Below are 144,179 nucleotides of genomic sequence, written 5' to 3' on the forward strand. Positions count from 1 at the left end.
GCCACATGTGCAGGAAGGACTTTCCTACACTTCCATACCTTTCCCACTGTACCGCAGCTAAGAATAGGACTGCTGGAGACCTGGATAACAGATTGCATCTCAGAAAGATACAGTAATACCCCTTTCACACTGCACAAATTACTTGGGATGATCCCGGGTTGTTGCCAGGACGACCTGGGTCAATCTGCGGTGTGAAAACTGAGGGGTAGTCCTCCGACCAGCGACCATTCAGGGGCTGAAAACGGGAGCGCGCACCCGGCGATTTATCGCTGGTGCACACTCCAATCACTGGCAATATGGTCGCTCAGCGACCATATTCCCAGCAATTTCAGCCCCTATCGCCCCCGTGTGTACACAGCATTAGAGATGAGGTGGATGGACTATGTTGTATGTGTGATAAATATCCCTTATATGAAGTTATAGGTCACAGGTTTTCAAAGTTGGTCCTCAGGACTCCACACAGTGCATGTTTTTCAGGTCTCCCCACAGAATCAAGTGAAATAATTAGCTTCACCTGTGGATCTTTTAAAATGTGTCAGTCAGTAGTGAGTACACCTGTCAGGTGACCTGGAAAACGTGAACTGTGCGGGGCCCTGAGAACTGAGGGGCAGATTTATTAAGCTCGGCGAACTGATAAAGGGTCTGGTTTTTATCACCGGCCAATCAGCTCCTACCTGTCATTTTTCAAACCAAGCCTGTAACTTCACAGTAAGGAGCTGATTGGCCGGTGATAAAAACCAGACACTTTATCACATCATTGAGCTTAATAAATCTACCCCTCAGTTTGGGAACGACTGTTACATACCTCCCAACATGCAGGGCCAGCGACAGGGGGGGGTCAGTCGTCCTGGGCCCAGATGATCTCCGAGGCCTCAAAGCCAGCCATTCAGCCCCCCCAGCTCTGCTGCCTGGCCGGTCACAGCATCCCCGCAGCTTCTGCTGCCCGGTCGCTCCGCCCCCCAGCTCTGCTGCCCGCACGGCTACTCATCTCTCCAGCACTGCAGTGCTGCTCGGCCGCTAGTCATAAAACTCATAGAAGCAGCTGGGGCAGAATGGGGGGGGGGGTGGATGAAGATATAAGTGAGGGAAAGGAAAAGGACCTTCCTCATAACAGGCCATGGTTTTTTTTGTACGTAGACCCGGTAATGCTGGATCGGTTTTCACTATGGGCCACAGGTCCTTGGTTACCCGCTGCACTATGGGGCTGGCTGTAGTAAACTGTTGCTTCCAAGGGAGAACGTCTTGCTGATTGCAGACTTAGGGTTGCAATAGCTCCTGTTTGGGTATGTAGAGTACCTCCTTCTGTAATTGTTTAAGTAGACCGAGGTCATATCCCCAAATCTGAAACTTTTCAACCACCTTGTTGGTGCTATCGATGGCAGCCTGTGGGGTGCTGGAGATCCGAGCGACACGCATGAGCTGTTATTTGGGTAAACCCTTTTTAAGTAGTTTAGGGTGATGACTTGACCCTAGTAAAAGGGTGTGGCAGTCAGTGGGTTTAGAGTAGACTTCCATGGAAATCTTGCCATCTTTCAAAATCACTTCAACGTCCAAAAATTGTATCCTCTCCTGCTGGATGTTGTAGGTATATTTAATAGGACTCGAACTGGCATTTATGGCATCCATGTGGTCACGCAACAGCGTGAAGGGGCCCGTCCAGAGACAGAACAAGTCGTCAATGAATCCCCCTGTTTGCCGTGATTTGCGGGTCGGTGGTGAGGGGGTGGAGCCTAAGTGACACACTTGTCATGTAATCTTGTCATATTGGCCCTGCCCCCTCACAATCGACCTGCAAATTGAGCGATTTTTAAGCCATGGGTCAGAGGCTTAAAGAAGGCTGCAGACCAGACCTGACATCAATGACAGCTGCTCTCCTCCCTCCTCCTATCAGAGTAAGTGTGTGCACTACATGTATGTGTGTATGTCTGTGTTCTAAGTGTGTGTGTGCATGTATGCATGTTCGTATATATATATATATATATATATATATATATATATGTATGTATTTTATGTGTGTGCTTTTGTGTGTATGTATATTCTGCGTGTATATGTATGTGTAATCAGAGGCGTAACTAGAACTTTGTGGGCCCCATAGCAAAATTTATAATGGGGCCCCCCTGGCAATGCCCATTACACATTATGCGACACACTGAAATGCCCCTTTCAGAATATGCTACACACCATATTACCCTTACACATTATGCGAAACACTTCAATACCCTTACACAATATGCGACACACCATAATACTCTTACACATTATGCAACACACCGCAATGGCCATTACACAATATGCAACACACCGTAATACCCTTACACATTGTGCGACACACCGCAAGGCCCCACACATTATGCAGCCCACCGTAATGCCCATTACCAGCTATGCCAATAGTCACAGCCTGATAAAGACATTAAAAAAAGAAACACATAAACACAGATTTTGGTTTTTGGTTTGTGCTGCGCACTGCCCTTAACTGTACTCCTAAGTGAGTGGCATCTGTTATCTTACAAGAAGTATGAAAAATAGTGAAAATTAATAGAATATAAAACTAGATCTGAAATTAAATGTATAAATATAGATAATAGTATTTGGATCTGTAATATCTGGTATATCTGTAGGGTATTAAGATAAAGATGAATGTTTGGCTAAAATCAATGGTACATTTATTGTTCACATCTAAAAACAATATTTCTAAAAATCATGTTCAATGCAGCATGAACCCCTTTCCCTCGTCGTCGTTGTCCTCCCTCACCGCCAAATCGGCCCGTGTGTACACAGTTTACAAAAAGAGAGATTACATATAGGATTTTTTGTTTCAACAGCAAAATAAAATAAAAAAAGAGAATATTGAACATACAGTACACTCACCTGGAAATCTTCTTTTACTCTGCTTTTCTCTCGCATCTTTATTCTTTACCTGTAACTGGGTTTTTCTCCTTTTCCTCCACTTTTTTCTGTCTACATCCTTTCAATTTCAGGGTACAGCCAGGGCAGGGTGGACTTTCCATGGCCCTGTCCTACCATGTAGGCTGCCAGGGGTGGGCATGCCTAACACATTTTCAGCATGCCCTGATAGAAAACCTGTGGCAGAGCATGCTGGAATTTGTAGTCCTACAGCTAGAGGGACACTTACTACTTTTATTTAGGTAGTTACAAAAAAATATGTGAGGGGGGTGTTTCTGAATGACACCACGGCCCCTAGTAGCAGCGTGGTGTGTCATTTTTAAGTCATTCTGCAGTGGTGCGGCTCCACCCCCCCTCCTCTCAAGACTTGATGCGCATGCTGTGTGCTCAGCTAACTCGTGCTGAGCTTCCGCACACACAGCCGCACACAAGTTAAAGATCCCAGTGAGTGTGGTGCGGCCGCCTATGCGCGGCAGCACGCTCCTATCACAGTTTGGTTTGTAGAGAATCTTGGACCTACAGGGCTCCCGTAGCCCTGTAGTACAGGAGAAGTCTGACACATCACGTGACCGCGTCTGCCGCCGACAGCCAAAGCGCAGCCCAGCCCGCCACTGCTGCTTCCCCTTGCCTGGCTCCTACTTCACGGCGCAGCATGGCGCGCCGCTACCCCCGCCTGGCTCCTTCCCCACGGCGCAACCCCCACCGGCGGCTCTATAATAAACTAATGAAGCTACCGAGGGTGCAGGGGACTGCTTGGTGTCCACGGGGCCCCCCCAGCCGCCGGGCCCCATAGCAGCTGCACCCACGGTAGTTCCGCCACTGTGTGTAATCCATAGGGGGGGGATCAAAGGGGATATCTCTATCTCAGTCCCCTGTCACTGCACCCCGGGAATATGTATATATATATTATTTTTTTTAGTGACGCATCAGTATCCTGGTAACATTGGGTATTTGGATATTTTTTTAGTAGAGAGCCCAGGGAGTTTTTCCACACTGGAATTGGTACAATATAAAGAGATGTTATGACCCCTTAGTAGAGTGATTATGAAAATATATTAGGACTGGTTTAAAGAGTTCAAAGTGTTTGCTTCTAAATTCCCCTGGTCTCAATCCAATTCCACATCAGCAGGATCTGCTGGAAAACAAGTCTGAGCTATGGAGGCCCCACCTTGCAATGTACAGGATTTAAAGGATAAGCTGATAACTCCTTGGTGTCAGATACCAGGGGACACCTACAGAGGCTTCTTTGTGGAGTCCTTGGCTGGATGGGTCAGAGCTGCACCAGGAGAGCCTACACAAAATTAAGGTGCCCACTCACTAGAAAACAAGAAAGATCAAAAGATGTGCGCCTAAATTAGCCTTCAAATCTTTTGCCTGTCCTGGACAAAAGATTTCAGGCAAGCGCACATCCAGGGGCTGGCTGGCAACTTTTAGCCTAGGGGGCAAGTCCAGAGCACTGGCCCATACCCCCCCCCCCATGGTACAGGCCACGCCCCCTTATGATATGTGTGTGGCCTATCATAAGGGGGCATGGCCTGTACCATGATTGTATTGTGTACCTGCAGATTGCCATTGTGATGCTAATTACACATTATGACGCACACCTTGATGCCCATTGCACCCCATACTTTGATGGCAATTACCCAATGCTCCCCACACCGTAATGCCCATTATGCCCCATACCATGATGCCCATTACACCGCACAATGTGATGTCCACAGTTACAGATTTTCCCCCACAGTGCCAGATATTCCGCCACAGTGCCAAATACACATATGCCCCCACAGTGCCAGATATGCCCCCACAGTGCCAGAGCCACATATGCCCCCACAGTGCCAGAGCCACATATGCCCCCACAGTGCCAGATATTCCCCCACAGTGCCAGAGACACATATGCCCCCACAGTGCCAGAGACACATATGCCCCCACAGTGCGAGATACACATATGCCCCCACAGTGCCAGATATTCCCCCACAGTGCCAAGTACACATATGCCCCCACAGTGCAAGATATGCCCCCACAGTGCCAGATATTCCCCCACAGTGCCAAATACACATATGCCCCCACAGTGTCAGAAATGCCCCCACAGTGCCAGAAACACATATGCCCCACAGTGCCAAAATTTCCCACCAGCAACTCACCATTGTTGCTGTCTCTCCATCTGATGCTGCTTCTGGGGGGAGGGGGGGCGGGGGAGAGCGCACCCCTGCGTAAAAGACAGGACACCACAGGCTGCTCCCCCTGTATAATAATAATATTGCCATGATGCCACAGGCTGCTCCCCCTGTATAATAATAATGCCATGATGCCACAGGCTGCTCCCCCTGTATAATAATTTGTGTCATGGCATTACTATTATTATATTATACAGAGGGAGCAGCCTGTGGTGTCATTGCATTATTATTATACAGAGAGCAGCCTGTGGTGTCATGGCATTACTTTTATATTATACAGGGGGAGCAGCCTGTGGTGTCATGGCATTATTATTATACAGAGGGAGCAGCCTGTGGTGTCATGGCATAATGCCATGACACCACAGGCTGCTCCCCCTGTACAATAACAATTATGACACCACAGGTTGCTCCCCCTGTATAATATAAAACTAATGCCATGACACTACAGGCTGCTCCCGCTGTATAATAATAATACAATGACACCACAGGCTGCTCCCGCTGTATAATAATAATGCAATGACACCACAGGCTGCTCTCGCTGTATAATAATAATGCCATGACACCACAGGCTGCTCCCGCTGTATAATATAACAATAGTAATGCCATGACACAAATTATTTTACAGGGGGAGCAGCCTGTGGCGTCATGGCATTACTTTTATATTATACAGGGGGAGCAGCCTGTGGTGTCATGGCATTATTATTATACAGAGGGAGCAGCCTGTGGTGTCATGGCATAATGCCATGACACCACAGGCTGCTCCCCCTGTACAATAATAATGACACCACAGGCTGCTCCCCCTGTATAATATAAAAGTAATGCCATGACACCACAGGCTGCTTCCTCTGTATAATATAATAATAGTAATGCCATGACACACATTATTATACAGGGGGAGCACCCTGTGGTGTCATTGCATTATTATTAATATACATGAAACTACAGATATATAGTTTTAGGTGTTTAATACTCACTGTGTTTTCTCCCCAGGCTCCTCTCCAACTGCGGCTTCAGGAATTTCAATTATACTCTGTGCGGCCTCCTGCTGCGTCCCCCACGACTTGTCCTGCGGCCTGCCTGCCGCTGCCTCCAGTCTCTGAGTCTGCAGACGCGTGGGTGGGAGGCGTCATCCTCATGACGTCCCCACCCAGCGCCTGGCACTGCCGACGGGGATAAGGGAGGGGGGAATAGGCTGCCGGCCCTCCTCCACGTAGTCGTGGAGGCCGGCGGCCATGTTCCTGTGGCCTCAGACATAATTTAAAAGACCACAGGAACATGGCCGCCGGCAGTGGAAAAAAAAACGGGAAGGCGGCCTCGGACACGGCCGCGGCCCGCAGCAGCCCTGCCAGTGCGGCCTGGGGGGCAGATGGCACCCTGCCCCCCGGCCCAGCCCGCCCCTGCGCACATCTTTAACAAAGATTTTTCTTGAGATCCCGTGTGCGTTCCTATGGATCTTTTGTTAAATCTTCTGATCTTTCATGCAGTACATAAGATCAGAAGATTTAGCAAAAGATCCACGGGAGCGCGCATCGGATCGAAATCGGCCGATTATCTGTAAACATCGGACGATAAATCGGCCAAAAAATCGTTGTAGTGTGTGGGCACCTTTAGGCAGGACGTTTAATGGAATGGCTTATGTGGATATATTATGCTTGCAATTCCTGCAGATCACCACAGTATGTCACTGTTTTGCCATACTGGGTTGTTCATTAAATGTCCAGTAACAGCAGACTGGTTTCTAAATTGGGTTGTCACTTTTCTATTTACAGATCTCTGAAACCCCTTTACTGGTTAGACCTTATGTATGGACTTTATATCTTTGTGTATGTAATTGGTAACTACAAAAGTGATAAAGAAATAAAGTCTTTAAAAGTAGTACAACAACAGAAATTAAGATACATTTGTCTGTCGGATGTAATCATAGGCGTGCGCAGCACATTTTATTAGAAGGTGCACATATATGGATAATGCAAAAAAAAAAAGACAAAAAAACCTCCCGGAGAGCTACTAAAATTTGACCAATGCCCCTAATACTATGCCGCCCACCATAATGTCCCTGAGCAATATGCTGTAACACACTGTAATGCCTGACACATTATGCCCCACCATGCAATGCCCCTCACACCTAATGCATACCTCCCAACTTTGGTAGTGGATAAAAATATATGCATAAATAGGGACAGTGCGCACCATAGGCGTGTGCCAAAAATTTACACCGTAATGTCTACACACACATTACATATTATACCACAATGCCCATTACACGTTATGCCAGGGCTTGACAACTTTATTTTAAAAATAGGGACAGCAGGCACAGTGAAAAAAAAAATACACCATAATGCCTATTACACATCACACACTCATTACATAGTATACCACATGCCGTAATGCCCATTACATGTTATGCCACACACTGTAATGCCCAATACACGTTATACCAAACACCGTAATGCCCATTATGCTTTATGCCACACACTGTAATGCCCATTACACATAATACCACAGGCCATAATGCCTATTACATTTTATGGTGCTTACCTACATGCTCGTTGCTAGGGGTTTCATGCTCATTGCTATGGGTTTCTTGCTCGATGCCAGGGGTTGCAAGCACTTACTCAGTCTGTGGTAGTCTTGCTGTGCGGTGTTCTGTGCGGATCGCGGTGGCTCCTCTGTGATTCCACAAGTGATGGCAGGCAGGGCGAGGTGGGTGACGATGGCCTGGGCTAGCCTACCAGGCCTGCTGGTGCTGGGCCCCTGGCTTGGAGAAGTGACGTTGGAATGAGTCGAACACCAAATAATAAATTAAAGTCTATTATTACCTGCAACATGGTGACTATGACAGCAGGTACATGACAAGGAGATGTATAGAGGGGGGGGGGAGAGAGAGAGAGAGGGGGGGGGGGCAAAAAAAAGGGGGGAGAGAGAGGGACGGTTGTGAAAAGGGGGGGAGTGATAGGGGATATTGAATGAGAGGGAGAAGAGAGGAGAGAGGGGGGGACAGTATATATATATATATATATATATATATATATATACACACACACATACTGTATATATACAGTGTATATATATATATATATATATATATATATATATACACAGTGTATATACAGTATATAAATATATATATTAATATATACAGCACATATATATATATTATATATATATATATATATATATATATATATATATACTCCCTTTATAACAAACACACCCCTTATATGCATATGCTCATTTGCTACACACACATACCTCATAGCACCCCAAATACTTTAAACTGCTCTGGCCCGGGGAGTGGAAGCACTTAAAGGTGAGTGACGGTCCCAGCTCCTGGCGACTTGTACATCCGACATCCGGGTGGCAGCTCAGGATGGTCCCGGCTCGCGCAGTGTATATGGCCTCCCGCGAGGGGTAGCAGGAAGGAGGACGATACAGCCATGTCCACACGTGTGGTTGGTTTCCTGCGCTCAAAATTCCGGTGTGAGCGGTACGCAGAGGCTGGGGCGCGGGGTTGGTGGTGCGGTGTAGGGGAGGGTGCCTGCGACTAGTCCTTAGTGCTGTGTGCCTGCAACGCCGCTGGAGCAGGAGAGCACATCACACAGACTGTCCTGCCGCAGTGGTGTGTGTGTCAGTCAGTCAGTCACATGGGCGACGGGCGGGCGGGGGGTTTCATCAATTGGAAATATACTGGTTGCATCGCGGGCTGGTGGAAGCTGCATCTGCCGGTCACTGGAGGTGCTGCAATCGCGCAGGGGGTGCTGGTCATTAGGAGGTGCCTGTGCACCCCCGGCACCCCCCGTGCGCACGCCTATGGATGTAATATGTGACAAACAAAATAAGTCACCCGAATCGAATTCTCTCTACACATGTTACATCTGCCCCACCTGCAGTGCACATGGTTTTGTCCATTTGAGAAGGAATTTTATTAGTTGAGGTGGATTTACACTTTGTTAGTGAGCCAGTGACAAATCCCCAGTTTATCACTAAAGGCCCATACACACTTGAAGATTTTCATTTTAAAAGACTTTGCCAAAATCTTTGATAGATATATCTTTCACCAAAGTAGTGCGTACACACTGAGCTATTTTCCCCAAAGAGCAAGAGATTTTCAGAAGGCGAAAGACTTTGCTGAAAATCTTTCATTATAAATGGGCTGGGTTTGAATTCCAAGGGTTCTGACGCGGCAGTCCTCATCGCATCACCTGCCAGCCTCCCCCCGTGGAGCCATGCAGCGCCGGCCGCATCACCCGCCAGCCCCTTCCCTTCCTCAAAACAATACCTTGTGGAGCAACGCGGCGCCCGCATCACACCCCCGTCCTCAGTAAAGAAAGTGGGGCGCTACCTGGCCATATAATATATATATATATATATATTATAATATACTAGTGGATATATATTCTATATTATAATACATATATATATATATATTATAATATATATACTATATATTATAATATATATATATTATATATTATAATATATATATTATATATTATAATATATATATATAATAATAATAATAATATTTGCTGCATTTAAATTAATACATTGGTGGCAGTGGGTAGAAATATCTAAACATTGGTGGTCAGTGCGTTTAGCTGGGCAGACAGCACTTCTGTGCTGTCTGCTCCGTGTTGTGCAGGGAGGGGGGCGGGGCCAGCCGGGTGTTTAACCTGGCCGGGGAGCAGCAGCAGCCGGGCGGCCAGAGGGAGAGCGCAGGGTGCCGTGAGTATGACAGGCGGGGGGGGGGGCAGCGGGGCGGTCCGCCGGGCTGAAAGTGGTTAATCTTTCAGCCCGGCAGGCGTACACACATGGCGATGATGGATGAAAAACCATCCATCATCGCCTCATCTGCTGGTAAAACCAGCAGATGAACCACTTTATTAGCGATGATGCGGGAGCGCGCATCATCGCTAGTGGGCAATATCTAGGCCATACACACTAGGCGATTTTGAGCCGAAAATCGCTCAAAACGGCTGTTTTGAGCGATTTTCGGCTGAAAATCGTCAAGTGTGTATGGGCCTTTAGCTCGATGATGTAATTTGTGCAGAGAGAATTAGATTTAGGTAGAGTTAATTATTTTTTTTTAATTCTTTTTATTTGAATTTTAACTTTTTCAATTGTAGCAAACAATGAATAAAGTTGTACAGTATCAAGTTATAGTTACATATCAAATTCAGAAAAAAAACATGAAAAGACATGTTACATTGATTGTCAATGTATGTCAGATTGTTGTAATTACAATAAAATATCTTAATACATTGCGAACAGATAAAAGGTGTGGTCTGTCAATTCGTAACATCCACAGACATACTTGCATGCGTCAGGTATATTATTTATATCAACATTTGGTGTGATGGTACAATATTGTTTGCGCAGAGCTCATAACATTTTCAAAGATAACACCCACCCAGCAAATGGTTTATTTGTGTTACTACCGTCAGGCAGGTGTTTTAGTTATTTACTGAGTAGGATGAGTAGGCTGAAGAATAACTTTTTTACGAGGGCTATTGTAGAATTAAATACGAAGTTGGTTAGGGGAGTGGGGTTAATGGGTTTTAAGTATTCATTGTAAATTGTTTATGGATTTCTGGTTTTTTATTGTATGTACGTATTCGGATGAATGCTAAATTGAATTTTGTCACCCTAAATTAGGGTGATGACAATAAAGTGGTATCTATCTATTATATGAATACAAACTGGCTTCCACAATTTCTGTTATCGACGAGACGTAATATGACGTAATCTAATCAGCCTTGCACTGTACAAGTAGTCTTAACATTTATAATCAAAATAAAACATAACTATTAATTAAATGGGGATAGAAAGGGGAAGCACAAGAGGAGACGAACAGGGGGAAGAACAGGTCAAGAATTCTGTTGAAATCATGCATCGTAAATATTTAAAAAATAAGAGGGAGATATACTACGGATTCGCACTACCATCTCCTTTAAGTCTTTTCTGATTTGGGTGAAGTTTTACTTCAAAGTGAGATCTATATTGCAGTGTAAAAATAAAGCAGTCAGTATTTTCCCTGCACGTAAACAAAATAAGTCATCCAAATCGAATTCTCTCTGCACATGTTACATCTGCCCCACCTGCAGTGCACATGTGGACGGATGCGTATTTCAGACAGGAACAGACGGACTGAACAGACCGCGAGTGGATGTTTCATATGAACACCCCCTCCATCTATGGAAACCTCCTCCATCCTCCGATGGTCGCCGACCATCAAATGATGGACCGAGTGGTCAGACAGCACCGAGTGCTCCAGACCACTCGGACATTTCACCATGTGAAAGCAGGAATATGGGCGGGCAGCTGACATCCGGCAATGTCAGCTGTCCGCCCCCGACACGTGCGTTACGTGCGACCATATGTACGCCCATCGTTTTCATGGGAATGCCCATGAAACGCGGGGCGTACACATTTGGTAATGAGCCCAAACAGACCTTCACGCCCCTCTCCACCCCCTGCTTGGATAGTTCTGTATGATTTTCTGCATGGACCTCACGCCGTGTTCGTACGTTTGAGGCGTTCACACATTCAAAAGGCAAATATATATAATGGGGATTATTCTGGTTCACTTGCAAAGGCAATTCACTCTCAGATGGACAAAGCTATATGCACTGCTGGTGGGGCTGATGTAACATGTGCAGAGAGAGTTAGATTTGGGTGAGTTATTTTGTTTCTGTGCAGGGTAAATGCTGACTGCTTATTTTTACACTGCAATATAGATATCAGTTTGAAGTACACACTCCATCCAAATGTAACTGCACATGTTACATTACATGCCTGTATCTCTATATTTAAAACATTCATGTTTTTCCTTTTCTTCATACTTCAATAAAAAATACTCTATTTAAAAGTATATTATTATCTGCCAGCTAGACCTTGTTCCGTAGCTTTTTAATGAGACATTTCTGTCACTAATATTATTGGCCTGATTCAGACCTGCTAGCAAGGCTGCAATTTTAGCAAATGGGCAAAACCGTGCTACACTGCAGGTGGGGCAGATGTAACATCTGGGGGGGGGGCGTGCGTGCAACAGGCCCTTGCTCCGAGCACCTTGCCAGCTAGCTACGCTGCCCGCACACACGGGTTGACTAAGCATCTGTGCGTAGCGATCTAGTTAACACAGATTGCTCAACATAGACACACCAGCGTTGTGTGCTGAGCGATCTGTTATGGTCAGCATTCTCAGAGAACACTGGTAATGACTAGATTTACAGAATACTGCATGCAGTATAATTCTAGTCACGCATTGTAGTCGCCGGGGACCATACACACGGAGCGATCCATGCTTCATTTCTAAGTGATCTAGACAGATCGCTTAGAAATGGAGCTGTAATTGCCCCATGTGTATGCCCCATTAGATTTGGGGGAGTTATTTTGTTTCTGTGCAGAGTAAATACTGGCTGCTTTATTCTTGTAGGGCAGAGGTCAAGGAGCTTTTTTACCTTTTACCCCAAAATATATATAGATATGCTGACATTACCCCCTTGATTTGAAAATAAGTTAATCATATAATTGTAATACACACTAAACCCCCAGAAATTGATGCTATATCCTGCTAGTACAGTACACAGCCTGCATTAATTGATGATGATGATGATGATGATTACCATGCATGTCTGTGTGTGGAGCTGAGGAGGAGGGTCCAAATGATATTTGCGCCTGGGCTAACCACTCACAAGTTCTGCCACTGTGATCTAGTATGGGAGTTTTGTGTTAAGCAAAAAATAAGTAAAAAATAACAGAAATCTCCCCATGTGTATAAGACTGCATTTTACATTTTAGTTTGAGCACACCTCACACAAATCTAAAGGGACCTACACACGCAGAGATTTGTGCAGAAGATGGTGTGGGAGATTCAACATGAGATATCTAGATCGCTCAGAAAGTACCAGTGATGTGCATCAGCGATTAAGCATGAGAGATTTAAGTTAAGCAAGTAAATTAAGCATGGGAGATTTATAACCCTTTCACATTGCAGCTTTAACACGGTACATTGCCGGGTTTTTTTACCGTTTTAAAACAGGAGCACCTGCAGTGTGAAAGCTCTATTGTCAATTTACCGGTTACAGAATACCGGTATTTTGAAACGTGCTTAAAGCAGGATCCGACACGTTTCTAAACCGTTTTCCCTGCAGTCTGAACAGCTCAGAAACGGTATTTGCTACAAATGATAACCACACAAGGGTGATAGGTTATCTCCCTGCATGATCCCCGCCCACAAGCAGGAAATAAACATTTCAAATTACATTGTATGGCTTTCTATGGGTGAAACGGGTGGAATCTGAAGGTACAAAAAACGGTATTGAAACTGCAATATACCGTTTACAACATGCAATATGAAAGGGGTTTAACTGGCTTTTGACCCAGTTTAAGACACGTTTACAAAAACGGGTTGAAAGCAGGTTTAAACCAGTATTAATTTAAACAAGATCACTGTTCGCTATTGCCTACTACACAAAACATGGGTGATCTGCAGTCTCTTGCTAAGCGATCTGACTAGATTTATCCAGCATACTGGATATACATCTCCTGGCTGATAGCGACTCGTGGGGCCACACATCGCTATCGTTTTGGACCCTACACACACACAATGATGTGTGTTTCATTTCTAATCTATCTAGTCAAATTAAGTCAGATTGCTTAGAAAATAGCCTTTATCGCTAAATGTGTAGGCCCCATAACCCTCTCTGCACGTGTTGCATTTGCCCCACCTGCAATGCAACATGGTTTTGTACATCTGCAAAAAGGTCTGAATAATTAGTCCTACACACGAGGCGACATTCAGGCATTTTCTGAGCGATTTTACTAAATCACTCAGAAAATACCTGAAACCTGCATATAAATCACTGTCTGTGTAGACCACACATCGCTTTAAATGGAGAATACTGACAACGAGCATTCTTAGCGAAGTAGCTTTGCTCAGAACGCTTGTCGGCCCGTGTGTATCGCTCTTAAGGCCCTATGTGCAGTGATTTATATACTTTAAAAGGGCATTATCCTACTAACTTCCTCTGCACAGAAGCTCAGGATATGCTAATGAAAATGATAAGAATGGCAGCAAATGTTTCCAACTCACTTATGCCGACTTCAAAGCTGCAGATTTAAATCTCATGAGTCTCAACACACATTCAGGCACTAGTAACTTCAAGTGCTCTGCAGCCCTAGAGTAATTGTCCTATAATGGGACTCCCTAGTTCAGCAGCCTCTGTGTACTCTGAGATCACATTGCAATGTTATCTAGGCAGTGCCAGACTGTTCATTGGGGATGATGGCCTTAAAGCCTGGTTAAGCAGCTGTGCTTAGCCATGTGGCACACAGAGAGATTTTTTTGATTATTTTTACAGATAATCGACAATAATCGGCAGATATATCAGACGATCGGTCGGAAATTGGACAATCGGACAAAAAATTGTTTTAGTGTGTGGGGGCCTTTAGGGGCTATCTGAACAGCTCCACCTCCCAATTGTCTGCCCAGCCGTCTGGCATAAGAAACATGGGGGCGTTCTATGAACTGATTATGCCCCCTTGTGTATTATGCCCAGTTGTGTATGTGTATGTGACATATCTGGCCACTACAATGCCAGGGCTGTTTTAGAGCCCCAATCTGAGCCTGTAATCAATCCGTACCTCTGCACTGCCACACAGCCCATGCAGCAGATTGGGTGTGGTTTATACAGGAAAGGATGGATCCAGTGCAATTTTGCAATGGAAGTCGGTAACAACTTGGTTGGCTAGTGAACTAAAAAAAAAACACAGTCATTATCTGAGCTTCCTGGATGTGTCTTGTGTCTTTTAGTAGTAAGAGAGGGAGTACTGAGTCCATAGCTAGTTTTCCTTGTGGATAATACTGTGTGGCTGACATTTCCAGTATTTTTTTAAGTGTATTGAAATGATCAACCTATGTCTTCCCTGGAAATATATCATTATGTCACCAAGCAATGACTTTCACCATCATATCTTCCTCGCCCTGGCATGTGTATGTGCCCCTCTTGCTCTACCCTTGGTACTCCACTGCTGGAAATGCCTAACATTGACACATTTCAGGGGGACCCCATGCTCTTTATCCTCCCAAATTTTCCAAAACCAGCCTAGGTAGGAGTGCTTCTGCTTTATTTTGTTACATTTTAGATACGGTGTCTGGTGGGAACGTTTCATATACCCTTATACATCCATGAGGAAAGTAGCCATGATCTATTATTGTGCATTTGGCCACATCGTATATTTTCATATCAATTAGCAAAAGCTTAAGGCAGTGATGGCTAACCTTGACACTCCAGCTGTTGTTGAACTACACATCCCAGCATGCCCTGAATCAGTTTTAGCATGGGCAAATATTAAAACTGATGCAGGGCATGCTGGGATGTATAGTTCAAAAACAGCTGGAGTGTCAAGGTTAGTAGCCATCACTGGCTTAAGGCATACCTACCAACTTTTAAGACTCCTGAAAAAGGTGCGTCTTGCAACGGCAATCCATGCCCATTTTTCCTCACTGTGGGGTGCATGGCCAGCGATTTATGAGCTGTTGGCATGCCTCCAGTCCCCCTGTCTGCATTAAAATATGCACAGCATCTATTTACCACTGCTAAGCAGAGCAGCGAGTAACAGGGCTCCCAACTGCCCCCTACACACACACACACACATATACACACACACACATACACTGCGGGACACTGCTGATTGTGGTCGGGACAGTCCAAAAAAGAACAGGACTTTCCTGTAAAAATCAGGACAGTTGGGAGGTTTGCTTAAGGGCATGCAATATGTCCAGTTGTGGCCAAGTTACACCTGCTCAACAGCAAGTGGAGATTCCATCAAGATACAACTCTGATTCACCTGCAGTTGCATAAACTTGTTTATGCCCAGCTCAGGCTCATACAAACAATACCAATGCGTGCAAAATGGACCAGCATACAAATCTGAATCTAGTCACCAGTCTGAGACCCCAGCTATTCCAGCAGGATTTCTCTGCTAAACTACCGTATACTGGGCCAAGTCATAAAATGCAGTGAATCAAGCAGGCAACCTGTAATTATAGGAGTCAGCCATTCAGGTCCATTGATTCTTTTGGGTTAACTTACTAAGGGGAAATTTTACTAAGATGCGAGTTCTATTTTGCATGGGATGTTGCTATGGGCAACCAATCAGAATCTTCTTATTTATTTAGAACCTTCTAGAAGAAAATAGGTAGTATCTAATATATAGGTAGAACTCCCATATGAGTAAAGAAAAAAAAAAGTTGGGAGATCTATTGCAGATGGGATGTTGCCAATTGCAACCATTCAAAATCTACTTATTTATTTATTTAGCACCTTCTAGAAGATAATAAAATATCCCATCTTATAGAATTCCCTACTTTGTAAATTTACCCCTTCTAGTTCAAGTTTCAAGTATTCATTATGGCAAGAATAAAGGGAAACAAAGCAAACGTATTTGAAATGTCACAGCATTCCCTCTGGGCTCATGAAATGGTGACTCACAATGGGGGTATTCAATGTGTGCCCATATTTCCGACAGTCGGAAATATCAGCACACACCTATTCAATCTTGGCTGTCTTTTTCCCATGTCGATTTGACTTTTAAAAAGTCGAATCTCCATTTTTGAAATGGCCGCTAGATTGTGGAATCTGCCTATCAAAATACACATTGTTCGAAGAGTTTTTCATCGATCCACATGTTTTCCGACTATTGGAACTTTTCCAACAGAGATTGAATAGTTTTGGTCGAATTGGCCAAAAAAGAGATTGGATACCTCACTAGACATTTTCAAACACAGCCTGTGGCGTGGCAGTAGCTGATTGGCTAGTGCTTTATCTCTCTCCACTTTATCACTTATGAAGACTTATTAGTGCATCTCCCTCTACAGAACAATCCAATGTCCTCATTAGATTTAATCAAGGAGTACATCCCCAGCGGCAGCAGTAATGCCATTATCACATTGTTACAGATAAATCTTAAGGACTGAGGCAGGAAGAGTTAGTTTAGGAAATATGTCATATCCACAATTTCCTGTGAGTCTGCCTGTGAGCAAAGATATTCACATTTTGTTTCGTATTCGCAGACCTGCGCCGGGGAACTGATTACCTCATTCGCACTTGCCACTGCACTTGCATTACAGGGATCTATTGCTAACACTGTGAACAGTGTTACTCAGTGGACTGCCTTTCGTGGGTTTTGGTTTTTTTTGTGGATTGTGGGCAAGATTTGTTTTTCTGATGTCGAGATGTATTTATCTTTAGTTTTGCTCACATTAGGATGTAAGTATTGTACAGCACTATTATAAACAGATGAAACTTTATTGTTTCTAGAAATAACAAGTGTCGTTTTACTTTATCAGTTTGGTCCATCATCGGTCAGCCTTTCGGTGAGTACACAAATTATTTTTCTTGTTTCAACACTGGATTAGCATTTTGTGAGCATCTTTTATATACAGGTGGTGAGGAGCAAAATGTTAGTGATGCTCTCTTTTACAGTAGTTTGGCCTAGAATATTAATATTTTATTGATTGTTCTGATATACTGAGCTAATAGCTGTGTGTTATCATTCCTTTCTGGTTTCAATTTTCGATTGTAGGTTTTTGCAAGTAAAGCTCCTCGCCATGAATCTCATAAGCATTGTTGTTATAGTTCTTAATATTTTACACTGTTATTGTCCCATTTTTTTGTTAGCCATTTCATTTAGAGCACTGTTTGTTGTTTGTGTCAATCCTTAGGGACACCTAACAGTGCATGTTTTACAGACCTAAATATCACAAGCGATATGATTACTGTAGTTCCACATTTGGAACTTTTAAAATGTGTCAGCCAGTAATGAACACACTTGCGAACCAAATGGAGATCTTGAAAACATGCACTGTTAGGGTTCCCTGAGTACGTTGCTCAAGAAACACTAGTTTATAGGGTGCTGTTATAATGTTATAATTCTTACTTTGCTTTTACTTAGCTCTGTAATATTCTTTATCCTGTGATTTTCTTATGGTACTGTATGTCCAGATTGGATGGACATGAAAATGTAAGCAGATGGTTCTCTCATGATTTTGGAAGTATAAAAATGCCATTTTGGTACAGTTTACACAGTGTATGTCACACATAGCTCAATATAAACATTTGATTAGTAAAGACTACAGAAGATATGTATATGTGTAGATAGTAGTAATTGGGGTCCTCTCACCCTCTGCATCGTTGAATGTTCATGACAATGTTCTTTAAAAAAAAACACCAAAAAAAAATGCTTCATTGAAGCATGAATAAATCGAATCTCAAACTTATATGCCAATAGTAATATGTGGAATCACATAAAGATAGGTAATATAAGTAAGGAAGCATCATCCACATAATAATGAAAACACCAAATATTTACTCTGACCTGTTACCCACAGCCAGTCGGAGCTGGAATAGTATCAATAAAAAATGGGGGAAATTAAAAGTATATGCATGTTTTATACCATAATGTATTTCAGAAGCATTTCCACATTTGTTCCCTAAATTGTGAGGAAAAAGTAGCAACGTAACTTTGTCATGTTTCAAAAAATTATGTAAACCTTTCTGTTTTTATTAAAGTTTCTAGCTAAACCATCCTAAAAATATAAAAGTTTTTCATGAAAATGTAGAATTGTTGGTTGTATCCTTTTAAGATGCCTTTTTTGGCTACCCCTTCCTGTGCCACATGGGTGCCTAGGTAAAATACCAAATAAGGCCCATTCGGGTATGTACGATACCAGGTGGCGAGTAGCATAATTCAGTGACAATGTTTTGAAGTTGGAAGTGACCGGCTTCGAAGAGGGTCTGGATGTGGAAAGTGAAAGAGGGTATTCAACGGATGTCTCCCAGGCAGCAGACATAATAGTTGTGGGTAAGTTTTGACACTCTAGAGAGAGGGATGAACATGGTTTTAATTATGTTGAGATTTAGGTAACATTGCGACATACATTAAGAGACAGGAGATTGACAGCTGGACATGACAGAAGGGAAATATCAGATTGAAGTGATACTGTAGATTGTGTTTCATCAGCATAGAGGGGGCATTGGAGACCAATGATGATTATTAGTTCACCCAGGAAGGATCTGTAGAAGAGGGCCAAGGACACAATGGATAGAAGGAGAGGTGGAAATGTGCAGCTATAGGTACCAATAGGACATAAGGTCATTAAAGTGAAGGTTGTTAAGATTGTTTAGAAAATGACAAAAAGGAAAAAACTATTTCTCTTTGCAAAGAGAAAATGGTACTTATGTAGTATCTGGGCACCCGATTTAGAAATCGGGTCGGATCGGGCGATTTTTCCATAGGAATCAATGTTAAAATGGAATGAGTCCATTTTAACATGGAATTCAATGGGAAAAGGGGTCCTTTTCATACCCCTACTATCCAAGTGGGCATGGAGTTGGATATAAACCTGTGGCGAGCGTAGCGAGCCACTGAGCCCGAAGCGTGGCGAGCGTAGCGAGCCCCGCGAGGGGACACAGAATACCATCCCCTCGCGGGGCTCGCTTCGCTCGCCACGCTTCGGGCTCGCCACAGGTTTATATCCAACTCCATGCCCACTTGGATAGTAGGGGTATGAAAAGGACCCCTTTTTCCCATTGAATTCCATGTTAAAATGGACTCAGTTCATTTTAACATTGAATCCTATGGAAAAATCGGGTCATCGCATCGCATCGCATCGCATGCGATATGGTCGTATGCGATGCGATGCGATATCGCATCGCATCTGATTGTATGCCTTAACTTAAGGCATACAATCAAAAAATCGGGCACCCAGATACTACATAAGTACCGAGAAAATATGTATTTATTTATATGTGTACCATCTGTACTTACTTTAGATTGCATATAAGCATTGGTGTTTCCTAAGCTGTTTTATAGCCACAAACCTCCTGCAATGCGGACCCTGGCTTTCATAACACATACCCAAGTAGATTATTTACCACTCCTTAAATTACCTAGCAAGCTGGAGGTGATGGTTCTTTGTGCAGAAAGATAGCCTACCAAGGGATTTCAACAGGGGTTACAGTAAGGGGGAACGGGGTGGAACTGAGTTCCACCACCTCTAATGGTGAGGTGGGACATTTTAATCTCCACATTGGCCTAGCACTGTAGTTCTCACAGAAAAGCATTCTAGTTTGCAGGGGGGTGCCAAAAACACTACCACTGGCCCTGTGTCTGCCTAATGGGGGGAGGGGTGTAATTAGGTGGCATAGAGAAATGAGTTCCCCCACCTCTGCATGCCCTGGATTTAGAGATGAGAAATATGATGAGTTTTTTTTTATATAATAGTTAACAAATAACATGATGTTGAATTTAATTATAATAGAGGTAGGATACAATAAAATGACGGTACTTATGTAGTATCTGGGCTGCCGATTTTTTGATTGTATGCCTTAAGTTAAGGCATACAATCAGATGCGATGCGATGCGATATCGCATCGCATCGCATACGATGCGATGCGATGCGATGACCCGATTTTTCCATAGGATTCAATGTTAAAATGGACTGAGTCCATTTTAACATGGAATTCAATGGGAAAAAGGGGTCCTTTTCATACCCCTACTATCCAAGTGGGCATGGAGTTGGATATAAACCTGTGGCGAGCGTAGCGAGCCACCGAGCCCGAAGCGTGGCGAGCGAAGCGAGCCCCGCGAGGGGACGGTATTCTGCGTCCCCTCGCGGGGCTCGCTACGCTCGCCGCGCTTCGGGCTCGGTGGCTCGCTACGCTCGCCACAGGTTTATATCCAACTCCATGCCCACTTGGATAGTAGGGGTATGAAAAGGACCCCTTTTTCCCATTGAATTCCATGTTAAAATGGACTCAGTCCATTTTAACATTGAATCCTATGGAAAAATCGGGTCCATCGCATCGCATCGCATCGCATCGCATGCGATATGGTCGGGTGCGATGCGATGCGATGGACCCGATTTCAAAATCGGCAGCCCAGTTACTACATAAGTACCAAAATGACAAATGTGTATGCAAGCTACAGATGAGTGATTACGGACTGTGCATTGCACCTTTTAGAGAAAATACCATAACCCAACATTTTACAATCTCAGTGCATTGGTGCTTGCAGAGGTCCGCCGAGTTAGTGGTCCGAACCCAATTCAAATTATTTATGGTCTGTGTGATAGGCAAAAGCAGTGCTTGTGGCTTCTAATCATAAAACATGAGGACAATCAGAAGGGAATCCTGTCTCTCACCACATAACTGAACCTAAGGATTTCATAAACACAATTTACTTCATTTTTTTTTTCTGAATTTTTCATGAAACAACTTTCCATTGGTTTGACTGATACTCGAAATGTGCATACACACTGGGCGTTTTTGCCCAGTGTGTATGTACAGCGATGAAGATGAGAGTTTCTGTGCTGAAAATCACTCTGTGCATATACACTGAGCAATTGTTGCCTGTCTAAGCAATTTTCCCGGGAGTGGACGACTTTCCATAGCAGGACACTATAGAAAACCATCCACCCCATCACTCCTCTGCTGATAATACCAGCAAATGAGCGGTGGCCAGCGATGATGTGGGAGCCCACATTAGTTCTCACCACTCATCGCCGGGCCGTACACACTGGCCAGCTTTTAAGCTGAAAGCAGCTCAAATTACAAAACTGAGCTACTTTCAGCCCAAAAGCCCCCAGTGTATAATGTCCTTTACCTTTTCTAAGGACTCATGAGTCAAAAGAATTTGTGAACCACTGAAATAACCAGTCATGTCACATCACAATTGAATAGAAAGTAATACAGTATTTTATACTATGAGTTCATTCCACCCATCAACTGACTAGTTACTCTTATACTTTACTGTGCTTTGGTGAATGAAAAATATATGGAATAACAGGCTGGAATCTAATTGCTATTTTCAACAATAAAAAGTAACTATTTTGCTGTACATAGCATTCATTCTACTGTGGCTGTAGTGATACATCAGGGTAAATTTCCTAAGATGTGAGTTCTATTGAAGATGGGATGTTGCCCATGGAAACCAATCATAATCTACTTATTATTGACCACCTTCTAGAAGATAATTAATAGAATTTGATTGGATGCTACGGCCACCATCTAGAACTCCCATCTAAGTAAATTACCCCATCATGTGTAAAATGTTACCCTTTAAAAATATAATAAGCCCTTTTCATTGATTAGTTCAGTGGTTCCCAAACTGTGTGCCGTGGCACCCTGGGGTGCCTTGGAAGATTTGCAGGGATGCCCTGGGTTGGTGGTCCATGTCCATGAAACATTATTTATGACTAAAGTAATAGGCAAAATGTGAACAAACAGAAGTGAATCGTGCCCATTATCACATAACTGACACTAGGGATGAGATATAAATACAATATACAGGTCGAGTATCCCGTATCCGAATATCCGTTATCCGAATTATTCCGAAATACGGACATTCCAGAAAGTGGAATGTCACTGGGGACATATGTAACAGCATCACTGTGGACATGATATGTAACTGGCACTATATATGTGCAAGACAATGATTGCTTGCCATTCAAATTCAGTGCTGAGATACAGTAGGAGCAAGTTTCATCTTTGCTCCTTTGGTCATGGCTAGCCATGGCTAGCCATGGCTATTCTATTGTTCTCAGCTGCAATACAATACGTATTGCAGCTGAGAACAATAGAATAGCCATGGCTAGCCATGGCTAGCCATGGCCAAAGGAGCAAAGATGAAACTTGCTCCTACTGTAGTACACACATTTTGTTTCACGTTTTGAAACCTTGTTTTTTGAACAATTAAAATATGTTTGTGTGTATTTTATGTGGTAATAAAATATATTTGTGTGTATATTATGTGTTTATACAGCATAAATGCAAGATACTTCAAAATACATCATTGAAATATTAAAATATTCCGAAATACGGAATAATCCGTTATCCAAAATTCTCCTGGTCCCGAGCATTTTGGATACGGGATACTCAACCTGTACTTAACTGAATATTTTTTTCTGATTTTATCAACGAGAAAAGTTTCCCTAGGGGTGCAATGAAAAAATTCTGATACACAGGGGCGCCTTGATTCAAAAAAGTTTGGTAACCACTGGATTAGGTGGAGGTTACTAGAATTAACTTTAGTATAGATAATGGAGTCACCAGTTTGAGTTGGGAGGCCTGGTCAAAATGTTTTCCATATGTTTCTATTATTATTACCAAGTAATATCTTTACCAAGATGAAATTACACTTTTGTACACGTGACATATCATACAATCTGTTTATACCCTTTGCCAAAGTGAACCTTCTGAAGAGGTTGCAAATCCATTGAGGCTCTGGGATGCTTTTTGTACATTCATCCATTGAGACTGGGAGATGTCTGTACATTAACTCAGCCAGATAAGTCATCACAGAACTATTTTGTACTCTTTGAGACCGGATGGGAGGTTTTCTGAAGAGTATTGTGCAGTGTTTCAATGGGAAGTTACTAAAACTTAGTGCAATGAGCCTGCCCTTCAACTTAATTGTTCACTGCTCTTTTATTCTAATACTTTGAAAATTCCATGCAACTAGACAATGGCATTGATTACAGACATACTCTAGGAAGAGGAAGCTGGAAAGCATTCTCTAACTTCAATTTATTCTACCTTAAACTCTGTCTGACACAAACCATAGTATCCTCAGATATTGCAGGTAGCTAGATAGGTCCATAGAAACTCCACAGTAAACCCACTGTAGTGAGTAGGTTATGAAAAAAAAAATTGACAGATTTTACAAATTACAAAATTTTGTGTGTGTATATCTATACTGTGTGTGTGTGTATATCTATCTATCTATCTATCTATCTATCTATCTATCTATCTATCTATCTATCTATCTATCTAAGTAGGCACTCACCAGCACTGAAATTGTGCAAAAGCAAACAAGGTTTATTCTTCAATTTATCAGGATATCATTAGAAATCGATGTTTCGGCCCTCCACAGGGGCCTTTGTCAAGACACAACACATGGATACAGCAGCAGATAAAGTACTTTGTCTGCTGCTGTATCCATGTGTTGTGTCTTGACAAAGGCCCCTGTGGAGGGCCGAAACATTGCTATTATTGGGATGGATAATCCTTTAAAGTGGAGCATCACCCTGTGGTTGCCTCCTGGAGCGCCCCTGATTCTGTACTGAATGTATCGCCTTTTAAATTGTATTAAGCTGGACCTACCTGATATCCAGCCCTTTAACCAACTGGGGTCCCCCCTGATCCTTTAGGGAGACAGTTATTATCATTTTTATCCACTATAGGTATAGCCACCTCTAAAGGCTCCTTTTTTTTTGGAAAATTGTTGTTCAAAGGGAGAAAGGAATCTTTCCCCACCAGTCGGTCCTCCTACATAGACATTGGAAATAGGTCGTTCATTTGTACAAGGACCTATTAACAATCCTGTTATGAATTGTCTCTACCTGTGAAAATTATACAAAATCTTATCGTGAGATCCGTTAACCCCTGATAAAGTCCCGCTAAGGGGCAAAACGCGTTGGTTTACTTTCTTCTGCTGTTTCCATGTACCAGAGATGTATCAATGAAATGTACAAAGATCTGGAATAACTGTTACCACTGTGTGGAAAGAAAATACTTTTTAATAAATATTTAAAGATTGAATGGACTTTTTTCCTATGTGCTAGATTTATATTGACTAAGGCTTGGTTTGATCTAATTGGAGTGATCAACATTAGGGGTGCTAACCCACTATTGCTCTCCATATGTTCCCCCCTATCCCCCATCCAACAGGGGACTCAGTGAGTAGGGCAGCCCCGTACAAGTTGACCAAAAATTCTGTGGCGCGACACAAGATTCACCATATATATACACACACATATATTGTTGGGAATTTGATGCTGCTAATGTCTTTTCCATGAAAATTCCTACATCTTGAATCTTCTATTTATATGTAACCCATTTATATTGAAAATCATAGCTTGAGGCCACACATGCAGCGGGGCCGCAGCCGCTGGGTCGTACGGTTGGACAGGATGGCGGGATGACTGGATTTCAAGACTAACACATACATTTCAATGTGTATATTCACATAGTGCGGCTGTGCTGCACTAAGTTCCCCTTGAAATCTGGTTGGCATTGGCAGGATCCTATTCTGCAGGATCCAGCCAAAACGCTCTGTGCATTCCCACACAGCTTCCTTCCGACAAGCGGGACCTGCTGAATGGGACCCACTTGGCAGCTAATTGTGGCCCCAACCTTAAGGTCTGTGTGATTTTTTTTCTCTGCAATACTCAGTGTAACCATAGGTGGTCAAATCATAGGAAATTATATAATTAAATAATTTAGATACTGTATAATACCAGAACAGGGTGTAACTCCCTGAGGCAATGGAGGCTCCAGCCTCTGGGCTCCAAGCCCCGAAGGGGCACCTGCATTACAGGAGAACCTGTGTGGTTCACAGCAGAATCAAAGTGGGGTGGGGGGGCACCAAATTCCAACTTGCCTCCGGGCGACTGAGATGAACTTACGCCCCTGTTGTATCTTGACATACCTTTGTTGCTTTCAATTAATCTTGCACACTGAAGATTAGATGTTTTATTTCTTATGTATAAATCATACTTGCAGGTATATATACTACAGCCCCTGTACCAGAATATAGAGATCTCAGTTTCTATATATTTGAAAAGTTATGTTTAAGCAGCCAGAATTGTAGCATCTACTCTGGGTCATGTAATTGAATATTCCTGTGCTACAGGTTAATAGAACATACATGGGGATACATTCATATAAGAAGTGTTTGGGATGCCTGCGTTCAGAATACAGATGCCGGAATCCCAAAGGAGGGAAACCTAATGGGTCAGGTAAGTATGCCCCCTAACACTTCATCCCAGCTTAACCCCCTGTGGCATGACCCTAACCATATCTGCTAGTGCAGTGGTTCCCAAACTTTTTCAGTCTGAGGCACCCTTTGGGTCTCCATGACTTTTTCAAGGCACCCTGGTCACCGGGACCCATTATAAAGGGGCTGAGGGCAGGTCCCAGCTTCCTGCATGAGTGAGCCGCTCCAGGTTCCAACACAGCCTCCTGCCCTGGAACATGGAGCACACATGGAACATGAGTGCAAGCCACACGTAAGCCCCCTCCCGACGGCCAGTCACACGTAAGCCCCCTCCTCCTCCTCCTCTCCCACTGCCAGTGGCTGACTCCACTCCCCCCCCCGCCCCCGCCCAGCATGCCGCTCACTCCCTGCTTCTGCCTCTGTGTGAAGTGCACTGGCCGCGGCACCCCTGTCACAGCGCTGCGGCACCCCAGGGAGCTGCGGTGCACAGTTTGGGAACCGATGTGCTAGTGCCTAACTCTAACACCTATAAATATATACAGTCACTCCCTATTAGAATCCCCATTATATTTGATTCATATAAGAGCACTTAGGGCCAGATATACTAAGCATCAAAAAGTGATAAAATGGAGAGTGATAAATAACCATTTTCCAACCTGCTATTTCACAGGCTTTGTTTGAAAAATGTCAGGCAGGAGCTGATTTGTTGGTTGTTTATCACTCTTTACTTTATCACTTTTTGAAGCTTAGTGCATCTGGATTAGAGTGCCAACTATAATTATTAATAATAAACCTGAACAGGACACAATGAGATGAAAATAGGTGTAATATCCTAGAATAAGACACCGGATATTCAAAATGTATTAAACAAATAGAATTTATTATATAGTACACTGCCAGCTTGCCACCTTATTCTTATTACACTTTTCTCTATCTTTCTATTTCATTTTGTCGTTTTATATTTTGCAGTCATCATAACCTACATTAATAAATGTTAAATAAAAAATTCTTAGGTGCACCATGTATAGGACAGCCTTTCTTCTTAGTTTTTCTGTCTGATGTAATTGTCTGGTGGTAGCACAACCCATAATCGATGTCAAAATAAAAAAGTGAACATATTAAAACATAAAGGGGTCTGTTTTACCTAACATAGCATCCTGTGCGATTGGCACCATTTCCTTTCTCCGAATTTTAGATCTGGTAAAAAAAGGGTGGGAGCAACAAATACCCAAACAGCATTAACATTGCTCAGCAGTGACAAAAACATAACTATGATGTTACCATACCTCCCAACTGACCCTGCGTCCCGCCCGTGGCCAAAAGTGTCCCACAGCGTGGGGGGGGGGGGGGACTGGAACAATCAGGAGTCCCTCCTGTCACTATCCCTGTCCTGTCAGCTGCTAGCCATGTCCCCACAGTCGCAAAAATGGGGGCGTGGACTCACAGAAATAGGCCACACCCCATTTTGTTCGGTCACGCCTCTGGGAAACTGCCACACGCTTTCGCCCGCTTCCGTCAAGGAGAAAGTTGGGAGGTATGTGTTGGTGTTGGGAGGTATGCAGTTAACCAATCCTTCAAACCAGGAGATAAAGTACTGATTCTCGTGCCAACCACTGAAAGTAAAATGTATGCCCAGTAGTGAGGCCCTTACGCAGTTATAGAGACAGTGGGACCTATTAATTATAAGGTGTTGCAAGAGGTTAGATGGAAGGAATCCCAAATATATCATGTTCATTTATGAAAACCTTGGAGAGCAGAAACCTGTCAACTATATATATATATATATATATATATATATATATATATATATATATATATATAAGAAAATGGAAAGTACCCAACTGTCCGCGCCCTAGTAGTGAAATAGCTGCAACTCTGAAAGTCCCCTGCTAGCCGGGACTCAAGACAGATAGAGATACAAAAAAGGAACAGAGTGCGCTTAGAGGTGAAGGTACACAACTATTTTCCTCAGTTATAAAATTTATTCAATAAAAGCCAACACTTCGGCTCATATAGCATACACAATACATATAGTCATTTTAACAATTGACACAATGTACAATTTTCCAGTACAATATGCATATATTGTTATTCTGTATGTATTTTTATTGTGACGTATATCTGTCATTCATGTGGTGATTAGTGTATTGGAGGGCAGGTGAATGATCCGATGATGTAACTACCCCCTGATTGACAGGTGGGAGTGGCCGGATGTTCCCTCCCCCATGCACTAGTGGTGTTATATAAGAAGTCATGTTTGCATTCACTGGTTGTATCCTGACGATAGTGCCAATAAAACAGAGCACTGAAACGTTGAAACTGACGACATTGTAGTGTCGATTATTGCTACATTTATTTCCTGAGTGCCGCTCCACAGTCTCCTGTATTCCTGCTTTATCTACAAAGCTGAGAAGGCACCAGGGCAAGTTACCTGGCTATCAGCACAGAGTGCCGGTCCATCTGCTGATTTATATATATATATATATATATATATATATATATAATTCCGAGGGTTGAATAAAGTTCTTCAGTTTGACTTCTATACTATGCCCCGTGTTGATGAGCTAGTTGAAAATTTGGCAAAACAGTCAATATCTGACTACTGTTCACTTAACAAAAGGGTACTGAAAAATTTCTTTGACTGAGGCTGTCAAGGCCAAGACAGCCTTTTCCACCCCAGGAGGGTGTTTTCAAGTATATAGTGCTGTACATTGATTTGCATGGGGCCCCTGCTACTTACCAGGTCCCATGACACTCTACAAGCATTGGGCATAGATTTTGCCAAAAATGCATCTAGTACTTGCAACGTGATGTAGATAGGATGCACCAGAAAACTGTGTTACTGAGTCTGGGGTATATTTACAACATTGCAGGTTTATAGAACTGGAAATGTTTCCCATAGCAACCGATTCTGATTCTATTATTTTCTAGACGTTGTTAGATAAATGAGGAAAATCTCATATCCCCCAACCTCTCCCCCCCCCCCCTCTCTCTCTCTCTCTCTCTCTCTCTCTATTTCAGGTGTCAACACAAGCCCTGTCAAAATTCAATTATTGACCCAATGCATGTTGACCTAAATAGGGTCGACCTAATGACCATATCACGATAGCATGATAGGTGACATGAGCGGCGCAATTAGGTACTGGTACGCAACAGCAGATTCCTATATTCTTTTTTCACTCACTCTATCTTGGACCTCAACATCATTGTACCCCTACCCAAATCCATTCACTGTCCTAGAGACACACAGCTGGGCATAAGGGACAATTGGGGGAACAAGCTGACTCCACTCCCCCCCCCGCCCCCGCCCAGCATGCCGCTCACTCCCTGCTTCTGCCTCTGTGTGAAGTGCACTGGCCGCGGCACCCCTGTCACAGCGCTGCGGCACCCCAGGGAGCTGCGGTGCACAGTTTGGGAACCGATGTGCTAGTGCCTAACTCTAACACCTATAAATATATACAGTCACTCCCTATTAGAATCCCCATTATATTTGATTCATATAAGAGCACTTAGGGCCAGATATACTAAGCATCAAAAAGTGATAAAATGGAGAGTGATAAATAACCATTTTCCAACCTGCTATTTCACAGGCTTTGTTTGAAAAATGTCAGGCAGGAGCTGATTTGTTGGTTGTTTATCACTCTTTACTTTATCACTTTTTGAAGCTTAGTGCATCTGGATTAGAGTGCCAACTATAATTATTAATAATAAACCTGAACAGGACACAATGAGATGAAAATAGGTGTAATATCCTAGAATAAGACACCGGATATTCAAAATGTATTAAACAAATAGAATTTATTATATAGTACACTGCCAGCTTGCCACCTTATTCTTATTACACTTTTCTCTATCTTTCTATTTCATTTTGTCGTTTTATATTTTGCAGTCATCATAACCTACATTAATAAATGTTAAATAAAAAATTCTTAGGTGCACCATGTATAGGACAGCCTTTCTTCTTAGTTTTTCTGTCTGATGTAATTGTCTGGTGGTAGCACAACCCATAATCGATGTCAAAATAAAAAAGTGAACATATTAAAACATAAAGGGGTCTGTTTTACCTAACATAGCATCCTGTGCGATTGGCACCATTTCCTTTCTCCGAATTTTAGATCTGGTAAAAAAAGGGTGGGAGCAACAAATACCCAAACAGCATTAACATTGCTCAGCAGTGACAAAAACATAACTATGATGTTACCATACCTCCCAACTGACCCTGCGTCCCGCCCGTGGCCAAAAGTGTCCCACAGCGTGGGGGGGGGGGGGACTGGAACAATCAGGAGTCCCTCCTGTCACTATCCCTGTCCTGTCAGCTGCTAGCCATGTCCCCACAGTCGCAAAAATGGGGGCGTGGACTCACAGAAATAGGCCACACCCCATTTTGTTCGGTCACGCCTCTGGGAAACTGCCACACGCTTTCGCCCGCTTCCGTCAAGGAGAAAGTTGGGAGGTATGTGTTGGTGTTGGGAGGTATGCAGTTAACCAATCCTTCAAACCAGGAGATAAAGTACTGATTCTCGTGCCAACCACTGAAAGTAAAATGTATGCCCAGTAGTGAGGCCCTTACGCAGTTATAGAGACAGTGGGACCTATTAATTATAAGGTGTTGCAAGAGGTTAGATGGAAGGAATCCCAAATATATCATGTTCATTTATGAAAACCTTGGAGAGCAGAAACCTGTCAACTATATATATATATATATATATATATATATATATATATATATATAAGAAAATGGAAAGTACCCAACTGTCCGCGCCCTAGTAGTGAAATAGCTGCAACTCTGAAAGTCCCCTGCTAGCCGGGACTCAAGACAGATAGAGATACAAAAAAGGAACAGAGTGCGCTTAGAGGTGAAGGTACACAACTATTTTCCTCAGTTATAAAATTTATTCAATAAAAGCCAACACTTCGGCTCATATAGCATACACAATACATATAGTCATTTTAACAATTGACACAATGTACAATTTTCCAGTACAATATGCATATATTGTTATTCTGTATGTATTTTTATTGTGACGTATATCTGTCATTCATGTGGTGATTAGTGTATTGGAGGGCAGGTGAATGATCCGATGATGTAACTACCCCCTGATTGACAGGTGGGAGTGGCCGGATGTTCCCTCCCCCATGCACTAGTGGTGTTATATAAGAAGTCATGTTTGCATTCACTGGTTGTATCCTGACGATAGTGCCAATAAAACAGAGCACTGAAACGTTGAAACTGACGACATTGTAGTGTCGATTATTGCTACATTTATTTCCTGAGTGCCGCTCCACAGTCTCCTGTATTCCTGCTTTATCTACAAAGCTGAGAAGGCACCAGGGCAAGTTACCTGGCTATCAGCACAGAGTGCCGGTCCATCTGCTGATTTATATATATATATATATATATATATATATATATATATATATATATATATATATATATATATATATATATATATATATATATATAATTCCGAGGGTTGAATAAAGTTCTTCAGTTTGACTTCTATACTATGCCCCGTGTTGATGAGCTAGTTGAAAATTTGGCAAAACAGTCAATATCTGACTACTGTTCACTTAACAAAAGGGTACTGAAAAATTTCTTTGACTGAGGCTGTCAAGGCCAAGACAGCCTTTTCCACCCCAGGAGGGTGTTTTCAAGTATATAGTGCTGTACATTGATTTGCATGGGGCCCCTGCTACTTACCAGGTCCCATGACACTCTACAAGCATTGGGCATAGATTTTGCCAAAAATGCATCTAGTACTTGCAACGTGATGTAGATAGGATGCACCAGAAAACTGTGTTACTGAGTCTGGGGTATATTTACAACATTGCAGGTTTATAGAACTGGAAATGTTTCCCATAGCAACCGATTCTGATTCTATTATTTTCTAGACGTTGTTAGATAAATGAGGAAAATCTCATATCCCCCAACCTCTCCCCCCCCCCCCTCTCTCTCTCTCTCTCTCTCTCTCTCTCTATTTCAGGTGTCAACACAAGCCCTGTCAAAATTCAATTATTGACCCAATGCATGTTGACCTAAATAGGGTCGACCTAATGACCATATCACGATAGCATGATAGGTGACATGAGCGGCGCAATTAGGTACTGGTACGCAACAGCAGATTCCTATATTCTTTTTTCACTCACTCTATCTTGGACCTCAACATCATTGTACCCCTACCCAAATCCATTCACTGTCCTAGAGACACACAGCTGGGCATAAGGGACAATTGGGGGAACAAGCGAGTAAGCCTACTGTGCCTGTTCTAATTATACAGTTACTCTGCCTAATCCGTGTAAAAGGAAAACAATTACATGACCATTAAAGGATACCACAATTAATAATTGAGGTATCCCATCTGTGATCACCATTTATATGATAAAGATCTTCGCCAATTTGTAAACTTGTATAGATTTTTTTTTAAACAATATGTTTATTGAAATTTTCCAGAAAATAAAAAGTCAAAAGGGGGGGGGGGGGTACAGAAAAGTAAAAAAGGGGGGGGGGGATACAATACGCGTACAAATTGCATATAGAAACCAGGGGAGTACATGGTTAGAATTCAAACATCTTGCTCTAGACATAGTAATAAGGCTATATCATAATATCATAGCGTCATAACAAGCTGGGGGATATCATAGACATTATACAGTGCTTATTTCGTCAAACTCAATTCTCAATTCTAACATTAGTGGCCTCGGCAGGGCATCAATCACTCAGAGCGTGGGCAGTTTAGAAGATTAATATCTACCGCCGTATTATCTTTTGTTATGCAGCCAGTATACTCTCTAAATGCAGTCCACCCCAACCACTTCATGTGTATAGAGTTAACAGAGGAGGAGTACGGGGCATCAGCAGTCTCAAAGATATAATGTTTCTGAATTTTTTCACATATCATGTCAAGACTAGGGATCCCTGCTGACCTCCATAGTTGGCCGATTGCTGCTTTGGTAGCAATTAAAATGTGCCCAAGAACATAGGATTCACTTTTGGACAGGTAGCCCCCATAAAGGTGGAGTAGAGCTGTTTCTGGGTTAGCCTCAATCGGCACGCCGACTACTTTATTAATCATGCGGAACACTCATTCCCAGAGAGGCCTCAGGATGGGGCACTCCCAGAATATGTGGAAAATAGTACCTGTTTCCCCGCAATTTCTCCAACATGATTTTGAGACATTAGGCCATATTTTATGCTGGCGGTCGGGGGTGTAATATGCCCTGTGCATTAGTTTGAAAAACATCTCAGAGTGGTTGATGCACCTGGATATCCTAAAACATGACATTCCTCCTCTTGCCAAGTTCTTTGGAAGTCCCTCTCCCATAGAGCCTGAGACTTAAGTTTAGACGTGTTTTTCTGGGTAACCAAGTAGTCGTACCACCTGGATATCCCTCCTTTGTGGTTGGGGCCACATAGTAAATTGTGGATATGTGCAGCAATATGTGGGGTCATGTTTGAGGAGGGGAAGAAACTAGACAACCAATTTCTCAGCTGTAAATATTTAAAGAAATCACGGGTGAGATTTAATAGGATGAGAGTTTCAGAAAGTGAGAGATTTGGTGAGAAATCTCCAGTTTTTTTAAAGCGGCAATCATTTACACTGCAAAATCACACTGGTTTTGCACTGTAAATGATTGCCGCTTTAAAAAAAACTGGAGATTTCTCACCAAATCTCTCACTTTCTGAATCTCTCATCCTATTAAATCTCACCCCACATCTAGGTATATTGTAAGTTTCCCGTAGATAGGTGAAAGAGACTAGGTGTTCCTCCCTGTACAAATCTCCCACAGTATTCAGGCCACTGGAAATCCAATTTACCAGCCTCAAATTTGGTATTAGGGACATCACTGAACGTAAGGTCAAAGGAGGGCAGGTAGGATGATGTCAGTGCTGCTAGATATACTCTCGTGCCAGGCCTTCACTGTGGCCTTTACAGCTGTATTTTTTATAATCAGCGAACGGAACGAACTGGGTGGCATCCATAGGAGATCAGCTGGGCTACATGGCAAGATTTCAGCCCTCTCCATATGGACCCAGGATTTTGTGGGCTCCAGTGTGAACCAGTCTCCTGCCTGATTCAGAAGGCATGCTTGATGGTAATGTTCAATATCTCTAGTTAGGCTCTCAAAAGCCTTTAAGAGGGGGCCGTAATTGCAGTCTAATATGGCCAGTTGGATCCCGAGGTATTTCAGAGATCTCGTCTGCCATGCGTACCTATATTCGTCTTTTAGTCTGGCCAAAATGTCGGGAGGCGTAAAAAAGGGGAGGACTTCTGTCTTACTTGTGTTCAACTTGTAATTATAGATATTTTTTATTATTTTGTCTTTGTAGATGGAAGTCACTTATTCTTATGTTGCATCACTTATACATAAAATTCAGTTAGGAGCAATTAATGCCTCACAGGGTTTCTTGAAATCCAAGTTCTGAGAACATTGAATACCCTAGCTGATACACCTGTTAATTTAATTACATTTAATCTAATTCTTATATTCAAAATATTGTAATCATGTGCTCTTATAGTATCTGCCATAACACCATCCCTGCAAACATAGAGGTATTATCTATGATTTTAATGCATATGTAATACAATGTCAAAGTTTTAATATAAAATTCATTATACGTGAGATGTGCCCCAACAAGAAGAGTCATCTTTACCTTCTTTCCTGCTTACATTAATATAAAATAATTAATAAAAGGGAGAATGAAAAAATACCTATGCAATATTTACACATACAATGGGGTCGATCCTATTCCGAGCGAATGATTCAGTGTTTAAAAGCATGAAAATGGCACCCGAATGGCACCTCACACCCTTCGGACCTAATAAAATCGATCCCATTGTCACGGTGTATATAGCAAATTGTAGGCTCAATCCCCAGTAGTTCTATATTGGTATAATAGTACCAGTAACAATCAGTTGAGGTGTTCCACAGACAGTAGAGTCAAGAACAAAAAGGGAAAGAATAAAGTACTCTAATTTTTTAGAGGGCACACTTGTTAGACAGTTAGATTAATATAAAAGTCAATTACCATATATACTCGAGTATAAGCCTACTTTTTCAGAACATTTTTTATGCTGAAAAAGCTCCCCTCGGCTTATACTCGAGTGAGGGTCTCACTTGATTCAATAAGTTTTCCCAGTTTTTTGTTGTAAAATTAGGTGCCTCGGCTTATATTCGGTCGACTTATACTCGAATATATACAGTATTACCTGTCTGAAGGATGAAATTGCAATATGGTTAAAGAAAATAAACAGAAGACGAATTAACCTAGAGAAATGGTAGAAGAATTTAGGCAATACCATGCTCAGAAAAGGAAAATGTGATATTGGAGAATGGAAACTGGGGGCCAAATTTAATAGGGTGAGAGTTTCAGAAAGTGAGAGATTTTGGGAGAGTTTTCCCATATTTTTAAAGCAGCAATCAATAGCATGGCAAAATCAAACTGGTTTTGCAGTGTAATTGAATGCTGCTTTAAAAAAAAAAGAAGGGAAAACTCTCCCAAAATCTCTCACTTTCTGAAACTCTCACCCTATTACATGTGGTCCTGGGAGTGACATTTAATAGGATGCAATTTTTTGTAAGGTTCTGAAATTGCACCTTATCACATTTTTTCATGTAGCAAATATTTAAAAAAATCAATTATTTAATGGGATGCGAATTTGCAGCTGAAAAATGTGAAATGGTGCGATGTGGTGCGATTTTTTAGTCATAAAAATGTGCAAATTTTAGTCATGAAAATGTGCGAATTAATGCACATGTGCAATTTGTGAAAAAAGAAAAAGGCATGGAGTCCCCCCTCCTGAGCATAACCAGCCCCGGTCCTGGTTTTAGAATTCAGGGGTCAAAAACTATAGGGGATCCTGGGGATAGTTTTTATGCAAGTTCCCCCAGCCAAAGCATTCATCCCCGTGGCTGGTCATCCCAGGCAGGGACCCTGGAGGAGAGGGGATCACTCCAATAAAGCCCCCCCCCCCCCCCCCTTCCAGAGTGACCCCTGCCTAGGCTGAAGCCTGGGGCTATCCCCGGTGCCTCTGGGCGGTGGGCATCGGCCTGATAAATTGTTAATATTAGATAAAACTACTGTGTAATGTTGTCGAAGTACAATTACCAGAAGGCCAGTACGCATGTGGTGACTTGGAGAACCACAAGTCTGTGCATACGGAGCATTAAAGGGCCCACTGGGTCTTGTAGTTCCACAACATGACAAATAGTGAAATAAAACAGGAACATGCCAGGATTAGCCCTGCCCACCAGTCAAAGGTCGCTCCTTGTTGGCTGGTGGGCGGGGGCTAACCCCCAGCATGTGGGAGGGGCCGTGAATGTAAACAATCATTCAGGCTTTTCTCACAGGGGTGCTGCCAGACGAAGACATCCATCGATACGGGAGTCATGTGGTGAGTATAATTTCCATCACATGGTACTTGTTTGGATTCTACATGGAGAAGAGGACAGTACTTCATGGGAATCAATAGGTAATTGATGTGTTATTGAGTGTAGTGTGTAATACAGTTATACTGTTCCTGTGTTTTTGTATTTTATTTCACTATTTATCATGTTGTGGAACTACAAGACCCATCGGGCCCTTTGATGCCTGGGACTTGCAGTTCTCCAAGTCCCTGCATTTGGTGCAGGCTTGCTGGGATTTGTAGTTCCACAACCAACATTACACAATAGTTTAATCTCATATTAACCATTTATAAGCCCGTTGCCCACTGCCCCAGGGGCATGTCAGCCTAGGAAGGGGTCACTTTGGAGGGGGGGGGGACCTCTTTATTTGGAGGGTCCACACTCCTCCAGGATCTGACCAGCCATGGTGATGAATGCTTTGGAAACTTGCATAATAAGTTTCACCTGGCTGTGGCATTACCCTGTTGGCCTGGAGGCGGTTGCCAAAATATGATGGACCCATAATCATTTTGTCCCCCGTATTGTGGGAACCAGGACCGGCCTTTGAGCCTGGTGCTGGTTTTAGAAATACTGGGAATCCTGGGGATCCCATAGGATTTTTGACCCCTGGATTTCTAAAACCAGGACCGGTTCTTTGAGCCCGGGGCTGTTTATGCACAGAAGGGGGGACCTCACGGGACCTTACACATGTTTTGGGACAGAACCATGCACAGATCTCACTGGTCTGTGCACGGTTCTGTCAAATTCCGCATGTTGAACTTGGTCTATTTGTTTTGTGATTTTTGGTGACATTTTACAAAAATCGCATCCTATTAATTTTGCGAGTTGTATACTTTATAATGGGTAAACATATTGATGCGAATTGAGGTGTGAGAAAAAATTGACAGGTCAGAATGTGCGATTTTTGTGGCAAAAAGTGTGATTTTTATCGCAATTCGCATCCTATTAAATGTCACCCTGCATATGTATATTCTGGACATATTTACATTGGCAGGTTCAATTTGATACACCACTGCAGAAGATGTTCTCAAACTCAGTTCTCAAGATCCCAAACAGTTAAAAATTTCCAGGTTACCTAGCATGTGCACAGGTGATAGGCATATTGATATCCTTACAAATAAATAAGTATCAAATATGGTTTGAGGATAACATGTCTAAAAAAGGGGCAGACTAGATGGGCCAAGTGGTTCTTAACTGTTATCAAATTCTATGTTTCTAGGTGCAGTCATTACTCACTGACACATTTAAAAAAAATCCACAGGTGGCGCTAATTAGTTCACCTTTGATTCTGTGAGGAGACCTGGAAAACATGCACTGTATGTGGTCTGGGGTACCGACTTTGAGAACCACTGGTACTGTATAAGCTCTGGCTCTACCCTTCTTTTTGTATTGCATCCTTCTGCTTTATGTAATTCTGCATTTGGTGTTCTGATTGAGTTCAAACAGTGGCAGTTACAGCCCCTGGACTGCAGCTCAGACCACATATAGTGGAGGGTGGGATTTGGTCAGGTTCACTGTTTGTGTTGTCGCTCTGGCTGGCTGCCCCTGGGGATCAGCAGCTCTGTGTATATCATCTGTGAGCGGTTTATACAGGAAGGAGAAACTAAAGTTCCATACACATTGGCATGCATTCAATGCCGGTGCGAGCGGCCGGCGAGGGGGTTAAACAGCGAGGATTGCAGAAAACCAGCGATCTTCGCTGTTTAACCCCCGCGCCGGCCGCTCCCACTATGCAACGTTCTGGGGAAATCCTCGCCGACGGCGAGAATTCCCCAAAACAGCGAGACCCGCGGCTACTGCAGAAAACTTGCAGAAAACTCACAGTTTTTAGCCGCGGGTCTCGCTGCTTCTGGAGCCGCATCCGCCAATTCCCCCTCGCTCAAAAAACGGAGCGAGGGGAAATTGGCGTATGGGGGGGCTGTGTTGAATGCTGTCAGGGTGAGTGGTGACAGCGAGCAGGAAGCCCTGTTTGCTGTCACCACTCGCAAACAGCATTGAATACCCTCCATTGAGTGGCTTTCCCCCTGCCCGGCACTGCCAGCAGGGGGCAGACGACTTTGCATAGCGCAGTGCTATGCAAAGCCATCCTTTCCCGGCGATAATGCTGGAGCGCACAGCAGCGATCACCGCTCATTGCCGGGCCATACACGCTGGGCGGCTTTGAGCTGAAAGCCACTTAAAGTTGCTGTTTTGATGGTTCCCAAACTGTGTGTTTATGGCACCCTGGGGTGCCTCATGACATTTGCAAGGGTGCCCTGGGTGGACCAATTCAAATATTTATGGTCAATAGAACAGGCAAAACCAGTGCTGGTGTCTGCCAATAATAACATATGTGGATAAACAGTAAAAAATCCTTTCCTTCACCACATCACTAACCCTAAGGTTTAACGTATAAACATAATTTTTTTTTATTTTATATTTATTTCTGAATTTCTCAATAATAAAAATTTGGCCTATTGGCGCCATGACATTTTTTTTTTGATGCTCTAGTGTGCCGTGATCTCTAAAACTTGAATGCAAGACTTAAACCCCCCTCGCTTTATGTGGACTTCAGATGCAGCCATTGGTTGTAGAACATCTGTCAGTTTTGAATGGGCCTGATTCAGAGATGTATGCATATCACGCATCTGTAGTTTGTACACATTGGATTTGTGTTAATATGCAAATTCCACAGGTAAATGTTTCTACAAAATATACTGCATGCCATTTAAAAACTTGATTTTACTTTCGCTCTTATTTTGATGTATGATGTACTGTATGATTTTGTTAGTCTGGCAAAAAATTTTTTTAAACTAAACACTTTAGGAGACACTTAGGAGTATATTCAATAAGGCCAGCGAGGGGGTTAAACATCAGGGATCACAGAAAACAAGCGATCCTTACTGTTTAACTCCCACGCCAGCCACTCACCCGATTCAACTTTCTGGGAAAATCCTCGCTTGGATTCCCCCAAACAGTGAGGCTTGCGGCTAATTCAGGGAGCCCGCTGCATTTAGCCGCGAGTCTCGCTGTTTTAGTGCCCACAAACACGTGTGCAGGGGGGTCAGTTGAATTACTCACCCTGCAAGCTGTGACAGTGAGCAGGCATTCTTGCTCTCTGTCACAGTTCGCAGAAAAGCATTGAATACACCCCTTAGTTTTATTATTGGCAACATTGTTACTTTGATGGTAATTTCAGTGTACCCTGTCTTTTTTTATGTTTTTCTGAAGACTTCACAATCAACAAAATAACCCTGACTGCCATCCCATCCAAGAATCTGACCAATGGACAGAAGCTACAGTTGGAATGCTTTGTGGGTTTTGGCTGGACCACATATTTTGAGCTGAATAGAACAATCTCTTTTCATAAAAACGACAAAAATATTTACAGCATCACCACCATGAAGGAGCAGGAGACCTACACTATTGAAAAAGCCAGAGTGTCCCATACTGGTCGCTATCATTGTAAAGTGTCTGCAGGAGAAGAAGAAGGGAGAAAAAAAGAAAAAAAGAGCAATGAATTAAAAGTCAAGGTCACCCGTAAGTAAACATTGGAGAAAAATATTTTCTAGATCCTTGTGATAGTATAGCAAGCCATTTTGTTTTTTGTTCCAATATCACTAAGAACCAAGGTTGCTTACCCTCCCGGAATGGCTAGGAGGCTCCTGAAAATCAGTTCTCTGTCCCGGCCCCCCGGGTGGTCATGTCTCCCACATTCAGCTGGCTGCCCCCTCCTCCACCGGTGAAATACCGGTATTCGCAGCTCCTCTGAGAGGGAGAGGGGCCAAAATGACAAAAATTGCATTACTTTAGCCTCTCCCCCTTTCCTCCTTTATGTTTGAATTTTTTGTTATTTCAAATATAACTTTTAATTATATTCAAATAAAATAAATTGGCAATTATAAGCAAGACAAAAACACTATATTTTTGGTCCGGCACATCCACACATCCAACAGGTTTCTCTGCGGGTGCCCGCGCGGCACAGCGGCATATGTAGAAAAGAAAAAATGCAGCACTCCAGCATCAAAGTAGAAATATTCTTTTTTAGTGAGACAAATGTACAGCAACGTTTCAACACTGGCATGTCCTCATCGAGCCAGATGGGGAGTAATATTAGGCTAGGGTGGGTATGCAATCTCTGCCATTATTTCGGACAGGGGACAACCTTAAAAGCTGTCTGGCACATTTTGTTGATAAAAGAATTGTCGTGATCACAGCCGAGTCTGGACAATCCATGGCCGTTTTCGTGGACACGCCCCTCTTTCGTTGATCACCAGATGGGACATTTAATCCCACCTGGCGATATGCAGTCAAGCAAAATGAAAGTGGGGCAGGGTCACGCTCAACAGTCATGACCCGGAATTAAATACCCCCCTTGGCACGTCAGTATCACAGTATCTGGCTCTATGAAAGACACAGTTGCAGAAAAATGTTATATAATCCGAATCCTGCAACTTTGTTTCTAGTGATTTCCTCTACACTATGCCCTGTTTCTTCTCCTCCCACCGGGACATGTTTCTTTTGAATGCAAATAACCTACTTGGGGTTAGACGGCTTAGTACATACCTTTAATTCCCCATGAGAGAACCTTCAGGGTACTAACTGTGTCACAGTTGTTAAATCATTATAAGTGTTCCCACGTATAGCTGTATAAATAAACAGCAATTATCTCACAAATTACTACCTGATTTGCTAACTGTAAACATCAAACATCATTTCTGCAATTAAAAATCACTAATAAAATCTGTAACACAAGTCACTTTCAGCATCATTTGCGAATAATAGGGGTTCATCACACTGACATTTGGCAGTGACCTGCACGAGACATCTTTTAACATAGGTATTTCATGTCATTAAGATCCTATACGGACTATTTATGATACTCCTACAATTATTATTAGCCGGTCTAATATAATTTTGACCATTACCCTATGTAAGTCCGGAGTGACTAACCCACTGTAAATCAAAATTGCTGTAAGACAACCCGATGTGAGTGCTTTAACCTCATGTGGTTATTTGAGGAACTAATCCTGCAAACACTTAATATACCTACTCGTAAAATGTTGAAGAAATAATAATAAAAAAAATAATGGTACTTGTTTCCTAGCACGGCGCCCGTCGGGTTGATCGCATGCCTTAAGTTAAGGTACTTAAGGCATGCGATCGACGCGATTTTCTATCAATTAGCAGCTTTAATTCAGTGCATTGAGAAAATCGCGTTGATCGCGTCCATCGCATGCCATTATAATGGCACGCGATGCGACTGACGCGATCAACGCGATTTTCCCATAGAGATCAATGTTAAATGAGTTTTTATAGTTAAAATCGTTTTGATCGCGTCGATCGCATGCCATTATAATGGCATGCGATGCGATCGACGCGATAAACGCGATTTTACATAGGGAACAATGTAAAAAGGGCCAATGTGTCCGTTTTTTTATTTTATATGGCCCCTCATGGGTATTAACTATGGTTAATGGTCCCCCATTGTTAACGCCACCCCACTATTGACGCCAACCCGAAGCGTGGTGAGCGCAGCAAGCCCGCGAGGGGCGGCGGTACGCGTCCTCTGACCTTTTCATACCCCCACTATCCATGTCGGCGTGGAGTTGATTTTATAAAGTGTGGCGAGCGTAGCGAGCCACCGAGCCCGAATTGTGGCGAGCGGACGCATATGCCTGTGAAGTTATGCGTGTCCCCTTGCGGGGTTCGCTGCACATGCCATGCTTCGGGCTCGGTGGCTCGCTGCGCTCGCCACACTTTATAAAATCGACTCCACGCCGACGTGGATAGTAGGGGTATAAAAAGATCGGAGGACGCGTACCGCCGCCCCACGCTGGCTTGCTGCGCTCGCCACGCTTCAGGTTGGCGTCAATAGTGGGGTGGCATTAACAAGGGGGGGCCATTTCACCCATGAGGGGGGTTTGCAATGAAAATGGGGCTTTTGGGGGCTTTTTACATTGGAATCAATGTTAAATTTGGTCTCAGGGACCATTTTACATTGATTCCAATGCAAAAATCGCGTCGATCGCATCGCATGCGATTTGGTTGGCATGCGATACGATCGACGCGATTTTTGCGGCCGCGATCAATACAATCAAAATCGCGGGCGCCGTGCTAGGAAACAAGTACCAAAATAATAAATAAAAATATATATATATATATATATATATATATTTTTTATTTTTTTTTTAAATTCCATTTTTATTTGAGTTTTCAAATATAAAAGGGGGGGGGGGGGTACAGAATAAGAAAAAGGGAGCGGGTGGGAGAGAGGAAACACTTATACATTTAGTCTTGCAACAAAACAAATCACATAGAGGTCACATCATACACTTATGGATGTTCAAAGATTATTGTTATAATTCCAACATCTATCGATTCTATGTAAAGGTACAGCTGTCAGGGAGTAAGTCCTCCAGACATACCGTAGTGTTGAGGCAGTCTGAAAAAAGAACGACATCATAGTTTTGAAGCAGTTTAAAAAAAGAATCCACTGAATTCAGTGGATGTTTGGGGCATTTGCTAATCTGTGGGTGATCCAGTGCGCCCATTTTGCTGTTGGAAGTTTTAAAGAATTTATTTTAAAGAAAAGGTACAGTGCCAGTAAATCATACACCTGAAAGCTCATTCATATAAGAGATTATCTCACTAACCAGTGCACTCTCAGTGAGCCAATTTACTTTAATACTAATACTCATTTCTGTCTTTTTTCACTTCACTTTAATGTTTTTATATTTTCAAGTTCCTAATGGATTCAATAAAGGTTACATTTTAATAATAACAAAAATTAAGTGCACCACGCATATGACAGCTTTTTGCTATTCCATTTTCAATTTTTTGTCCAGAGGTAGCACACCCCCAACATTCATTTCTAATCGGATTAAGCTATTCTACGATATATAAAAAATCGAAGAGAGTCCTGTGGGATTGCTACCTTCTGTTTCTCCTAAAAGCAGTATACTGTATAAATATGTCTTTGTTCTCTCATTTGTGAAAATATTGGCAAGACTGTCATACTTCACTGGGTTGCCCACTCTCGCCTGATCTTGGAAGTGAAATAGTGAGAGGCCCGGTCAGTACCTAGGATGGAGATCCCTCGGAAATACCAGGTATAATACTAAGCCTAATTTCCGTGCACAAACAGCAAAAGCAAACGGATACTTTTCTATCTATCCTTTTTCATTATAGACAGAGGGCCTGATTCTGGTTCTCTTGCAATAGCAAACTCCTTCTTTACTGGACAAAACAATATGCACTACAGGTGGGGCAGATGTAACTTGTGCAGAGAGAGTTAGGTTTGAGTGTTATTTTGTTTCTGTGCAGAGTAAATACTGGTTGCTTTATTCTTACACTACAATATAGATTTCAGTTTGAAGTACAAACCCCACCCAAATCTAACTTTCTCTGCACATGTTACATCTGCCCCCCCCCCCCCTGTAGTGCACATGGTTTTGTCCATTAAAGAAGAAGTTTGCTTTTGTGAGTGAACCAGAATCAGGCACTCTGACATAATCCGCCACTGGGGACATTTATTCTTATTTATCTGCACTATTAGAGGTATTTGCCTCTCTTATTTGGACTCAAGGAGATGTTGGTTAATTTTTCCCATACATATATATTTCTTTTTTTGTCTTGCTTATAATTGCAGATTTATATAATTGAATCTAATTAAAGGTATATTTTAAATAACCCCCCCCCCCCCCACACCCCTGCCCCCACACATGCGTATTGGAAGTGTGCATAGCCTCTGCAATCCAAAATAGGTTGCAAGGTCCGCAAGTTTTTTTTGTGGGGGTTGACACACATCCTATAAAATGACGCACAAAAACACACAAATTCCTCATTTGCCCCTGCAATAACTGCCCCTGCAATAACCAAGTCCTGTATAGTACTTGGGAGTGTTTCTTATGGAACTGTGGTTCTGTCTGATAAAAAAAAAATATCAATTTAAATGTAGTAGCTTTAAATGTGTGTAAACAGGTTAGTTCCCACAAATCCCAGGATTTTACATTTAGCCAAATTGTAAGGGTGCATACCACGGTGTGTTATGACCAACAGTCGGGATCCCAATGATCAGTATCCCAACATTGGAATCCTGGCTGCTGGTGGAGGGGGGGGGGGGGGGCAAAGAGCAAACAGAAGATATACATAACTTTTAAACAGGCGCTGATGTGTTCTACTCCTATAGTACTTTTCCGCCGTAGGTATGCTCAGGGTACCATACAGAGGGAAAACATTCATATAGTGAAGTACAGTTTGGTACAACAAGATTTTAATGAACACAATACACTTTCTGGTGGGTCACAATCAGATCCTCCAGATATGTGCAGACAAAGCTAAAATTCCAATGTAAAAATAATGTATTTAAAAATCCGTGTGGGAAGTCTCTTTAAATGACTCAAAAAGTGGGGCAATTACCGGATACGGTGGAATTGATTCGCCAGTTCATATAGCGCATGTGAGAATGTCCCGGCGCAAAATTACAGGAGTCAACTCCTTTGTGTCTCGGCGCCTCGCTCCTGAGTCAATCAGATGGTTCTTCCAGACTGACGCGTTTCGACTCCTGCTGGAGTCTTTTTCAAAGTCTCAAATGGCCCATTGTGGGCTTGGTGGCCCACTTCGCTCTCCACAAGTTCTATTCTCCCTCTATGGGGGTCATGAACCCCATCAAGTGAGAAAAGCCCCTGTTGGTCAGGATCCCAATTGTCAAGCAGTTAAATAGTCTGGATTTCGGTATCGGTATACTAACCGTCAGCATCCCAACTGTAGGCGAGTCATTTGGCACCCGCACACCACACAGGTGCTTTTAGTAAGGAGAAGGCCCATGTGCAGACTCTGTCTGGGCCCCCTACTCTCTAGCTGAAAGCACTATAGAATCTAGGAACTAGGGTCACTACGGGACCCTAGTGCTGTCCCAGAATCTGCTGTGCATGTGCATTTCACTGTGGAAAATGGTGGTAAATTGTGACATTTTCCTTGTGATTTCTGCAGCATTGCTGCTACCAATGCGGAACTCTAGTTGGGTAAAATATAGAAAAAAATTAACTGCGGTGTGGGCACCCCTGGACCTCTCACACTGCACCCTTTATAAATATGGCAGTGATACCACACATGGGCCACTATATGCAACACAAATCAAGACTATCAATACCTGTCTAGTGCATCAAAAATGTGTTTTAAGTTTTCAACTTGTATTTAAAAAATAAAATACATGTTTCCACTTTAAGATGTCTAAAAGGATCCTTAAATAGTTTTTGGGCACTAAATCCAGACCATGAGTATTTTATAAATCATTAAAAAATGTTTTGCTTCTCCCACTTAGAGCTATCTGCACCATCAATTACTGTATCCAAGAATGAAGCAAATGAAGGAGATGAAGTAACAGTCACATGCGAGGCTTTAGAAGAGGAACCCCCCTTAGTTTTTTCTTTCTACAAGAAGATTCAGGATGAGAAAAAAGAGGAGTCGAAGAGTGATACCGCCATAGTGACAAAGTCTGCCAAAGCCACATTTGAAATAAAGGCAGGAGAGAGTATTGTGAATTTCGAATGTAGTGTGAAACTGTATGAGATAGATGAGGAATCACCACGTAGTAAACACCAGACTGTGACAGTATTGGGTAGGTATGAGTCACTGCTCTCTGCCCTTATGCATCTTTATAGTATAGCAGTGTATAGTTGGATCAAAAGCCAATAATAACTGGATAAGGGGGGTTATTCTGGGTGACACGCAGCGCTGCTTCATTCACAGCGCTGCGTATCATTTTTTGCCCACCCACCGTTCACATATGCCGCTGCCCCCCATTCACAGTGCGAATTCCCCTACACGGCTGCAAAATGGATGTTTAGAATAAATATCCATTCGCAGCCTAAGGGGAAACACTGACATCATTCGATGGTCGGCGACCATCGAATGATGTGGAAGGTGCACACATATTTAGGTGACTCAGATTTGCATGCACACTCGACAGGAACTGGGAGGGCAGCTGGCATCTGGTGTCAGCTACCCGCCCCTCGCACCCGTGTCATAGGGTTGTTGCCATGGAAATACATAGTGTTTTACTCTGTCGGGAGATGGCTGCGGAAGATTATTGTCAGTTCTGGCTGGTTGGAACAAACACCTGGTACTATCTCAATGACAGTTTTTGGCAACTTTCAGCATTTCAAAGCAAATGGTCAACTGTCATTTGCTCTCATCCATTACCAGGTGTTTGTTCCAACAGCCAGATCTGACAATAAATCTGTAGATGTATGGCCATCTTAGGCATCAATCACATACAATTAAAATATAACAATAATAAAAACACAAATAAAAATCTTTAAATTCAATTGATGTGGTGGTAAGTTAAATGTGCTGCAAAGTTAACTAATGATGCAAAATTGTATGCTTTTCAATACTGCCGAAACGCAGTGTTTAGGTATTTGTGTAATACTTGTTTATCCAGCAGCTGTTAGGAAAATGTGTTACAGATTTTTACAGCGATACAGTCCCTGAAATGCTGTATGTGTAACCTACTGGTGTATGGAGAACACGGGCTGTGTATGTCTTTAGCTTGAGAGCTTGATATCAGTTCAGATACGGGGACTCAGTCCCGGTACATTCAGCTGATGGCCAGGAACTGCTCAATGGCTGCCCCTGCTCGTAGGCTCCATCCTGGACCAGACGTGATTCGCTGACTCCAAGATAAATGGGAAGGGATACAGACAAGGCCAATCACAAGAGAGCAGCCTGAGCTCAGGTCATGTTCACCACAGCTGAGGCATATACAGATGGGGCCGGGCTCTTCTTTGCTGGCGAATAGCCAGAACGTCACCACTGGCGATCCGCCAGCAGCGTGGCTCGCCATCTGACTGAGACGCGCGTGCGTCTCACGCACACGCGCGTCTCAGTTTCCGTCGGCGGGGCGACGGGAACCCTGTCCGTCTCCGCTTCAGGGACATGGACAGGGTTAGGGGGAGTGCGGGGAGGCGGTGGGGACCCCGGGTGACCGCCAACAAGCCGGCAGTGATCCGGGGGAAGCGCCGTCGGAAGGGGACGCGCGCGCATCTTGTGCACGCGCGTCCCCTTTCACTGTACAGATGGCGGGTGGCGGGGGATGGCGGCTGGCATCGCCATCCCCTGCAATGATGAGACCTGCCCCATCTGTAGCTAGAGCAAAGACACACTTGATGGGGGAAATTTACTAAGATCGAATGGGTTTGGATACGCGTATTCGTACCCATTTGATGTCAAACTTGGCTGGTAAATTAGCTTTGTCAAGCTCAACCGAATTCTGGTTTACAAAAGCATACTGTACATCTATAGAACACAGCTGTACATTGCCATGATGTCTATGGTGGTGTCATCTTTCAAACTGCTGAATTCGGCTGGTAATCCTGTCCAAAGTCTCCGAATGCCTCACAGCCATCTCAGCCTGGATGACCCAACGCTTCCTGAAACTAAACATGGCTAAAACTGAACTTCTAATCTTCCATTCCCTGAACATCACCTCTTTTCCCACTATCTTCATCAGCATTGGTGAAACCGAAATCACCTCCATCAACCAAACGCGCTGCCTCTGTGTCATCATTGACTCCTCCCTCTCTTTCACCCCCCCACAATCGTGCTCTCTCACAGTCTTGCCGCTTTCACCTCTGCAACATCTCGCGCAACATTCCTCTCCACTGACGCAACCAAAATTCTCATTCACTCTCTTGACATCTCCCGCCTTGACTACTGCAATATCCTTCTCTCCGTGCTACCTCTCGCCCCTCTCCAATCCATTCTTAATGATGCTGCTAGGCTCATCTTCCTCTCTCGCTGCTCTACATCCGCCTCCCCCTCTGTCTATGTCTTCACTGGCTCCCCATTCCTTTCCGAATTCTCTTTAAACTCACCACCACCTACAGGCTCTCTCCTCCTCCACCGCTCCTTACCTCTCTTCACTTATCTCTATCCCCACTCCCTCCTGTCTTCTTCGCTCCTCCGCTGACTGACGCCTGACCTCTCACCTAAGCACCTCCTCCCACTCCCGTGTCCAAGACTTCTCTCACGCTGCCCCCCTGCACTGGAACAAGCTCCCGCCACCCATCAGTCTTTCTGATTCCCTTACCTCCTTCAAGCGCTTCCTCAAAGCCCACTTTTTCAGACTAGCCTATCCCTCCTCCTCCTAACCTCTTTCACTACTCCTATCCTGCCTACCCTACCCCTCCATCCGTTCCTACTATTCCTATTGTTTTTCGTTCGTCCACCCACCTCCTTTTAGTCTGTTAACTCTTATGAGTAGGGTCCTCCTTCCTCACGTACTCACCCTACCTCATTACCTCACCAGCGCTCCTGCCCTGTTCTTCCCTTACTCTACTTCATCTTCAGTCTCCTCGACAATTTTGACACCTACTTCAGAATTGATACTGATTTTAGTTCTACCAGCTATACCCCTATTTATGCTGTATTTTATCATCACACCCTGTACGTTACCTTGTAATTTGTTTTTATGTTTGCTATGTACGGCGCTGCAGACATTTTGTGGCGCCTTATAAATAAACAAACTACTACTAATTCAGCAAAAAATATGACTTGAAAATGCTCCTCATTTTCCAGGTGTATTTGGCTGAAGCCTGTACGGATCTGTAAAAAAGGTAGAAATTTAAATAAATAATTAAAAAAATGGTGTGGGGTCCCCCCGCCCGGCTATAACCAGCCCTGGGCTCATTGAGACGGTCCTTGTTGCAGAAATACAGTTGAGGAAAAGATGGGGTACCCCTGTATTTCTATAATCAGCACCAGGCTCTTGGGATGGTCCTGGTTCCCAAAATACATTGGACAAAAGGAGTAGGGGTCCCCCTGTATGTCTATAACCAGCACAGGTCTCAAACAGCCAGTGATGTCATGCCACAGCTGGGGGACACTTTATACATAAGGTCCTCAGGCGAAATCATGATCACCCTGGCTGGTTAGCCTGGGCCAGGTCCCCGCCAACCCAGGGCTGTGGTTAGCGGGCTGATGCCATAAAAGTGTAATAATGAGAATAAAGTAGTCGGTTCGCCACCTCAAACTCAATATTTGCAAAAAGAATTAATTATATTCCCCCCAGCCAAGAGTACTTACCAACCTGATGTCTCTATCATTGTTAAGAACTCGATAATCAATCTTACCCCACAACCTTGCTTCCTAGATGTCATCCTTGACTCTGAACTGTCCTTTATTCCACACATTCATCTGTCTTTATATAATTTTATATGCATTTAAAAAAACATATCCAAAATTCAAGATTATTTTACACTGCAAAAACTCTAATCCATGCACTCATTATCTCACGCAGCACCCACCCTATGTCTGTCCTCTAGCCTCCAAACTTCAAGTCACCTCTTCAGGCAAGCCTATCATATTCCGGAACCCCCACATAACCTCCACTAGCATTCATATCTAATTGCATCCCATCAGGACTGTCTTGTGTTTCCCTCTTACTATCCCTATAGATCAGAGCTGGGCAACACCGGCCCTCCAGATGTTAATGAACTACACATCCCAGGATGCTTTGCATTAGTTTTGCTATGTGGCCATGCTGAAACTGATGCAAGGCATGCTGGAATGTGTAGTTCATCAACATCTGGAGGGCCGGTGTTGCCCAGCCCTGCTATAGATTGTAAGCTTGCGAGCAGGGTCCTCCTACCTCCTATATCAATCTGTTTCTACCCAGTTGTTTCATCACTGTTGTTTCCAATTGTAAAGTGCAATGGAATATGCTGCACTATATAAGAAATTGTAAATAAATAAATAAATCTAACTGTCATCACATTATCACATTTATATGTGTCCACATCTAGAAGTGTGCATTATACAAACTCTCCTGTTAGTGTTTTGTTTGTTTGGTTTTTGTTTTTATAATCCACACTGGAATTGCTCTATCCTACAGCTCCATTTACCATTCCCAGAATCGAAGTTTTTCCATCCTTTAACTTTACTGAAGGAAAGAACATGTTGGTGAAATGCTCCATTCAAAGGCGTCCAGAGGAGGTGACCCTCACACTGCAGAATGGAAACCGCATTGTGCAAATCTCCAAAACTGAGAGCTTATCCTATTATCAATTTGCTAGAGTAAATGACACGGGTAACTACATGTGTAAAGCTGAGGGAAGAAGAGTTTCAAAATTCAGCACTGTCATGATAATCATAACAGGTAGAGCAAATATTTATCTTTCCCTATTGAAACAACTGCATTGATCTTTTTTTATGTAAGCTCCGATATGTTAATGACCAGGAAATAAATGTCAGGACACTTCAAGACGGGGACCAACTGTTAAGCTGGGTACACACTGGATGACTTTTTCAATGATTTTGCAGATTCTGATAGATCGGAACAACAAAATGTTCAAATCGTCCATTGTGTACACACTAGGGGCCTGATTCAGACCTGTTTGCTAGGCTGCATATACTAGCAGCCTAGTGAACAGGTAAATGCTACCCACTGTCCCACCGCCGCACCCCCACCGCCTGAAGTCCGCTCGCTAGCATGCGAGTGGATGTGTTCGCATACACATCCACTGGCATGCGGCCGAACGGAAGATAAATAATTGAATGGTTTCTCTTTCATTTGCTAATAAAAGTCAATCCACTCTAGACTGACTTTATTGTGGCCGGAGATTGCCGAATTCAGTGCGGGAGCTGATGTCATGTTATGTCAGCCGCCAGTCCCAAGCAGGCACGTGCGTTTCATGGGTGTGTCGACAAAACCGGTGGGTGCACCCATGAAACCACTGGAAGTCCACCCCCTGCCTGCCCATCCCTTCCTGTAGCAAACGGCCCGGTGAGTGTGGAACTTACCAAAGCCCTTCGCTCCAGGGGTTTGCACATGTGCATTTTCATGTGTGACCATCGGGGACAGGGATGATTTCGACCCGTAACGAGCAGTAGTCATTAACATCCTTCATTGGCCCTGCATGCATGACCCGCGTCATCATTAGCCAGGGCAGCATGGCCCCCACTGTCGCTCTGTGGCTGCTGGCATCAACAAGTGTGTATGCACTTGGTCATGCCAGCTCCCCTGTCAGGCCCTGTTACCTGTGATGTAGCAGGGTGCACACATTGTCTAGTGGGGTGTAGATCATTAGGTCAAAAGTCAATACCGTTGGTGGACAGGCAGAAGGTTGACATTCATTGGGTCGAGAGACTGCATCTGGCTTCACTAAGGCTGAGTAAGGTTATGGATTTTATTGGGGAGGCTGTCCACAGGTAAAATTACCATTGGTTGTAATCCCATGAATAGGTGTTTGGGACCCACTTTGTGGTCAGGACCCACAGTTCGTGAAGCGCTGGTCTAAATGATCAAATGGACCATTCACATACTGTAGGTGCTTGGTCAGCTTTACCTTGACAAAGTGTTGTTATAACTGTGGAATAACTGCAAACATTTCTGAATACTTTAGCGGTCTATGTTGCATACTGCATTGCTGCTTCTACTACCTACCTAATTCAGTAACCTGTGTAGTTACTGCCCTTTCCCCAACACTTAAAATTCAATTAAAGAAATGCCGAAAATGTATATTATAGAATTGACTATATAATATTTGAATAATATATTTTGTCATGATTTTTTTACCTTTAATTTTCTTTCAATGGAAATGAAAATGGTAATTCAAATTATTTACAGAACTGTTTCCAAGACCAAGTCTAAAGCTACATACATCTAGCAAGAACATCAAAGAAGGTGACAACTTTTCTCTGGAATGTTCCGTTTCTGACTTACCACCAGAGGTTTCAAATAAAGAGGCGTCTTATGTCATAAAAAATAATGGAGTAAAAACAAATGTAAAAAAAGGAGAAAAGCTCCAAATAACAGCAAAAGAAAATAGCAGCGGAGACTACTTCTGTGAACTCACAATATCCAACATCACAAAAACTAGTAATTCAGTGCCGATCCAGGTTTATGGTGAGTACTGAGACTTGTGTATCTGACAATTATCTTAAATTAAATACTGTAGATAAGGGACTCTGCTTTATCATCTATCTATATGTCTAGTGTCTATGAGTCTCCGAAACACTGACATCTGCTGGCAGAGAGTAAAACTACATCTCTTTCTCACACATGCACAAACACAGAAGGTAGCAGACTAGCTTTCGGAGCTTTTTCTTTAAGCGGTATTACTAGTTAAAACATAATAACATAGTAGCATAGTTTGTGAGGTTGAAAAAAGACATTATAGTCCATCAAGTTCCTGCGGTGTAAATGACCCAAATGAGGTTACTGTCTATTCATTATAAAGAGTCCCCATTATAAGGAGTCCCCAATGAGCCAAAGTCGCTGTCCAAACAGAGTCCACTATAGTACATTATAATTAATGATTATAGCCCTGGATACTATTTTCTGCTAAAAATTTGTCCAGCCATTTTTTAATTTTTCAGTTGAATCTGCCATCACAACCTTCCCTGGCAGAGTATTCCATATCTTATGTGCACTTACTGTAAAGAAGTCTTTCTTACATTGGCTGAGAATACATTTTTTAAAGTAGTAAAATTAGAACCATGAAATACCATAAACACATTTTTAACGCTTTTTCACATAAGGAATTTTCAATATTTAATTACTGCCAGTGTTCCCAGGGTTTGCATGGGTTTCCTCTGAAGGTGATAGGGAATGTCAATGGGGAATATTCAGACCTGATAGCATGGCTGCAAATTCGGAAACAGTTATTGATAGCCTGCGCATGCGTATGGCTCATAGCGTGCATGCATAAAGCAGTCCTGCTTTTCCTACTTTTTTTTATCGATGGCGTTCGCAAGTTGATTGACAGGAAGCCGGCATTTGTGTGTGGGAAAACGCAGGTGTACCCAAGTGTTTGAGGGGAAGTTGTGTGATGTCAGCTACAGCCCCGATCCAATTGATTCTATCGCAGGTGCCAAGTTAGTCCTGGGCTACGCACAGACTGTACACGCTAGAAAAATCATTCAATGGTGAGCAGCGTATGGATTTTCTGCTGATAGCCGATCCAGCTACTTTTTGCAAGCTGTGCTAAGAAAATTCCAATGCCTTCACGTGGCAGCTTTTCACTCAGACTGGGCAGCGGCTATCTAATTACAAGGTGATCGCAGAGTGCAGTGATCAGTGATAACCCCCATATGTACTGTTCTAAGCCTGGGAGTGGGATATAAAAGGAAATTTTAATTATCGCGTTAACGTTGCAACATCATAATGGTGACAATATTTTTATATCGTGTTAACGCGGGGGAAGCAGCGCAGAGTCTCTCAGCATTACAGAGACCCTCCAAAAATGGCCACAGAGAAGACAGACGCTAGAGGTCCTCTTGCACCTCTATCACTCTGACAGATGCTAGAGGTGCAGCCATTTTTGAAGGGGGGCAGGGACTCTGTAATGCTGACAGAGACTCGGCATCGCAACCACTCTGCATCTCCGTGGCACCACTTTTCTCCGCCTGCTTGTCCCAGCATTTAACTCCCCCTGGGCAACGTGCATTCAAATCCCCCTTGGCTATAAGCATTTAACCCCCCTGACAACAAGCATGTAATCCCCCTTGGCAATGAGCATAAAACACCCTATGGCAATGAGCATGCAATCCTAAATGGCATAGAGCATACAACCCCCTTGCAACAAGCATGTAATCCCCCTTGGCAATGAGCATGGAACCCTTGGTAACGAGCATGTAGGTAAGCGGCACCTATGTGGCATAATGTGTGATGGCATTACAGTGTGTGGCATAATGTGTAACGGGCATAACAGTATGTGGCAGGCATTATAGTGTGTGGCTCTACCTGACTGCACTGTGATTCCGAGGGACTGTGCAGACTCCCTCTCATTCTGGGGACACCAAATCTCCCATATAGTCAGGAAAGTGAATTCATTTTTGAATTTTGTGCCTAACAATGCAATTAAATGCAATTAATGATAGAGAATCATGTGATTAATCAGATTAAAAGTTTTAATTGTTGCCCAGCACTATTAAAAACTTGTTGCATATTAATAAGGGCCGAGCCATACATAGAGGAGCAGGGGGTCCAGTTCAGTGGAACCCACTGCACCACAAGGAGCATGCACACGGGCTCCTATGTGGCCGCCCACACATTAGAAGCAGGTAGGGGTAGGACCAGATGGCAGGACTAACGGATTTCGTGAAGAACACATACATTACAATGTATGTGTTCACACAGTGTGGCTGTGTAACACTAGAAATCCGGTCGGCAGTGGCCGGATCCTGTTCTGCAGGATCCGGCCACACTGCTGTATGTGGCCTTCCACTTCCTCCTTGCGTCCAAGCCCAATGGTCCTGCAGCCTGTCTGTTCCTAACTGTCATTTTTCAACACATGACATTTAGTTGATTGGCTGAAGCACCTTTTATTATTCGCAACAAGAATTAAATAGCTAAAACTCATTGATAAATGTGTCCCAAAGTACCAACCAAGCAGCCCCTGACTGTCATTTTTTAAAACAGTCTGCAACATGACAGTTAGGAGCTGGTATGTTATTTCTGTCTATATTATCTCTCTACAATGCTTAGTGCATATACTTAATACACATATTCCTCCCCATTAGACTGCTGCAATAGGTTTTTTGAAGGACTGATGATTAAACGTCAACTTTACAGTGCTACAAAATATTGTGATGATATAAATAATATTCTCTGTGGAAATATAATTATGTTTTTGGTGAAGTGGTCTCTATCCCAACACATTCCGCTGAAATTTGATTTGTTGTCTGATCTCATTGATTAGGTTCTCTCTATTAGGTTCTACCTGGGATTTATAACCTCCAGATGTAAATAAATAAGGGCTAAACCACCACAGGGAGAGCTGACAGTAGAGCTGATGATGGGGCATGGGGCAAATATTGTCATTTGATTTTTTTTTATGATTACTTTTTGTATGAAACTACTTTAAACAGAACAAACAGTGTTATACTTTATAATGAAAAAACATATACTCCATTCAGTTTTCTGTTCTCTGTGATATTGTTTTTATCTGTATTCTTTCAACTCTTCATTGTTTGCTATTCCCTCAGCTCCAGTAACCAAGCCATATCTCATATTGAAAATCAAAGATAATAGGACGGTGGTACCGGGAGATACCTTAGAACTGGCTTGCAAATCACATAATGGGACTCCTCCTATAATATACTCCCTGTATCGGGGAGATGACTTACTTCAGACAAAGAGGGTGAACAACAACATGGAAGCTAACTTTCTAGTGAATGTAACCAAGCCAAATGACTCAGGACAGTACCAATGTCATGCAGCCAACAGGAATGAAAAGTCAGTGGAGAACAGCAACATTGTAAATATCACTGTAATCAGTAAGTTTTACAAACACTGAAAATTTTGAAAACACTTAACACAGTAAGCAAAGGACAGGCTATAACGTATAGAGAAAGGCTATGTTTGTATGAGGTTTAGAAATGTAGGAAAGGCAAGATTTGTAGTTAAAATCATTAATCTTGAAATGTTTTTAATTAATGAAGAAACTATGGATTTGGCCACTTTGTATTTGGCTCTGACTGGATAAAGGAAATGTTTTTGTCTGCTCCAAGGGCCTTATTTTGGTTCATTCTTTCTGACAAAATCCTTCTTAGATGGGCAAAACCATGTGCACTGCAGGTGGGGCAGGTGCTACTTGTGCAGAGAGAATTAGATTTGGGTGGGGTTTTACTTCAAAGTGAGATCTATATTGCAGTGTAAAAATAAAGCAGTCAGTATTTTCCCTGCACAGAAACAAAATTACTCACCCAAATCTAATTCTCTCTGCACATGTTACATCTGCCCCCCCCCCCCCTGCAGTGCACATGGTTTTGTCCATCTAAGAAGGATTTTGTCAGAAAGAATGAACCAAAATAAGGCCCCAAGTGTCATGCCATATTATATAGGGCTTAATCTATGGTATATGCCCTCTGTGTAGAATGTGAGGCATAAACCCAGCAGCCACACTGACCTGTGGAGTGCCCCTTGGCCCCGTCCTATGCAGAGCCTATGCAGTTCTCTGTACTTCCTAGGAAGCTGAGCAATGATCTGAGCAATGAACTGTACTTTTCCCATCCCACGGCAAAAAATTGAGGAGTGAAGATACAGAAGATGCTCTTGAGCTTTAAGGTAGTGTAAATGCATGTTCCATGGATGTGCTTTTTTGGTGGCTGATGGGGAACACCCTCAATGGGGATTTTCACTTCTTCATCGTAGGAAGTGGTATGTGTGCACCCTTTATACATCGCTATCCAAAAGCTCATTGGGATTCCAATCCGGTGTTGACATCCTTACAGTATCCTCCTTGTGAATCTATGGATTCAGTTAAGTTAAAGTTATTTACCAGGGATACAGTTTCTCTTTAGCTAACCATGGATATCTTTGAGCTGGTGGCTGTCCAGTGTAGGTCTCCGTATGTCAAATCTCTTCACTGGGCTGCTATTTCCATCTGGCCTTAGACCTTCTGGTCTACTATAATCAACTACAAGATAGATTGGTCAGCTTCCAAGCAGACCATTTCTTGGTGAATTATAAATTTCTAAGGCTCTTATTGGTGCAAGTATGCCTATTACTTAAAAAGATGGCACATTATACCAGAATGGCTGAGCAGCATTGTTAGGCATTCAACTAGTCCATGGCCCATACATATTCAACATTTTTGCATCCAAAGATGCGAGTCCAACCCGGGTTGTTGAAAACAGGGATGGAACCAGTTACTAGGTGCCATAGCTAAATTGGGGAGCACGGACCATGCCCCCTTCCAAAAAAATCCACTGCATTTATACCGCTTTCAGACAGCAGCGGCTGAATAGCGCAGCAATTACCCAGCTTTTGAAGAACCGGCCGCTGCTGTCAGACCCCCCTTATACAGGAGAGCAAATCTCCATGTCTAAAATTTAGACCCGGAGATTTGCTCTATTACATGGGGTTTTCTCCTGTGTGAAAAGGTTGATCCAGATCTTAAACTCCGGGTCCCAACCCTGGTCATTTGCAGGGTCGGAGACCCGAAGTTTAAGATCCTGATCGACCCTTTCACACAGAGAAATAACCCATGTGTTTAATGAAATTCCCGGTGGAACTGCTTTACCCGGGAATTTCATTTTCTGTGTGAAAGGGGTATAAGTAATTTTTTTGCGTGTATTTTATATAAATAAAACACCATTTTATACAAAAGATACTAACAAAGCGTATAACTAAAGCCCAGTTTAAATCAATGTAGCAGAGTAGATATGAGAGTTTGTGGATGAAGTAGTTGGTTTGATGATAGAAAGATCTAGAAGTGGAGGAAATATAATAAGGTTAATAAGAAGTGAAGGTGGTAGGTAGTCATTGTAATGTGCATCGACACCGCTTTGCCTCCATGTATGACTATTCTGGTGTGCGGTAAATGCAATGCTCCCCTGTTTATATAAGTGCTGCTTTATAAAAGACAGCACTCAGGTATATGGTCCAATGTATAAACGATCAGCCGTGCTGACCCTTACAACCCCTACAATTATTGATTTCGACAGATGCAGGTGTCATTGTCCCATCACCACAGCAGGGATGGGTACCAGATCTGGGCTGCATATTAGATCTTATGCGAGTAGCAGGATCTCACACATGAGCACTGGTGCAATCCGGGCAGAGGGACACAGCATGTCAGCACTAAGCTGATGTTCAATGTGCTGTAGTGGGGGAGTATATGTCAGCATACTGCACATGTGATAAAGAAAGAAATAGGTACGATGCGTCTAGTACATTACAAGCAGATTTATGTGATAATGTCACAATGTAATAAAAAGTTTTACTAAGGTGTGTAAAGGCCCATAGACACTGGGTGAAAGCTGCTAAGTTTACTCGATTGAGCTGCTTTCAGCTCGAAATCTACCCAGCGTGTACGGGGCAGCAGTGAGCAGTGATGCCTGCTCCCACATCATTGCTGACCCAGCCACTCATCTCCTGGTATTACCAGCAGATGAGCAACGGGGTGGATGGCTTTCCATAGCGTCCTGTTATGGAAAAAGTCATCCTCCTCTGGGAAAATCGCTAAAATGGTCGAAAATCGCTTAGTGTGTATGCACTGAGTGATTTTCAGCCCAGCGATTTTCCCCATCATCGTTATCCATACACGCTGGGCAAAAACACCCACTGTGTATAGACCTTAAGAGAGAGTAAATTAACAGAAGATAATTAAGGAAAATGTGAATACAGACCTCAAACTGAGATATGTAAAATGCTTAGTGGATACTGCCTATTAATAGCTTGCTTGTTTTTAATATTGGATGGTCCACATTTTATTGTTTTTCTAGCCATCTGAGACATTCACTTGCCATGAGTGACTTTCTTGTGCCCATTGTCTTTTGCCTGTAGTTCCTGTTGAGGATGTGAGCCTCAAAATCATCCCACAAGATGGTGAAGTGGAAGAGGGGAGTGAATTATCCTTGGTGTGTGGGGTGAAGAATGGAACTTTTCCAATCGACTTCCGCTTTTATGTCCAGAAAGGAAGCAATAATATTTTGCTCAATATGACAACAAACCAAAACATAAACCATACTTCCTTTATGGTCCAGTCATTCAGCAATAAAGATGATGGAGCTTATTTCTGTGAGGCATCCAATAGAGCCAACAAGGGCATCAAGAGCAAATCTATGGAAGTCAAAGGTCAGATATTAATAACTATAATTATTTGTTGATAACTCCATATGAGTCATTTGTTGTTTTTGTATGAGGTTGTATTGAACTCCATGGCTATAAGTTTTTAGTTTTGAACACATATGTACATGGTAACTCAGTTTATCTTCTATGTAATGCACTGTTCACTTTTCAACATAGTCCCCATCCCTTTTCCTTGCATGTGCGCCAACGCTTGACGAGTCGGGCAAACCCGTCGGAGAAGAAAGCTGGTGGTTGTTGTCGACACCATGACCAAATTACAGCTTTCACCTGGTCATCAGAGTTGTAGTGTTGACCCTCAAGGTGCTCTTTCATCTTTGGGAAGAGGTAAAAGTCGCAGGGCGAAAGGTCGGGGCTGTACAACGGGTGTGACCGAACCTCCTTAAACTGCAGGCACTGCAACCCTTTACCCAAAGATGAAAGAGCACCCTTAGGTGTTAGGTTAACATAAAAATCACTAATAGGGACAGAAAACAGTAAAAAATCAATTGTTTCCGCAAAGTTGACATAACATCAGTATCATAACCTCATCTCCTCTCTATCTTTGTTTCCCATGTGTCTCTTTGCCACTGTAATCTCCCTCCACTGCCCACCCTCTCCTGGCTTCTGTCTTCCACTACTGAAATTGCTCTCACAAAAGTCTGCAATGACCTTCACGCTGCCATATGCAGGAGACACTATTCTCTGCTTATTCGCCTTAACCTATCTGCTGCTTTTGAGTATATGGACCACCCTCTCCTCCTACAAATGTTTATATCCTTTAGTCTATGTGCTACTGTCCTCTACTGGCTGTCCTCCTACTTCTCTCACTGCTCCTTCTCTGTTCCCTCTCATGACTCTACCGCTTTCGCACTTTCCTTAACAGTAGGTGTCTACCAAGGTTCTGTTCTTGGACTTTCATTTTTCTCTCTCTATAGGTCCTCTTTAGGTGAGCTCTGTCGCACGTTTGACAAATCTACCTTTCCTCTCCTGACCTCTCTCTCTATAATAATCATATTTCCAGCTGTCTCTCTGCTATCTCTTCTTAGTTGTCCCACTGCTCTTTTTAAACGTAACATGTTTAAGACTGAGCTGTTCATCATCCCTCCCTCCTGCATAACCTCACCTCCCACAATTTCACTCTATTGATGGTAAAACTAGCTCCTCTAGCCATCAAGAATGCTGTGTTGGAGTTATCCTTGATTCCTCCAACTCCTTCAAACCACACATTCAGTACCTTTCGCATCCTATCGCTTCCATCTCAAAAATATTTCCAGGTTCAGACTCTTTCTCCCTGGATGCTAATAAGACCCTCAGCCACTCACTGATCATCCCTGTGCTTGTACTACTGTTATCACCTATTTGGCCTTCCTGACACATACCTCTCCCCACTGCAAACTATCCTCAATGCCGCTGACTGGCTTATCCTCCTGTCCAAACATACTATGTCCACCTCCCCTCTAATACAAGCCCTTCACTGGCTCCCATTCCCCTTCTGAATCCATTCAAGCTTCTCACACTCACAAAGCCCGCGCCCATTCCTCTCCCACTTGCATATCTGACCTTGTATCCCTTTACATTCCCACCCATCCTCTTCGCTTTACAAATACTGTACATGCTACCTTTCTTGCCAACTGATTACTTCCTCCCATCCCTGCATCCAATATTATGGCTGATTTTAGCTATCAGACTCACCACCTCTCTACAAAACTTTAAATGGGCTCTCAATAACTAATTCTTCATTAAACTCAGCCATTTCTCTTCCTATTCCTCATCACTTCTAACCTATCTCTGTCACCCCTTTCCTTCAGAATGTAAGCGCTCATGAGCTGGGCCATCTCCCCTCATGTGCATTTCTTCTATTACACTTTTTTTTACCTAATATTTCCTACAATGGCACCAAGCTATTGTTTTCTGATAACTTGATTGTTTAAGTATCCTGTTAGGAACATATTGTTGAATTTGTGAATGTTGAGAAAATATACTGCACCGTATAAGTAAAGAAATAATGGGTTTGGGTATAATTACAGTAGTAATGAATATATGGGCAATTTATACAACAAAAAAACTCCAGCATATTGTAAAGCAAAAAAACTCCAGCATATTGTAAATCCTCTGGGATCTTCCCCTCCTCCTTCAAACACGCTCTTGTCTCCTCATTTCTCAAAAAAACAAATCTGGATCCCAATTCTCCATCCAACTACAGGCCCATCTCCCTCCTCCCTTTTGCCTCAAAGCTCCTAGAACGTCTGTCCTATAATCGTCTCCTAAGCCACCTTACTGCTAACTCCATTCTAGACCCCCTCCTATCCGGGGAACGCCCTTTACATTCACTGAAACTGCCCTGACCAGAGTCACTAACGATCTACTATCGGCTAAATCCAAAGGCCTCTTCTCTATCCTCATCCAGCTTGATCTGTCGGCTGCCTTTGACACTGTTGACCACCCTCTCCTGCTCAACACCCTTCCGCTCCATTGGCATCACTGGCACAGTCTTCTCCTGGTATACCTCATACCTCTCCGATCGCTCCTTCTCCATCTCCACTCCGTGCTCCTCCTCTCCTATTACCCCGCAGCCAGTCGGTGTTCCCCAAGGGTCAGTCCTTGGCCCTCTTCTCCCTCTACAACACCTCTCTGGGCACCCTAACCAGCTCCTACGGCTTCCATTACCACCTATATGATGTTGATACCCTAATCTATCTCTCCTCCCCTGACCTATCCCCATCACTCCTGTCAAAGGTCTCTGAATGCCTCAGGGCCATCTCAGCCTATGTGACCCAACACTTCCTGAAACTAAACATGGCTAAAACTGAACTTCTAATCTTCCATCCCCCGAACATCCCCTCTTCTCCCACCATCAGCATTGGTGAAACCGAGATCACCTCCACCGACAAAACACCCTGCCTCTGTGTCATCATTGACTCCTCCCTCTCTTTTACCCCCCACATTCGTGCTCTCTCACAGTCTTGCCGCTTTCACCTCCGCAACATCTCACGCATCAGACCATTCCTCTCCACTGACGCGTCCAAAATTCTCATTCACTCTCTTGTCATCTCCCGCCTTGACTACTGCAACATCCTTCTCTCCAGGCTACCTCTCGCCCACCTCGCCCCTCTCCAATCCATTCTTAATGCCGCTGCTAGGCTCATCTTCCTCTCCCACCTCTCTACCTCCGCGTCCCCCTCTGTCTATCTCTTCACTGGCTCCCCATTCCTTTCAGAGTTCTCTTTAAACTCCTCACCACCACCTACAAGGCTCTCTCCTCCTCCACCGCTCCTTACCTCTCTTCACTGATCTCTAGCCACACTCCCTCCCGTCCTCTTTGCTCCGCCGCCAACCTCTCACCTAATCACTTCCTCCCACTCCCGTGTCCAAGACTTCTCTTGCGTTGCCCCCCTACACTGGAACAACCTCTCATCAGGCTTTCTGATTTCCATACCTCCTTCAAGCGCTCCCTCAAAACCCACTTCTTCCGACTAGCCTATCCCTCCTCCTCCTAACCTCTTTCGCTCCTGCTATCCTGCCTACCCTACGCCTCCATCCGTACCCATCCGTTCCTACTTATCCTATTGTTTTTCGTTCGTCCACCCACCTCCTTTTAGTCTGTTAACTCTCATGAGTAGGGCCCTTCTTCCTCACCCTACTCACCCTACCTCTTTACCTCACCAACGCTCCTGCCCTGTTCTTCCCTTCCTCTACTTCATCTTCAGTCTCCTCGACAATTTTGACACCTACTTCAGAATTGATACTGATTTTAGTTCTGCCAGCTATACCACTATTTATGCTGTATTTTATCATCACACCCTGTACGTTACCTTGTAATTAGTTTTTATGTTTGCTATGTATGGTGCTGCGGACACTTTGTGGCGCCTTATAAATAAACAAACTATTACTACTATAAAGGTAAGTTGAATGTTAATTAAAATACGTAAGAATATTTGCCTTAGAACAGTCCAGAAGGAGAATGGGTACTTGTGTAGTTTCACGGCGCCAACATGGCGCCGTGCTACTTCCGGTTTTTACGCTAAGCAAACTATCTAAAATAAATAACTTAACTCCATGCCAACATGGATAGTTTATACCCCCACTATCCATGTTGGCATGGAGTTGATTTTAGATAGCGTGGCGAGGGTAGCGAGCCACTGAGCCCGCAGCATGGGACTCAGATGCACGGCGCCATGCTGGCGCCGTGAAACTACACAAGTACCAGAGAATGAGACTATTTGTATATGAATGATACTTGCTAGTTGACTTCTTAACATACCATGAAATATGGATAACCTAATTCTCCTTTAAGCTTAAATTATTTGGCAACTAAATGAATGAATCAGGTTAAATTTAACTTTCAGTCTTTTTATGACAACAGTTTATAATTTCAATTCAAGAGTAAGATATTTGTAGCCGGGATCTCATTGTTGTGTCTCTGCTTTCAGCCGTTCTGGCCACCTGGAAGAAAGTGGTCATCGCTGCCTTTACCATTCTGATTATTGTGGGCGCAATAGCAATTGTTCTGTACTTATACATGGACAAGAAGAAAAAAGGTAACACACCTTTCTCCTATTTACGGAGAATCATTAGTTTTTGTGGAGTGTATCTATCAACAATATATCTGAATCTTGTTTCATAATGATATACAGGAATCAAACTTCAGCTTTAGGTATTGTGCCTATCTACTGCTATGTTTGACATGTAACAAAAGTGAGAATAGCTTTTAAATGTGACTGTGACTAGTATCAGAGCATCCTTTGTTATTCAACTGTACAAGTTTAAAAGTGGGAGGCAGTGGCGTAACTAGATATATGTGGGCCCCATACCAAAAGTTTGTAAAGGCCACTATTAATCACCTAAAGCTGAAAAAAATATACAGCACATGATACTTTGACAGGCAAAGTGGGCCCCTCTCAGCTCTGGGCCCCATAGCAGCTGCACCCTCTGCACCTATGGTAGTTATGCCCTTGGTGGGAGGGGATACCAACATCAATTTACTTTAATAATCACAGTAAAGATCATTTAAGAAGTGTGAAGTGTGCTGATCATTTGACTGTATGATAATGTTTCATTGTGATTATCATTGTATTAGTGAGGACAGCACACTGTGGGGCTTAAGTTAATATTTGGTGGAAATAGGTGTTTTCTGGGGGTAATCACAAATACAGTATTAAGGGTCCTCAGATGTGCACTATTGGAAATATCTGCTGCAATCTCCAATATTTTCCATGGTCCCATAGGTTTCTATGAGAGCTGCTCTGCAGTTGGCTTTACCAAGCTCTGGAATGCAAAGCAGTCTGGAGCTTGGCACCGATAGCTAACGCAATATGAAGATGGTGTTAGCCTATAGTTACCAATGTCCTACTCTAATGGGTTTTTTTCCAGGAGGGTTCCTCCAGACACTTGCTCCAGCCAACATGCACAGTAAGCTGGCAGATGCCAAACCAGGAAACAGTGTAATAGTGTATGCTGTAACTCTGCTTCCAGCTCGTCATATTGGAGTCTGTCTGCCAGTATGAGCTTATTTGTAAACTCCAGTGAAAATATGACTGAATCCCTGCATTTTAGAGATTTCCCCCTTTTTCATAGATGGTGTATATATCCCATTTTCTGTCAGTGTCATGCTCTTTATATTCCTGGCACACAGCTGAATATTGACTTGATGGTATCACAGGATAAGACCACTGATTGGCTCTGGATAATGACATACATTTGTGTCGTGAGATTACAGCTGAGGCATTCCACTTCAACAGTTATACCCCTTTCACACCAAAAATCTGTGTCTGAGCCAGTATTTGGGGTCAAACCTGGGACAGACCCCATTCAAATTGTAGTTCTGACCAAAGTTGTACACGGGTCAGCGTTGTTTACACTGTACAGTGTGACTGTTTTGCCAGGGTTTGGAGATGACATACCTTCAAGTGCCAGAAACAGTCTCTCCCTACCAGGGGCAACAACAGTTCTACTGATTGCCACGCCCCTGTAAAAAAAATTAGCTGGGGCGCCGGTGTCTAAGCCGGCGGGTGGTAGGGTGCAGGTGGGATCACACACCCACTCTCTCTGGGCCAGATGTATCAAGCTTCAAAAAGTGATAAGATGGAGAGTGATAAACAGCCAGCCAATCAGCTCTTGTCTATCATGTCACAGGATGGGTTTTAAAATATAACAGGTAGCAGTTGAATGGCTGAAATAGTATCATTCTCCACTCTGTCACTTTTTGAAGCTTGATACATCTGGCCCTCTATGTGCCCAGCTTTCTGCAACAGAGGGGGGGGGGGCTTCCATCAGACCCAGGCCTGGGTAAAGAGTAAACGCCCCCTCTTGTCACCCAGTGGCGGATTAAGGTCTGTGGGGGCCCTGGACAACAAAATTGTGGGAGGCCCCACAGACACCCCACCCCCCCCAGGCGAGGCTGGTACGGTACCTGGTCAGGCGGGTAGAGGGTCTCTGCAGTGGTCTTGGGCTGGGCAGTCAGCGCCGGGCCGGGGTCCCTGCAGTGTAGGAGAAGTCAGCGTCCGGGTACCTGCAACAGATGAGAAATAGTAGCGGTATTGGCTACTAGTTTCCATCCGCCGAATGGACCCCGCCACTGACTTCCCATTTGCGGAAGGGACCCCGACCGGCACTGACTGCCCAGCCCCAGACCACTGCAGAGACCCCCTGCCCACCTGCGCTCCCCAAGCACGGAGCGACAGGAGCCCCATACTGGCAGCAGTGCTGGTGTGGGGGCTCCAAATGTGTGGGGGCCCCGGGGCGACCGCCCCTGTCGCCCCGAGCTTAATCTGCCACTGTTGTCAGCACCTCTCCGTACTGTGAACAGGACCAAGGTAGGGTGACCCGGATTACCCATTCACACTGCCCCTTAAACTGGGGAGCCTTTTACAACAAGCCCCAACACGGCAATAGCCCAGGTCAAAACTGCGCTGTAACAGAGTATCAGTAAAGTAGACTGGGCAATGAAATCAGTTTAACAACTGATGTTTGGAAATAAAAGGCGGGTACATTTTCAGCATTTGTATCTTTATGCAAATAGTGGGAATGTGGCAGATATTGTTTTTATCTAACCTGAATGAATTTGAACAAAGTTAACATTTGATTGGATGCTGCAGGTTATAGCAATTTGTTAAAAAAAGGTCTCTTTATATTCTGGAAAGATAATGTAATTTATTATTTTTTCCATTTTATTCACAGGCAAAGATATATCCATTGATAATAGGTATGTCAGCAACATTTTAGTTTAATATGGGGCACTGGGACAAAAGTTCACATGTTAATGATGTTTCCATTAAATAGGTATTTTTATCTCTCTCTGTTTTCCCAGAACATCAACAAAAGCTGTTAATTCAAGCAATGAAAAAACTGCAGTGGAAATGAAAACTGCTAACCTATATGTCGGTGAGACATTTAAAGGACTATTAATCCTCAAATATAAAATATTCAGACATGTACCATTTAAGACAAAATACATGGTTCCAAAATACATGGTTCGGTATATAGTCTGAAAGTATAGACATCTCCCAGCTGATGCATGTCATTTGACCTCCTGTGACATCACTAGTCCTGCCCCTGTATATGAGTCACCCATTCCAAATATGCCATGTCTGCCAAGCAATCAGTAATGCTCTGTCTGCTCAGTTGTAAAATATATATTTAATAGGATGAGAGATTCAGAAAGTGAGAGATTTGGGAACAAATCTCCAAAAAATTTTAAAGCGGCAATCATTTACACTGCAAATTGAAACTGGTTTTGCAGTGTAAATGATTGCAGCTTTAAAAACTGGAGATTTCTTACCAACTCTCTCACTTTCTGAATCTCTCATCCTATTACATTTCCCCCCATGATATACAGCAGATATAGGAATAATAATAGCCTGTGATATAGGGGGAAATTTACTAATATGAAAAACCTAGTTTTTCGTATTAGTATTTTCCCTACGACTGCATACGACTGTTTCAGTCGTATGCAAAGTCGTGTTCCGGAGGGTCATTTACAAAGCAGTCATATACGACTGCTTTGTAACCCTCCGATGTCGTATTAATTTGTATTAGTGGCCATATATACGGCCGCTAATACGAATTATTTGTAGCAGTCTGCACGGATCAGTCAGATCCGTGCAGGCTGCAGAGTGTAAAAAAAAATAGAAAAATAAATAAATATAAAAAAAACGGCGTGGGGTCCCCCCCACAGCCGAAACCAGCACCAGGCTGACAGAGCCTGGAGCCGGTAATTAAAAATCAGGGAACCCAACAAATAGGGGTTCCCTGATTTTTAACAACCAGCCTCAGGCTCCTGCTCTGGGGCTGGTTCCCAAAATACGGGGGACAAAATGAGTAGGGGTCCCCCGTATTTTAAGAACCAGCCCCAGGCAAAACCAGCCAGCAGGGTAATGCCACAGCCGGGGGGAGACTTTTTATACAAGTCCCCCCGGCCAAAGCATTCATCCCTACCGACCAGTCAGCCTGGCCAGGGGCCCTGGGGGAGTGGGGACCCCCCCCCAATAAAGGTCCCCCCCCTCCAGGACTTACCTGACCAGGCTGAAGCCTGGTGCTGTCCCCGATGCCCCTGGGCGGTGGGCATCGGGCTGATTCAAGTGTAAAAAAAAAGATTAAACTATTGTTTTTTACTGTGGCACTACAAGTGCCAGCAAGCCTCCTAGCAAGCTGGGACTTGGAGAACCACAAGTCCCAGCCTGCTGGGCATTAAAAGGCCCGCTGGCACTTGTAGTTCCACAGTTAAAAAAATAGTACACAAAACACACTGACACAAATTTAAATTTCTCCATGGATGGTCTTGTGTCTTCTGTCTTCTTTTCCAGGGCTTATTTCTTTATCTTCTTTCTTCTTTCTTCTTCTTTACGCTGCCGGGACTTTCAGAGCTTCAGAGATGTTTCCTCCTCGACGTCTGGACTAAGAATGAATTCTAGCCAATCAGGAGCCGCCTAGCGGCCAATCAGGAGCCAGTAAAGTCGGCTCCTGATTGGCTAGAATTCATTCTTAGTCCAGACGTCGAGGAGGAAACATCTCTGAAGCTCTGAAAGTCCCGGCAGCGTAAAGAAGAAGAAAGAAGAAAGAAGATAATGAAATAAGCCCTGGAAAGGAAGACAGAAGACACAAGACCATCCATGGAGGACCTGGTGAGTAGGATTTCCTTCCGCAGGTACACCATGGATTTTCTTCAGACAGGACGCCGACCCCGGAGCCGCCGACACCGGAGCCAGCGACCTACCGACGGGATCAAGATAGGTAAGTATCAGTATGTGTGTGTGTGTGATGTGTGTATTAAACTTTTATTTAAAATTTGTGTCAGTGTGTTTTGTGTACTATTTTTTTAACTGTGGAACTACAAGTGCCAGCGGGCCCTTTAATGCCCAGCAGGCTGGGACTTGTGGTTCTCCAAGTCCCAGCTTGCTGGCACTTGTAGTGCCACAGTAAAAAACAATAGTTTAATCTTTTTTTTTACACTTGAATCAGCCCGATGCCCACCGCCCAGGGGCATCGGGGACAGCACCAGGCTTCAGCCTGGTCAGGTAAGTCCTGGAGGGGGGGGACGCCTTTATTGGGGGGGGTCCCCACTCCCCCAGGGCCCCTGGCCAGGCTGACTGGTCGGTAGGGATGAATGCTTTGGCCGGGGGGACTTGTATAAAAAGTCTCCCCCCGGCTGTGGCATTACCCTGCTGGCTGGTTTTGCCTGGGGCTGGTTCTTAAAATACGGGGGACCCCTACTCATTTTGTCCCCCGTATTTTGGGAACCAGCCCCAGAGCAGGAGCCTGTGGCTGGTTGTTAAAAATCAGGGAACCCCTATTTGTCGGGTTCCCTGATATTTAATTACCGGCTCCAGGCTCTGTGAGCCTGGTGCTGGTTTCGGCTGTGGGGGGGACCCCACGCCGTTTTTTTATTTATTTATTTTATTTATTTTTACACCGCAGCCTGCACGGATCTGACTGATCTGTGCAGGCTAAAACGAGAATACAACGGGAAAATGGTGTTCTATTTTTCTGCTGTATTTTCGTGGACAAAAGCAATTGTTCCATCCCTAGGACTACGAATTGTTGTATTTTGGGGATAGAAAATCCAGAAAAAAAGGTGTATTTCTCCCTACGAATACCCTTTTTTTCTACAAATCCATATTAGTAAATTTCCCCCATATAGTCATCTAAAATGCCATCTTTTTACTATGCACCATTTTAATATACAGAGTATGATATGGGGCCAGAAGCACCAAGCTTCAAAAAGGGATTTAGTGGAAACTGCTGCATAACCAGTCAACCAGCTCCTAGGTTTCATTTTTTCAAACCCAGCTGTGACATGCCAGTTCAGAGCTGAGTGGGTGGGGTTTTTTTTATCACTCTCCACTCGGTATGGGTAATTGGGTTGACCAATATTAGGTTGACATACTTTGCGTCCACCACTGAAGGTCGGCATTGTTTAGATCAGTGGTCGCCAACCCTAGCCCTCGAGAGCTACAAACAGTTCACATTTTCCAGACAACCTATCTGCTGCACAGCTGCACTCATTAATCACTGACACATTTTAAAAGATACACAGATGGAGGTAATTAGCTCACTTGTGATTCTGTGAGGAGACCTGCAAAACATGCACTGTTGGTAGCTCTCGAGGACTAGGGTTGGCTACCCCAGGTTTAGATCCACACCTCAAATAGGTCGACATGGATGGAAGGTTGACACAAGCTAGGTAGACAGTTAAAAAGGTCACATTGGTTTTATTCATTTCTTTTGTCTCGAATGTCGACATGGACACCGTATTGGTGCACCGATGTGCTCGCCATGCTTCGGGTACGGTGCCTCGCAGCACTCGGAACACTATTCTATTCTCGCTTCATGCCCTAGCTTTTGTTGGCACATGTCAGCTCAAAATAAAAGTGAAATACCCATGTCAACCATTTGACTGTTATCCTAGCCATTGTCAACCTAATGTTTGTGTCGACCTTAGGCATGTTGACCTATTTGAGGTGTTGACCTAAGCCATGTCGACCTTCAGTGGTTGACCCAATGTATGTCAAACTTATGTGTGTCAACCCAACGACCGTATACCCTCCGCTCTATCACTTTTTGAAGCTTGATGCATCTGGCCGTCTGAGTTGGGAGCAAAGTACAATAAATAAGAGAGCAAGCAACCGTGCACCTGGCCAAAGCCATGCTGCACTGCAGGTGGGACAGATGTAAAATGTGAAGAGGTTTAGTATTTCAGAGAGACGTGTCCTAGCTCAAATATGGATTGCTGTATAATAAGCTGTCCAGCATTTGTGGGCTACATGTAGGGCCGGTGCTACCATTATTAAGCTTCAGACAGCTGCCAGGGCACTGGGATCTGAAGGGGCAGCACTGAGGCTGCTTTAAGAGACCAGAGGCATCATGGGGTGTGGCGACACCCGGTGCACACTCTTTATAGGTACCACCTTCGGCCACAAAAAAGGGGTGGCGACTAATTGAAGGGGGTACATCTTCATGGGACCCCACTTTCTTTACTCTAGGGGCATGTCCGACATCTCTAGAGCTGCCGGCCACCCCCTAGCAAATGGGTTGTCTTCAGTGGTGGCACTTTGGTATAACCCCTTTTGAGGGTAACACCCAGGTGCGGGCCGCACCCCCTGCATCCAGCTAGGGTAAGATACATCCTGGTGACAGAGACCGTTCTTACAAGCCATAGCTGCTTCCCCTACATTTATAAGCAGCTGTCTGGCTGATATGTCTGATGCAGAGCAACCAGAAGCAGCAGTAATCATTGCCCACTCCTTTCTCCTCCTTATATACAGTCAGTTGAGACTATTTGAGAGGTGGTAAGCTAACATTTTGCACTGGCCCTGGTTACATGCAAAACCAGACAGTAGTTACCCTGCATGCAAAAACAACAACGTATTTATACCCCTTGCATGGCAACATGGTTTCTTCCAGATAAAGTTAATATTTTTTTATTTGCTGCCTACTCATAATCAGCCACACTATGAGCCGGATTTCAGATTTGAATGGAGTGGCTATTTCTTGTGCTTACTTGGAATTGTTATGCAACAAGAGGCATCTCCTGCTGCAGTAGCGATCTGATCTGTGTCCTAGAACGCAGCATCGGATCACTGCAACACCCGTGATTATGCACATGCTGTCTGTCGCAGAGGACTGGAAATTGCCAACCATCGAAAGATGTGGAAGGTGCACACATACATAAGGTTGCTGTGAGCAACCTTACACATGTGTGTACGCTTAGGGGAAGTGGATGGGCAGCTGACATCCGGTGATGCCCTCACATGTCCGTCACGGCCACAGCATGGGAACACCCATGGAACACTGGGCGTTCCCATATGCTAATGCCCCCCTCCCCTCCGTTTGCAAGGCTGGGTGCACACAACCAGTGCATGCACATGCGCAAAAATGTGGCCTTGCGAACGGACCTATGTATGTACATTTAATGCATAAGGTTGATCAGATCTGTATAATTTTATTTTTGTCTACAATAAAATCAAAGTTTAGTTCTGTATATTGGATATAACAATAATATTCCCCCTAGCATATTTGTTGAATGACACAAATAACCGAATTTGCCTAAACAATATCATAAATCAATAAATCTGTAAATCAGCTTTATTTGGAACAAGGTTCCATCTTATTTTACTGCTTCGTTACAGGCAGCATTCAAAACGAAGACGAGCTTCATATTCTGAAAACAGCAGAGGAAAATATAGGTATGAATGGACATTTCTTCTAATGAGTAAGCCAGGAAATGGGATGAGGGTTTGTTCTCCTCTATCTGTGGACTAGGGCTCTCCCACGGCATCTATCATTTTTGTGTTTGGATCTGTTATTAACTATTTCCAGGTTTGTGCTAAATGTTTCTGGGTGTAAAACTGTCATTTCATTCATCGTCTCAGATTATGAGATATGGTGGTTTTCAACCACATATTTAATAAAACAGGTGCTTGATGCTCCTTGTGGGATAATGAACCTTATTAATGTTTGCAAAGTTCCCTTGAGGGTGAGGCGATGAGCTGTGCCTTATTTTTAGAGCTCCTATTAAGCACGGATTTGGCTGTGATTTTGTGCATAGTTAAACTTGCCAAACTTGTTGATCTGTATTGTTGCCATCCGTTCTGTTGCCATCTATTCACAGATGGCATTGGAAATTAAGATGAACCTTTATGTACCAGTACAGTATATACAGTATTTGGATTGTGCTCAGGGCTGGCATGATGCTATAAAGCAGGGTAAGATTTGCAGGAGGGTGCTGAGCTAGAGAGATACCTTCCCTGCTCTTCCGGTATGACAGGCAGGGTGAGTCTATGCTCCCCGCATTATAACCGATTTCATGTTTGCACTATTTTAGTATAGTGAACATATATGAATTAATTAATTAATGAGTATTAGTGTATAAGAGTATTAGTATAAATAAACGTACTACTACTACTAGTAAGTATTATTAAAGAAAAAATATATAAGAAAAATTTATAGTCTCCCTAATTCTAACAGTGTGTGTTATAAAGTACCATACATTTACTATGTAGCACACCTTGGGGTGGGATCAGAGCCGGTCCTAGGCATACACATACTAGGCAATTGCCTAGGACGGCAGCCTATACCTAGGGGCGGCAGCACCTGGGGGCGAATCCAAGGGGGTGCCGGCATAGGCGTGCGCACAGGCACCCCCTAATGACTGGCTCCACCTAATCCAGCCCCCTCCTACACAAGCAGCGGTAGCAGCGGGGAGTTAGCAACACAGTCTCTGTCCGTGGCGGCTGCCTTGACAGACACTAGAGGTTGGCTTGACCTCTAGTGTCTGTGAGATGAGCGCAGCACGCCCAGCGATACGTGGCTGTAGCGGGACCTGCCCTGTCTCCTCAGCGGCACCATGGGGGAAGCTACACCTCCCTCCCCCCGCAGCAGCGCAAATCTGTTCCTCCAAATCCTCCTGTGCAAGGCTCACATGTACCTTCCTTAAGCCAGAGCCTCTCTGGGTGCACAGCCTGGATTCCTCTTGCAGCAGGCCTCCCTTTTGCCCTGTCCCTGGATCCACTGGCCACCTTGACACCTTGCAGCTCCCCCCACAGATTGCTGCGTGCCAAGGGATCGCTGTACCTAGGGCTATTTTTCAGCATGCTCCAGCAGGAACTGAAGCCCTATATTCACTCTTTCTGACAAAATATTTCTTAGATGGACAAAACCATGTGCACTTCAGTTGAGGCAGATGTAAAACCCCACCCAAATCTAATTATCTCTGCACAAGTAACACCTGCCTCACCTGCAGTGCACATGGTTTTGTCCATCTAAGAAATATTTTGTCAGAAAGAGTGAACTAGAATAAGGGCCACAGTTCCTGCTGGAGCCTGCTGAAAAATAGCCCTGGTTGTACCCATCAACTCTTCTGTGTGTGTGACCCCCTTCTTTTGTATGTGTGACCTTCTGTACACTGCTTTCCGTGTGTGTGACCCCCCCCCCCCCTCATCCCTGGTGTTTGACCCCCCTGTGTGACACCTTGTCCCCTGTTAACCCCTTCCTCTGTGTCTGTGATCCTTTCTACCCCAATTTACCTGGTGCCTGATCCCCTCTTACCCTTATGTGTGTGTATGTGTGTGTGACACCTTTTACCCAAATAAAAATGTGTAATGGGCATTATGGTGTGTGGTATCATTTGTAATTACGGCATGTGATATTAAGTGTAATAGGCATTACAGTGTGTAATATTATGTGTAATGGGCATTACGGTGTGTGGCATTATGGCGTGTGATATTATGCGTAATGGGCATTACGTTGTGTGATATTAGTTGTAATAGGCATTACGTTGTGTGGCATTATGTGTAATAGGTGTTACGGTGTGTAATATTATGTGTAATAGGCAGTGGTGCAAGTAGGAAAAACGTCTTAGTGGTACTGTGCCGCGCGCCGTAGGTGCGTGCCGAAAAATGTGCGTGGTCAGGGGTGTGGTCATGACACTAGGGGGAGTGGCTAGAATATTGCACGCCGAAGGCACACGGCCAAAATTTACACAGTAATGCGTCACACACCCAATACATATGACCCATGCCATAATGCCCGTTACACATTATGCCCCACACCATAATGCTCATTGCACCGCACAACTGATGCCCATTACTAATATACCCCCACAGTGCCAAATATGCCCCCACAGTGCCAGATGTCATATGCCCCACAGTGCAACACATATGCCCCCAGTGCCATATATCATATGCCCCCACAGTGCCACACATATGCCCCGTGCCAGATATCATATGTCCCACAGTGCAACACATATGCCCCCAGTGCCAGATATTATATGCCCAACAGTACAACACATATGCCCCCTGTGCCAGATATGATATGCCCCACAGTGCAACACATATGCCCCCAGTGCCAGATATGCCACCACAGTGCTAGGTATGCCCCCACAATGCCAGATATTCCCCCCACAGTGCCAGATATGCCCCCAGTGTCAGATATGCCCACACATATGCCCCCAGTGCCAGCCATATGCCCCCACAGTGCCAGACAGAACCATATATGCCCCCACAGTGACAGATATGCCCCCAGTGTCAGATATGCCCACATATATGCCCCCAGTGCCAGCCATATGCCCCCACAGTGCCAGACAGAACCATATATGCCCCCACAGTGCCAGATATGCCCCCACGGTGCTAGGTATGCCCCCACAGTGACAGATATGCCCCCACAGTGCCACACATATGCCCACAGTGCCAGAATGCCCCCCACAGTGCCAGATATGCCCACCACAGGGCCACACATATGCCCACATAGTGCCAGATATGCCCCCACAATGCCAGATATGCCCCCCACAGTGCCAGATATGCCCCCAGTGCCAGATATGCCCCCACAGTGCTAGGTATGCCCACACAGTGCCAGATATGCCCCCACTGTGCAAGGTATGCCCCCCACAGTGCCAGATATGCCCACCACAGTGCCACACATATGCCCCCAGTGCCAGATATGCCCCCACAGTGCCCCCCACAGTGCCAGCTGCAGAACAGCACAACTCACCGTTGGTTGCTGCAGCCTGGTCTCACTCTCTCCCGCTCAAGCCGCTGCAACCCCCCGCCGCCATCTCCGCGCCGCCACCTCCGCGCCGCTGCTGCTGCTGAGGAAGGGGAGGGAGAGGAAGGAGAGACGTGAGATGCGCTCCCCGCCCCTCCCCGCCATAGGAAATCTGCTGTGGCGGGGGGCAGTGGACCTGTACAGGCCACGCCCCCCGCCACTTACATATGCGCGCATGCGCACAATGTTCCTGGGGGGTAATTTCTTATGGGTACCGGCACCCTATGTTTTAGTGGTACGCCGTACCACCCCGTACCGCCTCTCTTGCAACACTGGTAATAGGCATTACGGTGTGTAATATGTGTAATGGGCATTACGGCATGTAATATTATGTGTGATGGGCATTACTGCGTGTGGCATTATGTGTAATGGGCACGTTATATTTCAAAGGAAAGAAATCCCGACATGGTCAAAATACCAACACTTAAAATCCCGACAAGGTCAAAATACCGACATTTTAAATCCTGACAAGGTCAAAATACCGACAAGGTCAAAATACCGACATAGAATGTAGAAAGGTGAAAAAGTCAACATGACTTTCGATCGACAGGCCACGAGGTCGACAGTCAACATGGACACAGTTGGAAGTCAACCGCAGCCTCTCGCATTGCTCACTTCGCTCACTATGCTTCGGGCACGGTGCCTCTCTGGATGGTAGTGCATGAAATACAGCCTGTCGACACATGTCGGGTCAAAAAACAGTGAAAAAACCCATGTCGACCTCGCGACCTGTTGACCGAAAGTCATGAAGACTTTTTCACCTGTCTATATATGTCGGTATTTTGACCCTGTCAGGATTTTAAATGTTGGTATTTCGACCTTTGTCGGGATTTTGACCGTCGGTCAATGGTTGTCGGTATTTTGACCGTCAGGATTTTAACTGCATCCCATTTCAAAATATAAAATATTGTAAAGAGAGCTGTCAAGAGGACATATTTGTAAGAGGGCACCAAATATTGTACAATGGGTCACCAAACAGTGTGCTGTGGTGTTATTAAATGGTATATAAGAAAATACAACATCAAACATTACCCCTATTTTCTGACGAAATACCCATTTTACCCACAAACATAGGTGACGATTTATATTTTTGCTGGTGGGTGCTCAAGCCAAAAATATTGGGGAGTGGCTTCATGGGGAAGGGGCATGGCCACAAAATAATACCAATTTATATTACGCAGCACAGCTGTCTCCAATATTCAAATTACGGAAGCAGAGTTACCGTTTTTACACATTACAGCAGCAGAGTACCAAATACATAAATGCCCCCACAGTGCAGGTAAATAAATGCCTCCCACATTGCAGGTAAATAAATGCCTCCCACATTGCCAAATACATAAATGCCCCCACAGTGCCAAATACAGAAATGCCCCCACAGTGCCAAATACAGAAATGCCCCCCACAGTACCAAATACAGAAATGCCCCCACAGTGCCAAATACAGAAATGCCCCCACAGTGCCAAATACATAAATGCCCCCACAAGTGCAGGTGCATGGGGATTATGTATACATTCTATTTTTTTTTTCCCTCTGCAGGAAACAATGAGCAAAACCATGATGAAGAGTACACAGAAGTGGATGATCCCGCCCCACATTCCCATGAAGGTACTTATTGGTTGTGCTTTGTATTCATCATGTTCAAACTGATTTCAGTTTACAGATCATCAAACTTTCATTTCCTTAACATAAGGGGGGAAATTTACCAAGATGTGTATTCTACTTCACATGTGATATTGCTATGGGCAACCAATCAGAATCTACTTATTTATTTAGCACCCCCTATAGTAGACAGGATCTGATTGGTTGCCCATAGCAACATCACATGTGAAGCAGTATACACATCTTAGTAAATTTCCCCCAAGATGTTTTGGTATCCTTTACAGAATAACTATTGCCGCTATCTTGTAACCGCAGCATTTAATCCACCTGGTTGTGCTCTTTCATACTATTCTCAACTAGGGAAACCAATCTGAGGACATTTTTTTCAATTGCAGGATTCGGAATTGAGAAATGCCTGGTTCCCTAATAAAAAAAAAAAATGCCCGGCCGCCCTGCATATTTACTTACATGGGCGGGTGCAAGCTGGGGGTGCAGACGGGAATGGGTGTTGCGGACAAGAGCAAGGCGGGCGGACAGTGTGTCCGGAATCAAGGCAGACAGTGCAGCCAAGGGGAGCAGTGTGGCTATGCGGCCTTTGCAGCGTGACCTCCTACCACGTCACGCTGCGCAGAGCCGCACAGCCAGGGATGGGAGAAGCCGGGCAGCATCTGAGCGGGTGCTCAGACGCTGCGCGGCGTAATCCCAAAATCCTGGGATTAGAAATTCCAGTCCCAGGATTGAAATTGTGGCAATTTTGGGGCCAAATCCCAGGATCTTGCCTATCGCGATCCCTGAATTGGCCACCCTATTCCCAATATTGCAGCAGTGCCCACATACAGACTGCTGCAGGCTAGAGGCATACAGGTTAACCCTGTGCTGCAAACCTGTCATATTCTCACTGTCCCTGCTGATGCCTGTTTATTCATGGATCTCTAGGTGTGTTAAAGAGTTGCTGCTTGATAGAGTAATAATCTGTTACTAGACCTGTCTGTTTCTTCTTCCATGAACTCCAGCAGCCGGTTATCATACAATGAAGGCATGCAGCACCCGAGAATCTGTTTATGCAGGAGATGACTAACAGCATGGCTGGAATTTTCAGACTGCATTATAGATTTCGCTTCTTTGCTTTTATTTGAGTGGTAAATTAGCGTGTGTTAGTCAAAACCATGAACAGATTGAAAATGTAAAGTGACCCTTGAAAAAAAATCTTGAAGTGTACTGACATGGGCAAGGCAAAACCAACTGCATGCGATCGAAGCACAAAAGTGGGTGGGATTAGTGCACTGCTGTACCCAACTACAATACATTAGTGATAGGCAAGGCTAATGCAACGCTCAATAATAGATGGAGTCAAAGAAACACATGGCAGAGCCTGCTCCAGTAGGAAAACCTAATTAATCCTGTTTAATTTGCTCTGATCATATATATAATGATTTTATTTAGTTTTTGTTTCCATGGAATAAAAATGGACCCTTTTTCAGTACATAAACTGTATATTGCACAAATGACCAGATTCAGTAAGACCATACAACATTGTTATAATCAATTTTCCCTAAAATATGAGTAATCAAGAAGTAGGCAAAGGGTTAAAATACTTTAAGAACGCATGCAGGATTTTACTGATTTTTAAATGCACCTCCAACTGAGAACCACTGGAGGATAGAAGTTAACCATATCAATTACTGTTTAAGTTAGGCACTTTGTTGATGATGACAAGTATTGTACTATTTCTGGGCTCCAGGCAGTGCTTATTAAAGGTGCACTGATCTATACTGAGAATTAAACCGCTTAGGCTGGTTAACTTGGAACTTGATCGAAAATGTTTGGGCTTGACAATGTTTGAGCATTGTGATTTCCTGAAGAAACCTTAAACCAAAATTATTTTTGTATCCACTTTTATTCATGTAGTAAAAAAAATAAAATGTGCAAGTGTTAAAATTTTTTTAATATAATTTTATTAAGGGCCTCTAACTTATTAGATTTCTTCTCTTCCGCATTATCGGTTTATCTTATCCCGTAACTTGGCAGATCCATTTGTGTACTGATGGGACGGTACAGTAATTTGGGCTTGGTTTAGTGGGATGGGATATATATGACATCAGTAGATATGACAAGCTGATAACCTGTGCTGCGGAATACACATATTATAACACAGTGCAGCTTGCTAGTTTCTCTGGGAGAATGTGTCCTAAAGTGTTCCGCATGGAAGTCCCCTATTACTCTGTTTTAATTGAAATTGCCATTATCATTTTTTTCAGTTTGGAACTTTAGAATTGGGAGAGGAAGTTCAGGCCTGTCGCAGAAACTTTTTTGAGACTGATGCAGCCATGTAGCCTAATTGTCCATTGTAACATGTCTCACTTGTATACATTCAGCATGTATCTGCTAAGTAGGCTAAAGCCTGCAATGCTCATATAATGGTAAATTCTGCACTATTATCCAAATAACAGTGGATGCATCCGCCTCCTTCATCCCCACTTGACTACCATATGAGATGTCACAAACTATCATAGGGGATTCTTCTAAAGTTTCTGTTTGAGCTGCCATTCACATAACACAAGATTATAATCCTGACACTGATCAGGAACAGAGCGTAATAGTTAACAGCCAAGTTTAGAGATATGTTGACATTACAAAGTATAATTTATTCCACCTGCCTGCCTTCAAAACAGACTAGAGTGTTAGTAGTTATTTTTGGAACAGTTAAAACACTTCATTGTTTGAACTGCACTCGCTCTTCCTGATAGATGAACAGGAAAAGTGTTTGGCTCAGATAAGGGCACCATCATGCAAGTCTGGCTGTAGAATATACTGTTCAGATTTCATGTTCCTAGATTCCAGGTCTGATAGACCACAGAACCGGGGCTGGACAATAAACAAACATGAGCTATTCCAAACAAGATTGAGAACATTCATTGGAAACTATTACATTATGTTTGAGGCTTAAAAACCTCTAATACTGACATTATTTTACACCATGGGGGGCATGCATAAAAAAAGTAGTAAAATCCAAATTGCTTGGCCTAGATTCACATACTACTAGAGGTTGTGCCCAGCATTTCCTGATTTGGTTTTCGGTTTCATATCACCTATCCAGGGCTCGCTCTTGCTAGTTACTGCTCTATTCAACCTATCCTGCTACCCAAACAAACTCTGACACGTACTGTCTGTATCTCTCCCTGTTTCTGTCTGCATCTCATTCTTGGCTCAATCCAATTAACTTAACAAGGCACAGGAGGGAACATTTTGCTAGTGTGATGGTGGAGATATGAGTGGTGAGAAAGAGCAAGATGGAGGGATGCAGGAGTGCTGGAATGATGTAGAGGGAGTGGAGAGAGACAATTAGGTGGAGGGAATTTGATTAATACTGAAAGCAGAATCCAAATGGTCATATTCCTGATGGGTCCCACCGGTAAGTACTGGGAAGATAGGGTTAGGCACAAGGGTTAGTTGGCAGGGTTGAAGAGGTTATGGTTAGAGGTAAGGGACTCAAGGTTGGTTAGGCTTTTGTGGGTAATAGGGAGGGTTTTGCTGCAGGAGTACTGCAGAACCTGATTCAGAGACACTTTTCTGAATAGCTGCTCTTACAACTGTATAATGTGAGTATATGCCCATCTATGGCACATATCTGTCTTCATGTGGAAGGCCGAGGCATCCACTGTTTTTCTCGTCCCCCATCATTAGTAACAGGACTTACATCCTGTCATTGCTGAATGATACTGACCTCCCACAACCATCTGCAAAGCAATAGCATGCACAGAAGTCTGCCTACACACCCACGAAACTCCCACAAGACATTAGTTCTTGGTGACTGCATGGTAGTTGCCTATTTCAAATATCAATCCATCTGCACTTTTAATTCCATGTACAGTCGGCAATTGCCTTCTATGGCCCACAATGCCGATTCTGTCTTTGGTGAGATGGTTTCCACTATGTGTCTACAAGAGCGGAAGATATCTATATGTTCGCATTCCATGGAAATGGTATACAGTCAGTGGTTAGACAATGTCGACAGTCAAAAAGGTCCACATGAGTTTTACTATTCAAGTGGGCAGTGAGAATATAATAGTGTGCTGAGTGTAGTGAGGCACCGTGCCTGAAGCATATATGGGGTGACATTCTATGGGGTGAGATAAATAGACTTTTGCGATTTTTTTCGCAAAAACGGCCGAAATCGCATTTTTTTCCATTTTCGCATATTTAATGAGCTGCGAAAATGTGAAAAAAGTGCGATTTTTGCCAACAAGTTGGACACACTGGAAATGCGATGGCTGCTTTTCGCAGCACATCGCATCCAGATGTTTTCACATGAAAAAGTATACAAATCGCATATTTAATGGTATGCGATTTGTATAAAGTGTGTCTATAATTCGCCCAAAAATCAGACCAGGTTCTGATGGGCGAATTAGCCAGAACCCTGCACAGATCGCAATGTTCTGTGCAGGGTTCTGGTGTAAAAAAAAAATTAAACAGTTAAAATAAAAAAAAAAACGAGCGCGGGGTCCCCCGCCAGAGCATAACCAGCCCCGGGCTCATTGAGCCGGTGCTGGTGACATAAAATCAGGGTCCCCGACAAATAGGGGTCCCCTTGATTTAATGAAACCAGCACCAGGCTCAAGGTCCGGCGCTGGTTCCCAAAATACGGGGGACAAAATGACTAGGGGTCCCCCGTATTTTAAGAACCAGCACCAGACCCAACCAGCCAGCAGGGTAATGCCACAGCCGGGGGACACTTATTATATAAGGTCCCGCAGCCAAAGCATTATCCCCGTGGCTGGTCAGCATGGGCAGGGGACCTGGGGAAGTGGGGACCCCCCCCAATGAAGGGGTCCCCCCCCTCCAGGACTTACCAGCCCATGCTGAAAGTCCGGGGCTGTCCCCGATGCCCCTGGGCTGTGGGCATCGGGCTGATGTAAAGTGTAAAAAAAAAGAAGATAAACTATTGTTTTCTACTGTCGAACTATGAGTCCCAGTAAGCCTACCCCGCATGCTGGGACTTGGAGAACCACAAGTCCCAGCATGTGGGGCATTAAAGGGCCCGCTGGCACTTGTAGTTCTACAGTACAAAAAATAGTTAAATAAAACACACTGACACCCTGAAAAATAAAAGTTTAATACACACATAACACACACACTGATACTTACCTACCTTGAGCCCGTAGGTCGGTCCCTGGATCCTGGGTCCGGGCTCCGGGGCTCCTGGGCAGAAGAGTCCGGTTCCGGGCCTTGGTCCTGGTTCCGGGGCTGGTCCTGGGGTTCCGGGGCTCCAGGGCAGAAGAGTCCGGTTCCGGGGCCTTGGTCCTGGTTCCGAGGCTGGTCCTGGGGTTCCGGGGCTCCAGGGCAGAAGAGTCCGGTTCCGGGGCCTTCGTCCTGGTTCCGGGGCTGGTCCGGGGTCCAGGATCCGAAGAAGTCCACAGGGGTACCTGAGGAAGGAAATCCTACTCACGTGGTCCCCGGCGACGACATCGGCATCCTCTCCGGCTGACGCGCTGCTCCCGGCTGCTGTGGTACCCGCTCTCGGACTGAAGAGGCGCAGAGATGTTTCATCTTCCGCGCCTCTTCTCAGAATGATTCCATTGGCCGCCTAGCGCCCAATCAGGAGCCGAGAAAGTCGGCTCCTGATTGGCCGCTAGGCGGCCAATAGAATCATCCGGAGGAAAGGCGCGGAAGATGAAAATCTCTGCGCCTCTCCAGTCCGAGAGCGGGTACCACAGCAGCCGGGAGCAGCGCGTCAGCCGGAGAGGATGCCGATGTCGTCGCCGGGGACCAGGTGAGTAGGATTTCCTTCCTCAGGTACCCCTGTGGACTTCTTCGGATCCTGGACCCTGGACCAGCCCCGGAACCAGGACCAAGGCCCCGGAACCGGACTCTTCTGCCCTGGAGCCCCGGAACCCCAGGACGAGCCCCAGAACCAGGACCAAGGCCCCGGAACCGGACTCTTCTGCCCTGGAGCCCCGGAACCCCAGGACCAGCCCCGGAACCAGGACCAAGGCCCCGGAACCGGACTCTTCTGCCCTGGAGCCCGGACCCAGGTTCCAAGGACCGACCTACGGGCTCAAGGTAGGTAAGTATCAGTGTGTGTGTTATGTGTGTATTAAACTTTTATTTTTCATGGTGTCAGTTTGTTTTATTTAACTATTTTTTGTACTGTAGAACTACAAGTGCCAGCGGGCCCTTTAATACCCCGCATGCTGGGACTTGTGGTTCTCCAAGTCCCAGCATGCGGGGTAGGCTTGCTGGGACTCATAGTTCGACAGTAGAAAACAATAGTTTATCTTCTTTTTTTTACACTTTACATCAGCCCGATGCCCACCGCCCAGGGGCATCGGGGACAGCCCCGGACTTTCAGCATGGGCTGGTAAGTCCTGGAGGGGGGGGACCCCTTCATTGGGGGGGTCCCCACTTCCCCAGGACCCCTGCCCATGCTGACCAGCCACGGGGATAATGATTTGGCCACGGGACCTTATATAATAAGTGTCCCCCGGCTGTGGCATTACCCTGCTGGCTGGTTGGGTCTGGTGCTGGTTCTTAAAATACGGGGGACCCCTAGTCATTTTGTCCCCCGTATTTTGGGAACCAGCGCCGGACCTTGAGCCTGGTGCTGGTTTCATTAAATCAAGGGGACCCCTATTTGTCGGGGACCCTGATTTTATGTCACCAGCACCGGCTCAATGAGCCCGGGGCTGGTTATGCTCTGGCGGGGGACCCCACGCTCATTTTTTTTTTAATTTGCGCTTTCCTGCAAACGTGCGATTTTCAGACATGAAAATCGCACATTTTCAGGACTAAAGACATCGCACCACCTCGCACCTATTCGCACTATTTGGCCCGTTTTTCGCATCTCATTAAATATGCGAAAAACGGGCCAATCTTGCGATTTTAAATAGGGCGAAGTGGTGCGATTAAAAAAACGCGCATTTAGCACATCCCATAGAATGTCACCCATGGTGTCCATGTCGACATACGATTACATAGACACAAAAAAAATCATGAAAAAACTCATGAAGACCTTTTGACTGTTAACCATGCCAATTTCGACGATAAGCTTGTGTCGACCTTTGGCAGTGTCGACCTAAGGTATGTGGACTCTTTTCGATATCCACCTAGTCACTGTTGACCATTAGTGGTCGAAATAGTGACTGTCGATCTAGACATTATAATCTAAACCATCTATACCTATGGAAATATACAGTGGCTTCATGTGGATGGTGTTTTCACAGGTAACCAATTACAATCTGTGTTTTACATATATCTCCATAATGCGTGCAGCTGTCACTATTCTATTAAGGCTGTTATTGACAAATTTTCCAGTTATCGAGCTTAATAATGAATCCTACAAAAATACTTTTTTTTTTTAATTTAAATAATTTCAAACATAATTTTAAATAACTCTTTTCTTTTGCAGATGCTGTTGAAGCCAACATTAATGTAAGCATACATTATTTGTAACAGATACTAATGTACAACATTCAATTTGGGGTATAAAGTAAAAGAAAGCATACTGAGCCTTATTTTCTAAGTGCAAAATTCCCCCAGGAACAGCTTAAATCCTCTTTGATTGCTATGTGCCTTCAGCAGCTGCGCCCAAATTTTCAACGAATGCATGGGTTTGACTTGAGTCTTTAGGGAAGTTTTTGCTGTTCATAGGGGCATTTGTCCAATTCTAGGGATAGACATCAGAAGACAATTGTCAGCGGCCAATGAAGTTCCTGATTTGATGGAAGTACTTTTCCCATCAAATTGCAGGATTTGATGGCTGTTAGGCATCTGATGCAGCTTTCTGATGGGCTAGATACTTCTGTGCAGCTATAGCCACCCGGAACTGATCTCCGCAATTCAGCTAATAAGCACATACATGAAGCCTTGAAAGCTTGTGTGCATGTGCACATTAAAGCCATTGATGGTTACACCATTGAATGGTTGCAATGTGATGGCCATTAGCCATCATATAGAATAGGTCAGAAGCCTGATAAACACTTGACGCCAAGATTTCTGATGTCCATTTCCAAACAATTCCACTTCACGAAGTACATTATATTTAGTTTTGAAAAGGCTGGGCTATTCGTATCCTATATTATACAGTGCATTTGTACCTTGCCGTTGCACTGTGGCAGGGAACGCATTCTCTAGATGCACTTTGACTATTAGAATAAAAGATGAATATCTTTTATTCTAATGATCAAAGTGCATCGGATGCACAAGAGTGCCACCTAAAACACAGACGTCTCCAGGTTGTCCTAATTTCATGACTAATCTAAGATATAAGTTTGACTCAACAGGGAGCGTAGATGTTTTCCCAAACACATTTTAGCACGAGGATCCACACACCTGCAAATATAGACATACATATCTCATCTTCTGGAGATGGTTCCAAGCAGTGGGAAGTGGACATGCATCTTGAAGTGCGCTTGGCAAACAACAGCATTTACATGAATCAAGAATCATTGTAGAATCGCTTGTTTTTTTGAGGTTTGGTAATGACCATTAGTGACTGAATATATGGGATAGACTTTTTTATCTGAGTGCAGAGGGCTTTTGTATTTTCTTAGTTTTTTAATGAGAAGATCCAACCCTAAAAATAAATTCTGAGTTCACCCATTTATATAAAACATTTAAGTTTAGCACCCCTATAAAGTGAGACCCCTCGGAATGTATTTATATAAGGAGAGAGAATGCAAGGTTCAGAGCTTCATCTGACACATAAACAATATGAAATTAGCAATTCTTGGCCAAGACGGCTTGTCATTGTTTAGATATTTCCTTGAATATGTTTTCAAAGGCCACGTCTTCAACTATCCGAGAAACCTGTCTATTAAATGCAGGAAGGAAATCACTCCCATTTCCTTACTTGGTAACTCATTTTAAGTTTATAGAGAGCTCATTGCAAAGTTACAGATTGTATTTTTTTTCTCTCCCATTCTCTTGGAGTATGTTTACTTTAGACTAGGAATTAAATTGGGAATGTGTTTATTTGTGTTTCGTAGCATTGATATATTGCTGTATTGTTTGGGCATCGCAGCTGGGCTAGTAAGGGAGAAATACTTTTCCAGACATGACTGGAATAAAGTTGGCTGAAGATTAGTTATGGCGAATTTGCTCAGAAATACGTCTGTCTGAGTTGATGCGTATCATTTATGAGGAAGTGAGTGGGAACCTGTGTGAGCGTTTGGCTAAGTTTGATCAACATGTAACTCTGTGAATTTTGCAGCATTGCGTGTGGACCAGAATAAGGCCCTAAATGCAATGCAATCTAGTACATATCACATCAAGCACACATCTAACCATGTATGGGCACTTTAGGGTAATTCTGACCAGGATGTGGGCACTCTACAGAGTGACTTAAATAAACTGATGGGTTGGGCAGCAAAATGGAAAATGAGGTTTCATATTGATAAATGTAAGGTTATGCATTTTGGGACAAGCAACCTATTAGGACACGTGGTCATCCATAATTCAGGAAGTGTAGTGTATTCACAAGGTTAGTAGGATAACCATTTTGGGCAATAACTTTATCCAGGTCAATTAAACTTATGCGGGTCATTTACACCTCATTTTAACCTCACCAACAATGTTACTATGTTAATATGATTATTTTATAGATCAAAACAGCAAGTAGTACATAATACATATACATTCCTATATTCTATTGAGGAGACAGGGGTACTAGTAATGAGAAGCACTTGGACCCGCTGCCGTCATAGACCAACATCCGATATTGCATGCAATTTACTATCCATTTCATTACCCCACTATCCAAGTGGACATAGAGTTGATCTTATATAGTGTGGCGAGCCCGAAACGTGGCGAGCGGACACAGAATGTATTTGATGGAATTGCATGCAAATGGAATGCAATATCGTCAGTTGCTTTGAAACAACATCCGTGTCCGCTCGCCACGCTTCGGGCTCGGTGGCTCGCTGCGCTCGCCACGCTATATAAAAATCAACTCTATGCCCACTTGGATAGTGGGGTAATGAAATGGATACTTCAAGAAACAATATCTCAAACAATAAAGCGCCAAATAAAAGAATATGCAGCCGGAGTGTTGTAGACAGTGAGGTTGTCAACCGCCACCAAAACAAAAGTACATCCAAGATAAGAAGATCTACACAACCACCAGCGCTTTCTACTGTCTCATAAATAGTTAATACATAACTTTTCTATTTTAGTAGTCCAAAGTTCCAAACAGTTTCTTCAATTGCAGTTCACACCAGGATAGTCCCACGATCGAATATAAGAAAAGAAAAGACATGCAATTTGGTGCAGTATTTCTAGACGGCCTTAAATTCTTTATTTTGAAAGAGATGCACTCACAAGAAGTAGGAGAAACAAATCGCTTAATCACTCCAACAATGGCAAACTCTGCTGGGCGATCCACTTTCCAGGGTGGGGCACATAAACCACTTCTGCAAATGATATGAACTTCCACACCATACTCCCATACAATAGATTTAATGAAGGGGTTGGTTGGAGGACAAAAAACAAGCAATTGGTGCAGTAATCCAAAACTGACAGAATTTTTTATGAAAAAAAAACACACTTACAAACAAATGTGAAACAAAGGCATATAAGTCCAATGTGGTAGGTACTGCTGCGCTCACATGAACGGTGATTCCTCACCCACGATGTTCCAGTGGAGGTCCAGGGGGTCCAAGTGCCGGCTCAAGGTCCCGGTTCTCCGTTCAGCGGTATGCTGTCCAACACCACCGCACACCTTAACGCGTTTTCGGACCACACAGGGTCCTTCTTCACACTTCTGAAGACCCCCTGGACCTCCCCTGGAACATCGTGGGTGAGGAATCACCGTTCATGTGAGCGCAGCAGTACCTACCACATTGGACTTATATGCCTTTGTTTCACATTTGTTTGTAAGTGTGTTGTTTTTTTCATAAAAAATTCTGTCAGTTTTGGATTACTGCACCAATTGCTTGTTTTTTGTCCTCCAACCAACCCCTTCATTAAATCTATTGTATGGGAGTATGGTGTGGAAGTTCATATCATTTGCAGAAGTGGTTTATGTGCCCCACCCTGGAAAGTGGATCGCCCAGCAGAGTTTGCCATTGTTGGAGTGATTAAGCGATTTGTTTCTCCTACTTCTTGTGAGTGCATCTCTTTAAAATAAAGAATTGAAGGCCGTTTAGAAATACTGCACCAAATTGCATGTCTTTTCTTTTCTTATATTCGATCGTGGTACTATCCTGGTGTGAACTGCAATTGAAGAAACAGTTTGGAACTTTGGACTACTAAAATAGAAAAGTTATGTATTAACTATTTATGAGACAGGAGAAAGCGCTGGTGGTTGTGTAATGAAATGGATAGTAAATCGCATGCGATATCGCATGCAATATCGGATGTCAAATCGCATGCGATATCGCATGCGATCTAGTGGCGCCGTGAAACTACACAAGTACCATCATCTTTCATCTGGACAGTCTCATAAGGGAAAAAACAAATGTCAGCAAATATTCTGTAAGGTGAAAAATAGGTTCCATTTTAAGAATAGGAGGGGACTGGGTCTTAGAGGTAAATCTGAGTTATTATATGGGACAAAGGAGCTTTACTGCTAGTTCATACAAAACAGGACACTGGCCCTAAATGTTCCCTTTTATACCCGTTGATCTCATTTAAGTAATTTTGTTCTGCAAACATAATTACATTTTTAATTGTGGGAGTAATGATAGGCACCTAGTCAGTACTCATTAAAGGAAAACCTTTCATTTGCCCAAAGTGGATGATGTGAACAACTTCTCCAACAAATGTATGCAATAACCCAAAAGGAACGTGGTAAAAATAGGCACAGGAAGACACTACAAAATAGAATTTGTGTTCTAATTAAACAAAGAACTGATACATTTAGCTATTGCCCATCCGTCTTCACAGGTATCTATCAGAGCTTCTCCACTAACCAACACTGTTACTAAAAGTGTTATACTGTATGAAATGCTCCTTTGGTGCAGAGCCGGATTAAGTGCCACATAGGCTCAGGGTTGAAAAATGTTCAAGTGCCGGCAGTGCAGTTAGGGGCACTGAAAGGTTGGCCGGGCCCGGCAATGGAGAGGGGGGTGGCCTCAGAGGGGCCATCTGGAATGAGGGAGTGAGGAGGGGGGCCCCTCAGCAGACCCGGGCCCAGGTAAAAAGTACCTGCCCCCACTCTCGACACCATTGAGTACAATGTCTTTCAGTCATGTCAACCTTCCTGCATGTCGACCTTCAGTCATGTCAACCTAGTTGCGGTCTATCCAATGATCCATACCCGTATAAAGCCACTATTACTGCCCTATTCAACTTTGCATGAAACCTACAAAAAAAAAAAACCTGCCCAGTATATAAAGGCATGTGTATGGCTATAATGAAAAAAAGTATGTACCTTTTTCGTGAATCGCTGTAACTACTTTTTTTTTTCCAGAGGATAGAAGAGGCGCCTGAGTCCAACAATCTCACTTAATGGCTGATGTGCTTGGGAGAAACACTAGACAAAGGGGCGCTACAAGTTTTGTTCAATTTTTCATGGAACTTATTTATAAAAAAACATAGCTTTACTCTTTGTAAGCTACAGTAGTACCTCAGCCTGGTGAACAATGACGTGCCAATCCCGTAACCTGCCAAAAACATGAGAGTGGGAGTTACAATAGGAAATGAGAAGTTGCAATAAGTCTCCTGCCTTTATAACAGAAATCATCTGCAAAGTCTTCCACACAATATAAATATAATGACAGCATTGAATAACAGTTTGTGTGATATGTACGCCATAAGAACAGAAATAGGACTAATGGTGAAGACACTCAATGACTTTTCTGCTCAGATGTTAAGTGACGTAGCAGCAGGTCAACACTGGAAACACAAATCACACCCTTGTTTGTAAAGACGTTTGCAGACTGTGGGGGCCGTTCAGTCCTGATCGCTCAGGTCCGAATTCCCTACCCTGGCCGATGGCTGGAATTTGTGCATGCGTGAATATGCTCATGTGCAAACCTCGTGTTTAGTCAGTGATGCGTAGGCAGGAGGTGGCCAGGGGGCGGATGCAGGGGACCGCCCAGACATCACATGATGTCAGTCACATCCCCAATTAGGAGTTTAGCGGGCATCTGACAAGTAAGTATAGACTTACTATTCAGAGTGAAGGCTAGAGAAATCTGAGCGACCATCAACTGATTTCTCCTCCGTTTCTTCTCCTCTCATCCGCATGCGAGCATGTGTGTAATCGTACACAACCGGTGGGGGGACATGCATTCGGTGGGGCAGCGTTTACCTGCTTGTTAGGCAGCGACTTTATGCAGCCTAGCGAGCAGGTCTGACTCAGGCCCTGAGTTTGTTCTCAGAGTATTCGGCCACCATATAGTTATCTTGGTGACTCCATGGGGATGAATCATTGACAAGATTGACCAATATATTGAAAAATAATATTATATTCTTATAAATCCCTACAAAAGACTGACAGTGATGGTGATAATTGAGAGCCTAAACATATGTGGATGTGTTTCTGGTGTTGCCATTTGCTTTTATTTTCTAAACTTTGCTAGGGACATTACAACTAGACTGTGGTTGCTATGGTTACCCAACTCGCCTTTTTTATGTGCAGGTTCCATAAAATAACTGACTTCTCTTCCGCTCTTCCCTTACTTATTTAGAACTAGTTCAGACTAGAACTTCTGCATTGCTTTATTTGTACTGAATGCCTTATTTGAAACAAAGATTTGTAAATAAAGATTTTATGCCAATTAATCAATTGCCTATCCTTGCTACATTTCTATAATTTGGTCTAGTCATAACATAATTCTGCCATTTATATGTTTCAGCCAATCCTCACCATATGGTCAACACATAAAATGTTCCACTGAGTTCCACCACCAGTAATGGTAGGTGGAACTGGTTCCACCTGCACCATGGCTCTGCACGGTAATTCCTACAGAAAATCGAGCCACACTTCCCACATTATATGATGTACGCGGCACTTCTGTTACAAGCTACAGCTACCTTCCCCTTCCTCAGGTCTTGATTGCTCGATGGTCTGCCCCTCCTGGTACTCACACAAGCTACGTCTGTTGGACAGTGTTTGTCCACACCCCAGGTCCCAGCAGCTTCCTTTTCTGGTACAGCATATATGATGTCATGCTATCACTGCAGCAGGTGTATAAAGGATATTACTAGTGTGAGCATTATGTGTAAGTAGCACAACTATTTTAGGCATTTTGTGTAAGGGACACTACTGCTGTGGGCATTATGTGTATAAGCAGCACTACTACTGTAGTCATTATGTGTAAGGGGCGCTACTGCTGCGGGCACTTCTTAGTGTAACATGAATAAGGTTCTCATCATTGCGCTTCATCAAGTAGTGTCAGTGTCCCATTAAATGCCCAAAGGCATGCACCACTACAATCCTTTTGAGAACTGAGGGTGTATTTAAAAACCATTTTCTTAGGCGACAAATGGACATGCTGAGTGAAACCCTTTATAAGCCACTACCTCAAAAAGTATGCAGTATCCCCACTGAGGTGTAGTGGGCTCTCAACCCAATCCACAATCTTGGATTTCTATAAAAGAATAGAAAATAGTAAACACTTTTTTGCAGAGATAGGAATTTTACACATAATGGTCATGCAGGTGACCCCTACGTGTAATTAGTATGTGTACATAACAGCGTATGTTTGTAAATATACAACATTGGGTCAATGATATGCATATTTGGCCTGAATCAGACCCACTTGCTGGGCTGCGAATTCGCAACCTGAGCAATTATCAAACAACTGCAAATGGTACACAGTGCGCATGCGTGGGTCCCCCTGCAAATTAAGCTAGCAATGGCTTGCTATCGCTGCCCAATTTGCAAGGTGATTGACAGCGGTCAGCCATTTGTGGGCACCACACCGGTGTTTTCTGGGAGTGCCTGGCCGTTGGGAGGGAGGGTTCTACTTCTCCCCTACTTCTCCCCACGCCCATCACAGCGCAGACTAAGTCCAGACTTGGGGATTAACTTTATTACTCCCTGTACTTCTCAAAATCTGACATCCATAATTTATCTTACCTTGGACTAGTGTATAACCCATTGTGGGATGGTATTAATTGACATAAAAGGGTTCCAGCACACCCTGCAAAAACTTTGTCTCACGATTAAAATTAACAGATCTCATCAGTCTATAATTGATTATCTTATTCAAGCATACATCATTAAACACAGCCATGTGGACATTGTGGATCATAGGATTTAATACCCAATTAGTTGTGAACCATACACAATAAGGCTGTCACTAAATTTATTAATGAAATGGCATACATATACATGAATATTGTTTACCTGTGAGTGTAACCAAGATACTATTTTAAAGCAAACTATTAAAATGTTGGTAAGAAACCCTTTTTGCTTAATAGAAGAGTGCCCCCCAAAACAATGAGTCTACTTTTTCTCTACAAAATTCTTGTTCAGTTTATTGACTCTTGCGTGCACCGCCAATTTAGCAATATTAACCGCAAAAGCGGTCTAATCTATCTATGTTGGCATATTCATATTCTACATCTAATTAATTATCCACTTCTTCTGACAAATACTGTGCAGCAACAATAATCCTCTACCAAGGGTTGTAAATTGGACAGAATTTACAAAAAAAGGCACAGACGTAAAATGCAAGCTGCCATAAGAGTTCGGTAGCCCTTTAAGGGTAAGGAGCTTGTTTATGGATTACGGCACCTGAATTACAGTAGTTATACAGTATGTCACGCTATGTAAATGTTTTCTTTTCTGGGGTACTGTAGGTTAATTATTTTTCTGAGCTGATGAGCATCCTGTGGGATTTGGTCCTTCCCCTTTCACCTCTCTTGTTTCCTTATTTTTCTGTCTTAATTCTATAATACCACATGTGCTTCTAGGAATTACTTTCTATGGAAGATGGAGGGGGCATCGGAGTGGGAATAAAAAGAATACTAAATTTTATGAACCAGCAGTTGTTCTAACAACCATATATTATAAATTATATTGTTCTATTCATAAACTTAGAGGCAATTACAGCTGAGTAGTAAACGTTTTAGCCTGATCAAGTTTAGGTGAAACATTAATGGAAGATCTTGTGTTAGTTTAGACCTCCAAGGGATTTAACATCTATATTACTTAAAGAATTACTTAAAGTATTTAAAGGCTGGCATCCAAGAAAGTAGTGGCATATTTTTTAAAATGATGATTTCTATCATGCAGATTAACCCATCTGACTGGACTGGCTTTCTTGGACCCGCAAGAGAGTAGCTAAATCTCCCATATATGTATACACAGGGCTGGTGTAAGGTTTCTTGGCACCCTAGGCAAAACTTAAAACTACTCAGCCACCCCCTGCAACCCAACACGGCCATCAATACCCACTTTCCAGACCCTCAAGTGAAAGTGTGAAAGTCTTTGACATTCCTCATCCACCACCTGCATTAAGTATAACAAAGATGTCTTCCCTTTTGTGTTAGGTAGACTCTGTGGTGCTCCCTCAGATCCCGGCACCCTAGGCAGCTGCCTAACGGTTGAGCCGGCCCTGTGTATACAAAACAAAATTACTAAAGGCATTATCAATAATATGCGCAATTCTGTGTTTATCTAGCAAATAAAAGCATGGCGATTTTGCTTGTATTTTTATCAAAACCTGCAAGCTTGCAGCTATCGTCATAGGACCTACTTTAACTCATTTCCAGGCGCAATTCACAGTCAATTATACACCTTCTCTTGCAATTATTAATTTCCAGGAGCAACCCGAAGAGCTGTAGCTAATACTTTAGGAGGCGAGGCTGGGGTCTCCATGTCAATAGGCCCCTTCCGACTTACAGCAAAATGCCACATATCACACGTCTACTGACAAGAGATGTTGACATCATAAAACATTCCATTTAGTCATGTTCTCTTCTTCAGTGGATAACCCTTAAGTGTCAACTGTTTTCCAGATTAATTTAGATCCCTCCATATGTTTCTCTTATATTGCTCCACTTTCTTTTATATTCCCATTTCTGTGATAGTTAGTGGTCACAGTAACAGGACTGAAACCTCCCAGCTGTAGAGCCGGTGGAGAGGAAACCTCTTGGAAACAACTGTTGAATTTGATCGCAGGTGACTACAGTCAATGAATCCAGGTGCTTCCATGTTGCTTATTCTTGGGTCATGACAATGGTAGGTTCTATTAATAACACGCCTGATCACTGGTCAAAGAGTAAGGGGGAATTCAATTAGCTGCTCTTTAAGGAAGCTGCTGATAATAGAGGTGGAGGAGGTCTGGCACCAGCATTTTCTCACTGTGACCATCCCTGGTAAGTATCATAAGGATGGACTCTGGCTCAGGCAGACTGGAGTGCTAACCAGCCGCAAGCAGTCAGCAGGAGATTACTCACTCAGGTGGCCATGTTAGGAGTCCCAGTGGACTGCACGACAAACAGAGGCAGACAAACGGAGGCAGGATTGATGAAACCCACTGCTTTATCAGGATAATAAATCAGGAACAGGTACAGGTATACGGTAACAGGACTCAGGTACGGTAACAGGACTCAGGTACAGGACTCAGGTGAGCAAGCTATAGCAGTACAGACATGACATCAGAAAGCTATCACTGGCCCTGAGCTCAGGGCAAATGCAGTTTTTAAACCAGCACAGACCAATCGCTGCAGCACACAGAGACAGGCCCCTTAATGATCAATATGTGCTGCAGCTGGGAATGGCATTCTGAGAATAGCCCAGACCAGCTGATTACACCAGCTGGAACTGCTCTCAGAAGCCACAGTTCTGCATGCAGACCCGAACAGCAGCACATCTGGCCACCCACAGGTACTGCAGACCAAGAAATGATAGCAGCACCTCTGGCCACACAGAGGCACTGCAAGGTGAACATAACCACAACAGAACCTCTGTGTAACCAGAGGCACCGCAGACCAGACAATGACAGCAGCACCTCTGGCCAAACAGAGACACTGCAAGGTGGACATAACAACAGCAGCACCTCTGTGTAACCAGAGGCACTGCAGACCAAAACGAGACATAAATGGCAGTCCTTACAGGCCACCCCTTCATGCCTTATTCATCTGGCACAAGTCAGCAGCCACATTAACGCTGACTGGGACAGGAGTGGTAATTATACCAATATTAAACGATCTAACTGCTTTCTAACATTTATAGAGACAACATAAAAAGCTTGAAATATGCATGCAAATATGCCAGAAAAGTGTTAAAATATGCTACATTAAATAACAAAAAAATCTTTAACTTATTTATTTAAAAATCATCATAAAATTAGTTGCAAATAAACCTCAAAAATAGGCCCACACCATCTTCAGGTGTCTAGTGCTGTACATAGGATTTTTTTTTTCTTCCTGGCTGCTACAGCAGACTGCAGCGTCCTAGGTCAGTGGTTCCCAAACTGTGTGCCTCACTACACATCTTGACCTAAGGATATAATTTAATAACAGCTTATTTAATTTAATATTTTTTCTGAAACTCTCAGTAACAAACTTTTGGCCTAGGGGTGCCGTGAAAAATATTCTTATACTGTTGGGTGCTGTGATTCAAAAAGTTTGGGAACCACTGTCCTAGGCTCTTCTGGCATTAACTACACAGGACCTCATCTCCAGCGCTGATGGATCAAATGTCAGCATAGCGCGTGAGGGCGGTGCAGTGGAAGGATTCCTCCATACTCAATGTGACCCGTCATTTCCTCCGCGCCGCGTGATGTCACAACCCTTCTGCCTCATAATACACATAGGGTTAAAAGACATCAGACACGGTGCTGGTAGTAATTGCAATTACCAGATAAAATGAGAACTGACAATGAGTTCTCTATATGGGCATAAAACACTTTAAAAGCAAGCCACCCGCCACCTGAAGCAAGAACAGGAGGAAAGTGACGCTGCCTGTGGACTTCTGCAGAGTTCCAGGGACGCCATACAGCCGCACATTTTGCCCATACAGAGAACCAAGTCCACCTTGGGTTCTCAACAAGATCTGGTAATTGTGTTGACTTTTCTTTCTCCTGTTTGAAGTGACGGGGTGGATCATCTTTTAAAGTGTTTTATGCCCATATAAAGAACTCATTGTCAGTTCTCATTTTATCTGGTAATTGCAATTACTACCAGCACCGTGTCTGATGTCTTTTAACCCTATGTGTATTATGCTTTATTAAACTGTTTTACGCTATGGTTGTTATATCATTCTCTCTTGTATGGCACTAAATTGAGAGATCTGAAGAAGAGATCAGAGTGGGATCACCTGATTCAAGATAAGCCATTTTAAAACAATTTGTTTTACTTTGCACATATGAAAGTGTGGTGCGCATCAGGGCCGGTGCAAGGGTGTTCGGCGCCTCCCTGCAAACTATAGATTTGCGCCCTACCTCCTATACATGCATGTGCACCTTGGCATGAAACATATGGAGGGTGCGTGCTGGCTATATGTAATTAAACATACAGAACTCACATGCACATATGTGTATATATATATATATATATATATATATATATGTGTGTTCTTTTGATGATGATTGTGGATATGCTCTATTGGTGTGAATAAAACACCACCTCAACTATGAATGTGGGCCCTTAGGCTTTCTCCTCCACATGCTTATATATATAAGCATGTGGAGGAGAAAGCCTAAGCATGTGGAGGAGAAAGCCTAAGGACCCACATTCATAGATGAGGTGTTGTTTTATTCACACCACAATCATCATCAAAAGAACATATCCATAGAGAGGACAAACAGCAGTCCCCTGGCAGCTGTTTTAACTGGCCTGTGCTGGTTTTCTTAGTATACACACACATACACATCATTTAAATCCACCCCCACATTTAGATAGATAGTTGGTACATAAATAAATAGTACATACTGGAGATATAGATAGATAGATAGATAGATAGATAGATAGATAGATAGATAGATAGATAGATAGATAGATAGATAGATAGATAGATAGATAGATAGATAGATAGATAGATAGATAGAGCTGTCTCTCTCTCTGATCCTCCTCCGAAGATTAGTGCAGAGCTGCACATTGTGTTCTGATGGGGACATCTAGTGGCTCCTAGGAGTACTGCAGTCAGCAGTAACTAGTCCGGAGCCATCTTCTGCTAATGATCCCTCCGTCCTCACTACGGCTTGCCCTGATCCCTGCACCTTCCCCCACTTTTTCTCACACACGAGTCACTCACGAAATGAGGAGTTGTCATTATCTGTGTGTGAACACATCATGCTTCCGGCGCTGCTGCCTGTCACACAGCAGCGCCAGCCAGCAGCAGGACATCAATAAGGGTGCAGAGCAGGGAGTGTGCGCCTCTCATGCCCGGCGCCTCCCTGCTCTGCATCCTCTGCTGAGCGGGTTCCGCCGGCTCTGGTGCGCATAAGTGTGGAAGATATCACCTTTATTGTACCATTTATTCTGTTTGGGAGGGGTTGTGGAATTACCTCCTAGATATCTTCAATACATCTGCTGCACACCTGGGTGCGCACTTGGTTATGATTTCAAAAACTTTTTACACAAAACCCTTCCACCTGCCTCCTCTGCTGCAGAAGTCTCTCTCTTGGCGCAAAGTCCAAGGCAAGGCAAAGACGCAGTGTACATCCAAGGTCCCCCACACCGCAGACATATGGGTCTAGCCTGCAAAATCTACCACTACCTGGCCAGCAGCAGCAGGGCAAAGCAGTGCTGTGATTCGGGTGGAAAGGGGGCGGGCCTAAAATATGCACCATCACTAGATTTTAGGTAAAACATACAATAACCAGTGTGAATGGTCAAAATATGCAAATGCATATAATCCTGTTTATATTCTATTTATAACATACACTCTTCAACTCCATCTGAACTTTTAAAATTTACTAACAAAGAATAATCATTGCTTCATCTGCTCTACTAATTAACCTTCTTCATTATATTTCTACACGGCAAAACACACACACATATATTGCAAAAAATGTAGAAAAGCTGCACGCTCCGTGGACACAGGATGACGTCACTGTCAGGGAATCGGTCACAGCCAACGCATTTTGTCATAAGTCAGACTTCACCCTGACTAAGTCTGACCCGTGACAAAATGCATTGGGCGCTGCCTATTCCCTGACGGAGTGATGTCATCCCGTGTCCACTGAACGTCCAGCTATCCAGCATCTGATTTCTGATCGCGGCGGTGAGAGTGGCCCGGCTTGCACGTTGTCTGAGTGGTGAACTGCTTTATATCATCCACCTGTATGCCTGTGTCTCTGTGATACTATGATATTATCGATTAGCTGGCAAGCTGTTTGACCTAAACTATGATGTATGTGAGCATATATTTTCAGTAAATATTTTATTATACATTGCTCTTTGGTGCGCTTTTCTCCATTATTTGCAAGATTTGTACGAATCCGTGGTAAGGATCATATGAAAAAGCTGCACACATTTTGGAAATTTGTGGCCCTTATGCTACACATGTAAAAGGATATGCCTGATGATGGGGTTTTGTACCCAGGCAGAAATGTTGCAATACATTTCTGATACCTTTTTAAACTCCTGGAGTGACGTGTGGTGGATCCATTTCTGCAAGGGGCTCATTCACTGTAACATGCTGCATTAATTCCACAAGGAGCAGCTGCTATACTTTATTGGCGTGGCGGATCTTTCCAATGCTATATATATATATTATATATATATATATATAATAATAATAATACTTAAGTGTATTGAAATGTTGCTTTGTCTGCAATAAAACCTTCAGAAAATTGGCTGGAGTGCTGCACGTCTGTGGAGATATATTTGCTGGAATGCTGTACGGGCACCCGCCAAAGAAACCTATTTAAGTGGCTGTGCTGGCTCATCTGTTTATATATCAGTTTATATTAATTTTTGTATTTTTTAAAATCGGCCAGGATTTAATTATTACTAATAATGTTTCCTCCTTTTATCATTTTTGTTTAATGTATTGTATATTAGATTTGTATTGAGTAATTATATTAAATTGTTTTACATTTTAGCGCAGTCTATTTCCCCTTTTCCCTGATTGTATTATGTATGTGGTCTGAGTACCTACACCTGACTGCTGCTCTAATAGAGGAAACAAATTAATTTCTCACTTACACCTTGAGCGGAGACTGACTTATATATGCGGGCTTCCAGCTGTAGACAGGTCGGGCCACTGACAACATGCGACGTCTGCCGCCCGTCCGCCGGCACACCTCCTACCGCCCGCAATACCATCGAAACGTCCAGCTTTTTCATGGGGATGCCCATGAAATGCTGGGAGTTCCCATGGGCGACACCCAACTACACCGCCTCACACCCCCGGCCCGCATCGGTCTGTGTGAACAGGGATCAGCGACTTTACAAGTCGCCAAGTCCATTTGCCCAGGTTCCCTGTGCATTCGCAAAATAATTATGCGCATGCGCAGATAAAAAAAAAAATTGGTTCCCCATGGGAATGCGCAGGGGACTGAATTAACCAAAATTAACCCCTTTATCCCCTCCCCTTTGCAACATGCTTTTTGTGTAAACAAGATGCAAATTTACTCCTAGATGCATCAGCCACTATGAGTACATTGAGAAACATTCATGTAGAAGAAAGAGAAGTTCTATTTGCTTTACAAACGCAAGTAAACTAACCATTTAACCCCTTTTTGTTTAAGACCGTTTTGAAATGTAGAACAGTGCTGCCTCCTAGTGGAGAGGGGGTTACTTACATCATTACATTTACAAAAATAGAGCAGATGAGTACATTTTATTTGGCACAATACAACCGCATTTATGCATTATGGATAAACACGATAATTTTTTTCTCTATGCTTGAGGCAACCACCAAAAATTTTAGTATGCATTTCTCTTGGCAATATACACTTATTTAAAATATACATATAAATAAAATAATAATTTATAGAAAACTATACATTTAGGGCATAATACAGCATGGATCACTAATCAGAAAATTTGCAGTGGACTGAGAGGAGAATGCCACCATCCAGACAGAAAGAAAAAATGCTCCTTGCACAGTCTAATGCCAGGTAGTGTCTGAGCACCTGCTCAGACGTTGGACAGCTTCTCCCATCCCCAGCTGTGCGGCTTTGCACAGTGTGAGGTGGTCAGGGGTCATGCTGCATACTGCCGCACCGACCGCCTCACTCCCGTGAACAACCTGCCTGGCTCCCGGCCGGACCCACCCATGTAAGTAAGTATGCGGGGTGGCCGGCGATTTTTTCATTAGGTATGCAAATCCCGGGATTGAGCATTTTTCCATCCCGGATCCAAGGAATGAAAAAATGCACCGGGATTGGCTTCCCTAGTCACATGATATGTTGTTTGCATACATTTTTGTGTAATTGCGACTGTATCTGAATACCAATTATATTACACTGCAAAGTATATTTTGAATTTTTAAGGTTAGAAATCATGTTTAAATGTTTGTTACAAATGTGGTCTAAACATTGCGGAATATAACTCACCCCAAAAAATTTGCTCTAATTGTATCCAACTTTATCTCGGCTTTCACTACATCAGCCGAGTTGTATGCTTAACATGAGAAAAACATCTGGATCCAACTTTTTAATGGCAGCTTCTAACTCTTAATGAATTCAGACCAGTGGCGTAGCTAAGATTTGGGCGCCCCCCCCCCCCCCCAATCCCCCGCAGCCTTACCTATCGCGCTGGTCCCGGCGGCTCCGTTCTTCTGCTGAGGACCACCACAAAATGGCCACCCCCATACAGTAGACAGTTTCAGAGAACTGTGTGCTATATGGGGGCGGCCATTTTGTGGTGGTCCTCAGCAGAAGAACGGAGCCGCCGGGACCAGTGAGATAGGTAAGTCTGCGGGGCATTGGGAGGGGGGGGTGTAACTATAGCACCGCAGCCCCTGGCGCCCCCACATGCACAGCGCCCCAGCCCCCCCCCCGCAGTGGCTGCGGTGCTATAGTTACGCCGCTGATTCAGACACTATTACATCAGCTTTTGTAGAAGAAGGTTTAGTGGAATCCAGGCACTCCAAAGCAATTGGAGAAAGAATGAAATAGAAGAATCTTTAACTAAAGCTGAAATGCGTATGATTTTTAATTTAGGAACATTTCTAAATATTTTTTTATTCTATATAATTTGTGTATTTTTTATATACTGTACATATTTTATTATATATAACTTGTGATATTATAAGTGTTTACTGTAGTATTTGTAAAGGTTTGCATTCTATTAATTCAAAAGGGTACTATTTGTATCCCAAAATTGTGTGACACATCTAAATGAATGGCCCAACCTTACAAATTCCCATATGTTGAAAGGCAATTCTAAAGTCATCTGGAACTATGTAAGGAAGACTTGTCTGTCCCGCGATGTGGCTAAATTGGTGCATACTGCATTTCAAGTTCCGGGCAGGTCACATAGGCATCGGAGACCGCACGATCGGAAGTAGTATGCGTTCCATACTAACGGAACGCAAGCCTGATTTTAGTTTATTTAAATATGTTTCTTTGTATTAAATTGCACATACAGTCGAATTATAGTTACATGTAACCTTCCCAGGTTCCCCACAAATGCTTTCTGTCATTATAGAAGGACAGAAAATATACGATTTTGTTTCACTTCCTGTATACAGACCAAAGAGGAGGAGACAATGTATCAAAATCAAAAGGAGTATAAATATGGAGACAGCCACACACAGAGTATACACCTTGACAAAGACTAACTATGAGTAAAAACGCGTTAGTGAATGCCAAAGGTTGTCAGCATTACAGGACTTTACATGATGGATACTCTGACCTACTACCTCTGGTAAGCATATCCCGGGCAGTAACATTGCTCTCTCCCAGGGTAGAGTTGGAGGTACCTTCATGTTGATTTAAAAGTTTACCAGTTTTTATACATCATTCTTTGGAGGAGATTAAAGTGTTGGATAAAGTTTTGTATACATCTGTGTAGATTTACATAATTACGCGGATTCAGAAACCAGTGAAAAAGATACCTTTATATGATGAGCCACTATCTGTACAATTAAGCTTTTATGTAAGCCCCCCCCGTCACATCACGCCGGTGGGAATGGAGTCTGGACTGCAAGCTCCATAAGCGGGTGCGTGTGGTGTGACCAAGCTGTGCCTCAATGCCCATGCGCCCACCCGTGCTTGCTCTCTTTCCCTGGGCCACCTGTACTAGGCTGCTTGGGCTGATGGAGGATGAGAGAGGGCTGCAGCCGAGGAGAAAATACCTCTCCACAGCCCCAACATGTAAGTTGAATTTAAAGTAACTATTAGTAGCTGGCAGGCACAGCACTAGCAGGTTTGGCTGCCTGAGTTGAGTTTTGTGTGTGTGTTTTTGGACAGTGCAGTCACAAGCTGACATTGACAAGACCACAGCTACTGTAGCTGGAAAGTGTGAAAAGGGTTTACAGTTTTAACCTACATAGTTATATGACATGTATAGGCCATGTTAGAAGCCTATCTTTAACTATAGACCCCCCAGCCTACACTTAAATTCTACACCCCCTGTAGCCTACCCCTACCTATACATCCCCAACCCTACAACCTAGCTCTATCTATACACTCCCCGCCACCTAACTTAGGGCGCCTATACATGCTGTGATAGCGTTGCGATGCGTTATGGGCTGGATCGCAGCGCATGCGTTTTGCGATGCGATCTGCGAGCAGTACAAAAAGTATGTGCAGCACATACTTTTTGTACTGTGCGATGCGATGCCCGCAGAAGCACACATCGCATTGCATGCTGCTAACGTAGCATGTATGGGCACCTTAACTATACACCCCCCACACCCTCAGCCTAACTGACTATGCACCCCCCTGTAGCCCAACCCTAACTATACACCCCTGCAGCCTAAGTAACTATATACCCTGCACCCCCACAGCCTAACTGATAGGGGGGGGGGGGGTGCGCCAGAAACTATTTTGGCTGGGGGGAGCAAAATTTATAATTAAGCCACTGCCTAACCTCCCCCCCCTCTTCTAAGTGCCTAAACCTCACCTCTCCTTCCCCACAGCCTAACCTCAAGTCCCCCCAGTAGTAACTAACCCTAACCGCCATCAGGATGGTGGCTGTCAGTATTCCGGCATTGGCACCAGACCCATTTGATGTTCCTGCACTGGTCTTATGAAGGCAGTTGGGATGCCAGCATCAGTATACTTAATGCTGGCATCCAGACCGCTGGGATGAGTACTGCATCCCAGTCTATAACAGTTTATTGACTTTTGCATCAATTTGACAAACAAATACATACAAACTGCGCTGGGGACAGCCTTAATATGACTTAGAATTTATTAATTATTTATAAATCACTGGCCAGTGAGAATATTAAAAAACAATAATACACAAAGATAGACAGACAGAAAGAAAACAAAAAGCTGACAAGTAGTTTGGTTAGCAGCTTCCCTATTTTTTTTCAAGGTTCCTTTTAGAAATCAATTTCCCTTTTTGGCTTGTATTCAAGTTAGTAGAAAGCAAGCAAAAGTTATATACGCAGTCAGTGTGTTAGTCTATTGGAAAAATATATGTACAAAAAAAAACCTTATACTGTATGTCTGGCCAGACAAAACAAGTAAGAGACTGATACATATATTTCTCTAATTTTTTTAAATTATATATATATATATATATATTTATTGTGACAAGAACACTGGAGTAGTGTTTGAGGGCAGGTATATTTGTCCCAGGTTCTTGTCCTACACCTTTTAGAAACAGGTGTTTTGCCTCACAGAGGGCTAAACAGCAAGCAAGCTGTAAAAAGGCTGCGAGGGTGAACAGTGTGAGAGGACTGCCTGGGAGATTGCAGAGTCTCTGTGGGCCTTATTCGAGTTCACTCTTTCTGACAAAATCCTTCTTAGATGGACAAAACCATGTGCACTGCAGGGGGGCAGATGTAACATGTGCAGATAGAAATAGATTTGGTGATTTTTTGGTGATTCTTTGCAGGGTAAATACTGGCTGCTTTATTTTAACACTGCAATATAGATCTCACTTTGAAGTAAAACCCCACCCAAATCTAATTAGATCTGCACAAGTTACATCTGCCCCCCTGCAGTGCACATGGTTTTGTCCATCTAAGAAGGATTTTGTCAGAAAGAGTGAACTCGAATAAGGCCCTGTGTGAGAAGCAAACCTGCCTTTTACAAGTGAGTCCCCAGTGTTGACTGGGAAACTTTGTATTTTTCTTTAGTGACAGTTAGGAGCATCCTGTGAATAGTTAGTGCCGAACAGGCAAGGTATTTTCTTTTTATGTTTATTTTGTTTTCTGCTGAAATAAAACTGGTTGCTGCCAGTTGTACCACAAAGACTGGACTGGGGTGATTACTCAGCTGCTGTTGGCTGCCTTCTACCCCAGGAAAAGGCATCCAAATTCCCCTACAGTGTTACAATTTGGTGGAGAATGCGAGCACTCCGTTCTGTGCATAAGTGAGAGCCGCAGCTGTGTGAGCCCTGTAGAAAACAGTGGTTTATGCAGATACAGCCCAGTGTGAAGTTGCTGAGAATTGCCTGAGGATTTTATATATGTCCTGGGTGAAAGCAGCTACAAAGCCACCTGAAAAATCTGTCAACATGGAGGAACTGCTTAAAGCCTTGCTGCAAGCTACAGCGGTACAGCGGGAGGCCACAGCAGCTCAGCAGGAGGCCACCAGGCAGCAGCAGGTGGCAATGGATGAACTTTGCAGGCATCAGCATCAGGATAGAGAGGCCTTAACCGCGGTGGTGCGAAGCTTGGCAACACGGACCGGTGATGTGGCCGTCAGTGCTCCAGCCAGCTCTAGTTCTATCCGGGCCAGTCACTTCCTGCAGAAAATGACAGAGACTGATGATGTGGAGGCCTATCTGACCACGTTTGAAAGGACTGCTGAGCGTGAGAACTGGCCGGAAGCACAATGGGCCAGTCTGCTAGCACCTTTTCTCTCGGGTGAGCCCCAAAAAGCATACTTTGATTTAAGCCCTGCAGATGCTCGGGACTATGACAAGTTAAAAACTGAGATCCTAACCCGCCTGGGAGTCACACTGTCCGTAAGAGCCCAACGGGTGCACCGCTGGGTATATGCCCTGGAGAAGCCTCCTCGCTCACAGATGCACGACCTTATTCAGCTAACCAAAAAATGGTTACAGCCAGAGACATTAACTGGTCCCCAGATGGTGGAAAGAGTCGTCATGGACCGCTATTTAAGATCCTTGCCTGTGGTCCTGCGCAAGTGGGTGAGCCATGGAAATCCGGATACTGCTGACCGGTTAGTGGACATGGTAGAGAGGTATCTGGCGGCAGAGGAATTACTGATGACCACCCAGCACCCCACAGATCACCGACAGTGCCCTTCAGTGAAGACTGGTAAGACTGTTCCATGAGAGCGCAAGGCTGGAGAGACTGTAAAGAGTGGCCCTGGAGACAGGCCAATGGGACTAGAAAGGTCTATGCTGCCCAAACGGGTTGATAATCGTGTGATTAAATGTTTCAGGTGTGGTATGCCAGGTCATATTATTGGTCATATTATTGCTAATTGCCCAGTTACGCAGGAACCCATGCAATGTGATGCTGCCTTTGAAAATCGCAGAATGTCTTTCTTTGCTAGATTAGCTTGTACTGTGGTGCCTTCTCCTAAACTCGAAAGACAAATGTGTGATGTGTTCTTAGAGGGTAACCGGGTAGAGGCTTTGCTGGACTCAGGAAGTTTGGTTACCCTTGTGAAAGCTGGATTAGTGAATCCCTTAAAGGTCCAGCAAATACCTATTGGGGTTACTTGTATACATGGGGATACCCAACATTATGCCACTGCTGAAGTACATATAGAAACGTGTTGTGGGTCAGCAATTGTGAAAGTAGGAATGGTCCCTCTATGGTGCATGAGGCCATAATAGGGAGGGATTTTCCTCATTTTTGTAAGCTGTGGGAATCACGTTTAGCCAGATGGGAGAAGTGAAGAGCCAGTAGTTAATACCAATGATTTTGTGGATGTATGTGGGTCCTTTGAACCTTCTGATCCTTTACCTTTTGCTAGTTTGGCTGGGGAGGGGACAGATGGAGAGTCCAGTGTGGACCCTCTTGCTGGAAACGGAGAGGTAGTAGTGCCCGATCTGGAGGTAAAGAAGGATTTGTTTATGTCTGAACAGTTAAAGGACCCTACTTTATTGAAGGCTAGAGAAAATGTTAAGGTTGTTAATGGGGAACCCGTGGTACCAGGTGCCAAGATTTCTTATCCCCACATGGCTATTTGTAATGAGCTTTTGTACCACGTTGTTAAAAAGGGTGAGGAAGTGGTGGATCAGCTGGTAGTTTCCCAACCTTATAGGAGAACGGTACTAGATTTAGCCCATAGTCATGTTACAGAAGGACATTTAGGGGCAGAAAAGACCACTGAAAGAGTTTTACAAAGGTTCTTTTGGCCAGGGGTGTATAAAGAAGTGTCTGAATATTGTTCTTTCTGTCCTGAATGCCAGTATCATGCCCCTAGACCTCATTTCAGGAGCCCACTAGTTCCCATGCCTATTATAGAGGTCCCATTTGACAGAATAGCCATGGATCTCGTGGGGCCCTTGTTAAAATCCGCTCGGGCCATCAGTATATTTTGGTAATAATGGACTACGCCACTCGATATCCTGAGGCTGTCCCTTTACGCACTATCACAACCAAAGCGATAGCTAGGGAACTGGTGCAGGTTTTCAGTAGAGTGGGAATACCAAAATAAATTTTGACTGACCAAGGTACTCCATTTATGTCAAGGGTCATGAAAGAATTGTGCAAATTGTTTAAGGTCACCCACCTCAGGACGTCTATCTACCATCCCCAAACTGATGGGTTGGTGGAAAGATTTAATAAAACGTTAAAAAGTATGTTAAAAAAGGTTGTTGACAAAGATGGGAAAAACTGGGATTGTTTGTTGCCCTACTTGTTGATGGCCATCAGAGAAGTTCCGCAGTCCTCTACTGGGTTTTCTCCGTTTGATTTGTTGTATGGTAGACACCCCAGAGGGCTGTTGGACATTGCTAAGGAGACGTAGGAAGGACAACCCACCCCTTATAAAAGCGTTGTTGAACATGTATCACAAATGCAGGATAGGATTGCAACCGTGGTACCTATTGTCAGAGAGCACATGGAACAAGCCCAAAGTGCTCAACAGAGGGTATATAACCGGAGTGCCAAGATACGGGAATTTGCTCCGGGGGATAGAGTTCTTGTGTTGGTGCCCATTGTGGAAAGCAAGTTCCTAGCTAAATGGCAGGGAGCATTTGAGATTTTGGAAAAAGTGAATGCGGTCAATTATAAAGTATACCAACCAGGTAAGAGAAAACCTGAACAAATCTACCATGTTAACTTAATCAAACCCTGGAAAGATAGGTTGTCTCTGTCAGTGGAGCCTTGCTCTTTGGCGTCTTCACCTCGGTTGCTTCCCGCGGTGAGGGTGGCAGAGACATTGTCAGCTGATCAGAAAAATCAGGTTAAAGAATTTCTCAACCGAAATAGGGAGATATTTTCAGAGCTGCCTGGCCAAATGACCATAATAAAACATGACATTGTCACTAAACCAGGGGTCAGGGTTCATTTAAAGCCATATAGGATTCCTGAAGCTCAGAGAGAAGCTGCCTCTAAAGAAGTTAAAAACATGTTAGAACTAGGAGTCATAGAGGAATCCAACAGTGAGTGGTCCAGTCCTATAGTTCTCATCCCAAAGCCAGATGGTAGCATACGCTTTTGTAATGATTTTCGTAAATTAAATGAGGTGTCCAAATTTGACGCATACCCCATGCCCCGTGTGGATGAGCTTATAGAAAGGCTGGGAACAGCCAGGTTTCTCACCACATTGGACCTGACTAAAGGTTACTGGCAGATACCCCTAACTGATAGCGCAAAAGAAAAAACAGCCTTTTCGGTTCCAGAGGGGCTGTTTCAGTATAAGAGGTTACCTTTTGGGTTGCATGGTGCTCCAGCAACCTTTCAACGGACGATGGATAAAATTTTGAGGCCCCATAGAAAATATGCAGTTGCATATTTGGATGATGTGGTAATTCACAGTACGGACTGGGGGTCCCATTTGGTTAAAGTACAAGCAGTACTGGACTCAATCAGAGAAGCAGGGTTTACTGCTAACCCAAAGAAGTGCTGCCTTGCAATGGAGGAGGTTAAGTACTTGGGCTTCACCATTGGTAGAGGTCTGATTAAGCCCCAATTAAATAAAATCGATGCTATTCAAAACTGGCCTCAGCCAGTGAATAAAAAACAAGTAAGTGCTTTTTTGGGAATAACTGGGTATTACAGACGATTTATTCCTAATTTTGCAGCCACAGCAGTGCCGTTGTCAGACCTTACCAAGGGGAAGCAGTCAAATATAGTAAAATAGAACCCTGATGCAGAAAAAGCGTTCCAAGCGTTAAAAGTGGCTTTGTGTTCACAACCTGTACTGATAACGCCAGATTTTTCTAAATAATTAGTTGTACAGACAGATGCCTCAGAGGTAGGGATAGGGGCTGTGTTGTCCCAAACCAGAGATGGGGATGAACACCCTCTCATCTATTTGAGTAGGAAACTCAATGAGCATGAAAAAAGGTATGCCATTGTGGAAAAGGAGGCTTTGGCCATTAAATGGGCATTAGATACCTTGAGGTATTACCTCTTGGGAAGACAGTTCAGGCTACTGACAGATCACGCCCCTTTAAAATGGATGCATGTAAACAGAGGTCGGAATGCTCGGGTAACCAGATGGTTTCTAGCATTACAGGATTTCAAGTTTACGGTCGAACATAGACCAGGTTCACAGTTGGCCAATGCAGATGCATTGTCCCGCACCTTCTGTTTGGGGGCTACAAGTGTTCCGGCCCCTAGGTCGAAACAGGGGAGGGGGATATGTGACAAGAACACTGAAGTAGTGTTTGAGGGCAGGTATATTTGTCCCAGGTTCTTGTCCTACACCTTTTAGAAACAGGTGTTTTGCCTCACAGAGGGCTAATCAGCAAGCAAGCTGTAAAAAGGCTGCAAGGGTGAACAGTGTGAGAGGACTGCCTGGGAGATTGCAGAGTCTCTGTGTGAGAAGCAAACCTGCCTTTTACAAGTGAGTCCCCAGTGTTGACTGGGAAACTTTGTATTTTTCTTTAGTGACAGTTAGGAGCATCCTGTGTATAGTTAGTGCCGGACAGGCAAGGTATTTTCTTTTTATGTTTATTTTGTTTTCTGCTGAAATAAAACTGGTTGCGGCCAGTTGTACCACAAAGACTGGGCTGGTGTGATTACTCAGCTGCTGTTGGCTGCCTTCTACCCCAGGAAAAGGCATCCAAATTCCCCTACAGTGTTACAACTTATATATATATATATATATTCCGAAAAATGGGTATGATCAGGGTGTGGTCAGGGGACTGGCCATATGACACGAGGGGGAGTGGCTACATGACATGACAAAAGGATACACGTGATCAGTGAACGGCATACCGTTGATCAGAAGACTGACAGAAGCTGGGTAAGCTTACCCTCTCCCCCACAGCACCATAGGACATTATACATAGCCACCCCACCCCCTTCATATAACATCCAGTACACACAGCACATTATACACAGCCCCTCATCCCCATATTACACCCAGCACATTATACACAGCCCCTCTCCTCCATTTTACACCCAGTACACAGAGCACTTTAGCATATTATACACCGCACCCCCCATCCCCATATTACACATTATACACAGCCCCCCTGATCAAATACACAGAGCACTATAGCACATTATACACAGCACACCCCACCCACATATTACACCCAGTAACACATTATACACAGCCCCCCTTACCAAATACACAGAGCACTATAGCACAATATCAGGGTTGCCGACTTTAATATTCCCGGAGAGGAGAGTTTCAGCAGCTGCTCGGGGGCGGGCTTGAGTGTGACGTCACTAAGCCCGCGCCCTTATGATGTTAAACAGGGGGATTTGCGTACCTCCGTTGAGGGGGCGGGGCTAAAATGATGCAATGTTGCCATTTTAGCTCCGCCCCCTCCTCTGAGACCTGCGGATTGCGGCATTTAAATGCCGCGATCGGGGGCGCAGCTGGGGTCCCACCTGAATCCGGGAGGGTTGCCCACCCTTCCGGGGAGCTGGGAGGGGGACCTGATTTTCGGGAGACTCCCGGCCATTCCAGGAGGGTAGGCAACCCTGCACAATATACACAGCCTGCCCCCCCCCCCTCCATGGAGACAGAGGGTTAGTGGCGCTGGATTGTTTGTTTTGGCAGCAACACCGATATAATTTACAATATCGGCAGTGCCGTATATTGTCCAGTGTGTACGGACCTTTACATGTGTGAGGACATAGGGGGGAGACAGACATGTAAAGTAAAAGGGAGGAAGAGTGAAAATGGTCATACAAAGGGAGGATATGGAGGGGTGAGTTAGGTGAGGTGGGGTGGGGGTCACATGCACAAGCAAGAGAATGCAGGCTCACTTTTGGGGTGTCGCAGGCAGACACAGAAGAGAGGAAGGAGCAGGCTGTAACTTGTGGGGGGGTTGCAGCCAGACACAGGAGAGAGGGGGCAGGCTGTCACTTGTGGGGGGGGGGGGGGGTTGCAGGCAGACACGAGAGGGGGGCAGGCTGTCACTTGTGTGTGGGGGGGGGGGTTGCAGGCAGACACGAGAGAGAGCAGCTTGTCACTTGTGGGGGGGATTTGCAGGCAGACACAGAAGGGGGGGCACGCAGGCAGACACAGAAGAGAGAGGGACAGGCTGTCACATACACTGTAGGTAGGCACTGGCACAGACTGTAAGGGACTTGGGAGGAAGCAGGCTCTTATATGCAGGGGGAGGGGGGTAGTAGCACCTCCAGACACCGGGTCGCCCACCCCACCTAGTTACCTGTTCCTGAGTGAGTTGGTGGCATCCGGTGAGCTCTGCAGCAGGCTGGGTCGGTGGATGGGTATCTGCGACTGCCAGCGGTCATCTGACTCTCTGCTGCGCTGGGTACCTGCCTGGGGAGGAGCTCTGTGCAGCCCTCCAACCGACATCCCGGCGCAGCGGCAGCATGTCATCATGCTACTGCTGCTCCTCTTATGGAGCCGCCGGCCGCCCGCTCATAGAAATCAGCGAGCACCTGGCTAATAAAGAGGACAGCTGCAGTGCCCCCCAGTCTGATGCACCACACGGCTGACCCTACCCTGCCTCCCGGCTCAGTACTGCTCGAACTTCATGCGGCTGCTCCATGTCTAGCCCCATCTAGACGGACGCCCGTTGCAGGTGAGCTTGAGGTCGGTGCTCAGCACTAGAGCGGGCCGTTTGCGTCTCCCTGGTAACGGGTCAGGCGTCTTCTCAAGTAGCGACAGCGAGGTCCTCTGGGAGGGAAGGGTTTCACCCCTGCTTCCTGCTTCTGGCGCCGCTGCCTGTCAGTGTGAGAAGTGCAGAGGCGGCCGGCAGCAAGATCAACAAGGTCCCTCTCTGCACCTTGCTGATCTTGCTATCGGCCGCCTCTGCACCTCTCATACTGACCGCCTGTACTGCATCCTGAACCCGGCGCCCTCCGCAGTGCTTGCTCCTCCAAGCAGTGGCAGGGGCTGCCGCATAGTGGCTACGCCACTGCTACAGGCAGAGGAGCAGGGAGAGCAGGGCTATGCACTGAGCCCTCAGTGTGGTGGGCGAGGCCAGCCTCAGGGAAGGGAAGTGCTGGTTGCCCACTCTCTGTTCTCCCAGATGTTCCCCTGACAGCATGCACTGCACAGAGCCAGCCACCGCGGGGTTGTGGGCAGTGGTGGCAGGCTCTTATGTCTTCCCTGCAGCCCTGCCCCCAGACATTTTCGGATGCGCGCATGAGCAGTGAGTGCTTCCGGGTCATTTGTTGCGGCGGTTTGGGGGTACCGGCACAATATGTTTTAGCGGTCCGTCATACCATCTTGTACCACGACACTTGCACCACTGCTGCTAACCAAACTAATTGTCATCTTTTTATGTTAGTCTGTCTATGTTTGTGTATTATTGTTTGTGTATTATTGTTTTTTAATATTCTCACTGGCCAGTGATTTATAAATGATTAATAAATTCTAAGTTATATTAAGGCTGTCCCCAGCGCAGTTTTTATATGTTTGTTTGTCATATTTTTGCTTATAAGGATTCAGCATTCCTTTTTTAAAAACACTGCAGGGTACAACTATATTGATTATATTGATTATAGGATTTTTTTGTGCAAGTTTATCGCTATTGTTTTTGCATCAATTGCTTCAAGAGAGCATTCACATATTATACATACTTGCAAAGGTGTTTAAATGAAGACATTCTAAATAATAAAAGGCTAACACTGCTCCTCACCTCTCTGAGGGAAATTCAAGTGTTGTGCATGCTGGCAGCCACTAGATGGCACTCGGCACAGACGCTGACACTGATATTTCAGTCACGTTTATCTATCATATTGACAGACTTGTAAATAGAAGATAAATAATTATTACTATGATTAAATTGTATGTAACAGACAAGTAGATAAATTGTTACATTTTTTGATATTTTATAATTGTGCTATTTGTTGTACTTTGGATTTTATTTTAAAATGTATGCTTTTTATTCAAACGGTTTAGATTTTTCCCTCAATATACTAATTGATGGCTTATAGTTCTGAGAGGTGACTTATACGGTGTATAATTAATTTCATAATTAATATACCTATGCATTATTGATTTTTATATTAACATAAACAAAGAGAAACAATTGAGTCTTCACTTGTGGATACAAGACCTAAGTAGTAACAATGCCGCAAGAGAAGAGCACCACCCTCTGACTCTTCTGAACGTTACACAACTCTAATATGCTACAGTGCTTTAGTCATATCCTGAGGATTTTGTAAAAGAAAAAAAACTTTGAATTCAGAATTGTGGAAACAAGAGTTACAAATTGTGTGGACAATTTAAAAGTGGACTCAACCAAGAGAACCAGAACCATATTTTTGTTGAACTGTTCAAACTAAATGTAGTGGAAGGTAACAATAAAATCCATAAAAACTCACACTGTGATATGTGTTCCCAAGAAATCCCAAGCAAAGATCCATTATTAAATTTAGCATCCAACCAAACAGGGCCGTAACAAGGGTGGTGCTGGGTGTCACCGCACACAGCGCTGCAGGGTAGCAGGCACTGTTGGTGGCACTTGTCAATTATCTGCTTTAAGCGCTTCGAGGAGAAATTTATAATTTTAGAGATATATAAATAATAACAAGAATATTTTTATGTATGGGTATCAGTTAAGGAATACATATGATATCCTGGCAGTCAGGATGCCAGCAGTCAAAGACCGACCCTGGCATCCCAATCTGTGAAAACCCAAATGGAGCTCACCCCCTAACCCTCCCTTGCAGCATCCTAACCCTAACCGTCCCCCATCCCCCCAACCTAGTGCATGTACCCTGCTGCCTAAACATAAATCCCCCTTCTAATCCTAAATCCACCCACTAGTGCCTAAAATTAACTCACTCAGATGTTGCCCGGGTGCTCCCGCCACGGTTGTGCATTCAGAGGTCACGATGCGCAGCCCACTGGCCGCACCCCTGCTCGCCAATTAACCGACAGAGTTTCCCGGACCCTTTCTGATGTACAGCTGCTATTGGACGCTCTACTGCCAGCCCCACTCCCGGCCACACTGACCACATAAGTAAATGTGTGGGGTGGACAGTTTGGGGGGGGGGGGGGGGGAGGGTGTTTTTTTTATTATTAGGGAGGCCAATCCTAGGATTGCACATTTTTCAAGCCCAAATCCTGTGATCCAAAAAATGCCCCAGGATTTGCGAGTTAGAAGTATGAAGATTTAATAAACGTCACTTATATCTATCAAGATTACATAGATAAAATGTTATTGTCATTATCTACAACAATTAATATTAACCTAAGACTGAAATGTGAGCAATTTAAATAAAATGCACATAATTTTTGTATCATGTGTGTTTATATGAATTTGAATAAGAGTGCTCTTCATCAATTATTCATGATTTATATCAGTTAAGGTGCCCACACACGCACCGATCCCGGCGGTGCGATGCTATGCGATGGGGTGCGCGCTCCCGCGGCACCTCATCGCACAGTACAAAAAGTATGTGCTGCACATACTTTTTGTACTAGCTTTTTATAGCATAGCATCGCATGCACAAGGCATACGATGCGATGCTATGTGTGCTAGTTAAGCCCACAACGCACGCCGGGATCGGTGCGTGTGTGGGCACCTTTATACAGATCACTCAACACCAGTATAATCATTTTTTTGGTTATTAACATTGTGGGTGAGATTTAATAGGATGAGAGATTCATAAAGTGAGAGATTTGGGAAGAAATCTCCAGTTTTTTAAAGCAGCAATCATTTAGACTTCAAACTTGTTTTGCAGTGTAAATGATTGCCGCTTTAAAAAAACCCTGAAGATTTCGTCCCAAATCTCTCACTTTCTGAATCTCTCATCCTATTAAATCTCACCCTACATTTCCAACAGTCCAAATCATCAATAAGATCATATTAAGCAGATCATGGGCGAAATGTAATAGAGGTCGTTCTTTTTACACATGTGCGATTTTTGGTCAAAAATGGCCGAAATCGCACGTTTTCCAAAAATCGCACATGTGATAGGGTGCGATTCGCGGTAAAAAAAATCACACATTTTGGAAGTGGTGATTTTTAGTCACACTTCAATTCACATACAGATGTTTTCCTATTACAAAGTATCTGACTCTGATGTTACAAAATATCAACAAAAAATTAGACCAGGTTCTGACTGGCGAATTTGACAGAACCATGCACAGATCATTGTGATATGTGCATGGTTCTGTCCAAAAAAAAAATGGCTAAATAAAAAATAAAAAAGGGAAAAAACAGCGTGGGGTCCCACCCTCCTGAGCATAACCAGCCCCAGGCTCAAAGAGCCGGTCTTGGTTTCATAAAATCAAAGGGACAAACAAGTACCCTTGACTTTACAAAACCAGCACCAGGCTCAAGGGCCGTCCTGGTTCCCAAAATACGGGGGAATTGGGAAATCCCGAGCCATTATTGGGTGGTGGGCGGGCCTAAGTAGTAAGTCCCAGAAGTAAACAGAAGACCGGAGAGTGCTTACAGCGGTGCAGGGGTCCCGGAGAAGCCCTGAAGACTGGTGAGTAGGTTTTCTATCCACAGGTACCCCAAATGGATACTACTGGACAAGGGGACCGATGTTTCATGGCAACATAGGTAAGTATTGGATGAATGGGCTCTTTGTACAATAAAATGTTACTGGCAGTGTGTGTGTGTGTGTATTTATTTAACTATTTGTACTAATGTGGGATTACAAGTCCCAGTGGACCCTTTATTGCCCCGCATGCTGGGACTTGTGGGTCTCCAAGTCCCTGCATGTGGTGCAGGCTTGCTGTGACTCATATTTCCACAGCAATATACAATAGGATTCTTTCTATTTTTTACACCATTTTATCAGCTCGATGTCCACCGCCCAGGGGCATCGAGGACAGCCCCGGGATTCAACATGGGCAGGTAAGTTCTGGAGGGCGGACCCCTTCTTTGGATCCCCACTTCCACAGGACCCCTGCCCATGTTGACCGGTCAGAGGGATGAAGGCTTTGGCCGGGGGAACTTGTATAAAAAGTCTCCCCCCAGCTGTGGCATTACCCTGCTGGCTGGTTGGGCCCGGTGCTGGTTCTTGAAATACAGGGGGACCCCGTATTTTGGGAACCAGGACCGGCCCTTGAGCCTGGTGCTGGTTTTGTTAAAATCAAGGGAACCCCAACTTGTTTGTACCTGTGATTTTATGAAACCAGGACTGGCTCTTTGGGCCCAGGGCTGGTTATGCTCAGGATGGAGGACCCCACGCCGTTTGTTTTTTTCCCCCACAAAATCGCATGTCTAAAAATGCGCACATTTTCATGACTGAAAATGCGCACATTTTCGTGACTGAAAATGCGCACATTTTCAAGTCTAAAAATTGCACTAAACCGCACTTTCGCATCTCATTACATATGCAAATTTGCAGCAAAAATGCAATTTTCAAAGGTGCGATTTTTAAACATGACCAAAAATCGCCACGTATTACATTTCACCCCATATGTCTGTATATACAGCAGTGCAATGTATTAAAATGATGTACTGATAATGGAAAACATATTCAGTGTACCATCTATAATAAAAGTATAATTAGATTATATGTGTGTATAGCTATATTTGTACACATATACATTAACATAAGTTCAAAGATACCATAAAAGTGATATAGGGAGGAAGCCCAAGCAAACGTAGGAGACCATACAAACTCCATATTGATCAATCACGACTGAATTGAACTCTTGACCCCAGTGATATGAGGCAATAATCGCAATATGGTTAACCATGCTGCCCACATCATACACTTCAATAGGCATAAAGCAAATTGGCATGTTCATAACACTCAGGGCAGTATTCAATGAGGCTGATTCGCCATGTTTTATGGCGATTTTGTGCTATTTTCGTGCTGTACGGCGATTTTTTGACTAAAACGGTGAATCACCCTATTCAATGACCAGATGGCGAATACATTTCAAGGTTTTTATCGCCATGATTCACCGAGTAGCAATCGCTATCTTTTTATGGTGAAGTGGAATGTGAACTTTTAAAATAAAGTGTTTTGTTTTTTACATTTGGTGTAAAAAAATCAGGAATTTTATTCTGAGGAGGGGCATGCTATTTTTATTCATGTGCTGTAAGCACATGAATATATATTTAATAAAAAAAAAAAAAAATATATATATATATATATATATATATATATATATATATATATATATATATATATATATATATATATATATATATATATATATATATATATATATTTTTTTTTTTTTTTTTTTTTTACACAGCAGCCAGCAGGGGGCCGGGAGCCGAGCCACTTATTAGATATTCATACATTCACTGCACCCGATCATTACATATGCACGATCGGGTGTAGTGAATACCCGGTTCCCTGTTGGCTATCCCGGGGGGCAGCCTGTGCTGCCTGGCTCCCGGGGAGCCCACCTCCCCCCCACAAACGTTCTGGGGCAGGCAGGGAGACTTCCATCTCCCTGCCTGCCACCGTCCTCAGGCTCCCTGCGGCATCGCAGCAGGAGTTAAAATTCGCCGGTATGGGGCAGTGAGCCCCTGACTCGTTGAATACTGGAGCCGGCGAGGCTCCGGAATGCGGCGGGCAGTGGCGAATGTGCAGCGAATCCTAAACAGGATCGCATCGTCAAAATTTTCATTGAATACTGCCCTCAGTATCAGAAGCATAGTACCATTGAAACGTTTTGGAGTGTGCATTGTTGATCCAACTGAACCTCACTAAAGGTCCATACACACTGGATGATATTGCCCAGCATGTATGCTAGCCAATGATGGACGGGGGGGGGGGGGTTGAAATCACTGTGCTGAAAAACGCTCAGTGCATACTCAGTGTTGACGATTTTTCATAGCAGGACGCTATATAAAGCTGTCCAGTCCATCGCTCATCTGCTGGTAATACCAGCAGATGAGCGTTTGTAGCAGCGATTATGCGGGAGCACGCATTAGCGCTCACTGCCCTGAACACACTGGGCGGCTTTCGAGCTGAAAGCAGACATCAGACCAATTTTCCTCCAACCATCCACCTAGTTGGTTGGTTGCAGGGGCTGGCTGGCAAATTTTAGCCTGGGGGGCAAGTCCAGGGCACTGGCCCATAAGTAACAGCACATCAAGATTTTACAGGCTGCTCCCTCTGTAAAATAATGCCAGGACACCACAGGCTGCTCCCCTTGTATAATAATAATAACAGATCACAGGCTGCTCACCATGTTTAATGAAAGCTAACAAGACACCACCGGCTGCTCTCCCTGCATAACAGGACACCACAAGAGGTGATTTGCTGAGATAGTGGGAGATGGAGAGGCTGTGGGGTGACAGGGAGAGGCAATGGGTGACAGTGAAGTGAAAGGTAGTGGGTAATGTATAGGATGACGGAAAGATAGTGGGAGATATAGTGCTAGGGGGTGACACAGAGAAACAGATGGTAATGGGTGACGTCAGGGTGAGATAGAGTGATAGGGAAAGGCAGTGGGTGGCAGAAGGTAGAGAGTGAGTGGGTGACTGCGAGAGGCAGTGGGTGAAATATATGGGGCACTGGGCTGGATGGGAAGGGAGCAGTGAGATGGTGGGAGAAAAGGAAACACTAGGCTGGAGAGGGGGTACACTGGGCTAAATAGGGGACACTGATTGAAGTGGCTGGAGGGAATTCTTGCTGAGAAGCAATTAGATGGGGCAGTGGGCTGGTTAAGTGAGGGGAGAAACTAGGGGCTGAGCAGCTTCTTCCACCATCTACCTGCCCGGGTTTAGTGGGGCCGGTGTCTTCCCCCCTCACCATAGTGGAACTGGCGTCTTCTCCCCTCTACCTCCATCCGGGGCTGAGCGGCGCCGGCTTTTTGCTCCTGCTCCCTGCTGAGGCATAGCAGCGCCTTTGTCTTCTTCCCTCTTCCATCCGCCGGGGCTGAGTGTCTTCTACCCTTCCGTGCTGGGGCACTCCATCTCCTCACAACCCTTACCAGTTATCAGTACTGGATTTAAGATTTTTTTTAAAAACGCACTGAAATGGTGCAGCGGGCCCAGGAACTCCTTGGGGGAGTAGTTCCGCCCCTGCTCCTACATCCCAGCCACAGACCGTCGCTCTGTAGCGGCCTCCTGAACTAGACATATGTCCTTAGTGCAGGAGGCTGGCAGCCATGTTCCTGAAGCCGTGCCCGGCGCCGCTGACACTGACAGCAGGAGGAGGAGTTGACAATACACACTGGAGCACCAGGCGGCCCACAGTGCTACTTTATCAAGTGGCCCGGGGGGCACATGGCACCCTGCCCCCGGCCCAGCCCGCCACTGGTTGGTTGGACTAAAACTCTGGTACTGTATGGGGGAAAATGCCAATCAGCAATTTGCTCACAAACTCAGGAGAATGGACAAAAACAATCAGTGAGATTGTTTAAACCAAATAGGTCCAACTACAGTACATTGTCCAAATGACCGTTGTTGTCCATTTCCGATTTGGAAAACAAATGACTTAATTACATTTGCTCCTATGCAGTACCAGGTTTTTATTCCATCCAACCAACTAGTTGGATGGTTGGAGGGAAGTTGGTCTGATGTGTGGCCAGCATAAGACTAAAATTAAATTGAAAATCTCTGACAAAATAAACACTGGTGTGTATGGGCCTTAAGCTGTTCTGCACATGTGTGGGGACTGGTGCATGGACAGTGAAGGAAACTTGTAATTGAAGGGGTTGCACCAGTTTTGGTGGTTCCTCAGCTGTAACCCATGGGGACTTAAGTGAGACCACAGGTTCTCTTAGATCATTGTGGTAAAACTAAGAGGAACACCGAGATAGTGTTTCCAACACCCACACTCTAAAAAAAAAAAAAAAAAAAAAAAGAAAGAAAACTCTGTTTATGGTAAATGTGTAACTTCCTCAGTAGCTCTCTTTTCTGTGGTTTCTGAACAATGGAGATGATCTCGGTTCTCTTGCTTTTCTTGATCTCGGTTACAGGTAGGACATAGTTTTGTATGAATATTATGAGAGGATATGCAATAAATATGCATCAGTGCAATTACAAAATATTATATAAATGTTTGTTACCGACTTTCAAACAGATTATTGTTTTTCTATCCATTCTAGGTCAGAGGACAGATAGCAATCAGAAAATGAGAAGTAAGTTGTGTCTGTGTTGGTACTATATTTGTAGACTAATGAAATCAGCGCTGAGTACAGAGACAGTCCCCATATGTATTACTCTGTCTGCACTGCCAGCTTATTATCCCCCTTCTACACAGAAAAGCAAATTGCCGGGTCAAACATTTCAACCCGGTATATTGCTGTTTAGCACGGGTCCTTTCTTGTGCAAAAGGGACAACCTAGTCGAAATTTGCTTTTTTTGTGTGAAGGGGGAAGGGGGTCAGGCTGAGACCTGCAAAACATCCCAGCACTCAAATGTCGAGTAAAAGCCAGGATTTAGGGGCTATTCTTTCTGAAAGTGGTAAAAGTGACTTACTGCACCCCTACGGCATACAGGGAAGGGTGTTGAAGGGCAATTGAAATCATGTTCTACTGTAGCTGCTCTGTGCAGAGATTAAACTACTGAGCACCACTAATACAAAAAAAGAAAAGTCAGATGAAGCAATCCCACTTGGGTTATTCAATCCACAACTTCAATGATGATCCTTTGTATTCAATATCCAGTAGAATCCATAGACCTCAAAGAGAAGGAAAACAAAATGCTCTTCTCATAGTGAAGTATTTCTAGTATTTAAGGATCATTGTGACTACGATTAAGAACCCAGAAGCATCTGAGGAGTTTGTGTGGTCTATCTTGTGTCCTAAGCTAGGGCCCCATTAATGTGTACAATTTTGGATATATAATATATCAGATTGTTAACACTATGGGCCCTATTCTGGTTTACTCTTAGAGGCAAATTCCTTCTCAGATGGACAAAACCATGTGCACTGCAGGTGGGGCAGATATAACCGAGAATTGCAGAGAATTAGATTTGGGTGATTTATTTTGTTTCTGTGCAGGGAAAATACTGACTGCTTTATTTCTACACTGCAATATACTGTAGATCTCACTTTGAAGAAAAACCCCACCCAAATCTAACTCTCTCTGCACATGTTATATCTGCCCCACGTGCAGTGCACATGGTTTTGTCCATTTGAGAAGGGATTTGAGTGAACCAGAATAAAGCCCTATGAGAAGGGCATTATGTTTTTCTTCTCTTTGAGGTCTATAAATTCTACAGATTGAATACAAAGGCTGATCATGGAAGTTGTGGATTAAATATCCGAAGTGGAAGCGCTTCATCTGACTTTTCTTTTTTGCATTACTGTATTTGAAGAGTTGGTGACTATTCCTCAGATAGAGCTGCACTCTTTGTTTGGAGCACGGGTTTTCCATTCTTTAATTTGTACTGAGCACCACAGCTGGATCTGCTAAGCTGTGGGCCAACCTCAAAAGCTGAGCAGGAAATCTGCACCCCAGCGCAGTGCCCCTAGCATGTGGGCCCATAGGTGGCTGCCTGGACAGACCATGCACTATGCTAGCTCCAAACCAAGGTTTTCTAACAAAGCAGTGGATTTATTTCATGATCTCAGCAATATTACATTTCACAATAAGTATTCCTTGGATTTAAGTTCTGCTTATTGAGCTACAGAAATTTTCAGATCCCCTAAGAATAACATTAATGCAGCTCTCAACAATTGCATTAACTGCTGATATTATCATCCGTTTCAGATCTGAACCCAGAACTGCAATCTACATCCAATAGCACAGCAATTGGAAACACAGAGACTATTTTCTGCATTTCCAGAAATGGACTTCAGCCCACGAATTACACCTTGTTCCACAACATAACAAGTAAAGGAACCATACTGATGTCTATGGAGGGGAATGCCACATTCAACATCACCATCTATAATGAGACAAGTCTCGGACCTTATAAATGCAAAGCAGCCAATGGTCTTTCAAACATCACATACAGCAAAGCATTTACATTTACACTACAAAGTAAGTAACGGTTTATACTATACAGCAGATGTATTCAGCCTGGTAAAGTGATCAAGTGGTGATAAAGCAGAAGGTGATAACGCACCAGCCAATCGGCTGTGTTTGAGAAATGAGTTGATTGGCTGGTGTGTTAACACCAGGGCTATTTTTCTGCAGGCTCCGCCTTATTCTAGTTCACTGACAAAATATTTCTTAGATGGACAAAACCATGTGCACTGCAGGTGAGGCAGGTGTTACTTGTGCAGAGATAATTAGATTTGGGTGGGGTTTTACACCTGCCTCACCTGCAGTGCACATGGTTTTGTCCATCTAAGAAATATTTTGTCAGAAAGAGTGAACTAGAATAAGGGCCACAGTTCCTGCTGGAGCCTGCAGAAAAATAGCCCTGGTTATAACCTTCCACTTTATCACCACTTGATCACTTTACCAGGCTTTATAAATCTGCCCCAATATGATCTACTGACACAGGAATTAAAATTTCCATTGAACAAAAAGATGCTGAAAATAAGAGCCGTAGTTTTATGAAATAACTAAAATATACCGTATATATCTAGAGCTCTTAATCTGGGTGTGTTATATTAGGTTGACAAGGTTTAGATCGACACCAAAAGGTTGTATGCACAAGGTCGACATAAGCAAAAGTTCCACACGGGAATAGGTCGGCATAAATTTTTTAACAAGGATTTTTTTAAGTTGGCACCAGAGTATGTGGACCACCCACTTCACTTGCCTGGCTGCAGGCCACTGCACCATTTCAAATGGGAGCCAATGTGGATTGTAAAGTATGAACCGGTTAAAAAAAAACAACCTCATCCCAACCAATGTTCCCTCTAATTTTACGAAGCCTGTGTGCGGCAAAAGATTTTGGCTGTGCAACTTTGGAAGGAAATTTAAATTTTTGTGCATCACATATATAACTGGAAAATGACGTTCAGCATTTGTGTTAACTTTACTTCAAAATTATATTAAACATTTAAACATTCAAAACACAGCACACAATGTAGTTATTGGGTGAAATACACATTAATTGAGTCCACAACTGCAAAAAGGGACCACTGCTGCTTTGTGCGCTCTGTTGTAATGTTTGTGCGCACGCTCGGCGAGTTGTGTGTGCGCGCACACGCGCACAGCTTAGAGGGAACACTGATCCCAACTCATGTCAACCTTTAGCTTGTGTTAACCATATGGTGCCGACCTAGACATGGTCTTCCAGCCATCCAGACACCGTTTAATTCAGAAATAAAAATAAAAAAATAAATCTGTACCTAGAAGTTCCATAGATTGAGTGTTAGCTTATAAAATATTACAATACAATGCAGTAATATTTATATTTGAAAGCTGTGTGTTACCTTTAGGATCATATACTGTGAGGATTTTTATTTTCATCAATGGTTTCTTATTTGCTGCTTAACAACACAGTGGAGGTCAATGTGTTCCTGTGTGAGTCACTACTGGTTATGTGTCTGGTTGAGTAAAATGTAATATGGATGTTTTAAGAGTAGGTCTTTAAGCAGAGCTACTCTGTAAAGTAAAGGTGCATATACAGTACATGATGCAATTCGAGCTTCCGATTTTGACTATATCGTCAAAATAGGCAGAAAAGTTGGCACAAATCTACAGTTTGTATACAGCTTGCAGTATACATAGTATAGCTTGCAGTATACATAGTCTGTGCAGGATACACAGAAAAGATTTAAAGACAGCGCTGACTCAGATTTGAATAGTATTTGATATTTAATACATTTAAAGAATATATAAAAAACATACACAAATTACCGGCCGGTAGATATACAATTAAAACTTATTGACACTTATAATCAAGACTAATACTTTCAGACATGCTGCACAAGCATATTAATTAGTGGGTTAATAGGGTTCAGCAGGCAAGCAAGCAAAGGAAATTATAAAGCCTACTTGAAATTGATCCCAGCTTAGTATAATGATTGAAAGTCCATTATTTTTGAAGAATGGATAGTTTGGCACATGCAGTTAATTAGCTCTCACGGCTCTTTATTTGCTGATACTACCATACACACTGCAAATGCTTATGCAGAAAGAACTAGAATTTTGGGCTCAGTCATTCACAAAACATATATGTTAATAGCTTTAGGCTCTTTGTGAGCTATCACTTGCCAGTTCTCAGCTCTAAAAACTTGATCCCTCTTTGTGGTGTCCCGGCTGCTGATTCCTTGCAGATGCAATGCGGCCTTTATGGGGTTCTCTCCACAGGGTGATGAGCGTAGTGAGAGTGGTGGGCAAAGGGGTCGGTGCCTGTGTGGGTCTTTTAATGCGTTTCTCCGCCTGTATACCGGCGGCTTTCTCAGAAAGGTGTATATACACCTTTCTGAGGAAGCCGCCGATATACAGGCGGAGAAACGCGTTAAAGTAAAATTAACTCCACGCTCACATGGATAATGGATGTATGACGTGGATAGTGAGGATATGAACCATTATGTATTAGCACAGCTCCAGTTACGTAAATTACATAGTTTACGTAAGTTAAGTAGTGGTGTATTAGTATTCTCAACACACCACTACGCAAACTACATAATGGGTGCCCTGCTAATACATTAGTACCGAATCCAATCCCAAGCTTTAAAGTTTATTTAACAGTCTGCGATGTGGGACCGTGTCAGTGACAGCCTTACTAAAGTCTAGATAAGCTACATCTACAGCCCCACCTTGATCTCTTACTTTAGTCATTCAGTCAAAAAAGTCAATGAGTTGTTTGACATGATCTTCCCCCAGTAAACCCATGCTGTTTTGGATCCTGTAAGTTGCTGGTTCTTGAGATATTCTACAACTTTGTTTTAAGAGTGTTTCCATCAATTTCTCTACTACTGATGTAAGGCTCACTGGTCGATAGTTACTTACCTCTTCCTTGCTTCCACTTTTGTGCAGTGGGACTTCATTCGCTGTTTTCCAGTCCTCTGGGATTACTCCAGTAGCTAGTGACTGGTTGAATAATTCTGTTAATGGTTTTACCAGCTCCCCTTTAGGCTCTTTTAGTATCCTTGGATTTATCCCATCTGGCCCCATTGATTTATCCACTGTCAGTTTTGAGAGTTATTTTAGGACTTTATCCTCTGTAAATGTAGTTGTTTCCCCATCATTTTTCTGACTATACTTGCAACTTAACTGTGGCCCCTTCCCCTCTCTTTCAGCAGTGAATACTGAGCAGAAATAATTATTAATATGATCTTCTGTTACATTATTATATGTTGTATGTTCTGATTAATTTAAAGACAGATATTGTGGTTTGTAACCCTTAATGTTTTTACCCAATAAATGTTTGTCCAACCTTATTTTAAACTTATTTATTGTGTCTGCCGACACCACTTCCCCACGTTTTGGCTACTATGACTGTAAAAAAAGGTTTCCTTCTAAGGGAATAAAATCTTCTTTCCTCTAGTCTAAACACATGCCTACGTGTCCTAGAGTCCTTCCTTAAAGAGAAAAGTTTGCCCGACAGTTCCTTATATGATCCCAGATATATTTGTTCATGTTTAGCATGTCTTCCATTTAAAGTCTCTTTTCTATCATAAATAATCCCAATTTGTTTGATCTGTCTTCATAGCTTAAATTCCCCTGTCCCTTTATTAGCTTTATTTTATGCTCCATTTACACAACACAACACAACTAAATGAAATATGGATACTGATAAATATAAATGTGGTGAAAAGGGCTCAGCTTTCTAAAGTAAGGCATGGTGGTCTGGAAAAGGAACAGCCTAGCAAAAGCAAAGCATTAAAAATAATAATAAAAAACAATGCCAGCTGCCCTTCAACAATAAAGGATGAGCCTTCTGTTTAAACATCCCTTTATGGAAAAGCAACTCACAAGAGGAAGCAGGCCAACAGCCCGAACACTTCAAAATCAACTTAAAAAGAATGGCCAACTGCCTTCCATCAAACTTAGAACGTAAATCATGTGGCCAAGAAGTCAGAACCCATCTTGACGATGTTACCCTTTACGCTGCCTGATGCCATGTCATACCCCTCAACTCTGCATGAGCAACACAATTTTTTTTTTTACTGCACAGCCGTTCAGAACAAAACACTATCCCTGTTACAAAACAAAACAAAATGCTGATGCACAACCACCTACAAACTAATACAAAATTATTATAGGGAGGGTGGGCAGGCAAGTGTCCAAATGCAAAGAGAAAGTCTTCTACAAATGTCCTTACTAAGAAAGATAATGAATCCTAGTAGCAAAACCCTGCAACACCATTGGCCAAACCTCATACCTAGCAGTTCATTAGCCCATTATGCTCTTGGAACAATTCAGGGTGCCTTGCCTGGAGTTTCAAGACACTCCTGCCAGTGCCGAATTTCCCATTAGGCATGTGAGGCATGTGCCTAGGGGTGGCACATGTTTGGGGGCGGCACTTGGTGCTGTTAGCCTGAAATGTACCAGTAACTGCACAATATCCACTGTACTGTTCCATATTCCATGTTGTATAGAGTGTACATGGATAGGGCATGCAGATACTGTTCCTGTAATCTGTCCTACTTACTGTACTTATTCTATTCTTTCAAATGAGTGCTTATAAATAAACAATAAAAATAATAAAATTAGGCAGGGGGGCGGCCATTATTGTTGTGCCTAAGGGCGCCCTCACTCCTGCCACAGTTTGATCAGTCCGTGTTCTTTCTTTGGAACCTGCATTCATTTATGTTACATTTATGTTTAGCGTTTTGAGTTACACAAGAATGAATAACCTGGAATGTGATTTACTTTTTTTAGGTGAACTGTACCACAACCAACAACATCATCATCATAACAACTACCTGGTTTGGCTGATCCCAACTTTAGTACTCATTCTAGTTATACTACTAGCAGTTATGTTGTTCAACCTAATTATAAAACACAGGAAAGGTGAGTTCTCTCAACAACATAAAGTTTTATGTCCTGAATGTGGGAGTTTACCTAGCATTAACATATGAAAAACCCTCACAGGCATACATATGCAGGATAGGACTGAGCTTTGGAGTTGGCTTAAAACCCCTTTCCACCAGTGGCTCAATTCATGACCACAATCAGGGCCTGCTTCAAGGTGCCCTTAATTTTAATTTGAGTGTCACCTGCAAGGTGCCTCCCCCAGTCCTGGCGCCGTGGGCTACAACATAATAAGCTTATCGGTTAATCAGGCACTGACCACAATAGCCATAGTATATAATTTTGCCAGCGCTGCGGCCTCTGTGGAATTCTATAAGAAAATAGCATCCCTAAATTGATATCCTGCATTATATAAAAGTGGTACTACGTATTTTGGCAGAAAAAGAGCCAACATACTACCCGGGACACCACTTTGGTCTGACGCAGCCAGCTTGTCTGGACTCCCACAAGCAATAGAGGTTAATAATGAGAAGAAGCTTTCCTTATTTGCTAATTTAAACTAAACATATAAAGCAAACCTAATAAACTATTATCCTGTTATAATTTTTCTGAATATAGACACAATGGAGTGTGACAAAGGACAGGAGGTGCTGTATTCTGCAGTAAAGCTGGGAGAAGGTAGTAGAGGTAAGTGATCTCACCCAATAGCAGCTCATGAAAACAATGCTATTTGGGCTCAGACTATAGGGCAAAAGCTTCTTGGCCAGAGACTGCTTGGTTTGCATGTCCGGTAATACCACCATCTATACACATGGTTGCAGACTTTTACTGTATAGTGGATAGAAGTGGAATATAAAAATATACAAATAGGATGTTCCCTCCAATGGCGCTATGATGATAGGTAATAATGATCTAGGAACATCATCACACACAAAAGGAAACAGAAAATATTTTGAATTTAAATGAAATGTTTAAATCAAACAAAGAGTAGAGGAGAGTTTTGGACCAGACCACCATTAGTAAGCCTATGTTTCATAGTGGAGTGAAAGTCTCTAAGTTCAAGCTATTGGTAAAAATATTTATGTGGTATATTGAATTTGGTTTGTAAGTCTGAAAATGTGGGAAATATTAGATTGTGGGAAATATTAGATTATGGGTAATATCAGTCCGGACTCTGATCCCTTCAGCCTTCTAATGCATAAAGGAAGCAGAATTGCCACCTGGTCAAAAGTCAGGGTTATTAAAACAGGGAAACTAAGGGGCTCGGGTGAGGAGCAGTGCGAAATCATATATTTCCCATATTTCCCAAGATCCCATATTTCTAAGCAGAACAATATGACTGGGTAAGCAGAGATGCCTTTAGGTCTAGATGACTGGAGAAGCCATAGCAAAATGGAAGATGAGTGTACACGTAAAGCATTTGAATGAAATCATAACCCCTACTCTCTGCTTTTGGTTGGTTCCACAATACACATTGAGCGGCTGTGTAGTAAAGGTTGTATTTTAGGTGACCTAAGCCACACCTAGATGTATGTTTGTTTTTGTACAAATGTCGCATCATACCCTTGGATGCAAGAAGTTATAAAAAGAGTAAGGGATCCGCACCAGAAAGGATTGAAATAAATACCTTAGACGTGATAAAAGGTTCATATTGATGGCATTGATACAACCAGTCTAGTAAACATAGCAGCCACTCCAGTTGTCAGAATCCTTTTTAAATTGCGCTAAAAGTTAAGGATAGTGGTCTTCAAATAATTGGTGATCAGTTTTAGTAAGATTAAGTACTAACTAATTTGTCGTCCATGCTATTGGAAGTTATAGCTTAGTGGTCTGCAAGCTTGCGAGCTGGACAAAGTGGACAGAGGAGGAACACTTCCGCCTCCAAATTGGAACTGACGGAATGCAGTTCTGCCCTGTTCTGACCCACTTTAACCCCGGATCCCGAGTCTGGTAACAGTAACGTGGATGTTTGTTATTTAGTCTGGACACCATCAGGTGTATCTGAGGTCTGCCCCAGTTGTAAACAACATCTGGGTGTAGGGCTCATTCGCTGAGATAAACCTACTGGCGACTTGAATTCCATCACATCTGGTGACTAATAATGACTAATTATCAACAAATCCGGATTGGTAATTTGGCCTTTTTAAACCCCACCAGTTTGACCCCAGATTAAACCTCCTGAAGAAACCGCCAGGATCTAGGGTGGAGAAACACGTTGAGGGTGGTCCAAACCTGGGGATCTGGTGCCTGCTAATCTACTTGCTGCATGCATCAGACCCTTGCCCAGCACTCTTCTTCATAACTTCATGTGACATGCAGGATTCCTGAGCCGCTAGCTCGCAACAACTCTCATCCGCACGGCAACCGGTGCCTTCTGACACCCTGATCCCTCTTAGTGAGTTTGATCAGTTGGACACTGCACAGATTCCCGCTCATGCGTCTGGGACCAGGCTGCAATAAATCGATCGGGGGTAGGTGAGCGGCATAGTTACTGGTGCTGGAAACATTATAGCACATTCACAAGTTAATGCTAAACCATGCCTAACTTATTCATTTTGCGAGCCGAAAGCACATTTGTCCGAGAGGACTCCTTTTACATTGAATCTGGTATATAATATAAGGTTATCCTGCGGACCATATATATGCCATATTATTTTGAATTGTGATTCATATTGGATATCAATTACAGCGTGTGGGCAAATACATCTGAGTGAAACTCTGCAGACTGATTTTTTTTTGAGAAGATATATATTCACTAGATTCGCAGTAATGACCAGATTGAGGTTTTTAATATTTTGTTTTAAAACCAATATAGGTGTTTTAAATGTGACAACATGAATGCGTAAAACAATTGAGCATTTTATGTAAGCCATTGTAAATGCATTATAGCTTTATGACACCTGTCTATCTTTTATAATACAAGTATTGTTTTGTAAAGTTCACTTTCTTGGTTCTTGGAAAATTGTTTCTTAAATATATAAAAAAAAAAAGAAAATAAAACCGATAAAGCAAACAAACAATCTATTCTACCTGTATTTAGACTTAACTGGGTCTGGCGATGGACAGGGCGTACTGTATTGTACAGTGGAGCTGGAAAAAGGCAGTAGAGGTAAGTGATCTCATCCAATAGAAACTCAAGAAAACAATGTTTTCTGGCTTAAAGAGAGAGAGGCGAAAATTACCTGACCATAAGCTGCTTTAAAGGTTCAACAAAACCACCAATCATATACAAGGCTACAAGACTATTGTAGCGGGTTATAATCAGGTACAGGTTTCTTTGTAATAAATGCAGGACCATAACATTGAAATAAATTATCACTTAGTAGGATGCAAACATATAGATACCAGGAAGGTTGCCATATTCAAGACATGAGCAATATGTAACAATGTAGTAAAATCAATAAAATGCACAATCCTGTGATTTGAATTGATGTTCATTTCATTGTTTCCATATTCAATTATTTGCAACAAATCAGAATGCAACAATGTATATATTAGAATTAAATAGAAAAGTAAATTTAGTATATTTTTATCCATAGCAACAATTTATTTTTTTGAGAGATATATATATCTATATAAATAATAGAAACGTGCAGCACTCCAAAGACGATAATCCGTTAGAAACAGTTTTCTTTATTGACATACAGTATGTATGGAGTGCTGCACGTTTCTATTGTCTACATTACCCTGCCGGTGCAGGAACCCAAGCAACTAAACGTGAGGAGGTTGTGCCGGGCTCTCTGATATATATATATATCGCAAACGAATAGGCACTTGGGACTCTTTCAAAATGTTGAAAGAGTCCCGTGTGCCTATTCGTTTCCAGCACATCTCTCCCCCCCAAAGGGACACAGAACAGCGGACCACAAACACTACCATTAAGGAGAGTGCCAGGCTAATTTATTTATTATATATATATATATATATATATATATATATATATATATATATATATATATATATATATATACACACATATATATATATATATATATATATATATATATACATATACATATATATACATACACACATACATACAATGTGTATAGATAGATAGAGTAACTGAGGGGTAGATTTATTATGCTCAGTGAAGTGATAAACTGTCTGGTTTTTATCACCAATCAATCAGCTCCTACCTGTGAAGTTACAGGCTTAGTTTGAAAAATGACAGGTAGGGGTTGATTGGTCGGTGATAAAAAAAAACCCAGACAGTTTATCACTTCACTGAGCTTAATAAATCTACCCCTCAGTTACTCTGATAAACTGTCTGTTTTTTATCACCGACCAATCAACCCCTACCTGTCATTTTTCAAACTAAGCCTGTAACTTCACAGGTAGGAGCTGATTGATTGGTGATAAAAACCAGACAGTTTATCACTTCACTGAGCTTAATAAATCTACCCCTCAGTTACTCTGATAAACTGTCTGTTTTTTATCACCGACCAATCAACCCCTACCTGTCATTTTTCAAACTAATGGTGCCCACACACGCACCGATTTCAGTGCTATGCGTTTTTGGCTGTACAATGGTTCTTTACAATTTTTCTGCCAGAATTAAGCATGACCCGATGTGATGGTTATTTGGCTGTCTGCGATGCGATGCTGTGCGATTTAAGCACATTTTTTCACTGGCTTTTTCTGACCTTTATTTTGTTCGAGTTCACATGTTTCAAACCTGCAATAAAGTTGTTGATACCAATTTGTATGTAATTATTTCCAAAAAAAAAAAAAAAAAACACATCGTATAGCATCGGCTCGTATGCCTGTATAATGCTGAGCCCGATGCTATGCGATAATGTCCTAAAAAGTACCTGCTGCACATACTTTTTTGGACATCTAAAATCGGCCCCCGGGAACGCGCATAGCACAGCATCGCGTCGCACACGCCGCGCTAATACAACACGATAATCGTACGCGCGATGCGTTTTGTACTTTAAAAGTACAAAACGCATTCTTAAATCGATGCGTGTGTGGGCTGCATAAGCCTGTAACTTCACAGGTAGGAGCTGATTGATTGGTGATAAAAACCAGACAGTTTATCACTTCACCGAGCTTAATAAATCTACCCCTGAATTGCTCATAGTAGCCAATCATTGTCCAAGTAGCATATTGTATATAATGTACATTCTATGACGTGATAGGCAGAAGTTGGCCTGGTGACATTTGCTACTTCTCCACTCTTTAGAAGGTTTGATGCATCTAACCAGTAGTAAAGATAGTAGTCCAACTTCCATTTCTGTCAGGTATTTCCGTTAATTAATTTATGGTTATTTCAGGTAACTTAATTATGGTTTTTACAGTTCATTAAAGTTTTCCCCCAGCCCCAATCAGTGGATGCCCAGAACAGAATCCCTGGGGGAAAATACTAAGATGGGATGTTGCTATGGGCAACCTAATCAGACACAAAATATAATCTTCTAGAAGGTGCTATATAAATAAGTTCAGTAGATTCTGATTGTTTGACCATTGCAACATCCCCCTTTAAATGGAGCTCCCATCTTAGTTAACGTATCCCCTGTGTCAAAGTTCTGCACATCATACACCAATGGGAAGTCGAATCAGGACCCACAATTCACTAGTATGTCTTCTAGGAGCCAGTGTTACTACTCTGGGAAGTTTTCCTCTAAATTCATCATGGGGAAGGCTCAGAACTCCAATCAGGACCCTAACTCCCTAGTATGTCTTCTGGGAGCCAGTGCTACCACTCTGAGGTTTTCCTCAAAATTCATCCAGTAGAAGGCCCAGAACAAGCTCCTTCAATTGCAGTTTTGTCTGGTGTACTCTCCACCGTTAGTTCAGACTGCCCCAAGCCCCATGTACGCGTTCTGGGATGCAATGCCACTACTCTGGGAAATTTTCTTCCAAGTTCATCCAGTCGGAGGCCCAGAACCGGCTCCCTGGGTCAAAGTTCCTGTGGCGCATTTTGCAATGAGGTCCGACCGGGACCCCAAATCTCCCAACACCTGGCCAGGAATCAACTGTATCACCTCACATTAACTTATTATATGTCAATTACCAAGTGGTAAGATCAAAAAGAAAGAAAAAAACAGTTACCCTACCTAATACACTATTATTTATAAAGCTCCAGAAACACATGAACTCTAAAATACTAAAACATTCTGAAGGTCTAATCTCTTAAGAGTTACATAAATAAGAAAAAAATATGAATTTTGCAATTTAAATCCTGTGCTTCCTATAATGACAGTTTAGTGTTGATTTAAAAATATTGTCCAAACTAAGAACACCACATGATAAACACCATGCTATATTGTTTTTCTGTTTAGACAGAACTGGGGGCGATAAAGTGCAGGAAGTACTGTATTCCACAGTGGTGCCCAGTTAGCGGACTATAGGTAAGTGATTCATCTGCTCAACAGGATCAAAAGAGCTGGGCAAAGAATCCATGACCTGAATCGTTTAAGAAAAGCTACTACCACTATCCATGTCCATTCTTGCAGATGATTTCTAATATAAAATATTATTCCACACAATTGTTTTTCTGACAAATATTAATCAGTTTAACATTTGCAAAGATATTGATAAATTCCAAGGTGGTACAGAAGAGGTTCATCACACCTAGGATAGGGTTATTTTGAACATCTACAGTACATTTCTGTAACCATGTGAACACAAGTGTGTGTGTGTTTTATCATGACAAACTATTGGGACCTGTGATAACATGCATTTCACAAAATAAAAAATCTCTTTGCTATAAATACATGCACCACAGACACTTAAGCATGCCAGTAGGGAATTAGTGAGCATGGCAATAACAAACTACCCATAGATGTGCAAAAAATCAAGGTACTTGTGTATTATCACGGCGCCCATCGCATCGCAGACCATAAGGCATGCGATGCGATGTTCCCCAATGTCATACAATGTTAAAATTGTATGGCATCGTATATGGCATACAATGCGATGCGATTATAAATTGTATAAGCACCCTAATGGGTGCTTACAATGTTAAATGCACCCCCACCCACCCCCAGTATGAACGTGAATCCGAAGCGTGGCAAGCGTGCGAGGGGCGGCGGTACGCGTCCTCCGACCTTTTCATACCCCCACTATCCACGTCGGCGTGGAGTTGATTTTATATAGTGTGGTGAGCCCAAAGTGTGGCGAGCGCAGCGAGCCCCGCGAGGGGACGCACATTACTTCACAGGTATACGCGTCCGCTCGCCTCGCTGCGCTCACCACACTATATAAAATCAATTCCACGCCGACGTGGATAGTGGGGGTATGAAAAGGTCGGAGGACGCGTACCGCCGCCGCTCGCCACGCTTCGGGTTCACGTTCATACTGGGGGGGTGGCGTGGGGGTGCATTTAACATTGTAAGCACCCATTAGGGTGCTTCAAAGCACCCATTACGGTGCTTATACAAATTTAGCATCGTATAGGGGGCTTAAATCGCATCGGGTGTATGGCATGCGATGCAATAAAAAAATCGTGCAACTTAATATCGGGGGCGCCGTGATAATACACAAGTACCCAAATCAAACATACCTTCAAGAATATGAAGGAGAAAACATCTCAGAGCAGTATGATAGAAGCATACAGTATTTTGAGCTGTGCGCTCTATGCAGGCTGTTCTGCCACCTCATACTCTCCTGTAACCTGTATGCTATAAGAATGTCCTCTTGTTTTTGCTCTCAGTAATACCTTGTTTAGACACAATTGAATGAAAATTCCAGCTTTTACCCGGCATTTAAATGCCGAGTCATTTTTCTGGTTCCAGTCTGAACCACAACCCCAATCACACTGCAAAGCAAATTACCAGGTCACTCAGATCTATCTGCCTTTCACCATCGGACCTTTTCTTGTCAACATTCCCAGGTTGAACGGGTGCAGTGTGAATGGGGTATAAGTGCTTACTGTGTAACTTCCTATCTTACTTACATAGCTGTCCATTTTCATGATCATGGTAAAATAATTTCATTTTAAATTATACCAGTTATTTTATTTTTTCTTCACAGATAATCAGCCCTATGACATCCAATGAGGGCCACATAGAACATGAAAGCAGACAAGTACAAAGGAATGAAAGAATCAGTGTCTTGGACAATTTGGCTTACACACTGCAATGCATCCCAGTACATTCTAAAATATTACAAAAACGTGTTCCATTATTAAAATAGATAGTCCTCCAACCTCAGATAAGTTTGAAGCCTAACAAAAGCCCCTAGCCTAATCTAGGAGGTGGTTTATCTGCAATAATTAAAGAACAGGGACTTCTAGCCCAGTAACATTAATGATTTTCCCTTGCATCCCTCATAGTCCCTTGCTGCTGGAGGTATGGCTACGTATGACTTATGTCACCAATGATGTCCGCATTCCCACAGTGGGATCCTGGGATTTGGCCCCAAAATTGACAGGATTTCCAATCACCGTGACGTGGTCAGAGGTCACACTGTGCAGGCTGCACCTGTCCGCTCTGCTGCTGCCCACCCACAGCGGCACCGGCCACTGATCGCGGCCGCACCTACAGTCCATGTAAGTCAATGTCCATCCCTGGAATCCCAGGATTGAGCATTTTTCAATTCTGAATCCTGGGATTGGCATCCCTAGACCATTCCATTCAAGAGGGGATTTGTGTGAGAAAATTCTAGGAGCTGGTAGAATCTGGTCACCAACCAAATAATAAAGTATCCCAAACTGTCATGTAATTGTCTATACCGAACAGTAAGATGGGAGTTGTAAAGAAGATGGGTTGTTTTACATTGCAACCAATCAGGTTCTATATATTATCTTCTAGATGCAGCCACGGTGCTCCCCTCCTGTTCCCAGAACCACATTTATATAAAGTACTACATTCATATTGTGTTTTTTTTTGCTGTTTTGTACGAAGTTAATAAAAAAAAAGTTTTTAAGAAATGTAAAATGACCACTGGCAAGTTCTATATTGTTGCTAATCTGGGAGAGGATACATCTTTGCAGAGACAAAGCTGCATGGGTTAAGGTCATCGTTTTGACGCTAATAATGGGGCATACACCCAGTGCGATATCATGCGCACCACCGAGGTCAGAATACCAAGAATACATAGAATGTCCAGCCAGCTCCTGACTAGAAAGTGCACGATTTAGTAGGAGCGATTTCTAGTAATATATATATATATATATATATATATATATATATATATATATATAATATATAATGCAAGACAATACGAACTTATAAGTAAATGTCAATATATAATTAGTAACAACTCTCAACCAGATTCATCAAAAAAATTTCCAGAAATGCCCCAAAACCTAGAGGATCTAATGTTTCTTGGTGGCTGTTATGTACTGTGACAGAAATTCCCTCAATTTTGAAATATGCATAGTCTCTTTGATGGTTGTGTCCCGACTGCGAAGCTGAAGTAGTCCGTTCTCCAGAGTGATATCACTCACCAGCACTGTGAAAACGACCCCCATCTCATCATATCTGCAACGGAATTTTTTTTTTTCAGAATGCTACTGGTTACCAACAGGTCAAAATAAAAAGCTCAGTCAGGCGCCATCTAGTGGCTAGCAGCATGCAAAACACCTGAATCCCCCCCACCCCCATAGAGGTGAGGGGCAGCACAAGCCTTTTATTCTATACTATTCATTTTTTTTATTAACCTTTAGCAGTTTACCCTTGACCTTTGTGCCATATAAGGTTATTCACTGGGCATACCAAAACATTGCAAGCCAGTTTGAACTGCTGGCAATGTCAAACCTAAAATCCACTCGCCACAAGCATTAGCTTCCCCACTCACTTTGTAAACAGCTGCTCCATTGGGGTCTGTAGCGTATCCAGGTATCCGGGCCAGACAGAAATCCTGCTCTCTCGCAGCTCATCACATAATCCTTGACAAACCTAAGAGCCACAGGCCTGTTTAAATTGGCACCCTCCGTATTCTTTACATAAACACCACTAGTAATTAAAAGTTCTATACAGAGCTATGAAATGTATAGTGACAATAGCTTATTCAGCAAAATATTATAACAGCTTCTAAGATGCTGGTTGCACTCATACATAGGTTATCCTGTGGCAAAAGGCAAGGAAAATCGCCAATAAAGGGATTACTTAATATATAGATGGACCAAGAGGTTCTTGTAAGCCACCAAATTCTAGGTGTAAATTCTATGGGTGCGGACCTTGTGGATCTCTTGATGCATGTCACTACCTCTGCAACATCTGAGATGTTGTAGAGGGGAAACATGTGAAAGGGTCCACTAAGACCGCACTCATCACTAGCCCGTAATCTCTGGTCCTTTTCTAAGAACCACAACTTGGATCGGACTACCTATTGAAAAGGAAGTGGTATATTAGGTAAATAAGGTCTAGATCGCCACTTGCAAAAGGTTGCCACAGACAAAAAGCTGACAAGAAAAGGTCAACATGAGTTTTTTCTGTTTGTTTACAGTGTCAAGGTCAAAACTTGAACACATGGATCCCAACTCATGCACTGTACTGCACTACCACTGTGCTCAGCATACTTTAACATTCCCAATTGGAGCTTACGTGGATGGTCAAGTATGAAAAGTAAAAAAATCCCCCAAAATCAGTGGCGGATATGAGGGAAGGGGGGGGGGGGGGGGGGGAGGCGCACCAAGGCATGTGCCCCCCGTCATTAAGAATATATTTTATAACTATTATTATTATGTGCGGGGACAGGGGAGCAGAGTGTGTGGACAAGACATGCACGTTGTGGGTGGACGAAGTTGCCACTGCCAGGAGGCAGGGGGGATTAACGAAGAGCTGCCGCTGAACAGAGAGGGGGAAGCCAGGTCCTGTGGAGAGATGCTGGTAGTGCTGATGTGACACAGTTTATCTTTTTCAATACTAGTGCTGTGTGGGCAGAGGCCGTTTTCCTGTTACTCTCCCACTTCAGCATTTGGTGGGAGCAGCAGAGGCAGCGGCTGCAGGCAAAGACTAGACCTGCCACTGGACGTATAAAACCACCAGGATAGCTGTGAAAGATGTGCAGAAGAAAGGACCAGTCACCTGGCTGCATGTTGGGAACAGGAGGGGAGCACCGTGGCTGCAAGAGGAGAGTAGTCACTGCAGTCGTGGGAGCAGGAGGCGGCCCAGCAGCCCGCAATGTAAGACCCGCCAATGCAATCAAAGCTTGCATCCTCTCCTCCCCCACCTCATCACCCCGTCACCTCACCACGACCCCCCATTGCCTCACTCCATCCCTCTCACCTTGCCCCCCCATTGCCTCACCCGCCTCTCTCCTCCCAGCACCTTACCCGCCTCTCTCCTCCCAGCACCTTACCCGCCTCTCTCCTCCCAGCACCTTACCCGCCTCTCTCCGGAAATGGGACAAGGGGTCTACAGCAAAAAGGTAGACAACTATTAGGTCAACAAGCAAGAAGGTCGACATGCAAAAGGGTCGACACAAACATTCAGTCGACCGTAAAAAAGGTGGACATGGGGTTTTTCAGTTTATTTATCCGAATGCCAACATGGACACCGTTTTAAGTGCACCAAATCGCTCGCTGTGCTTTGGGCACGGTGCCTCACTACGCTCGGCACACTATTTTATTCTCCCACCATGACCCAGTGCATGGTAGGACATGAAATACCGCCTGTCGGCACATGTCGGCTCAAACAGTGAAAAACCCCATGTCGACCTAGACACTGTCAACCTTTTTGAATGTCAACATTTTTGCATGTCGACCTAATGGTTGTCTACCTTTTTGCTGTAGACCCATTGTCCGGATCCCCCTCTCTCCTCCCAGCACCTCACCCGCCTCTCACCATCCTCTTCTCCCATCACCAACCCCCTCTTTTCCACCACAACCGTCTTTTTCCTCTCTGTCGCCCGCCCTTTCCCTGTCCCCATTTTTCTCTTTGTCTCTCACCCATGCGCTCTCTCTCTACCACACCCTGTATCTGTCACACTCTCTCCCCTTGCCCCCTCTATTCTTTCTATCAACCCTCTATCAGTCCTTCTCATTCTCACCTCTCTCTATCAATTTTTTGCCCCCCATGTCTCTTTCTCCTCCCCACATCTTTTCCCATGCTGGGAGCAGCAGAAGGCCCAGAGGCTGCCGGCACCCAAGAGATGACCTGCCAGTAGGAGCAGGAGACCCAACGGCAGCAGGCACCGATGAAAGTGTGACACACCAGTGCAGGACAGCACTGCATCCTCTCCTTCCCCCACCATCACCACCCCTTGCCACCTCATTTCAGTCACCTCACCACCACTTACCCCCCTCATCACCTCACCCTCTCTTCCCATCACCTCACTCCCTCCTTTTTGCTGACTCCCTCTCTCTCCCTCTCCCTCTCTCTCGCATTCTCTCTTTTCCCCCACCCCCTGACTGTCACCCTCTCTGCTCGGCTGGCTCTCCTCTTTTTCTCTCCCCCCTACTCTATATATGTCTCCCTCCGCCCCCTCTCTATCCTCTCTAGCTCTCCCCTGATCTCTATCCCCAGATCCCTCTCTCAGCCCCCTCCATCTGACCTGTCTCTACCTCTCTGTGGCCCTTATTCTGGTTGGTGCGGCCAGAGCCGCACACGGGGCTCCGGCCGCACAAACCAATCCCCGCCCACCCTACGGATCGCCACGGCCGTCCGTACACGGACGGCTGGCGATCCGCATAAAAATGGTGGAGGCGTACGCCTCCACCATGGTGGGAGCTGCCCCCTGCATTCGATGGTCGTCGACCATCGAAGGCAGGTCCGCACGCCCCGGCAGCTCCCGCAAGCTGAGACCACACGGACAATCGTCCGTGTGGTAGCTTGTATGGGGGCTGAAAGCTGACATCCGGCGACGTCAGCTTTCCGCCCCCATGAGTTGCGTCATGCCCTCATTACCATGCGTACGCCCCGCGTTTGCATGGGAACGCCCATGAAACGCGGGGCGTATACATAGGGAAATGAGGGCATGAAGCCCCTCACTCCCCTATACGCCCCCTTTGCGGCGTACTAACGTTATGTGCGGCGAATTCGCCTGCACATGCGCAGATTGACCTCTGCGCATGTGCAGACGGAAAACATCGGCGGTACGGCCGCACGCGGGCCGTACCGCTCGAAACAGAATAAGGGCCTCTGTCCCTAGTCTCTCTCCTCGCCACCTCTTTCCCCATGCGTCCCATCTCTTTCTCTCTCCCCTCTCTCAACCTGGTGCTGTACCTCTCTCTTTGGGCGAGATTCAGCAATAATACCCGGTGCACATCGCCGGCATTGGCATAGTTAATAATTGCATATGCACTAACATATGCGATTATTAACGCAAAAGCGATGCCCGGCGGTGCACCGGGTCCCCCCCTCCCTGCCGAAACCCTTACACGGCTGTAAGGGCTCCGGTTCCTCCTCCCTGCACTCAGAAGTGGTGCAGGCAGGAGGAAATCACTGGTCCGGGCAGAACAGCAGGAGGCTGCCCAGACACAGGTGAGGGGGGTGTGGCGGGGGGCGGGGGACGCGAAGGGAAGCCCATAGGCTTCCATGGGGTTACGCCAAATAGGAACTGGCGTAACCCCCCGTAGCGAAGCCCCAGCAATGGGGCTTTGCTGCATATGAAAATGCGGTAAAAACCCCGAAAACTGGGTTTTTACAGCATTTTTAGCTTGCTGAATCTCGCCCATTGACACTCTTTCTCTCACCCAGTCTCTATCCCCTTTCACTCAGACACACACCTTTTCTTGTTCTCTTTTTTCCTGATATTCTCTTTTACTCCTGGTTGCACCCCTCCCTCTCTTGCTCTTCTCCTTTTCACTCACACCCTCTTTCTCTGTCCTCTCTATGAAGCACCAAGCTTTAAAAAGTGATAAATTGAAGAATGATAAACAGCCAGCCAATCAGCTCCTAACTACCATGTTACAGGCTGGGGTTGAAAAATGTCAGACAAGAGCTGATTGGCTGGTTGTCGATCACTCTCCATGTTACCACATTTTGAAGCTCAGTACATCTGGCCCTATGTCTGATTCCCTCTTGTTCCATAAAGTTTTCTCTCTTCCCCACCCCCTCATAGAGGCATTGTAGTTACAGTGGTGGTGGTGGTGGTGGGGGGCCCTTTATAGATTTTGCTATGGGACCTTGAAAGTTCTAGTTACGCCCCTGGCATCACCTGCTGCCTTTCTTCGTCAAACCACTGCTTGCCACTATCACCCATTCTCTAGAATCTACTGCTTCTCCCTTGTCCCCTTGTCCCCTTGTGAGGCCACTACCACTTTATAGCGCATGCAAAATAGCCATGTTAACATATGTATGTCGACCTCCACAATGTCTATCAGCCACGTGGAGACTTATTGAAAAGCTTCGCCATAGAGACTGCACCAGCAGCCAGGAGGCTGTGCCACCTCGTCACTTGTATGCTTGACCTGGAAGGACTGGAAACATTGGGGATTTGAACTTTAAAGTAATGGACAGAAAACTAATTGGATGAGAAATTAAAATCCTGCATTCCGGTTTACAAACCGGATGTTGGGATGTTGCCAGCGGATATAGGATATAAACACAGAAGGCACCACCAAATAACCGCTGGCAACATTCCAACCTCCGCAGAGTTCAGAAACGTGCTGCCTGATCACTGCTCCAAACCTCGCAATATCAGCAGCGAGAGGCTAAATTGTACTCCAGAGAGCAGGGAGACCGATGCTGGCACCAGGTGATCCCCAACACGGAGACGGACATTGGGGTTGTGCACTGAATATCAACATTTTCTGCAACTATGGACTCCATCAAAGTGGAGTAAGAGACTGTCCAGCAGGACGCGGCTAGGACAGTCTGCACTTTACACTCACTAAAGGACATTTCTATTATTGGTTTGTTCAGCCAGAGACTTTTTAATCTTTGCACGGACTATTGCCGCTAGGCATGACACCCTTTCCCCCATCCGCACTGCAATACCCACCAGTTTATCCCATTTAGTCCGCTACAGTCACCTGTGGCTGACCATATGTTCCAGGTGAGGTACCTATGGTAAGAGGAGTTCCTAAAACATAACCCTAACCCCATCATATTGGGTCAGCACAGAGAAATACTGCGCTGGACCTGTCTTAGATCTTTTAGGATCAAAGACATAGTAAACATTAGTTAGTACTTAAAAACGAATAAAACAGCATTATATTTACAAATCTCATCATTTAATAAACTAACATAAAGAGAGCGCAAGGTGTTCATTTGTATTCTAGATTTATTCTTAGGAGAGTGGGCTTCTCCTACACCACTGCAGCACTTTGTCCACTCCGTCAATCAACTTGAGCACAGGCACTTAATTTAACAAAATCGCTAGTAGCAAAGCAGGACAACTAACTTGCAGATCATTACAGTGGTGCCACCAAAAGCAAATAATCAACACTGCATTAAATTGTTTTTAGAATATATTTCTCAAAGAAAAAAAAGTTTCCCTCGAGTCAATGACACCTTTTTGTGTAAGTTTTTACTTGACCAGTTAACAGCAGTAGCATAGTAATACATAAGAGTGCAAATGTATGATAAGTCAATATGGGGAGGGGATTGTAATATGTGCACGGATACCACTTCCCCCTCTCATATTAAAGTGCCAGCATGTTCTGCCTGACAGGGGTGCATATATCAGCACTTCAATCTGTAAGATAGCACTCCGATGTGCAGGGCAATGTATGAACGGTCAGTGTCTATCAAAACTGATAGCTGCAGGTGTCTTTGCCCATTCACCACAGCAGGGAAAGCTTTTGCATGCTCTGTGGTGCTAGCTATGGTGGGGAGAGGAAGCACTTTAGATTCCATAGATTGTACGCTTGCGAGCAGGGCCCTCCTACCATTTGCCTGTGTGTTTTACCCCTATTTCAATTGTAAAGCGCAACAGAACCTGCTGCGCTATAAAGGAAAAAGGAAATTTTGTACTTTTCTTTTCTCCGATTCCATAGGTGACACTGGAGTTACAGTGGGAAATAGAAGGGTGACCACAGGAGCATGTGCACTTTAAAATTAACTGACTAACTCCTCCCCTTTTACTTCCTCTCCCAGGCAGTCTTGAGTAATTGTGCCTGCCAATGGCCGGCACCTCGTGCATCTCATCATGCTGACTGTGGAAGATGCAAAAACACAAATAATCTACTGTATGTAAAGTCAACCCAGCAAAATATAGATTATGTATACAAACCAAACGTAAATCCACAGCGGGACCTTTCCCCAAGTCCACAGCTACTTTAATAGGAGCTAAAGATGGGTGAATCTTGAGAACCTGAAATGGAACAGGAGTTACAATTATCAGTTTTTTGGTTCAATTCATTCCTCGCAGGTGTTCTAGATTGGTACAAGAGGTTTCAAAAGCAACAAGGAAGACTATTTTTATTCTGGAAATTGCAGTATAGAAGTGGAATGTGCTGTCCCAGAAGGAAGCAATAGACATAGATACACGCTGATAACATACAATTTTGATTATAACCAATAAAATTATTTTGAATGACTCCACCACACATACACTCCTCCAACCTATTCAATAGCGCTCCAACATCTCCTAGGAGAACAACCAAAACATCCTCAAACAAAAACATAAATAGACTCTTAGGGGTATAAGGTTTAGGTTTACAGAAGTGTAGATGTTGCCCCTAGCAACCGATTGCATTACATTTTTTATCTAGCACCTTTTAGAAGATAATAGCTAGAATATCATTGGATGCTATGGGCAACATCAACACTTTCACCTTAGTAAATATACCCCTTAGTAAAAAGCCTAGACTTCTTATATATTATCTAAACAAAGTTAACAATGGGGATTACACAATCCCATTGGTAGACCAAAATATTTCCCAGTACATAGAAAACATCTTAGAACATATGCTAAATATCATACAAAAAAGTTCCAATGTGAATAATGCCATTTCTTCTGTACCCTAAATTTCACAGAATGGAAAACTACAAAAAAAAGTGATCCTAGGTCATGCTAAATAATGCATGGTAAAATATGCACTCTATATGAATATGAAACAAGCTTGTCGTTCCAAATCTGTCTGTATCATGCAAAAAAGAGATAGGAGGTGGGGTGCAGAGTGATCACCCGCCTCCTCGGAAAGTAACTTCTAAGGGGCACGCAGGGTGAAAATTGGACTTCCCATATTTGCTTTATAAGAACCTTTTGGAGCCTATTAACTACTATTTTTGAATTTTATTTATTATGCATTTGAATTATTCAGTTTGGCACGGCAGAAACACATTATAAACATTTGTGTACACTTTACATTTTTATATGCACGCAATCATTTAAAATGTATATTATGACTTTACGTCAACTTTAAATTTATGTAATTATAGATTTGCTAAAATGGAAGGGAACTACTACCTGGCTGCCTTTTTAGTGGGCTCTCCTATTTACTTCAATATCAGCTCAGTGCCATTAGCTGCACCCCTAATTGACTCCTGTGGGTGCCTGAGATAGCAGTGTGCATTGGACACCACCCCCCGGCCCCCCACCGTCCTGTGTCACCGGAATCCAGGAGTTTGAGAAAATGCTGCCGCCCCTGCAGTCGCCATCTTGGAATACGACCAGGTGCTCTCTCTCCCCCTGCCCCACGTGCGTTGTTTGCAGCAGTGGCAAAGTGCTCTGGAGGCTGCCAGGGGCGACATGGAGGAGAAATTACTGCTCCTTGGCTCCCAGGAAACCCTGTTGTGCTGATGGTCTTTTGTGTGAAAACGGCCTTCTGCTGCTGGGATTTCCACATATAAAGTATAATTTTTAACCCCATTTATTGTTGCATGTTACTTCTACTTGCCATGATATATTTTTTGCTTTTTATAATATTGCATACATGTTATTTGGTGAACTATTTTATCTTGTGCTAATCATATACCTGCCTGCCATGTATACTGATTTTTAAAGTTCTCTAACATGCAAATGTGTGTATATGCCTTGTACTGTTTGCATTTTTTTTCCAAATAAAGTATTTTGGGGGGAAAAGAAGTGATAAAATGGAAAGTGATAAACAACCAGCCATGTTACAGGCTGGGTTTGAAAAATTAGGTATGAGCCAATTGTCTGATTATTCTCCATTTTACCACTTTTTAAAGCTTGGTGCTACTTAGTGCTATTTAGTCTTGGTAAGAATAAATGTCTATTACATAAGTTCTTCTTGATCATGAAATGTATGAACCCACCATCCTCTGCTGGTCTTTGCCCCGTGACAACTGGTTTTCAGTCAGCTGCAATGCATCAGATAAGTATGCCAGCAAACCACGTTCCAGATTACCACTCACCCACACCACATGTGGTATAACAGACTTTCTGCCGTCCCGACCCTGAGGTGAAATAGATTGCAAAGGAAATATATATTATCATTATTGCCTTGGTTCTTGGTAGAGATTTATAAACAGGTGAACAAATATAAGCTAGTGTGACAATCCTGCTTTCAACAAGTAATAACTCATAGACAGTGGTATAATGTAAAGTAAACAAGTATTCTGGCAAACCATCAAGGACCCAAAGGTCTCATACGGATGGTGTAATGGTTACCGCCTCACAGCGCTGAGGTCATGGGTTTGATTCCC

General features: G+C 43.7%; 3 protein-coding genes across 10 annotated transcripts in view; 2 read left to right on the forward strand and 1 right to left on the reverse strand.

Annotated features, from left to right (window-relative positions):
- The first annotated feature begins 17,128 nt into the window (after nucleotides 1-17,128).
- PECAM1 (platelet and endothelial cell adhesion molecule 1) lies at nucleotides 17,129-90,183 on the forward strand. Of its 2 annotated transcripts, XM_083148157.1 has the most exons (15): nucleotides 17,132-17,350; nucleotides 17,431-17,457; nucleotides 39,477-39,785; nucleotides 45,571-45,867; nucleotides 50,143-50,406; nucleotides 51,877-52,155; nucleotides 55,239-55,529; nucleotides 58,543-58,833; nucleotides 63,258-63,365; nucleotides 66,004-66,028; nucleotides 66,134-66,207; nucleotides 71,451-71,507; nucleotides 76,399-76,467; nucleotides 83,867-83,889; nucleotides 88,868-90,183. In XM_083148157.1, the coding sequence occupies exons 1-15, from the start codon at nucleotides 17,317-17,319 to the stop codon at nucleotides 88,904-88,906; spliced, it is 2,187 nt and encodes a 728-aa protein (XP_083004283.1). In that variant the 5' UTR covers nucleotides 17,132-17,316; the 3' UTR covers nucleotides 88,907-90,183. The 2 variants fall into 2 exon arrangements, with proteins under 2 accessions (XP_083004284.1, XP_083004283.1); XM_083148158.1 differs by lacking the exon at nucleotides 71,451-71,507 and having other exon boundaries at nucleotides 17,129-17,350.
- A 28,610-nt stretch (nucleotides 90,184-118,793) lies between these two features.
- Nucleotides 118,794-134,577, forward strand: MILR1 (mast cell immunoglobulin like receptor 1). 3 transcript variants are annotated; one of them, XM_083148165.1, is made up of 8 exons: nucleotides 118,794-118,874; nucleotides 119,004-119,036; nucleotides 120,613-120,885; nucleotides 125,635-125,766; nucleotides 126,346-126,414; nucleotides 128,768-128,836; nucleotides 132,015-132,083; nucleotides 133,708-134,577. In XM_083148165.1, the coding sequence occupies exons 1-7, from the start codon at nucleotides 118,829-118,831 to the stop codon at nucleotides 132,071-132,073; spliced, it is 681 nt and encodes a 226-aa protein (XP_083004291.1). In that variant the 5' UTR covers nucleotides 118,794-118,828; the 3' UTR covers nucleotides 132,074-132,083; nucleotides 133,708-134,577. The 3 variants fall into 3 exon arrangements, with proteins under 3 accessions (XP_083004291.1, XP_083004293.1, XP_083004292.1); XM_083148167.1 differs by lacking the exon at nucleotides 128,768-128,836; XM_083148166.1 differs by lacking the exon at nucleotides 119,004-119,036 and having other exon boundaries at nucleotides 118,830-118,874.
- A 310-nt stretch (nucleotides 134,578-134,887) lies between these two features.
- The window catches only part of POLG2 (DNA polymerase gamma 2, accessory subunit), a 27,819-nt gene continuing 18,527 nt past the window's right edge, over nucleotides 134,888-144,179 (reverse strand). For all 5 annotated transcript variants that reach the window (XM_083148162.1, XM_083148163.1, XM_083148160.1 and 2 more), the window contains 4 exons: nucleotides 143,790-143,930; nucleotides 141,799-141,879; nucleotides 135,475-135,575; nucleotides 134,888-135,158 (listed from right to left, as the gene is read on the reverse strand). In XM_083148162.1, coding sequence (XP_083004288.1) covers nucleotides 134,993-135,158; nucleotides 135,475-135,575; nucleotides 141,799-141,879; nucleotides 143,790-143,930 — 489 coding nt within the window. In that variant the 3' untranslated portion in view covers nucleotides 134,888-134,992. The remainder of the gene's footprint in view (nucleotides 135,159-135,474; nucleotides 135,576-141,798; nucleotides 141,880-143,789; nucleotides 143,931-144,179) is intronic.

This window comes from Crinia signifera, chromosome 6, assembly GCF_055691185.1.
Source record: "Crinia signifera chromosome 6, ASM5569118v1, whole genome shotgun sequence".
NCBI lineage: Eukaryota > Metazoa > Chordata > Amphibia > Anura > Myobatrachidae > Crinia > Crinia signifera.

Excerpts from the sequence above, each read along its gene's own strand:
- PECAM1 (XM_083148157.1), top strand. The coding sequence starts at position 17,317 with ATGTATTTATCTTTAGTTTTGCTCACATTAGGAT. Across the intron at positions 17,351-17,430 it reads AGTTTTGCTCACATTAGGAT|TTTGGTCCATCATCGGTCAG; the intron begins GTAAGTATTGTA and ends TTACTTTATCAG. Across the intron at positions 17,458-39,476 it reads CATCATCGGTCAGCCTTTCG|ACTTCACAATCAACAAAATA; the intron begins GTGAGTACACAA and ends GTTTTTCTGAAG.
- MILR1 (XM_083148165.1), top strand. The coding sequence starts at position 118,829 with ATGGAGATGATCTCGGTTCTCTTGCTTTTCTTGATCTCGGTTACAG. Across the intron at positions 119,037-120,612 it reads TAGCAATCAGAAAATGAGAA|ATCTGAACCCAGAACTGCAA; the intron begins GTAAGTTGTGTC and ends CATCCGTTTCAG. Across the intron at positions 126,415-128,767 it reads GCTGGGAGAAGGTAGTAGAG|ACTTAACTGGGTCTGGCGAT; the intron begins GTAAGTGATCTC and ends ACCTGTATTTAG.